The 110,670-nt window shown below is 38.9% G+C and overlaps 1 protein-coding gene across 4 annotated transcripts; it reads right to left on the minus strand.

The window, feature by feature from the left end:
* Positions 1 to 12,039: 12,039 nt before the first annotated feature.
* Positions 12,040 to 64,824, minus strand: RNASEH2B (ribonuclease H2 subunit B). 4 transcript variants are annotated; one of them, XM_069467262.1, is made up of 11 exons: positions 64,447 to 64,824; positions 50,303 to 50,374; positions 48,226 to 48,333; positions 47,044 to 47,120; positions 44,150 to 44,264; positions 35,280 to 35,344; positions 33,553 to 33,658; positions 31,107 to 31,188; positions 29,600 to 29,642; positions 25,343 to 25,423; positions 23,200 to 23,587 (listed from the first exon to the last, which is right to left on the minus strand). In XM_069467262.1, the coding sequence occupies exons 1-11, from the start codon at positions 64,508 to 64,510 to the stop codon at positions 23,474 to 23,476; spliced, it is 927 nt and encodes a 308-aa protein (XP_069323363.1). In that variant the 5' UTR covers positions 64,511 to 64,824; the 3' UTR covers positions 23,200 to 23,473. The 4 variants fall into 4 exon arrangements, with proteins under 4 accessions (XP_069323366.1, XP_069323363.1, XP_069323365.1 ...); XM_069467265.1 differs by lacking the exons at positions 23,200 to 23,587; positions 25,343 to 25,423 and adding an exon at positions 12,040 to 12,650; XM_069467264.1 differs by lacking the exon at positions 48,226 to 48,333.
* Positions 64,825 to 110,670: the final 45,846 nt, after the last annotated feature.

A 110,670-nucleotide genomic window follows, 5' to 3' on the forward strand; every position in this document is an offset into this window, starting at 1 on the left:
CCTGGTAGTGTATAAATAGATTAATTTAGGGAGATTTGGTATCTTTCTAATATTTACTCCTTTTATCCAAGAACATGGTATATCTTTGTATTTGTTTAAGGCTGCTTTGTGTCCTTTTAGGATTAAAGTTTCTTCATACAGATATGGAGCATTTCTTAGATTTATTCCTGGTTATTTTAGTTTTTTTTTTTCTGTTGTTGTTCTTGTAAGTGTAAAAGGGTCTTTTCTTCTGTCACATCTTCTAACCAGTAGTTGTTTAAAAGTATGAAAGCTTTTGATATTTATATATTGATTTTATATTAAACCACCTTACTACTGAATTCTTATTTTCATAATATTTTTCAGATGATCCTCTTGGATTATCCAAATATACATACATATAATCTGCAAATAATGATAATTTTACTTCTTTTCAATTGTTATATCTCTGTTTTCTCTCTCTGATCTAACTGTTGAGAACATTCTTACCTTATTCCTGATTTTAATGGGAATGCTACTGATATTTCTCCACTAAACATAATGTTGACTTTCAATTTGGTATATGTCAATGAAGTACACACCTATTTTCCTATTTCATTCATTCTTTTTAGATTAATAATGGAAGTTGAGCTTTCCTGAGTATCTTTTAAGCATCTAAGGAGATGGCTACCTCACTTCTTTCTTTGATCATTAATATGGTGAATTAATATAAACAGACTTCCTAATACTGAACCATCTTTGTATTATGAATAAACCCCACTTTGTCACATTGTTTTATTCTTTCAATGAATTGTTTGAGTCTATCTGGTAATATTTTACTTAGTATTTTTGCATCAGTATTTATACATAAGTTTTTTTAATTGTACAATTACCAGGTTTTTGTGTCAATATTATGCTCACTTTTTTGTGTCCTATTTAATAAACCTTTCCTATACTCATGTTCATTTCTTTTTGTTTGATTTTCTCATTTTTATCCTCCAAGCTCTTGTGCTTTTATTGTTGTCTGTCTTTCCTTTGAATGCATCTCCATTTCTTTGATGGTTTATTTTTTCTCCCTGTACCTTGCCAGCTCAAATGACATACCTCCTTGTCTTTCTAGAATACCTATGGATTCCTATGTCTCTGCTTTGTGCCCAAGCTTCATAGAGGTACTTGCTTCATTAAATAGTTTATGTTTGTAGTAAAATACTTTTTACTATTTTCTTCTGCTCTTTGGTAAAAATTTATCTGCCATTTTCTTTTCCCGACCTCTTTCTTGTTTTATGTCTTGGATCTTTGAAATGACTCGGGTTGGTTCTTGTTGATTTCTCATCTTCAAGGCATGTGAGTTTTTCTTTCATCAAATATTTGCAGGGCCATATCCCAGCCTAGTAGGAATTTTCTTTATAAACCAGGTTTTTGGGGTTTTTTTAATATGAGTTTTAGATCTATTTCTCCCCATTCAATAAAGACAGGCAGCTATGGAGTTTTTCAAAAACCTCTGTCTTTCTTCTTTCCTAGATATTCCCTGCCAATGTGGTGTGTATGAGTGATTTTTTTTTTTTTAACCCCATCACCTCTTCATTTCTAAACTAACCTGGGTCCTGGAGAGTTCTTGCTGCCTGGTCTGTACACTGTTCCCTCGGTTGCAAACATGCAACTTAGATTGTTTACCTCAGCTCCTCCCATTTACGAACACATTTTTGCTGATTGGGTCTGATTTCCACAGCAACATACTCTCCTTTCCTCTTTCTCCTGGACGCTCCCCTGGGCAGTCCCTGCATCTATTTGTTGCTTGTGGTTTTAACTACCTCCTAGTTTTGCCGAAAATGGAATTTTTGTTTCCATTTCTTGTTTTCCTTTTGCTTTAGATGATTTCAAAGGAGAAACAGGTTGGGGGTGTGTTGGAGAGGAGGGCACAGACTTCTCGCCTCCATCTTGAACCAGAAACATGGATATTAATATTTCGAGGGTTCAGTGTGAATAAAGTTGAAGGCAACTAATTTTGAAAATCTTTTAAAGAAAAACAATATGGGATTCACTTTACAGAGCATACAGATAATCTGAAGCCTCCAGGCAGATTTTAAGCATTCAGGGTATTTTCTTAGCTTATCACTTGGGCAAGTCATCTAATCTCTCTGGACCTCATTTTTCTAAGGAAGGGGCTTGACAAGAAGATCCCTAAAGCTTAAGACAGAGTAGATGAAACCCAAGATTTAATTCCAAGAAATGAAGCACTGGTGGTGAAATTTAGGCTCAGGGATACTTGGATGGGGGAGAAGTTTGGGGCTTTGGAATAGAAACAGGAGAACTAACTCATATTGAGAAATTATTAGGTGCCTGGCTCTGTGCTAGGAACTTTACAAATGTTAATATTTTGGGAAGATAGGCATTATTATCAACTCCATTTTAAAGTCATAGAGAATGAGGTTCTAAGATGTTAAAGGAATTATTCAAGATGGCAGAGCTACAGATGAAAGCCTGGCCTTTCTGGCTTTGGAGACCAGTGTTCTCCACCAGAGAAATATGCAGAGGTGTACGGACCTGCCCTGCCTGAAGTCGATGGGCTGTGCTAATGTTCCAGCCACCACTGCCCTCCACCCCCCTGCCTTTCACCTCATCTCCATGGCAAATGTTTAAAATCTAGGGCTTTTAATACTTATCATACTGATTGAGTCTCTAATCATGAAGCCAACAAAAATAACCAGATCCACTCTGCTGTTAGTCCATGGTGAGCAAATTCAGGCTGTGTTAAGGGTAAGTACATTCAGCCTGTACTTTGGAAATTACACTCCAAACGAGAGAGTACTCATTTACTAAAGCCTTAATAAAATAATTTCAGGCAAATCATCATTTTAAAAGTAGACCAAGTAGACATCTTTGAAAATCCAAGTAATTTTTACCCAGATCATTTCTTAAAAACAAGAAAAACAAAAACTCATTGGTGCTTTTGTTCACATTTAAAAACAACATACTGCATGTTGACCGTCTGTCATAGTTCACTTATGAAATCAGTGTAAATAACCTTTGCATTAAAAAAAATAAAAAATGTATTTCCTAAAAATATATTTGCTTAGAAATTCTTTTTACCTCTTGAACTTCCTTGGCCTTATAAACTTGTCAGTGGAGCAAAGTGGGGGCCAGTTTCCTGCAGCCATGAACTCCCCACCCTTTCCACAAGTCTTTATTCTTCAGAAATGTAAAGGCTTGTGTTGAAAAGCATTAACCGGGAAAATAAATGAGCAGCAAAATGATCAGTTTCCATTTAGTGATTAGTTGCCTCTGGTCAGCTTGTTAACAATGGAAAGCTGCCTTGATTGGCTTCGAAAGCTGAAGCCTTTCTTCGCACCTGGGTAAACGAAGTCTCCTGACTTTGCTCTTGCCCTGCCTGGGCCTGTCCAATCCCAGGGCCCCCAGACAGCTGCTGCCCCTCTAGACTGGGTCTCTACCCTCTAGGCTGTGTCCCGGCTGGCCTGTTAGCCAGTCCTTGAGGTTCTAGCCACAACTTATCTTAGAATTTCCACTGCCACCTTTAGACTGCAGCAGCAGGCACAGAAATAGTAAAACTATATCCCAAAGAGATTCTTTGAACCCAAAGAGCTGAGACTGCCTTTCTGCATGCTCACTGCATCTGATTTTGAAAAAGGGGGTGGGGGAGGGACACACAGTAGGAACAGGGGCTGTTAATTCCCTTCTCTCCCTGGGGCCTTGCCTCAGGCCATACTTACTTGAATCCTGTTCATTCCAGCTTAGGCCCACCTTCTCCATGGAGCCTCTAGTGTCTATACCTGGTAACCCTGTAACTCCCTTTTTATGGCCTTTGTATTCTGTTTGAGAACATACATTTCCATCCACTTCACAGCCAAACTCCTCTGCCTGACTTAAAGACCTGAATGGCCTTACTTCACCCAATTTATTAGCCATCCTCCCAGACACGTAATCCATTCCCCGAGCAACCTCCCTGGGTGCTATGAAGGAAAGATGATCACAGCTCTGCCAATTAACAGCTCACATATCTCATGGTCTGCTCTCTTGCCTACAGAAAGGTTAAAACACAGCAAAGGGATGGATTTACATTTACTGGAAGAGGGAGCTTCCCAATGCAGTAAATAACATGCATCCACATCACTGATAATGAACTATTACAAAATATGCAAAATAAAACTAATTATTAATAGCATCGGGAGCCCATGTGGGCAGAACTGAAAAGAGAGCACAGAGTGGGTCCCAGCCCCAGTGTACTCGAGGAGCACCCCTCCCCTCACAGGAAGGCCATGCTCTCAGCCCAGGGCGGGATCCTGGACACAGAAGTTCCCAGCCTACAGCACCATCCTGGGGGAGCTCAGCTAGTTTGAGGTCCTCCCTGCTGGCAGACACCAGAGGGAGACCACAGAGCAGGGGGGGGGGGGGGGAGAAGAGCGAAACCTACTCCTGACAGCCAGATTGTGAATCTCAGATGGTCCCCTTTCCACGAGCAGCAGACTTTCTGGCTGGGTGTGGCCACTTCAGCACCTCCCTGGCAGCTTTCCCCAGAATCTGGGAGCAGACCTTTGACCCCTGCCAAAGCAGCTACCTTACCAGCATTTGTGGAGCATGAGGGCAACTCATCCAACCCAGCCCCACCCAGCCTCATTCCCCTACCTGCTTCTGCTGTGGTGGAGAATAAGGAGGCACCTGGAAGTTCCAGAGCCCCACCCACTACCTGGGGCATTCAAGTGCTTCTCCTGAGGGGCTAGAGCTGGTCACAGGTCCCCCAAACAACATTTCAGCTTGTTCCTTCTGGCAAGTGCCACCTGCTGATAGGGAGGTCAATTTGCACAGTCCTTCACAGTATTTACTGACTCAATCATACAGGCTGTGGTTGATTCTTACTCATAAGTACCACCTACTGTCTCAGATATTAAACTGGGTATTCCAATACAATTCACACTGTTAAGAAGACCACAGGGCTAGGGAAAGAGAAAGGATTTCAAAGACCTCCATCCTCCCTCATCAAAGAGAGACAGGGAATCTGCCCACACACATAGCTCACCACTGTTACAGCATACAAACAACTAGCAACAGAGAACACCACACTAAGGATATCTATAACCAAGGCATCCATCCAGAACCTAGATTGCCATCAAAGTACCCACAGGCAAAGCCAAAGGTTCTTATCCAACATACACTACAGACACTCCTTTTCAAGTAGGGGTGAGGGGAAGCCCCATCTGAACAAAAGAAAATCCAAAAATAAGAAGTGGCAGCTGCCCAGATAAGAAGGAATCAACAAAAGAACTCTGGAAGTATGAAAAATAAGAGTGAAAGGACACCCCCCTAAGGGAACACAAACTCTCTAGCAATGGATACCAATCAGTGAAAATACTGAAATGACAGGTAAAGAATTGCAAATATGGACTGTAAGGAAATTCAGTAAAATCCAAGAGAAAATGGAAAACCACTTAAAGAAACCAGAAAAACAATTCAGGAAATGAATGAAAAATTCACTAAAGGATCAACTTATTTTAAAAAACCAAAAAGAACTTCTAGAAATGAAAAATTCATTTAAGGAAATACAAAACACAGTGGAAATATTTAAGAATAGACTAGACCAGGCAGAAGCTTGAAGACAACTCTTTGGAATTGAATCAGTCAGTCAAAAATAAAGAAGAAAGAATTAAGAGCAATTAACAAAGCCTACAAGAAATATGGGATTGTGTAAAATGGCCAAATATAAGAATCATAGACATCTCTAAGGTGAAGGGAAAAATGCAAAAGGGCTGGAAAACCTGTTTGGGAGAATAATTGAGGAAAACTTCCTTGGTCTTGCTAGAGATTTAGACATCCAGGTACAAGAAGCTCAACAAACACCTGGGAAATTCATTGCAAAGAGGCAATCACCAAGACACATAGTCATCAGACTGACTAAAATCAACACAAAGGAGGAACTCTTTTGAGCTGTGAGGCAAAAACATCAAGGTGTCACTGTGTGAGGAGTCGGCCAACAACGGAAACACAGGCTGGGGAGGGAAGAGACAGGGCAGCCAGTGGAACAGCATCCAGGCCCATCACTTACCTGCTGCCACTTCAGATACAGAAAATTCATCCTCATGAGAAAAAAATTCTGATGGACTTTGACCGTGCTAAATTTCCTGAATCATTTTTTATTCTGCTTTTTTTTTTTTTTTTTTCCCAGAAGAATGTACATTCTCTATTTGGGTCATTAGGATGTAGTTGATAAATGATAATATTTCTTAGTTCTTTTGAGAATTTCCACAGAATAGACTTAGCCCTAGCCCTCTGAGGTCATTTTCATTTTAATTTTAAAAAGTATGTAGTAAGCCACTTATTAAATGTCAAATATTGTGCAAAGTTCTGGGAATACAATGGTGTGTTGAGGGTCCCAAAGACACTCCCCTGTTGAATATTTGCTATAAGGACTCACAAGAGTAGGCACAGAATTGCATTCACAGCTAAGAGTTATTATGGTGGTGTGGTGAGGACACATGGCTGAATCAGAAGACATGGGCAGAGTATAAAGAAATCCTTATGCTTCCTTATGCTCTTCCTTGCCGTGAAGGGTCACGCAGAGTGCACCCCAGCAACAGAAACGCAGCACCACGCCTGCAATGTTTCTGCCCAGGGAAGCCCATTAAGAGACTTTATGCCTAAGCTGCTCTTGAGGGCTGGTCACATAGGCACCCTCTGCTTGTCACATAACAAAATTCCAGACCTCCCCCCCCACCCCCGGAAGGAAAGTGGGTATTCAGCATAAACCACGCTGCTTATCCCAACTGTGTAGGCATGGCAGCCGCTCTGATCCTATCAGTGTTTCATATCAGTGCAGGGAACTGTTTACTACCGGAGTTCCCAGACCCCAGCCAAAGGCCAGCCTTGCAAGCAGGCCTTTCTAAGGATAGCAGACTCAGGTCTGCATGTTAACCCTTTTCTACACAAATGGTTAGCTAAAATGGTCTCTGTCTCCATGGAGCTCTGTGTAAATGGAGAGATAAACATGAATCTAATTATTAGACCTATAGACCTACAAATATAAAACGTTCCCATAATAGCTCCACGAAGGACAGGTCAAGGGCACCATGACAGCAGTAATGGAAGATCCGGCCTGGCCTGGAGGTCAGGGGAGCCTTCCTGAGGCCTCCCTGTGGTAGCTCAGGGAAGACTAGCTCTGATGGAAGATCAGGACTTAGGTAAGCTGTGAGGGCTGGTGGAACATTCCAGGAGAGGAGACAACATATCTAAAAGCCATGTAGCCAGAGGAAGCATGGTGTGACTGAGGGTCTGAGAAAGCAGTGTGGCTGCGGAGGGAGGGCTGGAGCTCCGGCACTCGAGGCCCTGCAGGTCACAGTGAGGACCTGGGGCTTCGCTGAAAGAGCAATGGGACAGCACTGAAAGGTGCAGAGTGGGGCTGGGGTGTCTGTGAGGCGGTGGGCAGAGGAGGGGATGATAGATAATGAGCTTTGAGTTTGAAAGGCATGAAGAGTGGACAGGAGGGTTCTAGAGCGAATGCCAGCCCTCCACATAGGGAGGGCACAGCTGTGCTTGGGAGATGACGGTGGTTTGGACGAACATGATGGTATGGGGATGGAGCAAATGGCTTTGTGACATTTCTACAGGATAAATAAACTTAAAGACTCCACATGGAGTGGCAGGGTTGAAATAAAGAGATGGCCAAGGATGAGTCTGAGTTCTGTTGCTTGTATGAGTCGGTAAAGCCAGGCAAAACTGATGTCTGTCATGTTTATTTTCAAGGTCCTTCACTTTCCCTTCTCTACTTACTTCCCTTTCTTTCCTTCCTTTATTTTTCCTTTCTTCCTTCCTTCCTTTCCTTTCCCTCCCCTCCCCCTCTTTTCTTCCCCAGCTTCCTTTCCCCCTCCCTCCCTTCCTTCTCCCCTTCCTTCCTTCTTTCCTCCTCCCCTCCATCTCTCTCTTTCCCTTTCCTCCCTCCCTCTCTTCTTCTTCTTCTTCAGTCAAGGAGATCATGAGTTGTGACAGTCCTGAAGACACTCAAGCGTGATGTCAAAACACAGCTAGACATTCAGGTGTGGAGCTCAGACGAGAAGTCCGGGTGGAGGCATAAATTTGTGGAGTAGTAGAGCCTTGAGACTTTGAAATAACGGAAAGGTGGTGTTCAGCCTGACTAACCTAGAAAACATAGCTAACACCTTCATATATGACGTTTCATAGAATACAACTGGGTTTTTTGAAGGCTGGTGATTTCAAAGTTCTTAATAGCCGTATAATGATGGATCGAATGCTGTGAGCATGCGCATGGTGAGCAAACAAAACTAAAACAACAACAAAACCCAGAACAACCCATAAACAAACATCCAAAGATTCCTAAGTGGATAGAATTCTGGAAGAGGTTTCATGTGGAGGTTTTTCTGCCTTTACTTTTAGTTAACGCTGGGGTGATACGTGCAGTGGGAGGGCGCCAGTTCCGCTAGACTGGCAGTCTGGTTAGACTGGCCTGTAGTCTGTGCTGTTCTGTTCTGTTATTAACTATTTACATTAAATATTTTGGGTATCACTCCTGCTATATAATGTGTCTAAGGAAAATGCAAGGCAGAGTTCCAAAGGTGTTTTATAGAACATCCGTTCACTGAGATGTCATATGGGAAAAAAGGTTACAGCGGTAAAATATATATGGGAACGCTGAAAACTAAATGCATTTCTAGGAGTTTTACAATGTACATTAAGACATGTGCTCCAAAATTGATCAGGAAAGAACTCTGTCAAATTTGGTATAATCCACTCATTTTGCCATAAAGCCCTTTTTTCCACTACATAATACCTATCAATATCTAACCTCTTTTGACAACAATGATGCAAAGAGAAATGTGTCTCAAGTTCCTAAAAATGCCTCAATAATTCCCTTTTATGATCCCCTTTATTAATTTATCAAATCATGTAAAATATAGGGGAGAAATGAAATATTAATTTAGGATTAATTAATCACATAATTATATAATTAATTAGGTAAACATTAATTTCATATATTTCTAGAATTGGTCTAAATAATCTTATAACCATTAAAAATACAGTAAGAATCCATCTTAGCTCATACCTATAAAGTTCTTTTGGAAAACCAACTGCTAGTGCTCAGGAATTGAGTCTCTAAAGTTCTTGCTGTGAAGTTGGGCAATTTGGTTACTCTCGGCTGTGGGGAAAAACCAGCAAAGGCTGTATGTCAGCTAACGTGAAACATTATTTTCTGTTTTGCTTAGTCAGCCACATGCCTTTCTCTTTCTCTTCAGCTTTGTAGACAGAAACAGTAATTCTCAGTCCTGGTTGTGATAAATCCCAGGGCATTTGCAATTATTTCTAGGGCTCTTAGGAAATCTTCGAAGCAAAATTAATTAATTTCAACGTCTGTGTACATGCCACAAACACACAATTTAAAGCAGATCGTATATTTTGGACTGGGTCAGGGAGATTAAGGAATCAAATAATAGGGATCTGAAGCCCTTAACGTTTTGGGGATAGAAGAGAAATTATTTGATTATTGGTATTTGCTCTGATCCACTTGAACTAAGCATAGAATGATATGATTCTTCCTCCAAGAAACTTACTAAACGAGACATACAATTTTTTAAAAAATTATAATCTTGAGAGAGAACTATTTTAAGGAGCTAATGGTATACATTAACTGACTATTTTTAATTTTATTGTTTTTGTATTAAATTAATAGTAATACATGATTATCATAGAAAATTTCTAAAAGAGGGAGATGAACAAGAAAAAGAGAGAGGGAGAGATGGAAGGAAGGGGAGATGGAAGAGAAAGAGAGGGGAAAAGAGGGAGGTATCTCTTAAATTTTTAAATAATTTCCCTCAGCGCTCCATTTTAGGCTTTTTCAAATTACTATTTAAACAGTCCCACGACGAATATTCTTGCAGCTAAATCTTTGCACACATGCATGATTATTTCCTAAGACTATATTTCTAACAGTGGGTACTGCCGAGGCAAAGGGAATGCAACATATTCAGGATTTTGATATTTACTTCCAAGTCGGACTCTAGAATTTGCATGTCTTTATCTTCTTACCAGCAGGGCCCAGTTCCACCTCCTCGCCAGCTCTGAGCAGGACTGTTTTCTAGAAGTCCTTAACAGCTGGATGGGGAAGGAGACGTCATCTCGTCTGTATCAGTGACTCTGGCACTGGGTGGGGGACGCAGGCAATGCGCCCAGCGCTGGAGGTCTGTCTCTGTTCAAGACGTGGCCATAGGCTTTCTGCCCTCAAGAGAGCTGACAGTCCAGCTGGGAACCAGCCTGACACTTGGTGGCAGTGGGTGTCAAGAGGAAAGGCTTTTTATTTGAATACTGGCATTTTCTATTTGTTGAACTGTTTTTATTTTAATTTTCCCGTGAGGTTCTTCTGAAGGAAGACTCAACAGGATTGGATCCTAGATAAAACGATGAAGTGGATTGCATGAACAGAGACTATAGGGTTGCTGGCTAGAAAAGATAGAAACTGGTTGTTGGAAATTGGATAAAAGAAAGGGACCTGGTTCAAGGCCAGGGATGCGGTCGCCTAGGGGACCCTGGGTAGCGCTGGTCCTGTGAGAGGTGGGAATTGCTTTTGCTGTCTTTTTGTGGGAATGTGTCACAAATTACTTACGTAAAGAAAAAAAATCAAATGAATTTTTGTGATTTTCGGCCTGTTGAATTTGAAGTGTGAGTAGTTCTTCTAAGTCCAGAGGCCAATGGAACATGAACTTGGGGCACAGGGAACATGTGTGTGTGTGTACAGTGGGCAGGGGGAGAGGGGAGGGAGAGGGACAAGGACATGTCTGATATGAGGGGAGTGGAAGAAATAGAACCGTGCCAACAAGCCTTTCACAAACTGGGAGGGCCTCCCACTTCTGGCACATGGTGGTCCCCACAGAGCTCTCTCAGCCCCAAGTCTCTCTCGAGGAGGGAGAGAGAGGGTCATGTTCCACCTGTGTCCTGGCAGCCACCACACGAGCAGGTGCTCCTGCCCTGAGAGGCTCAATGACTTGCTCAGGGACACAGAACCTACTCAGCAGTGACACTCTAGCGCCGGCAATTGCTGCAGCCAAACTATATGCTGACCTCCAAGAATGGTGCTTGGGATTGTGCAAGGAGAGGACGGGACAAGCCAGATATTTTCGAACTCCACATCTTCGTGTTGAACTAGGAGTCAGGCTCTAGATTCTTATCACAAAGGCACGGATTTCAAACAGGTCATTTCTGTAGTGCGCCCCCTCCTGGAAGCCTGACTTCCTATAATTGGGTTTTTGTTTTTTGGTTTTTTTTTTTTGAGACATTCTCAGTCACCCTTGGGCTAGAGTGCTGTGGGGTCAGCATAGCTCACTGCAACCTCAAACTCCTGGGCTCAAGCGATCCTCTTGTCTCAGCCTCTCAAGTAGCTGGGACTACAGGCACGTGCCACCAAGCCCAGATAATTTTTTGTTTCTATTTTTAGTTGCCCAGGTAATTTTTTCTATTTTTAGTAGAGACGGGTCTCGCTCTTGCTCAGGCTGGTCTTGAACTCCTGATCTCAAACAATCTGCCTGCCTCTGCCTCCCAGAGTGCTAGGATTATAGGCGTGAGCCACCACGCCCGGCCTAAGAGTTGGGTTTTTGGAGAGGAAGATTCACTCACCTATCAACTACAGAAGTGCAGGAATGTTAAGAATCCCTGGAGGTTAACAACAATTTCTACATATGAAAGGAGACGTGGAAAAAATGATAGACTACTCCCCGGAACTATTCTACTTACCTGGAGTCAGAGATCCGGAAACAAAATTATTTCCTGAAGAAGAAATTTGTGGTCCCGTTTGAATGCAGGAAGATCAACTGAGCAGCACTCACCTCGTTCCTTTTGCATGTCTAGTGGATGAGCCAGCTCAAACCCTGGGACATTACTGCACAAAACCTCCCACTGCCTGCTAAAATGTATTTACTATGCACCAGAATTCACTACTAAATTACTTTTTGGCATCTACCTCCAACTTTTCCTCATATCCTATGCCCTCACTGTAAATAATAACAATAATAGACACACTTGACAAATCTATTTAAAATGAAGCAATGTTTATAACTCCAGGAGATCATAAAATGCACATGTTTGGGTATTACTATGAATTAGAAGCTGCCAAACTGATATGGAGTAAAGAAAGGTCAGGTTTTTGTAAGCATTTAAAGTAAGGGTTGAAACTTGGTTCGCCAAAGCTTTCAGGGTGGAATCAAGTGCTTAAGTCACCAAGAGTCATACCTAAAACATGCGGGCCTGACCCAAGTATGGTCAGGCTTAATGAACCACCCGAATGGCACAGTGAGCCTTGTCCTCTGCACGGTTGGAATCTGAAGCACTGTACCGGGAAGATGCCCACGTTTCTGGGGGCAGAGGCCGGGGCAGAGGGAGACGCGGCTGGAGCCCCTCTGACTGTGGGCAGAGGCACTCTCTGGGGTGCTTTCCGGATCCGGGACAGAACCGCCTTGCCGAGGGCTCCAGGGAGACGTGCTGCTGCCCACAGAAGGTGGTATCAATCAAAGCAATAGAGCGTTCATGGTTAGTGCTTTAAAATAAACCTTTTGGCGCTTGGTGCTTTTCTGGAAAGCGCAGAAGAAAAACTCTGAGCTGTTTGGGCATCTGAAGTTGCAGGGGAAGCAGCCAGGTCTTGCAAGAAGCCACTGTCACTTGTCCCTTTTCCGTCTTTGTGCTGCCATCTAGGGAGGAAAGGAAAACATGTGTTGTGTCCTGGTGGGGAGAAACAGTCACCTGAAATCCCAAGCACCACCTGCAGCTTCTAGAACAGAAAAGCAAAGCCGGTGCTTTCATCCTGAGTTGGCAGCTGTGCACTTCCCCTTCTAAGAGACGACCTCAGATGATGAAGGGAAGGGCTTCATGGTAGGTTCATATCGGGCTCCTGGAGAGTGGGCCAAGAAGCACATCTTTCTTTCAATGTTTAAAGGGAGTGAAATACAATATAATGTGAGGGTTGCCCAGACTTATGGAATAGATGCTGTCATTTTAGGAAAAAAATGAAAATACAAGAAATGTACAAAAATAACGTTCTGAGATGAACAATTCTTAAACCATTTTCTCCCCTTTCTCCCTTCTTGTTTTCTTCTTTTTTGGGGGATTTTTTTTAAAGGCAGCTCCTTTGATGAAAAGTAGGAAGCCTTATGTAGACACCAATGTATAAAAAAGGCAGATAAGCATGGCCTTGCTTGTAGAAGTAGTGGCACCTAATATTCCTGTGAAAAATGAAACTGAACAAGTTTAATTACTGTAAGTTGTTTTTTTATTGACTACAAAGTTAAAAATAATTTATTCTGGAGCTATAAGTTACAAAAAAAATGTGGCTGGAGATCAGATTTCTATGCCATAATGTGGAAAAGAAGGAGGTGAGGTCTCCCCTGCCCACCCCGCTCCCCAGAACTCTGCCCTCTCTCCCTTCTCAGCTTTTCCAGCAGCCCCTGGGGCACTGACATGCCACCGGGCTGCCCACCCCGGATGGAAACTTCTGGAGGGCAGGTATTTTTGTCTGCCACGTTGCCAGCTTCATTTCTAGTGCCTAGAACATCGTTAGCACATAACAGGTGCTCAGTACATGTTCTTAAAGGAATAAATGATCTAAGTTTATTCCTTGGCTTTTTCTTTTTTTGCAAGAACTAACAACATGACAAATTTTACACATATTCTGATTAAAACGCACGTGTAAGGTAACAATTCTCTTAATGTCTGTGAAGCTTTGACTCCTCCATAAATCTCATTTGGTGCTTTCCCCCCTCTCAAATAGGCTTGATTGGTGTGAGACCATCAAAGTCACATTTATTAACAAAAGTACGGTAAATGCTAAAAAGCTGACAGCTGAATTAAAGATTTGACATGCAAATGCACAAGCTAAGTAGAAGCTTTACTTAAATTCTAGTTTGCCACGGCTGAGGATAAATTGACCTGCAGAGTTTGTTACGAATAAAGCAAGAACAAAGTAGAATACATCTGAGTTTTTCCTATCTGAAAATAAAATTTGCAATTAAAACAGATTACTTCAGGATAAAGGGCCATCAGTGACATGGACAATGGTATGAACAAGAACCTGGGGTGAGCAAAAAGGAGAGACCTGGGCTCGAGGAGGGAGGGAGGGCATCGGGCTCTGCCACCCACAGTCTGTGCAACCTCACTAGACCGTCTGTGCGACAGGGAGACCATCCCCTTCTGGTCTACCTCGGAGGGCTGTTGGTAATTTAAATACTGGTAGGCAACTGCTGTGAAAACTGTAAAGTACTATTAAACATAGGTAGGAAACCTTTTGGTCAGTCTGATGGCCCTGAGGAGTGTGTAGGTAATCCCGAGGGGTGTGTAAATCTCAGCGCATACAAAAGTGTGGAATTCTCATCATTTCTTCCCATTATTCGGATTAGGTCAAGGCCTGTGGACATCTTCCAGGATCACTTGGGAAACACCCTTCCGCTTGCCTCCCTAGACCTGGAGCTCTTTGGGAAGAGGTTTGACTGTATCGTGCAGCTGACTCCCCAAATCACCAAACTTTGAATTTGTCCTGGAGAAAGGGATGTTTGGGAGAAAATACATGACACAAGGCAGCTAGTAACGTTAGATCACCTTTAAGAACAGAGAAAGTCAATTCCTCAGCTATGTCTAGAAGCTGTCTTTCAAATCTGGTGAAGAGGTGATGTTCTGGGATGTAACAGAGTCGAGGTCAGGGCCTCTGGGGAAAGGGAATTTGGTGTAGTACAGAGTCTGGGAGTCAGAGGTCCTGAGTTCAAGTTCTGGCTCAGTATCAGCTGTGTGACCTGGGGCAATGAGCTGAGCTTCCCTTTTTCAACTGTAAAATGGGAGAAAAAATACCCCCTGTGCCCTGTGGTTTATGGAAGGTTTAACACATAAATTCATGTGAGAGATGCTTAAAAAATTGCAAAGCACTTTGCCAGTCTTTGTTATTACTTTCCAATAATTGCACTCTTTGTATTTCTTTCCATTGCAAAGTGAGGTCGTCTTCGGAAAATGAAGAAAAAAAATACACACACATAAACACACACACCACAGATACCACAATGGCCAGTACGAGCATTTTGGCGTATTTTCTTCCAGCGAAACACATGAGGTAATCCATCTGAAGAGTTTAGAGCAGGGCCTGGTGGGTGGCAAACACTCCACGTGTGCCGAGTCCAAAAGCACTTTCCTCCCAGCTGTAAAGGAGACAAAGCTCCTCAAGCACCCGCGACTGCAGGAAAAGACATAAAAAACTGGAGGATCTAGTCCCACTTCACACGGAGAGTGGCTGTGGGCCAGCAGTGCCCGTGATTCGTCCACAGCTCACGGGGTGAAGGCAGGACTGGGAGGACAACCAGGAACAATCCTGCCACTTTCTATTAATTGGTCTGTTTAGTACTAAAACATGGTTGAGCGTCTGAAGTCCCTTTTCCACTGCATTTACATTTTAAAGATTAGGATAATGTCTACTGTGGTTGTCACATGTTTGAATACAATATAAACAACGCTGTATATTTAGTTAGTGAATGGGTACACTTTAGATTTTGATCTACAGCTTGCCCTTGTGTCTTGGTAAGGCTCCAAATAAGAGAAATAGGATCCTGCAGGATGAACTGCTGTACACCATGAAATAGACCCGACCCGGCAAAAGACAATTCTGCCTGACATCCACCTCAAACCATATGGAGGAGAATCTCCTTGGGAGTGTGGAACCAGAGAAATACCTTGAAAAATGACAGGGCCTGAGGGCTAACAGGGAGAGGAAAATTTGAACTGAAGATAAATTAGACATACAAAAGGAAAGAATGTTGGTAATCTGGGATCAGTTTCAGAAATACGTATGGTTTGATAAAAGAAATGGAGGCTCTTCTGGGTGTACCCAAGTGGTTTTGTAGTTTACAGAAATGTTTTGAAGCTTTCCCAAAATCAGCACATCAATCAAAAAGAAAAATGATGTCAGTAAGAGAAGCAAAGGGCCAAAGGATTTGAGTAGGCTACAGGATCCTAATGTTTAGTATAACAAAGTCTAAATAGGTTCTAGTTTGAAATTTTAAAGAATTTGAAAGAATAGGCTATGTATATGTAAGTGTGCATCTGTACATATATGTGGGTATTTGTTTATGTCTGTGTGTACTTATGTGTATACATGTGTTTACGTGGGTCTATGGACAGTGTATATAAGCTCATCTTGATTTGTTCCTAATATCATTCCCCAAAACAGCACTCGACATGTGTAACACCTTTTATTTTTAATTTTTTAATTATTATTCAACTCTTAGTTAATATTGTACATTGCAAGTGAAATTAGGATTTCACTTTGGCATCAAATGTAAAGTCAAATATGCAAGAACACAAAACTGCTAATTTCCTAAATTCCCACTTAATTTGTGGCTAAGTCATAATGTGAGCACCTATTAAACTTCCTGGGAAGATGAGGAGTTTATAAAGACCACATATATTCTCAAACTTCAATAATCGATCCAGCAATCCCACTACTGGGTATTTACCCAAAGGAAAAAAGTCATTTTTTCAAAAAAGCACTTGCACTAGAATGTTTATTGTAGCACAATTCACAATCACAAAGATGTGGAATCAACCTAAGTGCCCATCAATTCATGAGTGGATTAATAAAATGTGGTATATGTACACCATGGGGTACTATTCAGCCATAAAAAAATGAATTAATACCTTTTGCAACAATCTGGATGGAACTGGAGACCATCCTCCTAAGTGAAGTATCATAAGAATGGAAAAACAAACACCACATGTACTCACTATTAAATTGGAACTAACCAATCAGCACTCATGTGCACAGATGGAAGTAAAACTCAACAGAAATCATGCAGGTGGGAGGTGAGGTGGATCACACCTATGGGTACAATGTACACTATCTGGGTGATGGGCAGACTTATAACTTTGACTCAAGCAGGACAAAAGCAATCCATGTAATCAAAACATTTGTACCCCCATAATATTCTGAAAAATTTTTAAAAAGGACATAAAAATTATAATTTAGGTTGGAGGCTTGATATGAATAATCTCGAAATGCTATGTAAAAGTAAAATTATCAACATGAGCATAGACACACAGATGTAAATAATGAATTCTAGCTTTGGATCTTGCAACACATGTAGATAAAATGCCTGCAGCAAGTGCAGTTCAATCAACGGACAGAAGAAAATTGATAGCCCTTTATCCAAAGAGATTAAAGACTATTTCCATTTCATTTGCCAGCAGCATCATTAACACACAAGTTTAAGGCCCATACAAGTTTATGAACGAGTTTATGAGTATGGCCTTCAACTTCAAATACTAGTGTATCACAGAAAACCCATTTTCAGAAAGAATCTTGAAGTTCAAGGTTTAGCCATAGGCTGTTGAGAACTCCAATACTGTATTGCAGAATGCTTGTCCAGGGTGTCCAATATAGATGAATTGGTTGGTTGGTTGGTTAATTCCCTTGTGCAACAAATATTTGTTGAAGGCCTACTGTGTACTGCCCCAAGTGAAATGCTATGTATACATCTACAGTTATGTGTTGCTTAATGATGGACATATTACAAGAAATGTGTCCTTAGGCAATTTCGTAGCTATGTAAACATCATAGAATATACTTACACAAACCTGGATGAGATAGCCTACTACAAACCTAGGCTAGATAGTGTAGCTTTTTGCTCCTAGGCTTCAAATGTATACCATATGTTACTGTAGTGAATACTGCAGGCAACTTTAACACTATGGTATTTGTGTATCTAAACCTATCATAAACCTAGAAAATGCATTGTGCTAGGACATTGCAATGGCTAGACGTCACTAGGCAACAGGAAATTTTCAGCTGTGTTGTAATCTTATGGGACCACATCACATATGCGGTCTGCCATTCACCAAAATGTCCTTGTGCGGGGCATGAGTGTAACTGTGAACCAGTCAGGCAAGGTCCTATGCAGAGAGTAAGGCAGAAAAATGGGATGGAGAGTGACTGCTTAGGAGCTGGGTGGAGGTAGTTGAGGAAGGTCAGGGATTGGGCCTCTGGAAACAGTGATTCGTGAGATAAGGGATAATGACAAGATGGAATCAGTCACATAAAGATCCGGAGGAAGGGGTCTAGAGACAAACCAGTCATACAAAGGCAGAAGTGTGGGAACAACTTGACACGTTCAAGAACTAAAAAGAAGGCCAGAAAACAGCTTAGACAATTTGAAAGACCAAGGTGGATAAAGATCTTGACTTTGTCCCTTGGAAAAAACAGTCAAGTCTCAACTAGTGAAGATACTGGTTAGATTATTCAACTTGTCTGGCTATCATGTACTCAGCATTTACCAATTGCATAATGTGCCCAGGACTGTGCAAGACACAAACTTGAAGAGTAAAAGTTTCTGTTGTTAAGGAGCTGATCTTCAGTAGGGACGATAATGCAAGTGTTTAAGTAGCCTTTCCTCTCATCCAAGACTTGAAAATATAAGAGAAATTGTCTAAAAATAAAGAACAGAAACTCAGCAACAGGACCTGGAGGACAGTACCCAGTGGTCTAGCATACAAGTAATTGGAATCCCAAAAGCTGGGGGGGGGGGCGGCGGGGAGAAGAAAGGGGAAAGAACAGAAAAGTATTTAAAGAAATATTGGCCAGAAATTTTCCAAATTTGATGAAAATTATAAACTGAAAGCTTCAAGAAGCTTAAAAGACTCCCAAACAGGATAAACAAAAAGAAAACAAAATCAACACATCACAATCAACTTGCTAAAAACTAATAATAAAGAAAAAAATCTTAAAAGAAGACAGGGAGAAGGGACACATTATATAAAGTAGAAGAAATATAAGAATAATCATAGATGTCTCATCAGAAATTATGGAAGTCTGAAGACAATGGTTCTTTCAAAGGATCAAAGAAATTGATAAACCTGTAGCTGGACTAACCAGGAAAACAAAAAAGAAGACATAGATGACCAGTATCAAGTATGAAAGAGGGAACATCACTACAGATCCAAAGATATTAAAAGGATAATAAAAAACATGATCAACAACTTATGCCAATAAATTTGACAACCTAGATGAAACAGACACATTTCTTGAAAGATATAAATTACCAAAATTGGCTCAAGAAAAGGAGGAAATTAGAATAGCTATTATAGAAATCTAATTAGTAATTAACAATTTTCCCAGAAAGAAAATTCTAGGCCCCAGTGGCTTCACTGGTGAATTCTGTTCAACATATAAGGAAGAAACAATGCCAATCTCACACGAAGTCTTTCAGAAAATAGGTGATAAAAGAATATTTTCCAACTCATTAACAAGGACAGTTTTACTCTGACATCAAAATCATTATACGAAAACTACAGATGAATATCCCTCATGAATAGATATGAAAATCCTTAACAAAATATTAGGAATTAAAACCTCATACCGTATATGAAAAGAATAATGCATTGTGACCAAGTAGGGATTATCACAAGAATGCAAAGTTAGTCTGACATTCAAAAATCAATCATTATAATTCAGATATTAAAAGATAACCCTCTATTAAAGGAAAATTACATGATCATCTCAACACACGCAAAAAAACTATTTGACAAAATTCAATATCCATTTATGATAAAAACTCTCAGTGAACTAGGAATAGAAGAAAACTTCCTCAACCTGATAATCTACAAAAAAATCACACACATAGATATTGATACACATATAGATAGATTCAGAAACACTGAAATGTATATAGTGTGTATATGTGTGTGATACATCATACACACACATAAACACACATTTCCTAGCTTTGGCCGCTAAGCAGTGACATACCAATAACAATGAGCACATCCATTAACTAGATCTTGGTTTCTAAATACCATTCTCCACTGAAAGGAACCAGGGTTCTTTGGAAAAAAAGGCTGATTCAGGGCTTGAGCAGGGAAAGTACAAGAAGAGCCTGAAACACCCTGTCCCAGAAGTAAGGATGTATTAAAGAATAATGGAAACATACCCAAAAGATACAGAAGTCAGGTCCCAGAAGGGTCTCTAACTGGCTCTTCTGGGACAAAAGGAGCATCAAAATTAATAATCATAATGATAATATAACCCATCAGATAAATAAAAATCTATAAATCTATACTGATATAAATTCATAAATGAGCAAGTAAGTAGAGAAGGGAAAACTCTTTCTTACAGAAGAATGCCAACTGATAAATATAGAAGAAATAATAGAAAAATCATGAGCAGATCCTAAAACTAGTGGGTAAACATTTGATATGCAACAGGACACTTACAAAGTCCCAGAGTATATACCCACAAATTGCTTATTAATTACAAAGATAATCAATGATAATTTTCAGTGGATAAACTTGTGGACACCGCCTTCATCAAGTGATCAAAGTTAACATCACTGATACTGGGACAAACCGTGACTCTTGATACAGGGCACTGAGAAAGACACAGTTACTTCCGTGAGTGCCCAAAGTGTATAGCTTGAATTAAATCAAGAGTAAACAGTAGACAAATCCACAGTGACACACATTCTACCAAATAACTCTCTTGTACTGTTCAGAATGTTAAGTAAGACAAAGAACAGATGAGAAATGCTTCCAGATTAAAGAAAACCATAACAACAAAAAGGCTCCAGTGCTAGACAGTCTTACCTTTGATAGTCTTTAAAATTTTCCAGAAATAGACTATTACTAATGCAAAATTAATCCCTCTAGAACACTAGAAAAGATGGAAAGCTAGAATAATTCTAACACTAGAACCTAACAGAAACATTCATTTTGAATATGGCGGCAAAAATTCTAAATATAAGCCTAGAAAGCCTAATTGAAAACTAGATTCCATAAAGCCTAAGCCAGATGGGGAGCATCCACCATGCTACCTACCCTTTATCGACTTCCAGGGAGGGTTTATTACAGGCACTCAAGTACAGCTTAATGGTGGTAAAAACACTATAGTCACCTCGATCAATGCCAAAAATATATTTGATAACCAACACCAAGTACTAATTTACATGTTAAGGAAACTAAGTATACAAAAGAAAATATCAAAGATGGGTATTCTTTATTACATTAACAACAGCTAGTATCTGAATTAATAATAAAGCCCATCAATAAAATCACAAATTAGACAATGACTATTATTATTATTTAACACTATTCTGGATATTCTAGCCTTATGTAATATGATATAAAAGATATAAAAGAGACTCACTGGGTATTGAGTCAAAAAAAATAAAAGAAATTTAAAAAAGGATATAAAAGATGTATAATTATTAGAATTGCACACAATTTTTAGAAGTAAATCACATACTTTATGTATTTAAAAACCAAGATAAATAAAATGGAAAATTTTTAGATTAAGAGTTTAGTAAATTGGTTATTTAAAAGACAATCACATAAAAATTTAAAACTTGATCACAAAATGACCAGTTAGTAGACCTAACTGAAAAAAAAAAAAAAAATTTCACTAATAGCAACAAAAATATCCAGACATACTCTTACAAAGGATCTAGAACCTATTGAAGATGAAGAATAAGAACACTGAAGTCTGTAAAGATGCTTGTTTTTCTCAAAATGATTTATAAGTCTAACAGAATCTCAATAAAAATCCCTTTGGAACTTATTCTTCGAACCTGACAAAATAATTCTACAGATGGAAAAACAAACTGGTGAGAAAATAACCAAATCATAGCTATATCTCCCAGTATATTTAAACATAAATTCTCTAGATGATTTAACTAAATATAAATAGAAAATTTATTAAAAAGTTAGAAGAAAATAAAAGCGACTGGTTAAATTTCCTGTAAAGAGAAACATCTAAGTATAACATCTGTGTAAAGGAAAAGTTAAGTATGTATGTCTACATAAAAACTAAAAACAACTGCATGTCAAAAAATTATAAACAAAATTAAAGGCAAAGTATAAACCAAGAAAAGAAATTACAGTAAACATGTTGGAAAACGTTAATGTCCTCAAGTTACAGAATACTTTTATTCAATAAGAAAAATAGTGGCACCCCAGTAATTTAACAAAGTATATAAATACATAAGTCTTTATAAGATGACAATTGATCAGTGAATGTAAAAAAATGTTCAGCATCTTTACTAATCAGGGAAGTATGAATTGAAACCACAATAAGATGCCTTTTTTCTACTTATTTGCAAAGATACCATTCAATGTTAACAAGGTGGCATTGAATAAGAACTCACGCCTACTATTTGTTAGACTGCTAGATTCTGTAACCTTTCTGTGAAATATATTCCCACAAACACACATTTGAAAATCTCATTTTTGAACCAGTAAGCCCATACCTAAAAATTCATTCTAAGTAAATGATACAAGATGTGGACAAATATTTACTTTTAATTCAATTCTTCAAACAGTGAACATTTGTAAATAATCTAAATGTCCTATATTAGTCCATTTTGTATTACTATAAAGGAAATACCGGAGGCTGGATAATTTATAAAGAAAAAGAGATTATTTGGCTCATGGTTCTGCAGACTGTACAAGCAGCGGGGCACCAGCATCTGCTTGTGGTGAGGGCTTCAGGGAGCTTCCAATCAAGGTGGAAGGTGAAGGGGGAGCAGGTGTGTCACACGGTGAGAGAGGGAACAAGGGAAGAAGGAGGAGGTGCCAGGCTCAACTCTAGCGTGAGTGAACTATTATAATAAAGTGAGAGCTCACTCATTCTCACATGCAGGACACCAAGCCATTCATGAGGGATCTGCCCCCATGACCCAGACACCTCCCACCAGGCCCCACCCCCAACACTGGGGATCAGATTTCAACATGAGATTTGGAGGGGTCAAATATCCAAACTATTTCATGTCCAGACAGATTCATAAAATATCAAATATCCAAATAATCGAAAATTACACTGCTGTCATTGAAAAATCATATTTATGAAGAATACTTAGTAGCCAGAGAAAATGCTCACAAAATGATGTTTTAAAAAAAGGTTATAAGATTACTATCATTATTTCTCTTTAAAAATGTTATTTTAAGAAAATGTACCATATTATCTCTGGGTAATAAAGAAATGGAAGATTACAATTTTTGTGTCATTCTTTTCTCTTATTTTCTACAAAGAATGTGGATTCATAAAAACAGAAAAACATCATTAATCAAAAGACTTACCAAAAACTAAAGACTTTTAAAAAATAATAATTTACTGGACAGTTTTGTTATCCAGTTTCCCTCAGTATATTGAAAACCATATTGCTATAGTTAGTGTTTGTAAAGTTGTATAAAATAACAGGCATACACGCCAATATTGTCACAGGTCAGTTTATTGAGGAAATCATGATGCTATATGTTAATTCTATTTACTTGAATACTATTCATGATGTCAAACGAGACTTCAAAGGCCATAGCCATGAAATTACAAAATTACTTTCCCATATTTTGTTTAAGAACACAAAAACCAAACACAAAGAAATGCTCAAGAGAATCTAAAAACTGCCCTCTTTTTTTTTTTCTTCCCTAAAATGTGGTCAGGAAGGATGAAAAAGAAATATGTACAAAGCAAGTATTTTTGTTGGATGTCATGTTCAAAGTTTCAAATCTTTCCAACTTTTTTAGTTTTTGCACCAAAAAAGGTATCAATACTTTTCATTCCTCGCTTGTCAACTTTAGCCAAAGCCTTCTGAGCTGCAGTCATTTTGCTATTTTTCTGTTAATGAAAATAAGAGAGAAAAATTGTTACAGACATGGCATTTATACATCATACATGCAAATCAAACAAGACTGCATGTCTCAAGGTCCATTAAGGGAGGCAATATGCTTCATAAGGGAGTGAAAAAAGTTCTGATTTCTATTCAGAATTCAGACCTAAGAGACAGAGTATGTTAAAAGAGGCAGAAGACAAAACTGCCGCCTTCTAAGGAGTGGAAAGCCACAACCAGTGGTTTACTTTCGGGGTGTAATTCTGGAGGCTGCATTAAGTGCAATAACACAGACAATGGAGCTGACACAGGCCGCAATTGTCACAGGGAGGAATTACAGCCTTGTATTGCCACATGATGAATAATTCACACCAATTTACCATCTGATTTTATTCATTCGCTCTATGGGAAACCAAGGACAACCCTATCATGTTCAAAAGGTGACCTGTATTGCAAAGCCTCCCAGACCAGCAGAAAAACTGCCTCATTTTTCTCCAACAAAGAAATCTTTTCCAAAAAGCTAACTCCAAATAACTCTGCCCTGTACATCTCTGCCTCTTTCTGGTCACTGTTCTTTTTTCTCCATGTCCTATAAAAGGCACTAGAAGAAGATAAACAGCAGCTGATTTTATTTTGATGCACTGCAAAATATTCAGAAGAAGCATACATGATGGGAATTCAGCAAAGAAAAAAATCACCTGTTTCACTGGGAACTAAGGCAAAGTCATTGCCAAAGCTTCTTGCAGGGGCATGGTATGTGATTCCTGCAATCTTGCTTCTCACATTCTGTCCCTTATAATTTAGTAGGCTTGTTTTTGACTGCATGGTGGAAAGTGACAGTCTCTTTCATACAAGTTATCCCATGCATTTAAGACATCCTAGTCTAACCCTCCTCTCTCACTGGTGTTACACCCAAGTGGATATAATGGGAAGTACCATTTCCATAGAAGGGTGGAACAGAAAGATTTCTCTTAGAGAAACTCAAAAATGTCCCTGTTTACATACAGCACATAACTAGGTATTTAGGCAGATCTTAAATTGGATTATTCCCTCACTTATGGCCAAATAAATTGCATATAAAGAATGAAACTTATAAAAAAAATTAAAGTCTAAGTACTATTAAAATCTAAGCAGAAATTAATTTGGGATGGGCAAGGCCTTTTTAAGCATAAGAACAATGGAAAAATCATATCAGAACAATCTAACACTGTTTAAAAAATCAAATGAAAAAGCTCAAAACATTTGTACCCTATGTATCATGAAAAGTGTTAATAGCCTTAATTTAGAACGAACTCTTTCAAACAAACACATGCCAATTTAAAGCTACATATATATTTATAATGCATGCATGAGATAAAACTCATAAGAAATGTTACCAAAATAACATTTGACCGGGAAAATGCTGAATGGTGGAGTTATTAATAATTTTTATCATCATCAGAATTTCTGGGAAGCTCTGGGCAATAGGGTAGGAGGGTTTCCTCCCTCCTACCCTATCAGTCCATGAATACACAGCAAAGTTTAGGCACACTCTTGATAAGTAATATATTGCTTTTCTTTGATTTGAAAAAAGTCTCAATTGCTCAACATTTTCATTGTCATGCACAATTGTGAATTAATTATTACGTCACAGAAATGCAAGTTAATAATTCTTCGTGGTCAAAGTTGTGATCACAATCAAGCCTGCAACTGACCCTGCACGTACTCATGCAGCATCACCCACCGGGTATATGTCATACGCCACCACACCTGCACACACATACCTTTGCAGTCTTCAAATCTTTAGTGTTAAACTTAGTGTAATCTTCTTTTGCTTCTACAGGTTCACCTGATAACTTTATTTTCTGCAATGTTAGAGCAGTGAAGTGTTGTCAAATGTCATCTTGACACTAATGTCAATCCATTAAGAGTCCCAACATATGTAATTCGGACCCACACAAAGGCCAAATGGAACAGCAGACACAGCAAAGGGCTAACTTTGTACAAGCTCCTTCGCATTTTGCCAATTATTTAGGGAATTAAGTCACACAGCACTTCCGAGAAGCAGCCTTGGTGACGGTGGGACATGACTCAGCCCCTTAGCCAGTCTGGCAATACTAAACACACACTTTGTGCCAGGTACAGTGGGTGTCTAGGTGACTGCTGACTACGGTGAAGGTAAGGCACAGAAGTCAAAGATGAAAATTCCCTCTAAGGGGGACAGGTGTCCAACCAGAACCCCTATTTCATTCATCTCCTGGGCTGGTTTAATGTCTACTTATGAATAAAGGGATAAGATTATTCCATTATTACCATCTCTGTATAGCTTTATGTCCTTCCCTCCTTTCAATTCAACTATCTCATTTTATCTACACAAGAACCACCTTGCACAGCAAGCAGCCAACAAGAGAGGCTAAATGGATAGCTGAAGGTCACCTAGTAGAGGACTTGGGCCAACATCTCAGTTTTTATAGTGTTCTTTCCATTAGGCTCAATACAACTAAGTCAAACATTTACTTAATATTTTCATCTTTCATGTGAACATTTTGCACCAATGAATGTGAGAATCTCATCAAGGGCTAGACTGTGGCCTTAATGTTCACAACATAGAAGAAATCGTGCCATCCTTATTACGAAATAGGCTTAACAGCAGGACAGACAAGTCTTGCTGCTTAACATGAAGAACTGACTGCATGGTGATCACAACTTGGATTTTCACAGATCTTCAAGCTCTTTGTGAAGACACCAGGGACAAGACCCAACATGGATCTACCCTAGGTAATACAGACTTGTCCCCAGCTTCATTTTTCATGCCCTTGCTTTTGCTAAACAAAGAACGGGTAGAGGTGGTGCTAAAAGATGCCATGGCCCATATAACCCAAGGGGATAAAACAACATGTCTTGAAATTATTCCCTGTAAAAACCAGAGGGGCATCCTGGGAACATACCACATAATGTGGGAAAACCTTCTCATGGTCACACAGCGGCCACTAGTGAATGGATCATGAAAAAGAAAAAGACTATTCTATCACATATGAACCACCTACCAGCACAAAGTGAATGCATACATGCGACTTTCTTAAGAATACACATTTCTATTTAAATTAAGACAGCAAAGGGTGTTTAGGTGATGCATATTTTTTACTAGAAAGGTATTTTCAGCCAGGAGAGTAGAACTCACAGCTAATAATGCTGAAGGCTATCATATTTTCAAAACACAAAAAGCTTGAAGATAAGAGGATATTCGTGTTCTTTCTCTGTGGCAAAATGGTCTTAATATAGATGTCATTATAAACACTTGGACACAATTCACTTTTTTTTTTTTTAAGAGATGGGGTCCTGCTATGTTGCCCAGGCTAGAATGCAGTGGCTATTCACAGACGCAATCATAACTCACTGCAGCCTCAAACTCCTGGGCTCAAGCGATCCTCCTGTTTTAGCCTCCCGAGTAGCTGAGACTATAGGTGCATACCACCATGTCTGGCAAAATACACTTTTCACTGATAACTCAAATAAAAAATGTTCATGGCACAAGCTTAAGATGAAAGGTACTTCTGTATGAAAACAAAACGTTTAATAGGTGGGCTGACTTGTTCAGGTGTTTTAATAGCTCACAACCAAATAACATACCAGTTATAAGTGCTTATAAAAAAAGAAAATGATTGGGGTAGCCTCTGCACGTAACTGATTTTTATGTTATTTCCAGCACACTGTTGAATACGTTGGAAAAAAGAAGACTGTAACATTTGCTGAAATTTTTGTTATTTAAAAGACCAAATCACTATAGATTTATGGGACTGTTTCAGCAGAAATAGAGAAATGGCTCAGAAAGACAGTACTCAGGGTTATGACTGGATGGATGTAGTTCTGGAAAGAGAAGAACAAACGGCAGAGTACCGCAGGGATTAATGTCAGGCCGGGTCTTATCGTTCTTACAAATGATGTGCAAGAAGGAACTTGGGACCATCTCCAAACCCACGGGTTGCATTCAGCTCTGCTTGCTGACAGTGACAAATTCAAAAGACTTAAGGGTTGGAAGCTGAGCTTCTACAAAGGCAGACATATGATCATAAGGGAAAATAATACAAAACATATTAAGGACGACAGGCTCCATGCTATCGATTACAACACAGATACAATGATACCTAATGGCTACTGGAATGTATCTCTTGAAAACAATCAACTACATTACTGTAAAAATCAATCAAATCCTGGATACAAACAGGAAAGCTAGCAGAAGTCACATCCTCTGCCTGTTTACAAAATGGTACACCGTCCGGTACAGTCTGTGATGTGTACACCAGAACCCCAGGAAGACACAGAGAGGAGGAGAAGACCTCAGAAAGCAACTGAAATTATCCAGGAGACAAGGCTGAGGTTTAGGAGAAACAAGATGCCAAGATCAAAATCAGGGCTTGGCAAACGATAGCCCAGAGGCCAAATCCAGCTGGCCGCCTGTTTTTATAAATGAAGTTTTACTGGAACACAGCCATGCTAATTCGTTTATGTATTGTCTGCGGCTGTTTTCACACTGCAAGAGCAGAGTTGAGTAGTTGTGACAGAGACCATCTGCTTCACGGAGCCTAAAATATTTACTATCTGGCCTTAGAAGAAAAGGTTTGCTGACCCCTGATCTAAACCATAAATGACGAAATCACAAATGACTTACATTTTGGAAATTAAAATAAGAAAACAGAAAACAGGAACATAGAATAAACTTATGAAATGCATTACTCCAGAAGGTATCAGAGGCCTTTACAAATAGGTTTAGACCAATTCATGAATGATCTCTAAGTTACTAAGGAATATAGATATTAAATATTTGAGAGAAAGATATATGCTTAATTTTTGGAGGGAGAGAAATAAGAAACAAACACTTTCAGAGCACCTACCCTCTTACTTACACCAAGACGATTATGTTTCTCTAGGTCCCCTAGAGCTACTGTCAGAGACTAACTGCTGGACTGAAATAAGCATGCGGCTGGCCTGGAACGGTCTATCTTAGATCTTACAGCAACTGACCTCTGCCAAGTGCTGTCCTCCCAAACAGTAAAAGATGCACCTCCTTTGATAACCTGCTGAACACAGCCCCAAAGGAACACTGATGCCCTTTTGATTTCCAGTCCTTTTCTAAAAATCAAAGTAATGAATGTTTTTGGAAGTACTACCACCTCCAAACAGGGCATGATACAAAAAAAAAAAAATCGGAGCATGCTGGCCACCTTGAAGGCCAAGGAATGAATGCAGGGGAAAAGGAAAGTTGTTTAACATCCGCTACGTGTCCCTTTTACATTCTCAAGGCATCCGTTACTTTGCGAGCTGCAGAATGACCTCACTGACAAGCTGGTGCATGTGTTTATTTCCCTGTCTTGGAGCAGTGCTGACTCGCCTGAGATCTGGCCCGGACTGAGAGACACTACAATTTGCAATCAGGTGTGGTTTATGACTGGCTTCTCTATTCTCCTCATCTGGGAGATAAACACAAGCTGCAGAAGAGCTGTGGGTGGCAGTTTGAGAATGTCTGGAAGAGGAAAAGTTTTTCCATTAGCAGATAAAGATTACACACAATTTCGATGCTCATTTCAAATTCAGGAAAAAAAAAATGTGGTCATCCTTGCTCAAAGGATTCTTTGTGTTGCAAAAACCATGCTCTGTGCACCTTTGTGCCAGTGACAATTAGATTTGGCAAAATGGGTTTTAGCTATATAGAGAGTATTCGTGGTGATTAATAAAGTTAATTAAATGATTCAGCTAACTCAGGAAGATTTAATTTTAATTATATTTGTATATTTTTACAAGAGTATCTTGCTAAAACCAATTCTTCTTGGGTTTTTGTAACACTTTATTTATCATTCAGGAAAATCTACAGAAATGAAAAAACACTGACGGAGAGCCCGGTACGATCTTTATTCCAGATAGCATCACTCCATGAAAGATGGATTTAGTATGCTTTAAAATATACTAGAACAAACCAAACTCATGTGGTAAAAGTGTAATATTTTTCCAAGTCCCCTAAAGATATCTTAGTCACAGCTTCTTACCTTTGATGGAGGACTTGGCAATGAAGTTGGAGGCTCTGGAAGCCTAAGGAAGTTAAAAATAAGAATCATAGTCACGGTTTTTCATAGGCAAACAAACAGAAAGACTGGGCCAACTTAAGATTTAGTAAATCCAACTTTTCAACTTACAGCTTTATCTCCATATATCTTGCTGCTCAATCACCTCAGTGTAAAGAAGGAAAGTTCTCTAACTTAATGAGGCTTCATTTTTCTACTTAATTCCTTGTATTAGCATTGTCTGAACTAAAAAAAAGATTAGAACCCATTTGTTGAAATAAACGTGCTCTTCTTTAGCCTCTATAAATTTGTGTGGGGTGTTGGAGTATTTTTTCTTTATAAATGATGATGCTAACATATATTTAAAAGTGGAAATTATTTTAACTATTGACAAAAAGCCATATAAACTTTACCTTTTCTTCCATTAAAAAGAAACTTAACTGGCATATCTTTCTACCAAAATCTCTAACCAAAACTAAATATTTCAGTGGGAAGAAAAGAATCTAAGCAAACAATGGAGTACAAAGACATAGGTCTCTAACAAGACTAGCAGCCAGGAAATCCAGGGAAATATTAAGCAGAAGGATCTGATTACCCATCTGAAGCAGGATTTTAACATCCTTTACTGTAGAAAGTAAACCAGTTTCCACTAATTGTTCTGTAGCACCTATGGAATTAGCTAAAAAACAGCAACTATATCTATTACAAAGTCATTTTATCTTTAAGAGGATAAAAAGAATTTATAAGGATCAGGAGAAGATACTAAATCATCACACATATAAAATCTTAACAACAAAAATTTAAGCAATAATTTTGCTAAAATGTAGAAAATAAACACATTTTTTCAACCTAAACTCTTAATATAAAATCTTTATAAAGGAAGGAACATAAATTAAGTCACTTAAAACCCTTTTTCTGCCCCTCAAAGACACAGATTGTGTTTCATATTACCTTGCGTTCCAAGAACTGGGCATAATAAAGATACTTTGGTGAACAGCTAATGATGATGGTGAAAATGGTCCAAAACATTTAAATGTAATTTTCAAAAATATTCCACATGCCATCTACTCTTTCCATCCCTCCTTTCTTTCTCTTAAAATGATCACAAAGAAGCAAATTAGTTGAGTCTAATTGGGAATACAATTTTAACACAGTTTATCCTCTAAAATCAGAACAAGCTATAATTCCAATCCTAACGTTCACTAGTTCCTGTAGTCAGAATCTACCAAATCAATTCATTCCCACCATCCATTACAAATCACATCCGCACCAGAGAGTACATGACATAACACCAGAATAATCTCTTATCAGGGTCAGTGACACAAGCCATAAAGAAACCCCACTGCTCACATCCGCACCAGAGAGTACATGACATAACACCAGAATAATCTCTTATCAGGGTCAGTGACACAAGCCATAAAGAAACCCCACTGCTGGGGAAACCAAGAAGCACAAAGGTACTTAACTATGACTGAAGATGACCAATACTTACTTTAAGTATTTAGATAAGTCATCACTTAATTCCTTAGGGATGTAATCAGATATCAGACCATGGGCATAACGAATATAATCCTCTGAAAGAATTAGAAAGAAGAGTAAAAGTAAAAAAAAAAATTAATAATAATTACAGTGGTTTTGCAGTCAAATTGACCTGAGTTCAAATTCTGGCTCTATCTGGCTTCGGGGAACTTAAGCTCTAGCTTTAGGTTTCTCATTTGTAAACTGGGGACACTAGTATCTGTCAGACTAGTGAGGTGATATGATGGATAAGATGTGCAATAGGATAGTATCCGAAATATGACAATGCAGGTATAACACAGGAGATACCCACTAAATGACAGTAAAAACAAAAACTCAGGGTCACTTTGTTAGTTGAAGCACTTTAAATACTGACAAAGTTAAAAAATCATCTGTAACAATATAAAACATTCGTGTCTTTTTTTAAGGCTAATCTTTTCTAACTCTGCTTCAAAACAGAATAAATCTAATTATTGAACAATAACAAGTGCTCTTATTTAAGAGAAACAAAATACCACATACAGAAATACCAAAACAAAATACCTAGTCTCTCCTACTAGGTATTTGCTGTATAAGAACCCTGAATATTACTCCCAAACTAATAAAACACCTTAAAAAAAAGAAAAACAATGAACGCAGCAGAATGCATAATCAATAATTCTAAAGCATATAGATGCTCAACACAAAATGCAGCTCTGGCATCAATCAAAAATACAGTTATGTAAGACAATCAAATCTGTTTCAAAACTCTGTTCCTGAACTCAGTATTTTATGTATTATAGAATATAAAGGGATAATCAAACTTAATCATAAGATGGAATAACCACATGGGGACATAAACCACCAAAAGCAGACCCCAGGTTTGCTACTGATATATTCATTCACTTCCTTTTTTCCTTTCTTTTCTGCTTTCAAGCTAAGGTAATGATTTGCCTCGGTATTGCTGAGAAAATGACTACTGTCTGGTGACCACCTGATCTCAATAAGTCTTCAGTAAGAGATTTTCACCGTCAATGCAGAACTGAAAGTTACCATTTGACTCTTTTTAAAAAGTGCTCATGGTTCTGGGACAGTAATTATCCAATGAGTCATGACTAGACAAAGAAAACTATTTTAAGAAAGCCAACATATAGTTCATTTGCTTCTTCTAGTACCATACCAAGCTAAAGACCTAAAAAAGGAAATTGTGCAATGTGTAAAGCTTACTTTATGGCTGGGACACTAAATGGCAATATAGTACTGGTAAAAACACTCAACTCAGAACAGAAGACCTTGCTCACTAACTTGGATAAGTCATCTACCTCTCTGAGACCACAGTTTCCCATTTTTAAAATGAGAGGATCTGTCTAACCTCCAACATCTTTTTTCCTACTTAAAAAAAAAAAAAAAAAAATCTATGGTCTTATCCATCCATCCACTGGATCCTTCCTCTTCTTTTGTTAAAGCCAATTAAAAACACTGACATCTGGCAAACTCACGATGGCAAGGGTGCTGTCTGCCACACCCAGAATGGCAGTAGCCAACTATCTATATGTGCAAGGTGTTATAAGGTAGATTTCTATAACTCGAAGATTGCCTGAATTACCATTAATCACAAACAGGCTGCTATTCCTAGTTTTTATTTGTTTAATGACTAAAGCCAGATGTTTCAGAGTTGTACACCCAGAATGAGGGAATACTGAATTGGAGGTTAAGGTCAGAATAATTTCTGTCCCACCATTTGAGAATGTTAACTGCGTTATGTAGCTGTTTTAATTCAACTGTACATATAAAAATAAGAGGACACTACATTGGAGAAAAAAAAAAAGAATGTGCCCTTTTTTAGGTTATAAAAGAATAAAATTTAAAAATTGCCAGGTAAATCACTTTTCATCTGAAATAAAAATACTGAGCGTATTAGGAAATATACTTCTTGAGAGTAAGATGCAAACAGATGCAGCCCACTGGAGCGGTACAACAAAAAGGTTAAGAGTGTGGGCTTGAGAGACAAGCTCTATCAGTGGCTCAGCCTCGTCATTTACTAGCTGAGTGACATTGGACAGAGCCTCAAGACTCTCATTACAAGATTTCCTGGGAGAGTAGGATGAGAGCACGTTTGTCTACTGGCAACTTAGCAAAAGGCCTGGTGCACAACACACCTCAATAAATGATAGCCAGGGTTGTTAGGGTTGTTATTACATTAGTGTAAAAGAAATATATGCAGAATGAATAATTCAAGTATCATTGAATTACAGAAGTAATCCATGGTAGAAATATTCCTTGCTTCTGAAATAAGATACACACTTGCCACAAGATCTATGAGGCATTGGCAGGAATATGAGGCTTCCGTGACATTAAGATTTTTACTTCATAAAATAGGCATTTACACATAAGCAACTTACTCCAGACAAAAATCATTTCTGACGAAACGATTTACTTACCTTCCTTGTCACTGGAAACTTGATCACCAGAGAAAAATGCAGTTGACTGTACCCGGGCGCTGACATTTACATTATTGGTTTTTAATGCTGCCATAGTTTGTTTAACCTATAAAGTAACCAAGAGGGGAGAAAAGCAGGGTATTTTCAACTTAACTTGAGAAATCCATGACTTTCCAGATGGCCCTCAAACCCTAAAGATCTGGGAAGAAGTATTTGAGAACCTAGAAATATCTTCACCAGATACCAGAAGATGAGAGATGGCTGCCCATCTGGAAAAAGGCCAAGTGGCAGCAATATTTCCAGATGATCTCAACACATGACTTTCTAAGGCCTGCACAATATGAGAGGCAACATACTGTGGTAATTGAGAGCTCTGACTCTGGAGTCAGGCTGCTAGGGTTTGCTCTGGAACCATGGGCTGGTTACTTAACATCCCTGTTCCCCAACTGTGAAATAGGGATAAAAACAGTACCCACTTCCTAGGATGGCTGTGAGGATCAAATGAGTTAATATACATAAGGCCCTCAGAACAGAATCTGGCACAAAGTTTATATATAATAATTTTCTAAACAGTAAACAATATAAATTTCCCACTTCCTAGAAAATGTAGGTATAAACTTCACTTAGCTATTTGTGTCGTTATCATTTGCTAAGAGCAAAAATGAAACACCAAGATTCTGCTCAGCATTTATGTTCATTCCTCACCTCCACAGAATACTATTACTATATGGCAAATGAAAAGTGAAGTATGGAACTTTTAAAATCTTTTCATTATTTTACACCTCAGGAGCCTGATTAATCTTACAGGGTTCATTTCCAGCATCCAATGTGGAATGGTACTGCCAATGTGCCTGGTACTGTGATATGACAAACATGGTTTTTACATAAAAGATAGACAAGAATGTCAGGAAACAGTACTACAACTACTGGTATCCACTGATCTTGCAAAAACTTTGTCATTAATTGATCTGGTTTAGTGAGATTTTTTAATCAATGTGAAAGTACACTTTAGCCTTAGACCAGTAGCTTTCACAGTTTTTTTTTTAACCACAACCCACATTAAGAAATATACAGAAACCCAGTGCTCAAACACATACATAAATATACATTTCAGAGAGCCATACATAATACTTGCCCTTACTCTGTGCTATCTTTCAATACATTTTATCCTATATTATCCCATTCTATTCTAAGAAAAATACTAAACTGATTTAAAAAGCACTGCCCCAGACCTTACATTAGGTCATGGTTCTTAGAATCACTTTGCCTGGAAGATGACCCTTCTTCAGTGTTAAGGGCACACTTCCTCTAAGCCTGAACACCTTCTGCCCTCAGCCCCTTGCCTGGCTGTGTGTGAGCAACATCACCCTTGGACACACCTGCAGGACTGGCGGCAGCCAGTGAGCACCAGGCCAGGTATCATCAGGCTTGGAAAACTCAAATCTACACCAACAGATAGCAAGAAATTCTTTCATTCAGTAGTAGGACCAGAGAGAAATGAGAATGCAGGTCACAAGAAAACATCGAGCTAACTCCAGAGCCACACAAGTTAGTGAGGATAAAAAGTCAAAGACTCCTTCTCATGTTGGATATCTCTATACGCTTTTCCTCTTTTGGCTAGATATACAGGATTGTCTTTGGATCAGGCTTACTGTCTTATCTAAAGATTTTTAAAAAGGAGCACTGAATTTTTTCTTTTGCCACAAGGTACTAAAGAAACACTGTACCTTTTTTTCCAGCCACTTTAATGTCTTCTCTTTGCTGTACTTGTAATATTTCTTGTTGTCTATTTCTGGATTAAAAGAAAAAAAGGACTCAGCACAATGAGTTAAACAAAAAGAAAAACCTCATAAGGTTATATCATATATAAGTTAACATTATTTCATAATTGTTTATATTCTTGAGAAAATTTATAAACCTGAAAGCATACTTTAGATATTAAAAAAAAATTCCCAAAACAGAGTCAGCCAACCCTAAATGAGTGGGAATTCTAAAAACCCTCAAATTATACAAATAACTCTGTAGAACGGAAATTTTTAAAACTCAGCAAACTAGCATGCTAAGCAATCTTCATTTTTCTGAACAATTTTAAGCTTATCTCAATGTTTTCAGTGAAAGACTTCTTTTCTAATATAAAAATGTAAATCCCAAGAAAGAAAACTAAAACAAAAGGCAGGTGCCTAATGAAATTCACTGCATACATTCAGGAAAAAAGTCTTAACTACAAATATCACCCTGGTGGGATTAGTGGGGCATAAAAAAGAAGACATATCTATCTTTTAATGTATTACCAATATAATCATAGCAATTTCAGAATCTAGATTTACAGTTGGCTCAACCTGGCCCTTTATAGGGATAAAAGTTTCCCTTCTTATAACCTATACTTCCTCTCGTCACAATCCACATAGCCTTAGGTCCCATGCCATTGCACCATGACTTCCTCTGCAGCACTTTTCACTCGTGGGTCTCTTCTTTCCGTACGGTTAGCAGGGGCAGCACTTCCACTCTGCCCCCTCCATGCAGGAGCTCTCTTTATGACCACTAGAAACCCTTGGGCCAGATGCGAGCTCACCACACGACAGTGACACAGAATGAGGCTTTGTCCTTCTCCTCTCCATATCACGGTGGGAAATGGAACCTACTTATTCATGGGTAATTTTCTGCAGCCTGTTAAATGGATTGTTACAGGAGAAGGCCTGGGAGGTCCCTGGCCCTAGTTCCTGTGCCTTTTCTCTCTGTTTCAGCCTTCTATGGTTGTCAGCATTGTGGGCAAGATGAGACAGGATGGACCTTTGCACCTGTCTCCTCAGCACGTGTCCCTCCAGTAACCGAAAGGCGGGGACGGTTGCGAATGGCATTCTACCAGAAGTGTGAGAATTCCAAGGTGCAATGTCTGCTACCCTGGAGCCAAGACTGGGCAAACAAAAGCTAACGAGAATGCTCTCAGTCTCCTTGGACATGATATCCCAGCCTCTGTACAAATCAGGGGAATTTTAAGAGCACAGAGCACTCACTCAATAAATGTACACTGTTAAACGGTTGTTAGAAGTTCTGTTCATTGCCTGAGGTAAGAAAATCTCCAAAAAAAGCTCAAGGCTCAAGTTTCTCCTACGAAATCCAACCTTGACTCTGCTGTTCACTTCTCTCTTGCCTCTACCCCATATTTTCTCAAAGGACATCTACAATCGGCCAGGTTTCCTTCCTGTCTCCCACTTCCCGAGCCCCATGGGCAGGTCTCTCCTCTCCTCCGGAAAATGCTCTCTCAGAAAGGGTGGAGAACACAGACTCAGCCACGATGCCTGGGCTCACACACACCCCAGCACACGCTGTCCCCTTGGGGAGCCACTTCACTCTTGAAACTCGTTTCCCATGTGTAAAGTAAGGTTTTCTCATTGGGCTATTTTAGCATGAAGTGAGATAATCCATTCAGACCCTATAGCACAACACCTGCTCCTTGCAAATACTTAATAGGAGCTAAGAAAAAACGATGAAAATGATGATCTCTTAATAATAACGCTGGAAACTAATGCTTATTCAGGCCTGTGTTAAGTTCATTACATACATTTCCTTCTTAAGCAGTCAGAATAAATCTCAGAACCAGGCGAAAGCCATTACTTGTTCCCATCTTAGAAGACTGGGTTTGAGTGACATTAAGTGAACTGCCCAAAGTCACTGAGGATGGAGCAGGAGCAACCAGGATTTCCACCCCAGCTGACTTCAGAGCTGTGGATCTGATGTTCACCTTGCCAACGTCAATCAGGTCTACACCCTTCTCATACTGCTCACCACTCTGTTGTTTGTGGGAAAACTCTCTCCTCCCCGGCATCTGTAAAAGCTGCTTCCCTTCAGTTTTGCTATGTCTCTGATGACTCTTCTCTGATTCCTTTCCCGGCTCTGCTTCACCCTCTTCCAAGGCCAACTGCACCTTTCTCCTGGAGTGACCTCGCTCGTCCTGTCTTGACAACACTAAACAAACCAACCAGGGAGCCCAGAGCCCTGAGCTGAGGCTCCGCGTGTCTAAAACCAAACTGTTCATCCTCCTCCCACACCACTCCTGCTAACCCAGGCTCGAGCCTTGGAGCCAGTGCTCGCTCCTGCTTGCCTCCCACTTTCCGGCACTCGGTCCCACGGGAGATGGGAAGTGTAGAGAGGAAAAAAAACAACATTATTCTGGGGAAATGGGGTATGTGAAAAAAATACTGTGTCAGAAATTCGGAGGCTTAGCTTCTAGTGCTGTATCGACAATTACTTCGTTTTTTTAAAAATCAACTTTCTTTAGGTATAATGTTCATATAATTAACACACCCATTTTAAGTGTACAACTTGAGGAGTTTGGAGAAATGTATGTAGTAATGGAACCATCACCCTCAAAAGTTCCCCTGAACCCTTATGTTCCCTTGAACCCCAATTCTCTCTCCCCTGCCTACAGCTCAGGTAGCCACTGATCTATCATTACAGATCAGTTCTTGCTTTATTCTAGACCTTTGTAGAATTGAAATGATACAGTCTGTATTTTTTTGTGTCCATCTTCTCTTGCTCAACATAATTTCTGTGAGAGCCGTCCACTTTGTTGTAGTTGGCAGTAGTTCCTTCCTTTCTGTTCAGAAGTAGTATCCTGGGGTATGGATATACCACATTTGTTTACTCATTCACCCACTGAAGGGTATTTAGGTTGTTTCCAGTTTTGGCCCATTTTGAAAAATTCACTATAAAAAAAAAAAAAAGGCTGCTCTGAACATTCTTGCCCAAGTCTTTGCATGGACCTGTATTTTCCTAAGTCTTGGGTAAATACCTAGGAGTAGAATTCCTGACTGACTTGTAAGAATCAAGAATTGTGGTTATACCATTTTACGCTTCTGCCAGCCAGGCAGGTAAGTTCCAATTGTCCCACAACTCACAATTTCCTTTTTTCCCTTAATGCTGCCTTTCAAAAACAGAAGATATTAATTTTGATGAAATTTATAATTTTTTTATGGTTAGCGGGTTTTATGTTCTTAGAAATCTTTGCCTATTCCCTAAGGCAACAAAGATTTTGTCCTATGCTTTCTTATAGAGGTTCAATAGTTTTGATTTTTTAATTTAAGTTAGTGATCCACTTTGCGTTAATTTTTCTGAGTGTAAGGTGAGGGTCAATGTTCACTATTTCTCAGATGGCTAATTCTTCCCTCAGCATTTTTGAAAAGACCATCCATTTTCTCATTGAATTATCTTGCCATCTTTGAAAAAAATCAATTGACCGTGTAAGTGTGGGTCGATTTCTGGACTCTGTATTCCATTTATCTATATATGTAACCTTATACCAATACCTTGATTATAAGTCTTTAAATCAGTGTGTATAAGTTCTCCAAATTTGTTTTTTGATTTCAAAATTGTTTTGGTTGTTATAGGTAATTTACATAGTCATCTAAATTTTAGAATCAGTTTATCAATTTCTACCAAAAAAAAAAAAAAAAAAAAAAGCCTGTTAAGCATTACATTGAATCTGCAGAACAATCTGGGGAGAAGAGACACACCTTAACAATATTGTGTCTTCTAATCCACAAATATGGTATGTTTCTCCATTTATTTAATTTCTCCTCAGCACTGCTTTGTAACGTTAAGTATACTGGTCTTACACATATTATGTTACGTTTATCCCTTGAACTTCATGATTTTTGATGATAGTATAAATGGTATATTTTTATTCCATTACCCAATTGTCCACTGCTAGTATATAAACATACAACTGATGTCTGCATATTGACCTTTTATCCTGAAACTTTGCTTATTAGTTCTAGTAACGTTTTTTGTAGATTCCTTTGGATTTTCTGCATACATGACAATATTGTCTAGAATAAAGACAGTTGTACTACAACTTTCCAGTCTGTAGCCTTTTATCTCTTTTTCTTGTCTGATAGAACCTGCTAGGACTTCCACTACAGTGGTGAATAGAAGTGATAAGAGCAGACATCCTTGTCTTACATCCAATCTTAGGGAAAAATTGTGTTCATTCTTTGCAATGAAGATGACATCTGCTGTAAGTTTGCCAAAGATGCTCTTTACCAGATTGAGGAAGTTCCCTTCTATTTCTACTTTGCTGAGAATTTGTATCATTACTGAATTTTGTGAAATGCCTTTTCTCTATCTATTGAGATGATCATGTAATTTTTCTTTTGTAATGTGTAAATATGGTGAATTATACTAATTGATTTTCTAATGTTTAACCAACTTTGCATTCCCATAACAAATCCCACTTGGGTTTTATATGTTTGATTTTCTCATATTTTGTTAAGTGTTTTTTAGTCTATGAGCATAAGGGATATTGGTCTAATGTTCTATTTGTAATGATTTTGATTTTGGTATTGGGGCAATTCTGGTTTCATAAAATTAGTCGGGAAACATTCATTCCTTCCTCATCTATTTTCTGAAAGAATTTGAGCAAGTGTTATTTCTTTGAGTATTATTCCTTTCTTAAAGTATAGTAGAATTCACCAGTCAAGGAAGTTTTGCAATTATAAATTTATCTATAAATTAAACACTTCCTGGACAGAATGATCACTATATCCCAGAATGCTATAGAAGGGCCCAGTATACAAACTGCTTCTTAATTCTGAAATTTACAAATTCCAAAAAACAAGGTTTAAAATATTCATGAAGGCCATAGACTACCCACAATTATGAAAAATACCATAGCACGTTCATTCACGTCCTGAATTTAGTATTTGTAAGAGTTAGTAAGGTAGATAATACGTGCATATGCTGGAAAGGTTTTTTTCCTTATGTGCCTGGTGCCTATAAAACTGGTTTCAAACATCTGGAAAGACTGGGTTTACAAAATAAAGATGGAATAAAAGTGAGTCCACAATGAACTAACACGTTCAGAAATTGGGTAATCAGTTCACAAACTTGAATTTCCCTGATGTATTGTTGAACAAACTGCCTAGAGCACATTTTCACTTCTAGTTTCTCAATGTTTTCCATAACTGAGAAGCTTATATGGTCTCTTTTTTTCCCTGCCTCCTGGGGAAAGAAACTTGGCAACTGTACTTGGGGTATTTTAATCAGGTAAGTTTTCCTGGCTCTTCCTGTTAATCACCTCAGACAGCGCAGTGCAGCTTTCGCTTGCAATATGAAACAGAGTGTTACAGTCAAGATGAAGTTCATGACCCTTTGTTCGTCCTTTCCCATGCCATCTCTCCACTGAATGTGAGCTTCTTTGGCAAGAAACGTGCTCTGAGCCCCAGAGCTAACAAACAGAGACACATCATTTCCTTTGCTAATAAAGCAGGCAGGGCTAAGGTCGCCGCCATCATCATTCAGGGTGCAAACAACCGTGGCTGGGTTTATTCACCAGGGAGAAGGCAGGAGGGGAAGGTTCTCACAGACCTAGCAGGCTTAACTAGATCTTTAATGCCACAGAAGTTCAAGACCACATCTGGAGTTTACTATCAAAATAACTGGCTGGGGACCTGGAGTATTTCAGTTTTTACTCTGCGCAAGTGCCTGTGGAGAGGATGGAAGTTAAAAAATATCAGCTTTCTTCTTTACCTTTGCTCCCCGTCAGGGATATTAACTGACCACTCTCTAGTAGTCTTCCTGGCTTCTTACTTAAAAATCTAGATATAAGTACAGAGAATGGAACCAAACACTAATTTACAAATGGACTATAATCCAAATTCAAACCAGTAGCCAGTACGCACGACAGGCCCTGAAAGATGACCTGCAGGCCACACAGTGCCTGGAAACTGGAGGGAGCCCACTGCAGGGAGGAGAACTGCCTTTGTCTTAAGCTACAGAAGTTCTCTTTCTCCTTTCCTGTCTCCTTCTTTTTGCCACACAAAGGGAAATTATTAAGAGGGGATATACAAGGTTAAAAAAAAAATACAACAAGTTTCCATTTTTACATGAGACACCACTTAAAAACTCTAGCAGAATATACTGCAAGTGCCACACAGCTGTAAGAAGGAAGGAAAAGCTGCTGTCAGACAGACACGGGATAAATCCTGGTCCTACCACTTCAAGTTCTGTCAAGTTACTTAAACTCTTTGAGCCTCAGTTTCCACATACGTGAAAAAGCAGGTTATAATAACAATGAAAGGGAATTGCTGCGAGGATTAAATAATATAAGTAAAACAATAAGCATGGAAGCTCTGCTGTATTGGAAGTGCATGTCCTACACGAGTCTTGTTTGACAGGCTCTCATAACTAGTTGTAAGTTTCCAACTGCTAAGCATTTCCCTGTGGATCTTCATGGAAAAAGATGTCCATCTTAGTACATTATCCTTGTACACAACCCTTACATGAAGAACAATATTTCACATTTTTATGTTTTGGGTCAAGGGGCAAAGCCTGTAATGTGGAATTATTTATGTGGTTTTTTTTTTTATGAAGAGGCCGTTTGAAAGATGAAGCATCTGAGATCTTATTATTTCTGTTTTTCCCTCATTTACAAAATGTTTTGGTTGTGTTTTTAAACCTTCCATTATTTTAAGATTTACAAGCTGTAGTTCATTAAGAGAAGAATTTGATATAAAGAAACTGCCAAGCCTCTAGAGATTACATGCATCTTTTACTGTGTGAAATTTAATCTGAATTACTTTATGTTTTGCCTTACTATTGTCTAAAAATAAAGAAGGAAAATTTTGAGGCCTAGGGTTTTAGAAATCTGGCAAACATAAAGGCTGATAATATAGATGCTTTGAAAATGGAACTGCAGAACTTCCAAAAATTAGGCAATGTTGAGAAGTAAAGGAGATTGGGACACAAGTTCAGATAATGATGCAATAAATGGGTAGGGGTTGGGTTTGCAACGGGGAAGAGATGGGAAAGAGCAGCTCTTGCTCCCAGCTGCAGACAGTAAGCAAACAAATGCTGAGGCACTGACACTGTTTCTGAATCTGGGTTTCTGGGTTTTGCTTTAAAATGATTGTTCTTATACAGCTAATGGTAGAATTCTAGACAATGAGTTAATTGCATTTTCAACTTGTATTGACAAAAATTAAAATGACTTGTAATTATTCTGTATTATTTTAGTTTTGAAAAATGTTTGTGGCCTACTTTATTTGTCACCCACGAAAGGATTGCTGTCTCACGCCAAACTCAGCATCAGGGAAAGTCTTTAATGGGACTGGTTTGATAAAACCTTGGCACCACACATCCCTCAGATCCACACTGGAGCTCCAAGTGTGGCCAACTATGAATTTGTACACCCCTCAAACATGAAAGGCAATCAGTGAGGTTCTCTCCTTTTCCCACCAGAAACTTACACTTCTTGGAAACACCACTTTCTTGGTCCCAGAAGAACTGTCACAGTTGGCTAAACCATCTGTGACCCAAATAGGCACAGCTTATCAGCCTGTTGTTCTGGTTCCCACACTTTGTTTCCATATTAATCCTGAAACTGCCTGGATGATTTTTGGAGACATGATGCTAAGTTTGTCTAGTGGTTCTAACCTGTCAAAACACATTCACACACACTGCCTCACTTCCTCCTCTCAAAAATCAAATGCCTGCTATCTAAAACTCACCTCTTCATCACCCAAGCCTGCTGTTCCAGCCCATGTTCCCTGTCTCCAGGATGTCACCACTATACATCCTGTGAATCAGGCAGGAACTCAGATATCATCCTTGACTCCTCCTTCTCTTTGACCACCAGCCATCTATCAGATGTGGCTACTTCCTTCTGGTTCCATCTCCTGCACTCAGGCTACCATGATCTCCTGTCTAGATCACAGCAACAGCCTCCATGGACCTGGCCTTAGCTCCTCCAATATATTCTCCACACTAGAGCACTTAAAACTCCACGCACACTCCATTACCATTAGGTAAAGACCAAACTGTCTAGACCCTTGCCAGCATTCCTTAGCAACCTAAAGCCTTCCCTGGCATCTTATACACTGAACTCCTCGGAACTTCCTAAACATGACAAACTTTTCCACACATCCAAGCCTCTGTTATGCTGCTACTCTGATTTATCCTTCAGGACTCCACTGAAAGGTCCTTTCCCCCAGCACAACACCACAATATCCACCCGCTGCACTCCCCACCCGACACTGCCAGATTAGGAACCTGCGCTGTGTGTCCCCAGAAAACCCAGAGTTCACTTCCACTGTCGTGACTGCCTAGCTTGTCATATGTCCTCTTCAGACTCAGAGCAAAGTGAAGGAAAGCACAATGTCTTATTTGTAAGTATCCAGAACTTAGCACTAGTGTGCAACATACACTTCGTGGTAGGTGCTCAATAAATGCTTCTGGAATCAATTAAGAAACAGATTTTATGTAATTTTACGAATGAGAAATCTGAGGCAGAAGGCAGTTGAGTGACTTGCCTAAAGTCACAGAACTAGTTCAAAGAAGAACTGAGACTAAGGCCACGGCTTGTGATCTCTGCCCTGTGGGAGACAGGCACCAGATTCCAGCAGTTGCAGTTCCAAAGACTGAACAATCCAGTGCAGGCGAGGAACAGTACTGACCGGAAGGGAATCAGAGTGACAGCTTCCCCTAGGGCCAGCGCAGCATAGGCAGTGCATTCAACAGGCCTGTAAGCAGCTACGTTCTCAGACAAAGGCCCACCCTTTCTACCAGCCATAAGTCTGACCTCGAAGGCCCGTAGGTTTACCTTTTTCGTCTGTCACGTGGTGAAGTAACTTCTCAAGTTCAGGAAGTTTCAGTAACAAGATGCAATTTGGAAAGATGTCATCTACCACGACTTGGTCTAAGGGTTGAAACTTTCCCTAGAGGAGAAAGAACACGTTAGTTATTCAGAAGGCAAACATTCCAGTTGACCAACTCACACAGAAAAAGAAGAAAAAAGGGTCCATTACCATGGCTGGGCCTTTAAACCTTAGCTCAGAGCCACTTGTTCCATCTAAGGAACCCTACCCAGGGGTAGGCTCTAGGACTGACCCTCAGCTCCCTCCAGGACAGCTCTGAGAGCACTGGGGTTCCCCGGCACACCACCTCCCTCAGGCACACAGTCACCAGATGAAACAGGGGACAAAGACCTAGAAAAGCACTGGAAGTCATAGAAACTTGCAAAGATGATAGAGGTTGCCTAGGGCTGCTGCAACGCGTTCAGTCTGCGGAAGAACCAGCTGAGGTCACAGAGCAGGAGTCCTGACCCGCACACAGGAGCTCAGACCGGGCCCAGACACACGTCTGCCTCCCGTCCTCACTCCAGGGCTGAAGAAAGAAGCAGCCGCCACACAAACAGAAACACCAAAAGTGAACCTACTCGCGCAGAGCTGCCTGAGAGTGCTTCCCAGTGTAGACCAGAACATGAGAACAGACAGCTAGAGGGCTCAGTCCCAAGAAGCTGCAGACAGGCCGAATCAGGTCAGCGGCCCAAGTATAGAAGGCCTGGTTACCAGCGGGCCAGAAGTGCAGACTGTAAGAATTCAGAACATTGTTTATTCTTCACAATTAGGTTTACTTTTTCTTGGCTTTACTAGCAGCAGGGAGAGGTGAAGTTTGTCTAAATTAAGATATTAATTAATTAAGATATGCCCCCAATTTGGGTGCAGGGCCTCGCCCCTGCCCTACTTCTAGCTCACTCTTACTTCTCTATCAGTGACAACTCCTTCTGAAAGGACAAAAAACTTCACCTGGCCAGTTTTCTTTCTGCAAATGCAGCTTCCTTGGGTTTTAAGGGTGAAATCTTCTCATTGGTTTGGTAGCACGTGTAACAGCTTGTCAGACTTTCTGTTAGGTTAACAAGTGCCAAGAGATGCCTGAATTTAAATGTTCCCTTTTTCCTTCAAATAGTAAGAATAATGCACAGATCTCCCAAGTCGTACTGTCTTTAGATTGCCATGTACTTGCAGTTTAAAAAAAAGCCAGTTTCCTTCAAGAATATCCTTTAATGAGTAATGAAAGCAATTAATTGTACCTAAATCTTGATCCCTGAGTGCAAGTTGCGTAAACGTTCTGTGATAAAAGTGGGGTACGGCTAAAGCGCTTCTGCTGTATCCTGCAGCCGAGACACACTCGTGTGGTGGTCTGAGATGCGAGCGGAACTAGCCGCCTTTTTATGGATATCATTTTTACCTGAAAAACCCACTATGAAGGATGGTTATTCAGACTCAGGAATTGGGTAGAATGTGAATGAAGTGAGCCTGTCATTTCAAGGAAAAGACTGACAGGATTTGTAGCCAATGACAAAATTTGAGCTTTCAAGAAAAAACTGGAATTGTAGAAAATTTGTATACACCACTACGACAGCTTCCCAGTACTTTCTTATGAGATCAGCAGAGCTTTCTTATGAGATCAGTGATGATAGTAACAAAAGGGTGTGTATATGTGTGCATGTGCGTATAAAATGAGATGTGCCAACAATTGGAAGATCTGCATAATTCAGTGAACCAGTGTTTCCAAATGACCAAAGCCTGCTGTTACAAAATCATACGTGGGTAAAAAGACCCATTTTTCGTACCAGATAGACCAATGGATTTTAATGTAACACTGACAAAGTTTCAGATTCCATATTACAATTAACCTTTAAGAACTACCTCTTGTTGCTTTTGAAGTAGTATCAATGAAGAATATCCACAACTATCTGAAGAGGCTATGATACTATTCTTCTCTTTTCTGACTACATCTATGTCTGAGGTCACATATTTTTCATATACTTCTACCAAAACAATATATGGAGATAGACTGAATGTAGAATCAGATGTGAGAATCCAGTTGTGTTCTAACCAAACAGTAAAGAGAACTGCAAAAATGTAAAATGATGCCACATGCCTCATTAAATTTTGTTGTTTGTATCATTAAAAATGTGTTATTTATGTTAACATGTAATGGCCTTACTATTTTTAATTTTTAAATAAATAAAATTATTTTTAAATATCTCAGTTTTAATTTCTAACAGTAAATATTGATAGACAGGACCCACAGAAGCATAAGCTCTTTGGAACCCTTAATAATTTTAAGTGTAAATATATCCTGAAAACAAAATGTTTCAGAACTTCTGGCTGAAACTATTACAATTAGTAAACGTTGTCTTTATTTCTATGACAAAGGTAAATTTTACCCATCTGGGATTCCTTAAGTCTCACTAGCACTTCCCCATTAAGGAGCTTCTACTAGACACGCCCCGGTTTACCAATTCCACAGCCTGTCAGAAAGAAAGAGAAATCTTTCCTCTCCTAAGGCCTGTGGTTGACATTTTAACATTTGCTTTGGATTTCAAATCTAATGAGTACTTCATGATAAAAGTTTTCAGCATTGGGCTTTGTCACCCAGTAAGCACACAGCACAGTGACTTAGGCAATTCAGAGGTTGCCTAAGGCAAGCTAGAGCCAGACTGGATCAAAACTAAGATACTATTTCTCAGGCTGTGTGGCAGTGCTCTGACCCATACTAGCAAATGCAACCACACGTTTTCACAATCGCCATGTTAAATCTGACATGCAGAGAATCTACCTTTGGACCGTTAAAAGGAGAGAGAAGAAAAACAGCAAAACCAGCCCATTCTGCTTCCTCACTGTACATGCCCCAAACTGGGCAACCCACCTCCTTGTCGGCTTTCACGAGGTAGTGGAGAAGCAGAAACAGAGGGTCCATGGGTGTGGCAAAGTGGAGAAAGCCTCCTGCAGATTAACAGGACAAACAGAATTAAACGTCTTGGAAAGACAACTTGGTTATTTCATATCAATCTCAATGTGAAAACCATTTGTTGAAACATATATGTGAAATCCCAAACTCAGAAGCTCTTCTTACACAGGCCTAAGATTCTACGTGACTCTCTCAAAAGGTAGAATGTGTTCCATGAAATTTTACTCCCAAGAGCTTCAACTTCTTGTGTGAAGAGGAGAGCCAAGGCACTGAAATTGATCTTTAACTTTCCATTTCTTCTTTAGAAATCATTGTTAACAAAGCTTCCCCACCCCTGAAAAAAGCAAGGGTCAAGGGAAAGCACAGACAGATTGGGGACGCGGTAAACATTAGGGAACTTGGATAGTCAGTCTATCTATAAAGCTGCAGAGAAACATAGCTTCCTGTGCTTCTGAGGAAGAAGCCAGCATCTCTCTCTGCACACAGTTCCTTCTCAGTCTGTGGGCAGAGGGATGCAGATTGCCCCAACATCCACCGACTGCCCCCCACCCCAACGAGCCCCAGAACATGAGGCACAACATGGGGCTCTGGAGATCCTTTTCCCCTCTCAGTCAGCACTGCCCCCAAATTAAAAGAACATCAAAAGAAACAGAACTTTGGTGGTAGTGGAGAGTGCGTGTGTGTGTGTGTGTGTACAATAATTTACATGGCAGAGCTTTTTTAAAACTTTGTTTTATTCTAGTCTGTTTTTTAGAAGCTGTATCAGTATCCAGTTTCAAGGAAATAAGATGTCAAAAACTTGAAGACTCTCAAAAGAAAGAGTGTCCAGGTTAACATAATGTGCACTCCTTGGTACAAAGGTGATCTAACTTCTGACTAAGGATGTGTCAGTGTTTTAGGAGACAAATCAGAGTTGTCAGTTTAAAATTTCCTACCATCTAAGACACATAGGGAATGACCTAAACTTAGTGCTCAAACCATCTTTCCTTTCTCCTGGATCAAAGCTGCTCTGATGCCAAGGAAGGCTAAACCACCGACCATACCCCAAACCAGGTGGACAGTCCTACGGCCCCGTATGTGAAGGATGGAAAAGCTGGAGTATATGTCTAGTTAATGGAAATACAGACACTAGTCACCTACTTGATTCAACTGATTGATTTATAAACCAAGAATGGTGTTTTTCCTTGAAAACTTTTATTTCAAACAGCTGCTGTAGACGCACATCGAACAAGTAAATGGCTCCTTCCCCTGTTAAGACAAATCTGGTTTTTATTTATTAAGTTTTCACACACACAAACACACACGCACGCGCGTGCACACACAAATCAAAAGACTATCCAATAGTTCTGAGGAATGTTCCTAGTATGAACACAAACATATATAGATATATTCTATTACAAACTGACTCCAAGGAAAGCTTATAGCTATTATACACAGATGCTTGTTTTCCAGCTCTATAATCCTCACTGAGCTTAAACCAAAAAATTAAAAAGTGCAAGTTGTTTATCTTAACCACTACAAAGCCTCTCATCAAATCCTCCATCATATCAGGAGGGAAAACCCACTCCTAAACTACCAAAATTAATGGTTCAGCCGGATGATGTGAGCTGGCACGTGGGTCCCTGTCTCCAGGGCAGTGTGCGGCTCCCCACACATAGCGACTAAGATAGGCACCAAGCCCACGGACCCCGCAGGCCAACCCTAAGTGAGAAGGCAAGGACATGCTTCAAGCCGTAGGGAGTGAGTAATGCCCCACTCAACGGAATGAATGCTTCTCTTTCTTTCTCCAGGAAAAAAAAAAAACAAAACCAAGGGTAGGTGGGTAGTAGGGAGTGAAAACTGTGCACGTTTGCATGTTTTAGCCTTTTGACTCATGAATTTTTTTTTTTCTAAGCATAGCAGTCTCTGGCATCAAGGACCATCTCCACCACATGCTGGGCATGGAGAAGTTACATAAACCTTCCTGTGCCTCTGTTTCCACATCTGTAAAATGGGGCAATATGGAACCTATCTCATAGGGTTTTTATAAGTATTAAAGAAAACCTGTAAATTTCTTAAAACAGTACTTGGTACACAGTAAGTACTCAGCAAATGTCAGCCTTTATTTTTCCACTGCCAATGTAGCAAATAAAAATATGTTTATGGGCAGTTAGAGAAGACAAATTTTAGAAGAAGACTGTTTTTCCTTTGTACCTGTATTTTTATTAAATGCTTTAGAACCTTTACTGCTACCTAAAACTCTTGAAGAAATATTTCTCACCTCAACTTAGGCTTATGTATGACTAAGAATTCCAAATACTACTGATCAATTACATTCAATTTCATTTTGAGGAAGAGAACACTGGAGGAAGACAATTTTTTCCCCTCTCTTGTTGCTTTTACTTATATGTCTCTCCAACTACAAGGCACTGCCCACTAGCTCTCACTTACTTTTACTATTCAGTATTATAGTCACCAGAAGAAAGCTCTAATTTGTAAGTATCAGGTGTCTCCTCAAACCTTATAAATTAATGAAAACACTATTTTACACACAGATAAATAACATCATCAATATCACTACATATTTAGAGTATATAATATTTTTACCTAAAAGTTAGAAGACAGAACTGAAAATGCACTGAATTTAAAGTTAAAATTGTTTTCCAATAAAATATGAATCTCTTCAATATATAATGCTTTTAAATAAAAAAAAATCATCCACTGAAAGGGAAAAATGTACTACTTTTTGATCAGAACAAAATAAGGAGAGTACAGCTAAAAATGAAACTAATCAAAATCTTGGCATGTCAAGTAAAAGCCTTCTGGGTTTTTTTTCTTCACTCCAGTTGTTTATTTTACTTTATAACATATAATGAATATAAATGGAGGCTAATGTTGGATAACTAAGAAAAGTTGGCTTAATAAAGTCAAAGAAAATTAATCTGTTTTCAGAAAGAGAACTCAAACATGGTACTTTTTTTGGTTTGCCAGCATTTCTGATGACTGAACAATTCTGTGGATTAAAATTATAAGAAGAAATAAAAAAATTGTTTAGGTCAAATGAATTATATGGGAAGACTAGTAATGACAGCAGCTTGCTTTTGTCACCTAATGATGCCATCTTAACTTTAGAAGCTATTAAGAAAGAATGAAGATACAAAGGAAAATAAACATATACACTTGTCAGAATCAGCCACAATATTTAAAAACATTCAAGTTATCACCAGAGAAAACTTACCTGAACATGGGTTAGCCAACTTTACAAACATAAGCCCACATTTCATCTTCTTTGAAGCATCTTTTAAATATTCTGAAAAGAAATAGTGGATTTGTAAAATTAAAACATACTTTGTTGCTCACCTTACTCACTTTACCCCATTTTCCTTTCTTCTACTCATGTGATTTCTCTTTCTAAAATTTTTAATTCAATTTATCACTTGCAAGCTATGTGATCTTGAGCAAGTTACCCATTTCTCTGTAAGTTGCAGTAGAACTTCAGGTAGTTTTAATCTATTTCTGTGAGAAATGAGGGGAAGCAGGGGTTTGGAGTCAGATGGCCTGGGTTATAACCTCGGCTCAACCACTTGATGGTTTTGTTACTTTGGGCAAGGGTCCTAATTTCCTGTCTCAGATATCATTTATAAAATGATAATAACAGTATACTTGCTTTTCAAAGGGTTAAATTAGCTAATCTACTGAAAGCATTTAACATAATCCGGCAAACAGAAATGTAAAATAAATAATAGCTATTATTACTAGTATTATCATTTTTAATTGTTACTACTATGAAGTAGAACATTTGTAATATACATATTTACTGGACACTTATACTTTTTACACCTAACTGTGATTACTTAATCGTGTCCTTTCACCCATTTTTCTAATGCGATAGTCATCTTTTTTTAAAACTACTTTATGAAGAGTCTTTTTTGCAAATCTTTTTTTTTTATTTCAGCATATTATGCGGGTACAAAAGTTTAGGTTATGTATATTGCCCTTACTCCCCACCCCCGAGTCAGAGATTCAAGCGTGTCCATCCCCTAGACAGTGCACATTGCACTCACTATGTATGTATACACCCATCCTCTTCCCCTGCAACATCTGCCTGACACCCGATTAATGTTATTCCTAAATGTGCTCTTGGGTGATGATCAGTGAAACCAATTTGATGGTGAGTACATGTGGTGCTTATTTTTCCATTCCTGGGATACTTCACTTAGTAGAATGGGTTCCAGCTCTATCCAGGAAAATACAAGAGGTGCTATATCACCATTGTTTCTTATAGCTGAGTAGTACTCCATGGTACTGTTCCACTCATCTGTGTCCCTGTTCTTGTGCCAATACCAAGCTGTTTTAATAACCACAGCCTTGTAGTATAGTTTGAAGTCTGGTAAATTAATACCTCTCATTTTGTTCTTATTGCCTAAAATTGCTTTTGCTAAACAGGGTCTTCTCTGGTTCCATACAAAGCATAAAATTATTTTTTCTATATCTGTGAAAAATGATATTGGTAATTTAATAGGGATTGCACTGAATGTGTAGATTACTTTGGGTAGTATAGACATTTTAACAATGTTGATTCTTCCGATCCATGAGCACGGTATGGTTTTCCATCTGTTTACATGCTCTGCAATTTCCTTCCTCAGTGTTTCATAGTTCTCCCTATAGAGGTCTTTTATAAATTCCAAAAAACTAAAACAAGTTGTGGTTTCCTGCTGTTTCTCCCCTTTTCTTTCTTTCTTTCTTTCTTTCTTTTTTTTTTAGCATTCATTCTTTGCAGATATGCTTTAGTTCTTTAACTATGTTTATATAATGGTTGATGAAAATCTTTGTAGACCAAGTCCAACATCTCAGCCCCCTCAGGAATAGTTTCTATTGACTACCTTCCCCATTGTGTATGGGTCATACTTTCCTGTTTGGGTGTGTATGTGTCATACTTTCAAACAAAACTGGACATTTTAGATAATATAATAAAAAAACTTCCCAGGATTTGTTTTTTTTTTTTTTTAAGTTATTATAGTTGTTGCTGTTTGTTTAGTGACCTTAATTCTGTAAAGTCTGTATTCTTTGCAGTGTATAGCCACTGATGCCTCTGTTCAGTTAGCTTACTAGTTAGCTAATGCTTCCAACCAGTAAGTCTCCCAACCTTTGCTGAAGGGGTGTGTGTGTGTGTGTGTTGGGGCATGCCTTCGACACTCAGGTACTTTAAACTTCTGCCTTAGCTTTCACTTACTGCTTTCCCAGGGCCTCAAGGTTGATCCGAGGTGAGAGACTGAGGCCCTCTCGGGTCTTTCCTGGGCATGCACATAGCCCTGCATATGTGCATAGCCTTCTAATCCCCTAGGAATATGTCAGAGTTTTTCAAAGCCACTTATGGACATCTTTTTTCCCATATCTTCCCTTTAAGTTTTTGACCAGGTTTTATTTGCCCAACTGGAATTGCTCCTCAGAAGCTGCAATGCTAAACAACTGCCACTGAATTGTTTTTGACAAACACGCTGGGGGTAGGGCTTTCCCCACAGAGCAAGTGCTGAGCCCCTAATCAGATCAAAGAACAACAATGCCCTGCAAATGAGACTTTTCCAAAAAGCTCTGTGAGATGGGTCAAATAGGGACAATGCTCTGGATATGAGACTTTCTGAGGATTTTCCAATCAGGCCTGCCCTGTCCAACGGTTGCAAGGTTGCTGGTTTTTACAAGTACCATGTTTGCAAGGCTGCTGGTTTTCAAGGCTACTGCAGAGCCAAGTGGAGGGAAATGGGAGTAGTTCAAGTTACAATGCCACAAACCCTGCTGTTCCTAATGAGATTCAGCAGATTTTCTTGAATAAACACTCCTCAGACACTTGGAAGTCTTTGGCTAATTTCAGAGGTTCTGAAAAAGTTGATTTTGACCATCTTTGCCAGTGTTTTCATTGCTTTTATGGAGGGGTGGCTTTACCCTCACTGAACTTTGAAGGCTCAATATGAAAAAAAGACCTCCCATTACTATAATATTTCTGACAAATTTCTTAGTCTATATCTGGTATTAGGCACACAAAACTACTTATGACTATAAATCAAAGGTCTATCAAAGTTAAAGAGTCTTCATTTAAATTTAGAAAACCCTGGGTCATCCTATGGGCTAGCTCCTCGCCCATCAGGCTTGGAAGCTCCATCTTTTTCTGCCTTATACACTCTTTCATCTGCATCTACTATAGCTAAAGAATAGCTAAATTAATTAGGAAAGAAAAAAATCTGCTTTTAGAGTAATGGGAAAGAATCATAAGAGGGGGAAGTGTGAAGAAGGGTCCTCATTTATAAACCTATTTTTAACTGATGCCTATTTCTTCAACAATGTCAGCATAAAAAAAACACCAGACCTGGAGCCAGAGAGGTCCATATTCCAATCCCAGCTTCTCTCCTTACTCAGCAAGGTGATGCTGGGCAAGATACTAAACCTCTCTGTGCCTGAGTTGTTTCATCTATAAAATGGGCATAATAATAATTATTTTACAGGTTTTTGCTAGATTGAAACGAAATGTATGTGAAAGTGCCTAGAATATGTTATAAACACTCAATTAAGAATAAGTTTCCCTTACTTAAACTACATGGAAAAGTCAAGAATACATAGGGAATATTAAGATCAAAATACAAGAGTCACAAATTCCAAGCAGAGAGTTACCTAAGGGCTTAACAATTAGCCTTCCAAGAAATGTGTAAATTAGAACCAGTATATCTTATTTAAAAAGCCAGAACACAATGCATTTTATGTGTAAAAATCAAGATAATATATAGTAAAGTTCCCAGCAGAGTTTCTGGCACATGAGATCTACTCAATAAATGTGAAATAAATGCGTTATTCAATTTTAGAAAAAAATCAGTAAGAAATGGTAAAAGCAAGTTTTGAGACCAAACTTCCCTTATCTAGAAGATTTACTCATGTGAGACATCTTCCACAACTATGCTGAAAAACAAGACTTTACACTCTATTTTTAAAAGAGTAGCTATACATTTTCTCTTTCTGACTCTTTAACACAAGAGATAACATACGCCATGCTGGCTAAAAGAGTATTTTTGCAAAAAGAGAAAAAATCAGACAAATCAGAAGCATTCTTGTAGGTCATTTCAGGTTCAATAAATGTTAGCCTTACCAATTATCTCAAGCCCTGCTACTCAAGGTTCCTTATGCCTAACTGATTCCACCATGATTGTCTTATGGTCTCAACACGTTCTTGAAAAGATCCAATTGTTATGTATGTCCCACTGGTCATTAACTCTGGCAGCAAATCTTCCACATATTTACCATCCCAGATACCTCAATTAAGAAAGGAAACTCTGATTGCAACTTTCCTGACATTTGAACCTTAACGAAAACATACCAGTGACAAAGAGATAAAACTGTGTCCAAAGAATGTAAAATAAAAAAATAACAGCTAAGGCATTGTGTAAGTCCTTTACATTGGTTATATAACATCATCCTCCTAACACTTCTATAAGGTAGGTACTATATTAATTTCCACTTTTTTGGATGGAAAACTTGCACCAAAGGTCACAGTGCTAGACAACTGCAGGGCCAGGATTTAAACTCAGGCAAGTATTACACAAGAGCCAATGTTTCAAACTATTATACTAAAAGAAACTGTTAATCTTAAGTCCCACACTTCTTAACTCAAAAAACACAAACTGCCACTCGGAAGCACAATAATTATCTTGATATGACTGTTCTCCTATGATACAAACATCTGAAAGTCATCTGTCCCCCTCCCTCCTGCCCTGTCCTTCTCATCCTCAAGAACCAATCAGCTGCTCTCACCACAAACCATTCAGCAGAAGGATGGGGAGGAAACAGGGAGAGCTGGGAAAAGACAAAAAGAGAAAAGGGCAGGATCAAAAAATACATAAAAGAAGGAAGAGAGAAATTTGTCGTGGGCTATGAAAAACATTTAGTGATAAAAACAGATAAAGTCAAGTTTGACCAATGGTAAGAAACAAAAACTGATCTGCCTATTAAGGATTATAATATTCTATATATAGCTGCATATACCCTCCCCCCAGTTATCCGTGACATTTTAATGGTTAAAAATTAGGCTACACAGCATGTATCAATGCATAGACCTAACTATTCCATAATTTTAAAAGTTAGTCATGAAATATTGTGCAAGCCAAAACAGTATGTTATTTTTCATCCATAGACTGTATAGTATAGGTTGTACAGTTGATATGAAGTTATTTATCAACCAGTTTTTTTTTTAAACTTGGCAGTTCTTTCTCATCCATGTCTTAGTTAAGACAAGTTTCTTTATATTATTCAAGTTCAAAGACATGAGACGTGAGAAAGAATGAGCCACCTTTCTGCCAAGTGTTCTTATGACTTGGAAGCAATGGACATTTGTTCATGATCCTGTCTGATTTTTGGCACATAGGAGATAAGCTCTGAGAAACACATCCACTGTTACATAGAGGAGAAAGACATCAAAGCACCATTCACTTTATTTTCAGATACCATATCAAGGCTATTCAGGTTTCTTAAGAAGATCCAATAAGAAAAAACAAAAAACACAAAATTATCATTCTCATGCAATACTATGTCCTAGATAGGTTCCAGTTCATTTCTTTAGACTTCAGCCACAAGAATATATTCAGACCCTCTGGTTCCCTCTTGCCTAACTGCCAGATACTTCCTTGGAAACAGTTTTTTGCTAGAATACAAATACAATGCAGGCAAGACAAATCAGCATAATTTTCAAGTTATTTGCAGCTTCCAGGAACATTAATTTCAGTAATAACTATTTGCCTGCCCTTCCCAAGATGTTAGCATTGCTGTCAAAGAGATCTGGGTCTTTTTCCTGGCTTTGAAACTCTGTTTCTTCAAAGACTACAGGAAGCAAACCAAGAAGGCAAGAGAGAGCATATACTAGGAAAATTATTTCCAACTAATGGTTCCTCTAAGTCTATTTTCTTTTGAAGCTTTAGAGAAAAAACAAAAAATAAAAACTGGCCTTCACCAAGACCATGGAAGAAAAAAATCTTCATTCTTTCAGGGCTATCCCTATCAACAGCCATGTTTCTAGGAATGGCCTGTGTACTAAAGAAGCTGGTGAAAAAAATTAGGTTCACGGCCACAAAGACCAGCAACATATAGAGATGGAGCACAAACTATCTGAGAAGCAGGAAAATTCCGGAGAGTTGGAACCTGACTGGTTGGGGTATATGATAGCAACCAGGGCTGGTTCTAGGAGAGGAGGTACGCCGAGTCCCTGGTCATCAAACTGAGAACAGAGGGAGCCCCAGGCCTCCTGGTCCTCTTGCTTCTCTTACGGTGATGAGATACCATCATTCAGTCAGCAGAATGGCCTTCGTTGCAAAGCAGGCGTCCTATAGAAGGACTCCAGAGAGCCGACAGACTTTGCCACAGAATTCCTATTTCCTGGCGACAGATTATTTGACGTCTTGGTTTCCTGATGTGTAAGATGATAATAACAAATCTTGCTTTAACTGCTTCCCAAGGTCACTGAGAGGGTCAAATACAACAGCATAAAAATGAGCAACAGTAAGTATACTGCAAAGTTATAAGAACTAGAAGATACAGGGGCTAGGAGATGGGCTTCCTAAAAATTATATAAACCTTGAGTACATGAAGGTGAGTATAAGTTACAGCCAGAACCCAATTTTCCATACAAATAAACCTCTGTCATACCTATATACAAGCCAGTGAAAAAGACCACCAGTACTCAGAAACTCCTAATGTTGGACTTAAGCAGGCCAGGTCACATGTGGCTACGGCTTTTGGCCAGAGCTCAGGGTCCTCAAGCACTCTCTCTGTCCCCCTCCTCTCCCGCCTTGTGCTTACAGTAAAGCCTGCCCTCCCTGGCCACAGCTGATAGGCAGTGGAGGGTGGGGCTGCATGTGACCACACTGGGGCCAGTTAGAAGGCTTCTTTGAAAGGTTTCCAACTGGAACTAAGATGAGAGGTGAGGTCCTTCCCAGCAGCCGTCAGGAAATCTGAGCCTTGGGTAGAACACGCAGCCTGTTTTCCACTAAGTGGAGGAAGTTGGTTTGCAAAGAGGAAGTTAACACTCAGAGGCAGAGACCCTAGACCTCCTGCTGCTGCAGCACCCTAGTCCCAGATGTCTTTACGCCCCCACCACCCCTGTGAACCTGCCCAGGAACTCCCAAAGAAGTTTAAGTCAAGTTTTGTAACACACAACCCAGATGCACTGATCACCCACGTTAAAAAACATTAATTTCCATACTAAGGCAGACTCATGGACCATTCAAATCGGCATCCTGTTTATGGCAAGCACACCAAAGCATGTTTGCAGAAGTCCTCAAAAATTCAACCCGTTTTGAATGGCTTTCAAAACATCCTAGTTTGTGGCTCCTTCCTCAAGACCTAGAGACATTTGCTTTCTCTTATATGAAGATTTTTCTGTTCATCCCAAGCAGAGACGATCATCATTCCTTTGTGTCACACCTTTCCCTGGCACGTGCTACTATTAAACAGGTTTAAAAAATTGAGAAATTGCCATGTTCTCTGTTAGAAAACTATGTTTTTAAAATACCAATGATTTATACATAGGCTATAAAAAAAAAAATCCTAATTTGCCGTTGTGTCTATTATAGCTCTGTAAATTTATCTTCACTTCTCTTGCACCTATTTATATTTTCAATCTTTATCCACTTTTAAAGATAACCCATTCCAAATATGCACTGTCTCCCATGTGAAGCAGTACTTATTTGATATATATGTTATAATACAAATAAACTCATACCTCTTCAATGCTCAAAGTGTAAAATATAAATTCTCTTTGTCAACTTGGTTCATATCACTGTGTAAGTTTCTGTCTTTATCAAAATTAAGAGAAAAAAATTCCCAGCCCCCAGCTCTTTCATAAATCAATTTAACTGTCTTTCTCAAATTCTGTGTAGAAGTAAACAGTACCATACAGAATTCTTCAGTAACCCCAATCTCCCTGAGTGGTTTAGCGTTACCTTAAACAAGTAGTAAGAGGAAATGGTGAAACAGGCAAAAATAGAAAGGAAAAAAAATTAAAAGCACTGGAATTTATTTTGTGATATATACAACACAAAAGGACTGGAAAGGAGTAGTCCCAAAATTGCTATTTTGGGGAGGCAGGATGATGGACAAATAATTTTATTCTTTACTATTTTAATGTATACTAAAATTTCTACACTAGGTGAGTGCTATTACCCTAACAAAAAAAAAAAGTTATTTTAAAAAACACACTGGGAGAAAAACGTGTAAATGAAGAGTTAAAACTGAGATTAAAAGGGCAACACCACCACCAAAAAGTTTAAAAACAATGAGGTAAAGGTAGGTAGCAGATCACACCGGAGAACCTTACCAGATGTTGTTGGGATTTAGACCCTGGAAGAGTCGGTGGTGACCGGCGAGCCCCCAGCAGGCCTCCAGCCTCGCTGTTTGGGGGCAGATAATCAAACAGGCACCAGAACGTGCAGATCTGGTTCCATCACATTCCCCTTTTCACCAGTCATCCCTAGAAAAGAAAGTCGCAAAGGAAGCTCTGAAGTCCTAAGTGGCATGCTCCGCTTTCCAGAGGGCGTGCTCTGCAGCTGAAGGCTGAGGTGCCCACGCTGAGAAGCTAACGGCTACTCAGGGAGAACACACCTGGACTCCCCCCAGCTACTGGCGTGCATTAAAGTGTTCAACCCATATTTATACAGAAATGATACTGAAATGAGTAATCATGACGAAATGTGCGGGTGGCCGAAGAGTGACCACTGACCTGGGTACTAACAGGAGAGGCCCAGTGGGAATGCTTACTGGTGGTGGTGACCTTTGAGTTGCGTTTAAAGAATAAGTAGGTATTTGCCAGTCAGATAAAGAGTGGGGAAGAGCAGGCAGGGTTCTAGGCAGACAGACACAAAGTCATGGGCATCCAAAGACAGAGAAGTTGGGCTGCAACAAATGGCTTAGCTTTGTGGAAAATAAAGTTGAATGAAGACTTGAAGAAAGGGTAGATTTTGGGCAGAAGAGGAAGGGGAGGAAAAAAGACAGAGTAAGCAAAGACACTGTAGGAAGAAATGGAATGTGAGACTTTTATTCTTTCAGTAAATATTTATTGAATATCTACTCTGCCCTGGGCCCAGGGCCAAAAGTTTGAGGTATAAGAAAGGGTACAAGGAACTTGAACCACAGATAACAACCCCACAAGACTGGTACTGTTCTCCTCACTGTAGAGATGATGAAATTGAGGCTTTATAACGATGAAGCAATTTTCCCACGGACACAGAGCTAGCATATAGAATAAATCTCGCTTTTAAGTGTGTGTTATGATAGCCAGGCTTTAGAGAGCATTGACTGAGCTGTTTGTTTTTTAACACCATAGTTAAAAGATCAGAGGATGTGGGAGAACCCATGCAGTCCTTATTCAGCTATTCAAATAAAAAATTATGAACGCTGCTTACTTTCTTTTCATGAATTTTTTTTTTTCTGCCTTGGAGGATAAATACGTGGGAGTCATGAGTTCTTACTTATAAACGTCCCAGGTCTTCTGGAACAATTACTAGTAGGACAAGATCAGGCTCCGGAAACAGCCTGATTACACCAACTGGCAAGTGATTAAGTCCATCCACTTCGGGACGTGCTCAGATAGCAAGGGGAGCAGAGCCAGCGGCCATCTGAGAGAGGTCAGTCGGGTCCCACCAAAACACGTTCCGTAAAGACAAAGCCAGACTCAGGATTCGTGGGGAAAATGTTAAACAGGCTCCATGCTGGAAAACTCTGAGACTCCTAGACTGCTGACTGCCTGCAGGAGACTTCAGTAAATGACATATCTTCCAAAAAGCTGAGCCTAATTATTCAGATGTTGTCTAAAATGAAAACTTGAATTGGCCAGGTTCCCTAGCATTTGTCGAGTGAAGTGCAGCTTCCTCCCATCTGAATAAGCTCTTCAGAGAGTAAAGAAAATGTCAGCCCACAGGTATATTTCTAAACACAAACATACATGCATACATACAGTTTTGACAAAGAGGAAAAAAACCAACTTAAATTTTTCATCTGAGATCAACCATGTGCCCTAAGGTAAGTAAAGGAGGAAAAAAGTTTTGGTGGTTTTTATTTTTTCAGGGTCATCTATAGTAGTTCTTCCTTTGTCATATACTTTAAACTTTTACTCCTGGCCCCCCAAACAAGAGGCATTCCTTTTGGGCTTATAAAAAACTATGAGACTATAATCAGAAAATACAACATTAATATAAATTTTCCCCATATTAAATAAGAAAATTAGTTTTTCCTTTTAAATTTGATTTCTTTTTTTAATTCTTTAATTCGAACTTAGTTCTAAAGCATGAATTCATACAATCTTTACACATCTATTTTTACATTCCATTTGAGGAGTCAGCTCTGATATAATTATTTGTGATTATCGTGATGCCTCACATAAAACACTGTTATTGCATTTGAAATATCTAAGGTGGGCAGGCCTGGGATTCTTATCTCCCAAAAAGCAATCCATCCTCTACCTCTAAGCAACTGGCCATTACTTATGTTCTCTGTGGGGAAATAAATAATAAATAACAATCTTTCCTAAAATACTTTTTAACATGTATTTTCATGAACTAAAGGGGAATCATTTTATTGTAAAACTTATCCATAACTGAAAATTTGAAGTCCAGATTGCTCTCAGGACTTTTTAATCAGGGGACTAATTAAGGAACATTTTAATCAGCCTAAGTGGACCCAAGTGAGTTTTGTTGTCTTTTTTTTTTTTAAAGGTCCTGAAATCATTTCTGTTCTTTTTTTTCCTTCACGCATTAGGATTTCCCAATGTTTTAACATTTCCTCAGAGATGAACCCTGTTAATGGTTCAGCCCCAACAGCAATAAACGCAGTCTTCTACCCTACACTCAGGGCATCAGCAGACCTCGCACACCTGCATCCATCTTGACTTAGCAGAATTGACAAATGTACAAAACTTGGAACAGAGAAAAATACTAAAAATATAACTTGAATGTTTACTTTTAGGGCAGCAAAGAAGGATGGAAACTTTTACCATCTTCCAAAAACTAGAGATGTTAATGGCCTCCTGTGGTAACTAAAACTGCAAACAGGCTAGTATTTCCAGGCCATTTTTGAGAAACATTTAAGACTGTCCCAAACTAAAAGAAGTGCTTACCTTGCTGAAAGGGGAAGCAGTTCTGTCCCCACTTGCCTATGAAAGTCAAGGTCCTGAGTCTCAATACCTCACAAGTATCCCTTCCAAGCTCCAGCTCTGGTTTATCTGGGATGTTTGGTTTCTCCAAACAAATTGAAAACTGAAAGCAGAGAGACCTAAATCGAACTTTTAAATATATATTTCAAGACATAACACAGTGCTGTGGTAGGCAACTCGATAAATAATATAAATTAAATGTTAGAAAAAAGTATCATTACAAGGTTAGGTGGTTTTACACTTACGGGTAAATCCCTTTTAAGTTCTGTTGGCCTGTTGGTTAATATGCTCACTTTTCAGTATACAGAGTAAGTTCTTCAGATTCCAGAAGTTGTCTAAAATTGAGTACAGACTGCCTCCACCAAATACTTTTTAAAAAGTTTAATAATCTTTGCTTTACTTATTAAGGGTCCAACCTCACTGTTGGTCCCTTAATGTGGTGCTATGGTGCTCGCTCAGCCAAGGGTATATATCTCCTACTCTTGAATGCATAACTAAGTGGGCTGATTTCCATGTGCGGGGAAAAAACAAAAACATCTGTGAAGATGGGCCTTATACCCTGCACTGACATGCACTCCCCTGACCATATAAATTCTGGCCCTCCACATAGAGCACTGAACCTAGGGCTGGCCATTCCTGGATCCCAATCTAGTTCCCAAGAGCTGGTCCTCACTGTAGTGGTTCAGGGGGCCAAAGAGGAGTCCCCAGATCAGCAGCATTAGCATCACCTGGGAACTCATTAGAAATGCACATTCTCAGACCCCAGCCCAGGACCTTCAGAATTGGAATCTGGTGGGGGAGCTCCCCAGGTGACTGATGCCCTCAAGTTTGGGAACCACTACTGCACTGCATTAGCTAGCAAACCGTGTTTGTACCCTCAGAGCCTGCAGGTGGCACTAAAGGCCAGGTGGAAACAAAGTGGCTCAAGTTTTAACACATTAACTGCCATGTGAGTTGCATTTAACTCACACTAGTTTTGAGCCCGGGGCTCCGTGAGGCATATGTAACACATATCTCTTTACTTTGAGAGCCACTTGAACTATTTTTCAAGTTGCACATAACTCACGCACAGAAAACAATAAAAAATAATAAACTTTTCATTAAATGAGAAAGGATGGTTTTGTTTTTGAAGTTTTTATTCTATTTTCGTGATAAAACACCGTGTGACCCCAAGGAAAAATTTTTTTTTTCTAGTGTGGCAGTCAATGTGTTAACTGTTACAGAACTTGTTCGCCTGACCACACAGTTCTTTCTATCAGTTCCTTAACCTTTGCTCTGCCTCCCCCAATGTGTTAAACAGGAATTGGACTGAAATTCTACCGAGCAGTAGATATATTAAACCTACAATTTTCAGGGATGCAATCAATATTTAATTCTTTTGAAGGCTTTGTGTTTAATACAATGAGGATACAAACACACTTTAAGAATGAGGATGTCACTCTGATTAAACAGAACACCAAAATAAATAAAACTCAAATTATCATCAGCTAAGTGTATATTTGAATAACAATAATGCACTTGATTCTGAAAGAATGACTAGAGTTCGTACTCCAAAAATATAATTGTATTAAGTGACAAAAGTGAGAAGAAAGGAGGATTTTTCTAATGAAAAGCATGTATACAGGTAACCCTTTCCTAGATTCTGCCAAAACCCTGAATTTGGCATTAGCTGTTTTACCATCCAAACATCTTCAGAGAGGCTGTGCAGCAACGGAAACTGCCACACAACCACTGTGCAAAACCACTTAGCAGCGTCCACTAAAGCTAAACATACAAGTGAGCACCTAGGACCAGGCATTCCACTCTTGGATATATACCCTCGAGAAATGTGTGCCCATGTCTACAAAAGCCTCATAAAAGGTTGTCCTTAGAAGTATAATTCATAATATTTGCAAACTGGAAACAATCCAAATGTCCATCCACAGTAGAATAGATAAATATCATGGATATTCACACAATGAAATAGAAGCAGTAATGAAAAAACCAACCAACCAACAAACCAAACCACTACTACACATGACATGGGTGACTACTACACAGACTTCATGGACGAATCTTTCATGGAGTGAAAGAAGCCAGACACAAAGGGGTACACTCTTATTCAAACAGGAAAATTAATCTCTGGTGACAAAGGTCAGAATAAAGGTTACTGAGGATATCTAGGAGCAGGCATGAGGAGATGCTGCTTGACTTGGGGGATGGTTACCGGTGTGTGCATATGAAAAGTTCAGTAAATTACCTGTTGGTAAAGGGGAGGAATCAAACATACAGGCAAAAAACTGTTGACAGGCTGTCATGAAACAATTTTCGGTATCCACGATAAAAATCTAGATTCCTGGGGAACTATATCAGTAGCAGAGTATATTTAATGCAAAAATACTCAGCATTTGCTGAGCTCCATCTCAAAATTAAATACCGTGAACAGGGGATTTTCCATCTTTACAATGTATACCGTCAAATGTATCATCCATAAAATGGCCAAGGTGGCTTGCACTCCCTGGCCCATTCCTTTTATTCTGCCACTTGAGGGGTCCCTCTTTTTGTGGCACCGGCCATTGTTGACCCAAGACCCCGCCTGCCCTGAATGGCCCGTCACCATCCACAGGGGGGCTGAAAGGCCTGGCTCCCTCCTGTGGTCATTATCCCCCCCCCCCCCCCAATCGCTTTGAATCACCATTGGCCTAACCGCGGTCACCACCCAGCTTTCCTCCTGCCTCGCCATCCCTGGCCTGTGCAGGCAGGGGCCGTGTGAGGACAGGGCACCGTCTCTGAGGCCACTCCGGGCCTACTGGATCCCTGGTTTCGACCCAGAGGTTTGCAGAAGCAGAGCAAGCTGCCGAATGAGGGACGCCAAGTTACCCCCAAAGACAGAAGCCCCCGGATCTCGCAGCGCACCCAAGACCCCGAACCCGCGTGGCTCTCCGCAGGCAGGGTCGGCTGCCGCCCGCCCACCCGGTCCACAGGGGATCAGGGCGGGGGAAACACGCTTGGTTCTGTTCTGCGCTTCCGGGTTTGAAAACCGCGGCCGGCCATGACGTGTGCCCTAGATGCGGAGCACAGTGTCCTGGAGAGAATCCAGTCTCGCGCCCGGGGCGGGCAGTGGGAGCCGCCGGGGTGCAGGCGCCCGGGGCCGCTCTGCGCGCTCTCGGGCCGGCCGCGCGGGGCAGGGCGCCGGCTTGGCGCGCCGCGGGGGCGCGCGTGTTTACCTGGAAGCAGGAACACGAGCTGCCGGGCGCGAACCCCGTCCCCGCCGTCCATGCCCGCGGCCATAGCGCCCGCCTCTGCGGGGCACGCGCGGCGCCGCAGGCCGGGCAGCCGCAGGCCTCAGCCTCCGAGCCGCGCGAAAATGGCGGGAGAAGGGTGTATTCCGGGTGGCGCGGCGCGCTAAGGGACCGGCCGAGCCCGGGAGGCAGCGCGCGGGACGAGTTTCGTTTCCTTTCTGGGACCAGCCTGCTGCTCGTGTTACGTTTTTAAATTTAGCGCCAGGCCGAGGCGCCCGGAGTACCGGCTCACAGCCCGCCGGCAGGAGGGAAGGGGCCGCGGCCTCTCCCCTGGCTGCTCGGCCGGTGGTAGGTGCTCACCGCGCGCCGCAGGGCGCCAAGTGACGCGGCGCGCGGGGCGGGGTCGCCGCGGCCGGGGCGCTCGGTCGCAGCACCCGGTGACCCTCCCTCGAGGTGGTGGCGAGGCCGTGGGACTCCCCATGGGAGAGCGAGCGAGGCCTGGGTCTGCGGGGTGTGGGTCCGGAGGACGGGGGATGCCTGCCACACTCCAAGGACTGGGGGACTCGCCTGCAGCAAGTCACATCCGAATCCTAACGTAACTCTTAGGCGTGGTGATTAATTCTTTTGGAAAGTATCGTGATCATCAGTTGCTTTCTGCGTTGCAATTAATGTCAGAATATGTGTGCGTTGTGAGTCATAACGCCTGTCAGCGGTCCTCAAACTGGCTTTAGTCCTCATCACTAAAAGGAGATATACAATGTGGGGTTCACAGTGTGAATTTGTTATTTTGGAGAACTTTTGGTAATGAATTAAAAATTGAGACATTTAAAAAGTGATGTTTAAAAAGGGTCTTGAAATTTTGGGATTTAAACTTATTTAAAACTAACATTTTAATTGAAAAAGTAATGCTTGGTGTATGTTTTCTAAAAAGAAGAAGAAAATAAATATTCCTATTATACTTTAAAGAAAAGTATGTCTGTCTCCTATCCCAGGTCCCCAGTCCACCTCCCCTGGGGCAATTATTGTTAACTTTTCTTGTCTATTCTTCCAGGATTTTTCCTTGCGAATACAAGTTCATGTGTCTTATTTTTTGCACAAATGGAAGAGTAATATACATAACTCTTATGCACTTTTCTTGTTTAATCTTTTTTTAAATTTCAGAATATTACAGGGGTACAAACGTTTTGGTTACGTGAATTGCTTCTGTACAGTTTGAGTCAAAGTTATAACTATGTCCATCACCCATATAGTTTGCATTGTACCCGTGAGGTGTGAATTTACCCATCCTCTACTCCCCCCTCCCACTTGCTTGATTTCCATTCAATTTTACTACCATAGGTGCACATGAGTGTTGATCTATAAGTTTCAGTTTAGTAGTGAGTACATATATATGGTTTTTGTTCTTCCATTCTTGTGACACTTCATTTAAAAGGATGGTCTCCAGTTCCATCCAGGTTGTTACAAAAGGCGTTAGTTCCCCATTTTTCTTGAATATAGTTAAATTCAATATAGCACAAAATCCATCTCAGGCTTCTGAAAAGACTTAACTTCAAACCTGTTTCCCATGGATTGAGACGCACACACTGAAGTTGACTGCGGGACACACCCGGTGGAGAGCAGGCCTTTCTGGCTGAGAGGCACCCATGCCAATGTTGGGGCAGGCAGCAGCAGATTGGTCTGCTCTGATCACCCCATTCCCAAGACTACTGTGGGAAATGCTATGGTGTATAGGCCAAATACCCCATGCACACATAGTCCCTCCTTATCCTCTGGGGATATGTTGCAAGACTCCCAGTAGATGTCTGAAACCTCGGATATACCTAACCTTATATATACTATGTTTTTCCCTATACGTACATACCTATGATAAAGTTTAACTTATAAATTAGACACAGTAAGAGATTAACAACAATAACTTTTTTTTTTCTTTTTTTTTTTTTTTTTTGTTGAGACAGAGTCTCACTTTGTTGCCCAGGCTAGAGTGAGTGCCGTGGCGTCAGCTTAGCTCACAGCAACCTCAGACTCCTGGGCTTAAGCGATCCTACTGCCTCAGCCTCCCAAGTAGCTGGGACTACAGGCATGCGCCACTATGCCCGGCTAATTTTTTCTATATAGATTTTTAGTTGTCCATATAATGTCTTTCTATTTTTAGTAGAGACGGGGTCTCGCTCAGGCTGGTCTCGAACTCCTGACCTTGAGCAATCCACCCGCCTCGGCCTCCCAGAGTGCTAGGATTACAGGCGTGAGCCACCGCGCCCGGCCAAACAATAACTAACAATAAAATAGAACAATTATAACAATATGCCAGCATCACTACTCTTGCCCTTTGTGCCATTATGAAGTAAAATAAGGGTGACTTGAAGGCAAACACTGCTGGCTACTAGGTACTTGAGGGTGGGTAGAATAGACAGGGTAGATCTGCCAGACAAAGAAATGATTTATGTCCTGCGTGGGATGGGGCAGGACTGCAGGAGATTTCATCATACTCCTCAGGACAGTGCACAATCTAAAATTCATGAATTGTTTATTTCTGGAATTTTACATTTAATATTTTTGGACCGTGGTTGACCGTGGGTGACTGAAACCTCAGAAAGTGAAACCTTGGGTAAAGGAGGGACTATTGTACGTGAGAAATGTTACCCACAGTTCCTTTGCTCTGCCATACATAGCTGTTTTTATTTTTCTCTGATCCTTTTTAGTCTTTGGCTGTGTGAATATGTATTTTTTTGTAGTTGTTTTCATCTGCTTTTCTCACTTAACATTGTCATAAACATATCTGCCATTGTGTCCATAGCTTTCATTGTTAATGGAGGGGTGTTATTTCACACTGCTAATGTACCAGAGTTTCTTAACCATTCCCTAGTGTGCAATATTTAGGCTATTTCAAACTGTTATTATACATAATGCTACACTGTATACTCTATATGGACAATGTATGCAGCAATTTGAAGCAATGAACTAGATGTACCTACAGCAACATACATGCTTTGTATAGAAAGAAAGAAATTGGAGTAGGAATTGATTTTTAGCAAAATACCATGTAGGTAACACACATAAAACAACACTGTATCTTTTACAAGGATACATACATATTTAAGGCCATGTATCAAGCACATAAAAAGAAAAGGATGTCCTTAAATGGAGAGCACTGAGAAAAGGGATGGATAAGGAATGAGAAGCAGGAGAAATTAGAGAGGGGCCAGGCTACATGGCAACCGACACTACGTCCTGCGTCCTGCTAATGACAGTATGATTAACTCTCTGCCGCTTCTCTAAACAATTTCCTTTATCCTTTTTTTTTTTTTAAATTGTATAAATACCTTCTTAAAAGAGGAACCAGTAATGGTGTGGAGACGGACTCTAGACCACTATTGTCTTCAAGGTAAAGTCCAAGGTACTAAACTTTGAACACACAACCCTTGAGATCTGGTCCTCAACCCTCTAGCTGCAGTTCCTACCACCTCCCTCTGCCCCCGCCCCATTCACACTATGGACACAGGGAACGGCCTGAGGTTCTGCCTTCTGTGCCATTCTCAATGCTGAGACTGCCCTGCTCACCGCAAGTCTCATTCCTCTCCCTTCTCCCTCACCCTCCACCACCGCCAGGACAACTCGTACTCACCCATCAGGTCTCACTTAGGAATCCCTTCTCCCTAACTCCTCTTCCTGCCTCCTAACACCCTCCCCCAAAATAAGTGAGGTGCCTCCAGTCTTCCTATGTATCTCAGCAGGTAGTGGAGCCAGTCAACTTCTTGAGGGAAAGACAGCATCTAGTGATTTACCATTATATCCTCGGAAAATGAACAACACTCTCACTGAGTACGAATTATACTGAGCATTGCACCAGGAAATTAAGTTGGAGGGTCTCTTTCAGCCCTCCAACAGCCCATTGTCATCACTCACATTTTACAGAAGAAGAACATAGAGTTTAGAGAGATCAATTGCTGTGATGGAACAGCTAGCAAGTGGCTGAGTAGGAATTCCAAGCCAGGCTGTAGAACTGCAGAGACTGGGCTCTTTGCTTTCCTTCCCTCCCTTCCTAGGGTCCGGATGCCTAGGACAGAGTAGCATGGGAACATAGCATGTGCTCTGCAAATATTTTTTGAATAAAATATGTGGATAGAGAGATAGTCAGGGTAACAGTCAGTGGCTTGTGGTATTCCCTAATTTTATAGATAAGAACAAATTGATTACATCTAGTATATCATAAAATATTCCATGAATTAGTGTTTATACCAGCCTGTACTGGTAACACTAGCATGTGAAGAGACAAGCAGGTCGTTCTTCAAAGAATAAGGGAAAAGCAATCTTAACACCTCTGAGTAGAGAATCATACAGACTCTTCTAAATGCCAAAAACAATAGATATTCATTTTTTAGCCCCCCCCCCCAAAAAAAACTTTAAAAAGGAACTGGGCAGGGCAGGGGGAATAATTCAGTGTCAAATAACCTTTAGCAATGCTTAGTGCTGATCGAAGGGGAGAGATATTGTACTAAGGGTAGTGGAAGAATTTTTTTGCTCTTACAGATTATTAGAAGCCTGTAAGAATGCTTCTTTCAAAACAAAAGAAAACTGAAAAATCCATGTTTATAATCATTTCTATCAGGCGAAGAGGTTGTTATCGTTTACCAAATGTTCCTGTTAACAAATACTCATCTAGTGACAATAGAAAAAGCAACATAGTCCTCAACCATGAGATGAGAAGGGTCAGCTCTCTGGAAAGGGTCAGCTGTTTAGAAAGGGGATCAATGAGTAGCACTGAATAGTCCTTTCTGGGGAGAATATTCTCTTTCTGTTCTTATCAAACTCAACTTAAAATTGAATTGTACTTGGCAGGGTAACACATAGGCACACATAAATGTGTGAAATCTGCCAGTTATAGGACAAGAATGACCGAAACTATTGAGAAAGAGAAAAGAGCATCCCCTGACATCCTGAAGCTGGCCCGTGCTTCTCCCATTAACATAAACCGTCTTGCAGAATACCAATCTCGGACAAGGCAACTCTGAGAACGTGATAAATAAGGCAATGCAAGGGCACTTCATAATTTTGTCCAAGCACAGACAAAAACAAAGTCACTGTATCACCTACAAAATACCAAACACTTCATCTCTCAGCCAAAATGGGTGACTGCTATGTCTTTATCAATGACAGCTTTATTCTCTCTCTTGTCTCCACTCTGGGTAAATAAGAGTTGTTGAGATCCTCAATCCCAAAATTGTCCTGCTTTCTAATAGCATCCAATCTAGAGTGAATCCCTGCTTCCTGAGACCCTCCCTCAAATCATCCAACCAAAGCCCAAATCCTGTAAGTTCCTTCCTCTTACTGAGACACCCCTGATTCTTGAGATGTGTGTTCACTCTCACTGCAACAAGTAACAAACCAAACTAGTTCAACTACAGGTGACTTCCTGGCTTCCTTGGCTGAAGGGTATTGACACTGTGTTTACACATTTCCATATGTGTGTGTATATAGTTATAAACATTACATGTATATTTATATAAAATCAAGGTAGCTAGAAAATTCAGGCAATTCAAGCTCCAAAGTACACTTTCGTGCCTGAACTATATGTAAAAATAAATTACCATAATCAAGTGAATCAGATAATCAGATAATTACACATTTTGCTGCTTGGCAGCCTAAGCAATCATCATACACTTCATGTAATTTTAATAATGTGATGTCCTAGTTATTCTCCTTAATTGGCTTTTATATATGCTATTAATATTTTCTACAGTGCAGTGCTTTTGAGATTTTTTTTTCCAATCTATGTATTTCCCAACAAATTAATAAATTGAGAAATCAAAATGTTGGCTATTTTTAATTTAAATATTTATTTTCAAAATTAGTATATAAAATTGTATAAAGAATATGATTATAGCTAAAAAGAATAATAAAAATAAAAATTGGTGACTAAACTCTAACCATAATTGCCCTGGAATAATTTCTTTCTACATCAGCATATTTTCTAAAATTGTTCAGTTAATATTTTTAATTTGATAATGGAAATACTATTAATTTGTAGTTTTGTTTTACTGTGTGCTTCCTTCTGTTTGCCTAAATAATAATACTCTGATTCTCTTTTGGTAAATTCTGATGACATTTACCTAAGAGGCTTGAGAATACATGTACATTTATAACATCAAACTAGTCCATATCTGCTGCTTTCTAATATAAGTAAAATATTCTTCAAATGGTAATAAGAGCTTGTATTAACTCATTCTAACAAACCATCTGAAAAACAGGAACTGCAATTGCTAAACATGGTTTATGGATTGCCAAAGATGAACAAATTTTTCTGGTGACATGAGTTTTACCCAATGTTTTGCTCAAAAGCAAAAGTAAATAGCATTGATTATTTAAAGAGGAAATGTTGCAACTTCTACAGAGTAATAGTCAATTTCATGTTGACTTTTGCAATTATGTTGATCATTCAAGCACAACGTTCTTGAAAACTTAGTCTTCATTAGTTCATTAAATAGCTCTAATCTTGGAGGTATTAATTCAATTAATAAAAGGATTATCCTTTAAAAGTGTTTATAATTTCTCTAAGTTTTTAGCATAAACAGCAAGCACACTTTTTATGTCTTTATTAAAACCTCTAGGCAGAGTAAATGAGTCTCCTATATTTCTGTTTGTTTGTAGACAGGGTCTTGGTCTGTTGCCTAGGCTGGAGTGCAGTGGCACAATCATAGCTCACTGTAACCTTGAACTCCTGGGCTCAAGTGATCCTCCCATTTCAGAGGCCCGAGTAGCTGGGACTACAGGAGTGGGCCACCATGCCTGGCTAATTTTTTTTTTTGTAGAGTTGGAGTCTCACTGTGTTGTCCAGGATAGTATCAAACTTATGGCCTCAGGTGATCCTCTGGCCTTGGCCTTCCAAAGTGCTGGGATTAGAGGTGTGAGCTACCATGCCCAGCCCATATTTCTTACTAAGATCATACCAGAGGTGAAGAATTTATAACAAAATCAAGCATCCTGTGTTCTGGAGTTGGGAAGAAACCAAAGAGATTAAAAAAAGGATATAAACAATAAATCAAAAGGGATTGCCTCATACTTAAAGGCTACTACATTTGTTTCACAGCTTTGGCAATAATTGATTAAATTGTGCCTAAATTAAATACTTACAAGTCTGTAATGAAACAGACTCTTTATCACCTTCTTTGTGGATGGGAACTGTACAGATACATTTCCATTTATTTAAAATGTAGATTAAGATTTTAAAGAGTAAGAAGTATGAGCAAACAATGGTGCAATCTTTCTGGCTTCAGAATTAAACACTGAATTAGAAATGAGCTTTCCAATTGAATTTATGTTCAAATTGCTCAGACTGTAAGTATAGATTGGGATGAAGAAGGTATAAATTTGAGGATAAAAGAACGAAATAATACTGCTTTCAGCTTTTCACATAATTCTAACAGTATTTAAAATAAATAACATAGGTTAAGACAATGATTAACATCTTTAGACACCACTTGCTGAGCTTTTGTGAGTTGTTTGTTTGCTTGCTTGCTATTTATATGATGTTAATCTAAAGTTGCCTCCTGTTATTTCTAACATCAGATGTGTCTTCTGCAAGCCAACACACAAATGACATTGCTATGGTAACCATGTACAACTCAAAAGGGATTTTCTACCATTTTTTCCAGAAATGATTTAGTTAATAATAATCTAACTCTTCAAAAACAGAAATTATTATACTTCATATATGCTCTTTGTAACAATGTCTGGACCAAGCTGTCTGTTTTGAAGTAAATACACAAAGGCACTGTTGACTTCATTATGTGCAAGTAACAACCTCTCTTTCTGACTATAATATGTTGGAAATTTTTAGGCAGGAAATACATGAGATATCCCAAGTACATAAACCTCCTGCCTCAGCAGCAGAGCCGACTCCACAGTTTAGTTTATTTGCTAACCTGGGTGACTCCAGGGGAAAAAATCAGGGGTCATTGCATTGATCCTGTTACTTTTCTTCCTTAGTTTTATGTTGTAAACCAACCAACCCCAAGATTTATTTTTTGACCTTTTTACTATTTCATTTTCCCTGTTGGATAAATAAGTTCAGCAGAAGCATGTGTTTTGATGGTTTTGCCTACATTAGCTGTATTGAGACTATAAATTGTTAACAGAGGCTTATTTTTTTAAACTTTCAGTTTCACTCCTCTGGGATGGATTCCTAGAAGTTAGCAGAAGCTCTCGCTCTAATATCTTGTAAAGCTAAATGAACATGGGCTCTATAAGGAGGAAATGTAGACTAGAATAGCACTTCAAAGAAGAGTTAGACGTTTTTGATAAAAGACAGGAAATAACCTAAGAATGCAAATGAACCTCCTGTAAATTTGTATTTGCTGCTTGGCCAGTGCCCCCCACTCCCCACTCTCTCACATGACTGGGTCAATCTGAATTAATTCAACAGTATTTATTGACACCTACTCTGTGTGAGACACTGTTCTGGTTGCTGGGGTTAGATCAGTAAACAAAACATGAAAAATATCTGCCTTCCTGGAGTTTACATCGAGTGAAGGGAGACAGACAAGCAATACATACAATAAATCCTAGGGTATGACAGAAGGTGGCTAGTGCTATAGAGGAAAGAAATATAGCAGAAAAAGGGGGTTCATGAGCATGAGGATGGTTGTGATTTTAAACAAAGTGGTTAGGGTGGGCCTCATAAACAAGGTAACATTTGGCGGGGTGTAAAAAAATAAAATAAAAAGAAGAAGGTCACATCTGTGCGAAGACTTGGAGGACGAAGGGAGTTAGGCAATGTGAATACCTGAGGGAAGGGTGTTCCAGGCAGAGGGAACAGCCAGTGCAAAGGCTCTGCAGCTGCAGTTTATATGGCGTGTTCAAAGACACAAAGGAGGCTATGGAATGAGCAAGAGGAAAAGGCAGTAGGAGGTAAGGTTGGAGAAATGAGGACCTTCTTTGCATGCCATTGGCAGGGATAAAATGCGATTTCCCCAAAGGCTGGCCAAGAAGTGGTAAGAAAGCTGAAAAGTGTATAAGAAAACAACTTTCATCATCATGCTGCCAAAGGGAAAAGTTAGAACAACTTCAGTTACAACGAAAAACCTGACAGAAGCACAGTGCTTCCGTAAGTATTTTCCCTGTAATCCACAGTCAGAAATATATTTTATAGCATGACTTAGCAGCCATACAAAGACACACACATAATTAAAACAAAGGTTTCACACATCAATACCTATACACATTGTGTTCAATGTACACTAATGGTTTTGGTGCCATTCTAATCTATTAGGTTTCTTTTCTTTATTCAACACTAATAAAATTAATTGAATTGATTTTACAGTGGTTTATGATCCGCAGTTGAAAAAGCATTGCTATAGGCAATGTGATCGCTTTGGCTACACCCTAACACATGGATAACATAATCACATCATTGTCAACTCTGAGCACGCTTTGGCTAAAATCCACATCAGGGCTAGTAATTTTAAACAGGGAACCACCATTAGCTCATTAATCAAAATCCAATGTATATATAAGATATTCTGCTTTCATGACAGCTGTCATTAAATAAAAATATTGTGTGGGCTGGGTCACCACTAGGAAATGTAAAGCATGTGAAATTTGGGTACATCATTTCTGACAGGCAGCCAATATTTATGGTAGTTGGCTAAAGAGATTTTACTTCAAATAAACATATGTTTAATGTTTCTCTAAAAGTATAGACATGACCCTAATTAGTAAATTTGCTAATAGATTTTTTTTTGGTTCCTTATTTCCAGACCAATCTTTAGATATATTTGTTTTTAGAAAACAGTGCAAATTTTAGAACTGTCTCTCAAAATATTTTGAGAGTTTCTTCAAAGGTTTGAGAGCAGCATGATGTTATGAGTATATAAAGTGCTGGTACTTTTCCTAACTGTTAACTTGCCCTTTCAAAACTCAAAGTTCATTTTCAACCAGATTACAATTTTAGATATCTTTTTCTTTCTGCTGCAAAAAGTTCTTAGATTTACCATTGGATGAATTCAAGTTTTATAATACAGTCGTGCACCAAATAATGATGTTTTAGTCAACAATGGGCTGAGTATATAACAGTGATTCCATAAGATTCTAATACAGTATTGTTACTGTACTTTTCCTGTGTTTAGATATGTTTAGATTCATAAATACTTGCCATTGCATTACAATTGCCCACAGTATTCAGTACAGTTATATGCTGTATAGGTGTGTAGCCTAGGAGCAATTGGCTATACCACCACACAGCCTAAGTGTGTAGTAGGCTCTACCATCTAGGTTTGTGTAAGTGCACTCTATGATGTCCACATAATGACAAAATCTAATGATGCATTTCTCGGAATGTATCCCTGTCATTAAGCGACACATGATTGTACATCCATTTCGCCAACTTAGAGAAATCTTAAAAACATCCTCTTACATGTAAGTAAATTCCAGATATATATATATATATACTGTGGTATTATTTACATAAAAACATGAACACTTTAAAATGATGCATATTATATACAATATACATATATATATTCCATAACATATACAAGTATATAATACATATATATAATTTTAAAACTTGCTGGGAAGAATATGCACCTAGCTTCTGAACAGCCATTGCCCTTCGGAGAGAGGGCAGTCTATCTCTATAACATTTTAATTTTTAAATAACATATTTAAAGCAAATGTGACAAAATTTCGCTGTACTTTTAAATGTTTGAAGATGTAAAGAGCTTGCCTCTTTATAATCAGTACTGGAGATGGAGATGGCCATTTATTTTAAAACTGAGACCAGATATAAAACACAACACCATGTCCTTAACTTGTAAGGGAAAGAAGCTGATAAATACCTTTGTTTAAAACAGTGATGTGGTGTGGACACGGTTTTCAGCAAAGAAAGTCCTAGTTCCTGTTTTCACTTAGGGTTGTGATAAAAATAGCAGACTTGAGTTGCAGCCAAAGATTTAGATTAGATATTAGAAATAACTTCATATCTCTGCAAGACACTCAAGATAGCATGGGGATTTTGAGAACAGGAACTTTGCTGTAACAGCTTGGGTCCTATCCTCTGTAGAACTAGAAGGATTATCAGTGTCATAAATGTTCTTTTAAAGTTTGAGATTCTGTCTGCCACTAAGTAGGGAGATCTTAACTGAGCTACTCGGAATCTACAGCAAGGCAGAAAGAACGCCGTGGAAAAGAACAAGAAAGCGTGGTCCTCAGCCTTCAAGAGCCTGTTCCAACGTGAGAAACGACAGTGCAGGCCTAGCGGCAACACAGGCTCTGGGGAGGGGAGGGACGCAGGGGAGGGAACCGTTTCACTTACACTCCAGTTATTTCTAACCACCAATCAATAAGCACTTGTAGAGGAGCTTTCGAATTCCATACTGAGCAAGATGCTCTGTAGAATGAATATAAGAAAGAAAAACATCATTGCTTATTCTTAAAAAGTTTCCAATCAAATCTGAAGAGATCCACACATAGGAAATAATGAGAAAAACATAACACAGCAATCGGCAGCACAGCAGCACAGTCGTGATAGTGCTACTGAAGATAAGGAAACTCAGTAAAGGGCTGGGCCCCTCGGAAAGAATGAGGCACGCGTGACGAGCCCTGTGGGATGGACTGAACTTGAGCAGTCACAGAAGAGTTGAGAGGGCATTTCAGATGGAGGCTGACTGCGGCTAAAGGCTGAGGGAGGAATATTCATGAATATCACAGCATGTTATTACATGGAGGCTTCTGGCTATAGTGCAGATGTTTCAGAGAGCGCGGGAGGTGAGGAAGGGACACGGGTGAACGAATGGTGGTGTGTGGTCACAGAATGCTTTGAAACTTAGCCAGAGAATTCGAGACTTGAGGATGGAGAGGGAAAGAAGCAAGTGTGTGTTCTTAACTAGGTCAGGGACCTATTGAAAAATCATGTTTCAAAGATTTCTTTGGCAGCAATTTGCATAATTAAGTATTCCATATGGATTCAGTATAAAATAAAAGGTCAGCATGCTTTTTCTGCTTCTTTTTTTTAATCACAATATTGGGATTTTTTTTTTTAGTTAATTGATTACTTGATGATTTTAGAACACACGTGAGAAAAGAAGCCTAAGTATAATTGGATAACCTCATTGTCAGTCAGCCTACTTATGTGAAACCTTAGCTCGGAGCTTTGCACCCTTTCCCGGTGGTTTTGCTCTTCTTTATATTTTTACTCCATCTAAGCACCATAAGCTATTTATTTCCCAGAAAACACCAACAACAGTAACAATAGCTAATATGGTGAATATAAAAAACTCAGACTTCTTAACTATAAAATCTTAACAGTTTTATTTCAAATCCCTAATATAGTGCTTACATAATGCTCATGTGACATCAGAAAAGGGTGTCAGAGTTGCGCTTGCAGCCTCAGTGTACCAGGGCCGCAGGCCAAGCACGGAACTGAGAGCAGAGCCCCAGGCTGTCCTGTCTCTAGCTCCAGCCCACTGCTTTCCATCGTCCAGTCGTTTCCCCACCCTAGGTTTCACTAAAGAGAGGAGCATTAACCTGGATAAACTAAAAGAAAATATTTCCAGCTCAAATTTTATATAAAACTACATTTACTCATGTAGCAGGGGTTCCAGCTTGAGCCCAGCCTGACACTGTAGGGAGTAACAGGGCCTGTGTGGCAGCGGGTAGGAAAAGTCTCGTTGTGCGATGATAGAATTCTCGTGAGAAAATAACCCACTAAGAGAGTTGACCTCACACACTTTGGTCAATCACAGTTCTCTAGAACTGGAGAAAGAAAACAATATTGAGTATATTGTCTACTATTTAGAGCCTCTTCTGGCCCAGCCCCTGTGGACTAGTGGTTGAATTCTAGGAAAAATTCAGACACTGGAGTGCAAATTATTCATAAAATCTCTTAAATTAGTTGAGTAGCAATAAGTGTATGAGTGGATTCCAAAGGGAGAGCAGCATTAGTTTCATCCTACGTCTGTTCTCCTTGTGCTGCAATACGGCTGCCAGTGGCAATGGGGAATACATTAGAGCATGAAGTTTAAATCCTTTTTATTCTGCCTATATCATCTCAGATTATTGCCTGTCCCTGGCCTAATCTCGGTGCACGGGGGACGGCCATCAGCTTGAACCAATCAGGTTTTAATCCAGGTGATCCCGATGGGGTCGATTTCCTCTGAAATGTGTGGAAAAGAGGTAGTTTCCTGAAAACTACTTTGGTTCTTTAAGGTATTAATAAATATTTTGCAGACCAGTGGACACGTTCCACTGCTTTGAAAAGTGCCTGAGCTTGTGAGAAAAGGGATAATCTTCTAGTTAATGAAAATAACTTACCTCGAGGGCACCAGAGCACTGGGTGGTTGAAAGCACAGGGTCTACAGGAGTCCTGTAAGAGTTAAAAGGACATGTATTCCTCAAACAAACATGCCCTCCAAAGTGGAGCTTGATAATTCTGTTGGCTTCTATTCCTTAGTGCGAATTGGGTTTCTCCCTCACTGCCGTTGACCTGGGCTGTAACCACATGTTCCACGCAGCTGGAAGGAAGCGGCCTAAGAAAATCCATCAAACACACGTGAGGCTCGGAGACTACAGCAAATGCACAGTTGATGAACCTGCTGGCCAGAATTTGGGATGAGAGAAAATTCAAGAAATACATTCGGACAGACCTCTAGAGATTTGGCTAAGAACAGCAGACGTTTTTTTTCAAAGGCTTTTTCCTTGATTCATGGTATAATTATACTTTAAATCATGAATCTAATCTATTGCTTTTTGATAGATGGGTTTGAACTGCTGAAATTCTAGTTCAACTTTTACCTCAGCTGATGGCATCATTTTAATGTTAATGCCAGTTGATATATGTCTCCTTTCTTCAGCTGCAAGACTTCATTGAGCTGATTAGAGGAGCTGTACCATCTGTAAAATCCCTACCTCTCTCAATGCACCTACTTTGCATGTAAACAGGCAGCTTGGCTGTGGCCTAACTGAATTTCTATGCCCATAAGTGTGGTTTCCTGAAAAAGAAAATGAAACCCTCTCTCCATGTCATTATGGGTCTAACATGCATGCTAACTGGTTTTTTTTTTTTTTTTTTTTTTTTTTTTTTTAACTGTGCCTCTGACTCACATCGAACAGCCCCATTTCTACTCCAAGGGAAAAAAAAAAAGTTAAATTTATGTTACATGCCTGTAAGGCATTTTAAAGTTAATCGGGCCCTTTGGGTCTAATTTAATTTGTGTAAGATTGCTGTTGATGATTAGAATAGCTATTTAAGATTTTTGTTAACAGTCTGTTACGTGGACTTAATGGAAGCCCTCCAAAAGCAGTCTGTTCACTTTCCCCTGTCAAATTCAGGTTACAGAGCCTTCACAGATGTTGTGAGTAGACATCAATATGAAAAGGGGATAGAACCCAAATTAAAATCAGAAGTGTACTCAAACTGCCAGTGTTGAGCTTTGGTTAAAAACATCTGTCACATAAAAGCAAACATTCAGAGCCATTGCGCCTTGTAACGATTGTCTTTATTTTTCATATCTTTGGCATTTTCATCATTTTACGTTACTGCTCTCTTTGGAATTTTTCTTACAGATGACTGCTTTTTTAACATCACCGATTTCTCTACACAAACGCCATTTGTAAGGCTTTGGTACCAACACTATAAAGTGAGCGAATCCTAAGCAGAGCTGGAATTCTAATGGTCTCATCGAAGCTGACAGGTCAGCTGACCGCTGCAGAGCACTTTAATGAAGTGAATGCATTGAACACATACAGGCCAATATTAGATCAAACTTGCTCCTCGATTCCTCCTACAAGGCTGTTTTTCACTGTTTCAAAATTTACAGCCACCATCCTTATTTTATAGACATCAATGACCACGAGGAGCCCTTTAGGCGCCAGGTCTCCCTGTGGTATAATCAGAGAGATTTCGGGATGCTCTTGAATCATCCTTTTGTTATTTGTGATAAATCATACACTTAGTTCAGATTTAAGATTTTATTTCTCATTACTTTGTTTCATAGCTTTCAATTGTATTCCTTTATTCTGCTTTCATTTTCAGTTTTCCAGGTCTGTGTTTCAAAACCACGGCCCTTCTCCTTCCTTTTTTCTCTTTTTGCTTTTCTCTTCTTATTACCTTCTGTCTTCCTTGATTTCCTTTCTCCTCTTTCACTGTGTTTCTTGTACAGAGTGAACAATTTCTCTGAAAGCATGGTAAGTGTCCTGTGGGCTTCAGCTAAGACTCTAACACCAAAGGCAAGATCAAGGAAGGAAGTGGGCACCACCTCCTGGCGCCATGTTCCACCGCCCAGGGAGCACCACCTGCTGCTCACGTGGCTGCAGGGTGGGGGCTGTGCGTGGCAGCACAGACGCTAAAAGAGTGTAGGCAAATATTTTGAAGATAACTGTTTTAAAGTTTATTTATTCATATAAGTGGAACATAAGCCTATTCCTTAAATTAGAAAAGAAATCTCTGATTTTATGCTCTTTGATGGAATGAGTATTTGATGTTAAGAAATGAAATTTAAAAAAACTAATAGAAAAGGTTGTAAGTCATCCCACCCCAATCCACTCTCCTTCTGGTCACTGCAGGGGTCCCCACGATCTCTTGCTTCCTTACGCTGCCATTTGTACCACGTATGAGATTGTTATCAGCGTCCACATCCTCTTTGTTCAAAACAAAATCTTTTTGCTGAGAAAATGTTCAATATCATGAATGCTGAGTGAGGCTCAAATACAAAGGCCCTACAACCACGTTTCCCCCCATTACTAATTATATAGTTTTAAAGTTTTGTCAAACCTTTGCATTTACCCTTAAATATATTCTTAAAGAATTTTTAAACTGAGCTTTTGTTTCTATACCCCAACAATAATGATAAAAACACCCTCACCTCCCCCATTTCCATGTCTACCACTTTTTGATATTATTTATAGAAAATATGAGATCACTGAAATTTTTTGATATTCTTTATAAAAATATGAGATCACTGAAAGATCTGGCAGCTTTTCCCCCATTTACTTAGACTGTGAAGATCTAATTTGGTTGTTGGCACCCTTCATAAAGCTAGATCTACCCTCTCACGTGGACCTTTTCCAGCTATGACTCTTGTTTTAAGAGCTATATTCACTTCTCTGTGGCAGACCTATGTTATCTCTGCCTTAGTGCATGGGGGGCTGATAAACATCAACAGATGAATCTCAGGGGGGAAAAACATTTGTAGCATTTGCCGATTTCTGAGGTGTAAATACTCCCAGCACTGCCAGTTTCAAGCTACCAACTTGACATGGCTGAACCCAAAGTTAGAAAGTAACGTGCACGATTGGCTCTTGGGGGCAGATACCAGCCAGCTCAGGGATTATTAAACTGCTCAACACGAATTTACATACTGTGAGCCCACTGCCTTTGATACATACTGTGGGAGGAGAGGGTATATAAAATAGTGTTCTGGCTTAAGGGGCTTATAGGCTAGCCAGGGAGAGAGTCCCCAGGCAGAGAAAGCAGTGCGCAATAGTGATGCACAAACTCCACCGAAGGGACTCAGAACAAAGCCCTCAAGAAGGACATCTTAGCAGAGGAAGTGTGCTTAGAGGATGCTGAGGGTTTCACAACATGGGGGCAAGGGGAGAAGGCATTCCAGGCAAGGGAAGGCTTGACAGTTAGAATAGGCATGGCATATTCTTGGAAAAGACAAAACAGATTCTCAGTCACAGAGACTGCCTGTTGACTCACATGGGAGGTCTTTTGTGCTATTATAGAATATTTGTTTCCCTCTTGCCGGGTAGTTTTACATATAGTGCTCCTTTCGATCCTTCCTATAACCGTGGGAGACAGAATATTAATAGAACAGGTATTATTTTAAATATTACTATTTTTAACCTCTCTGTATAAATAAGGAAATGTAGAGTCAGGGAAGTCAAGAGCCTTCATAGACTCCTTTAAGCCGAGGCCCAGAATGCTCTATCCCGCATCTCATTGCCTGCCAGTCTGGGTGTCTGGCCCTGAGGTCCCTCCCTGGGCAGGACTCCCAGACAGTGGCTTCTCAAACTTCGGGACCCTCATGTGCATAAGCAAGTTCCATTTTTCTTTATAAAGAAACTGAAGAACTGCCTCAATGACTTTATGAAAAAGAACAAAAATCTATTTCTCCCCTAATGTCTATCCTGAAAAGGGCATGGTACAGTGGAAAAGTCACTGAACTGGGTGTCGGAAGAGCTAGATTGAGGTTTGAGATCCAACACAGAGCTGTGTGATACTGGGCAGATGGTTAACATGTCTGGGTTTCTGTATGTCATCCAGGAACCGATGAGTTTTCCTACATGGCCTCAAAAGTTCCTTTTACCTCTAAAGGGCTGTGCTTCTAGACACATTTAAATGATCATCTAGAACTACATTGCTGCATGGATCTCCAGAGACGCTGGTGTGGCCACCAGATCTTCAGGACAAGGCACTTGTTCCCCCGTGGGGAGGTGCTGGCTTACAATAGCTTACAGCTGAAGCCCTCACTGAGTATTCCCCGTGGGCAAAGGCTTTGCCCAAAGTCAAACCCCTTCCCTGTGAGCATCAGCTGACTGTTGGCTGGAGCGGGGCGGCCAGTAGAAAGACCTGGCCTTCTTGCCTCAACACAAAGTGACTCTAAAGTGAGATCCCAGCTTCAGAGCTTCCCACGGAATTAACTGAGGGTTCTGTTGTAACTGCATTAAGGTTCAACTTCTTCCTCTGCCAGCCTTGCTTCCCTCATTCCTTACAAGTACTGATCCTGACACTACTCACCAATAAACCGTCTATATGCTATCTCATGGCGGCAGCGTCTGTTTCTCAGAGAACCTTAGCAGTGGCTTATACAACTTGCTTCTGACATAAATCATATTGTAAAGAGTTATCCATATCAATGTGTATCCAGAGCACTTATTCTAACTGCTACATAGTCTTCTATGGTAAACCACACTTCATTTATTCACACATCAAGTTAAGATGTTAGTCCTTTTTATGCACTTACAGAAGTGGTGCAAAGAATTCCTGTGTGTATGTCCATTTCACACATGCTGGAGAGATTCTAGGTCTGCAACTAGAAGTGGAAAACCTAGGTTATAGGTTTTGTGTGCCATCGACTTTATTAAGTAGTACTAAATTGTTTTCCAAAGTGATTATAACAATTTGCTCTCTAACCAATGATTTTTAAGAGCTCTCCTTCTCCCACATCCTCAACAACATTCTGTGTGGTCAGATTAAAATGTTTTCTTTGTCAGGGAAATGAGTGTAAAGTGGCATCTCAATGCAGATTTAGTTTTAATTTCTCTGACTATTAGTGAGATTAACCACTTTTTTTTACATGGCTATTGGTTATTCAAGCTGCTTCTATAAATTTCCTATTCACATTCTTTGCCCATTTTTTTATTTCATCATATTATGGGGGTACAAATGTTTAGGTTATGTATATTGCCCTCCCCCCCCAATCAGAGCTTGAAGCACGTCCATCCCCCAGACGGTGAGCATCGCACTCATTATGTATGTATACACTCATCCCCTCCTCCCTGCTCCCATCTGCCCAATGCCCAATAAATGTTATTCCTATATGTGCACTTAGCTGTTGATCAGTGAAACCAATTTGATAGTAAGTACATGTGGTGCTTACTTTTCCATTCTTGGGATACTTCACTTAGTAGAATGGGCTCCAGCTCTATCCAGGAAAATACAAGAGGTGCTATATCACCATTGTTTCTTATAGCTGAGTAGTACTCCATGGTATACATATACCACAGTTTATTAATCCACTCATATATTGATGTCTTTGCCCATTTTTTAAACTGGACTTTTACTTTTTCTCCATTGATTTGTTGGAATTCTTTATATACTAGTTAATAATTGTCTGCTACGTGCTATACAAATATCCTAGTTTGTACCTTGCTTTTCCACTTTATTATTTCACTTACTGTGAAATAATTTTTAAAATTTTCAGATATTCAAATTTATTACTTTTGTGGTTTGTGTGTTTGAATCTTATGTAGTAATACTTTCTTACTCCAGTGTCATAAAGATATTATTTTTTATTTTCTTCCAAACTTTTCTAATGTTGCTGTTTTACATTTAAGTCTTTTATCTACCTGAATAGGCAATTTTCCCAAGACTGCTAATTTGTAATGCAGCTTCTGTCATATGCCAAATGTCTATATATATACACAATGTTAAGTTTCTAGACTTCTTTGGTATTCTGAAGTTTCACTATATGTTTAGTGATGGTCTTATTATTTTCATTTAAGAGTGAAGGCAAAATAAGCTTTCAGAGAACTAAAGCCTGAGAAGCTGACTAGATCCTAACTGAAAGCATTACAGAAGGATGTACTTAGGGAAGAAGAAAATTGAAACCAGATGAAAGAAATGGGATGCAAGAAATAATGGTGAGTAAGGAATTTGGCAAAGATTCAAGTAAAACAGAATAAGCATTGACTATATAAAATAATAATCATAATAAATATTTGTTACTATAAGGGTTATTTATTTAACAGCCAATCTCTTAACTATGTCATAATAGACAGTAAAGGGAAAGGCAGAGAAAATAACAAAAAGAACAAGTAGAAGGTAAGTAAGTAGAGTAAGAAGAATTTTGAAAACTTTGAGTGGGTGGATATAAAATTTTGGTAATTTTATCTTTTTCCAGTATGTTACTTTATGAAAAAATAACAAATTTATGCTCTTTAAAAAAACTGAGAAGTTGCAGATATTCTCAGTTTGGAATAATGTAAGTATCTTACAAATGTTAGTTTAAGCTTTAGAAAGTGAATAAAATTAATAGCCCAAGGTGAAAGTACCCCAAGTGTCCATCAATGGATGAATGAATAAATATAGTATATCCTACAATGGAATAGTATTCAGCCTTAAAAAGGAAATTATGGCACATGCTGTAGCATGGAAGAATCTTGAGGACATTATGTTAAGTGAAATAAGCCAGTCCCTAAATTCAAATATTGTAGGATTCCACCTATGTGAAGTAACTAGAGTAGTCAAATTCATAGATACAGAAAGTAGAAAGGTGGTTGCCAGGGGCAGTACGGAGGGGGAAAAGGGAAGTTGTTATTTAATGAGTACAGAATTTCAGTTATGCAAGATAAAAAAGTTCTGGAAATGTATGATGGTGATTGTTGCACAACAATGTGAAAGTACTTAATACATCTAAACTGTACAGTTAAAAATAGTTAAGGTGGATCAAGCATGTTGACTCATATCTGTAATCCCAGTACTTTGGGAGGCCGAGGCAGGAAGATCGCTTGAGGCCAGGAGTTTGAGACCAGCCTAAGCAACACAGTGAAGCCTTTTCTCTACAAAAAATTACAAAAAAAAAAAAATTAGCCAGCTGTGTTGGTGCACCTGTAGTCCTAGCTACTCGGGAGGCTAAGGTGCTAGGGAGGATCGCTTGAGCCTAGGAGTTGGAGGTTGCAGTGAGCTATGGTGATGCCACTGCACTCTAGCCGGGGCAACAGAGTGAGACCCTGTCTAAAAAAAAAAAATGTTAAATTTTATGCTCTGTGTATTTTAACTTTAAAAATAATAATTTTAAAAAGTGAGAAAAATTATTCTTGGATCGTTTTGTAATGTGTTAGTGGGTAAAAGCACCTCTGAACCTCTGAGAGGGGATTTGATTACTTTGTCAAGGCTCTGAGACACCAAGTCCCAAAGCTCCACATCCAACTGGTCCCTACTCCCTGGAGTCAGTTTTCCTAATTACTCCAGAATCGTGCCCCCTCTCTGTTAGCACCCCAAGTCTAAGGTCAGGCCCTCTTCATTTCTTACCCCTCCCTTTTACCATCTGTGTTCCATACTACAAAGTTGAGTGATCGTCCAAAAGCATGAATCTGTTAAAGGGGGGTGGAGGGGAGGAGGGAGAGAGAAGAAAAGAGGAAGAGATGGTGCTTTACAATGTGCAGTGAGGCAGAATAGCCAAGGAGAAAATGCAGCCTGAGAAACGGTCAATGCATTGGTGTCTTTCAGGATAAAAAAGTTACTAAAGTTGTGGAGGCAGAAGCCAGATGACAGGGAGAAAAAATAAAATAAAATAAAATGAGGTTGTCTGTTTTCCTGGAATTATCTCCCCGTTTGTCTGTCTGGCAAACACTGAGTCTGTAAAGACTAATTCAGTGACATCTTCTTCACAAAGTCTTCTTTATTATCTTCGTGCAAAGTTAAGAGCTTCCCTTTCCTTACACCAGAGTGCCTTGTTCACACTTTTGCTATGGAATTTATTACATTCCTCTAATTATTTGTTTTCATCACTTTCTGTCCCTAGGCTCTGAGCCTTTGGGGAGAGACATTATTTTCTATTTATTTTTGTATTTCCAGTTCCCAGCGTGATGTGAAAAACGAATGAGTGGTGTTGAAAGTATCTATAGCTTTAAAGCGAAATTATCCTAATCAATTCTTTCCTACCCAGAGGAAACGTACTACATCAGAGTCTATTCAGAATGTTTCTCCCTAACTACCCTTAGACACAGGATCATTGTGCATTGATATGATGCCCACTCATAAATTCCATCATGTAGGTCTAGAAATACTTCCATAATAGAGTCATATGTAGTACGAAACACACAGGCAGCCACCAGTTCTGCCTGTAGCCAGACCAATACCTTTTGTGCACAACCTATAATTTCTTTTGGAGAGCCTAATTACGATGCTAATGCACCCAACTCATTTTTTTTTTTTTTAAGGGTGGATAAACTATGGCCCACAGGCCAAATCCAGCCTGCTGCCTGTTGTTGAAAATAAAGTTTTATTGGAACTTTATTTATCTATTGTCTATGGCTACTCTCACACTATAAGAACAGAGTTGAGCAGTTCAACTGCATAGTCTGTAAAGCTTAAACTACAATCTGGACCTTTAGAGAAAGTTTGCTGACTTCTGTTTAAGTTGATAAGCTATAACTACACAGACAAATGTGATTGCATGTCTTATGGTATGTGAGGTGGATAGAACAATCCTTTGATTTAGGCTGTTATAATAATATTAAACCCAAATTATATCTACCATGAAATGTGTTTTTTTCCACTTTTCATAGTCTCACTTGGTTAAGCAAAAGAAATGAATGCTATAATGTAGTTCAGGATGTTACTGTTCTTAGCTCTCTACCCACTGTTTTCTTCTGTCATCCACATGGTATTCTTAAAATTGAAGCTGAATACTCATTGGACCTTACATTAGTAACTTCTGTTAAATTATACTGGATTGCTTATTAAGTGAGCTTTATTATCCACATTAAATCTGTCACAGATGAAAAAATTACACACAGAGAAGAGTGCGATCTCCTCATTAGCCTGCAGCCCCAGGGCACACCTAAATATGCATCAGGGCCCCGGAATACTTAGTTTTCCATGTGATCTCTGATTTTGCTGAAAGAAGCTTAGAAACTGATGTAGTCAGGCAGCTCCCTGCTGGCTACGCATCTGTCTAGAACTCAGAAGCATTGTTTATTTCAGCAGAGGTAGGAAATACATTTTCCTTAGTAATTTGTCTCCTGAAATGGCTGTTCCAAACGTTAGACTGTGGTGAACTTGAGCATTGTTTGAACACTCACAGCTTAATCATGAACCTTTAGTGTTTCCAGAAGTCCACTAGAATGTAAGCTCCATGGGACTCTTATCTTGTATTTTCAGGTCCTGATACAGTCCTTGGCACATACTAGGTATGTAATAAATGTGTGTTGCATAAACTTATTATGTGAATTCCATCACAAATGTGGGGAATCTTAAGGGGGAAGACCAAAGAAAGTCTAAACTCCTTCGCATTAGTATGGATGTTGAACTTAGAGGCTTTGAAGCATTACTCAGCCGTTTTTAAAGAGTGTGTGTTTGTGTGTGTGTGTATGTGTGGTGTGTGCGTGTACTTAAGGTAGCTTAGTGACAGGTCCACAACCTCTACCTGAGGACAATGCACAAAACCTAAGGAGGGGACAAGACTTCACTTCTGTATAAGATGGGGAAAGTTGCAAGAGTCTGTCACTCTTACTCTAACCAGAAGAACAGGACCAAAACACTACAAAAAAACACTACACTGGAAGCATAATTCTGATAAAGGACTTGTATCCATAATACACAAATAATTTTCAAAACTCAGTAATAAGAAAAGAAACAACTCAATTAAAAATTGAGTGAAATATTTGAACAGACACTTTATCAAAGGACATACACAGATATAAACATATGAACAGATGCTCAACATCACTAGTCATCAGGAAAATGCAAATTAAAGCCACATCTTTTAGAATGGCTAAAATTAGAAAGACTGACCATATCAGGTGTTGGAGAAAATGGGGAGGAAGTATCTCATGTACTGCTGGTGGGAATGTAAAATTTCCAACCACTTTGGACAATTGGTAGATCAATTCTTAAAAAGGTAAATATACCCTTACCACAAATGACCCAACCATTCCACTCTGTCTTGGTTAATTTTATGTGTCAACTTGACTAGGTCATAAGTTGCCCAGATAGTTGATAAACCATTGTTTTGAGTGTGTCTATGAAGGTGTTTTTGGATGAGATTAACATTTGAATCTGTAGGCTGAGTAAAGCAGACTGCCCTCCCCAAGGTAGGTGGGCCTCATCACATTCACTGGAGGTCTGAATAGAATAAAAGGCTGAGTAAGAAAGAATTCTCTTTCTCTGTCTGCCTCCAAGCTGGGACATTGGTCCTCACAGACTGGATCTTACACCATTGGTTCCCTGGGTCTCCAGCTTGCCAACTTCAGGTCTTAGACTTCTCAGCCTCCACAGTCACATGGGCCAACTCCTTACAGGTACTATATGGAATTGGCATATATTTAATATATATGCAGGTTGAACACCCCCAAACCAAAAATCTGAAATCCAAAATGTTCCAATGAGCATTTCCTTTGAGCATGACCTTTAAGTATCCTGTCAGTGCCCCAAAAGTTATTAGATTTTGGAGTATTTTGGATTTTCAGATTAGAGATGCTCAACCTGGGGGGGTGTGTGTGTGTGTGTGTGTGTGTGTCTCCTATAGCTTCTGTTTCTCTGGAGAACCTAGACTATTACACACTCCTAGATGTTTACTCAAGAAAAATGAAAACTTGTGTCTACATAAACACTTATCCACAAATGGTAGCAGATTAGCAGATTTATTCATAATAGTAAAAAGCTAGAAATAACCCAAATGTTTCAACCAGTAAATGGATAAACAGAATGTGGTATATTGATACAATTAAATACTATTCAGCAATAAAAATAAAGTAACTATTTATCTATGCAACCACATGGATGAATCTCAAAACCATAATGATGAGTAAAAGAAACTAGATATAGAAGACTATATACTATATAATTCCATTTATGTAAAGTTCTAGAAAAAATAAATTAATCTGTAGTAACAAAAAACTGGTTAGTGGAGGGAGTGTTGGCCTGCTGAGAGGCATAAATAAACTTTTGGGGGTGATGGGAATGTTCTGTGTGGATTACGATGGAGGTTAATGAGGGTGTGTATTCGTCAAACTCATTACATGGTATACTTTAAATGAATGCAGATATAGGTTACACCTCAATGAAGTCATTTCTAAAAAAATGGATATATACCTTTTTACACGATTGGTTACTTCTGTACAGAGAAGTAGACTGAGAACTTTACCATTTTAGTCTATATAGTCCCAGATTTTTAAAATGTGCTATAAAGTATATTAATGCATTTCTTATAAAAATTAAAATATAAAAAAAAAATCAGTTTCATAACAAGGATTGCGAAAGTCGACAAAGATTCTTACTTGACCAAACTTTAGTCAGGCTCCTTAACCTTTTCCTAGGCCCACGTGTGCACTTCCTTGTAAAATCCAGTTTTAGCAAAGAGCCCTGCTGAGCCAGTTTAGCAAGAACCCCCATCCTTGCTATCTGATCACTTTCAATATCTGATCAGGTTCCTCATCCTCCTTCTACCCCCCAGGTGATGTCTGGTCCCCCTGGCCTGTCTTCAGCAACAATCTTGGAAGGTCGGTTTCACCAGAATCCCCCTTTCCCCTGATGTTTCCTCCTGGTAATTTTCCATCCAGTGACCCCCACCCTGCTGCTTGGCTATAAATTCCCACTCGCCCGTGCTGTATTTGGAATTGAGCCCAATCTCTCTCCCACCGCAAGACCCTGTCACTGTGGTTCCTATCACAATGCTCCTGAATAAAGTCTGCCTAACTGTGCAAGTATCATTGAATACTTTTTTCTTTAACAAAGTACAGAAACCTTTAAGGAAAATTATAGATTATCCATAATCTCATCACTCAGAAACAGCCTTCTTACCATTTTGGTTTAACTTCAACTAGTATCACGTGTGTATGTGCTTGGGCTCATGATCTTACAGATGCACATAAAATTGAGATCATTCTGTATGAAATTTTTGTATCCTGATTTTTATTGAAGATTATACAATGAGTATTTCCAAATGTCTTTACTTATTGCTTGAAAACATGGTTTTTATGGGAGCATATGGGATATAGTATGGAAATACTATAATTTACTTAACCAATTTCTTATGGCTGGATATATGGAGTACTTCCCATTTAAAAAATTAAAAATAATGCCCCAATATACTATATACATGTTAATCTTTTTATCATCCCTATTTAGTATCTCAAAATAGATTTCTAGGGGTGAAATTTCTGGATTGAAAGCAATACAGATGCTCCTCATTTTGCATGGTTCTGATGTGACTGAGTTTCTCTTAGATATGGTACCCTGCAAGGAAAGGGCTGCCTGCATTTAAAGGCTACTGATGCATATGGCCATGTTGCTCTTCCAAAAACTGTGCCAGTTTGCATTTCCACTAGCGGCCTACGCTATAACCCAGCCAACCCTGGATAATGTCACTTTCAAAAATCTTTGATAATTTGAGAGGCAAAAACATAGTATCTAATTCTTAATTTATTTTTCTTTTATTATAGAATATCTTAACTTCTGTCATATGTTTATTGGTTATTTGTATTTCTCCCTTTGTGAACTGTAAACTGCTTTAGATTTTGAAGCAAAATGCTCTGCAAAGGCAAAATGGAATTTTAAAATAAGCTTTATGTTTCTATAACAATCCCCCTACTCTCTGTCAAACTTGTGAATTTTAGGATCACTACAATGTGATATTTAAAATATGTCTTGGATAATATTGGGAAGTATAGAAGCAGTGAATAAATGGTTCATAGTAGACAAATGCTGCCAGAAGAGAAATAAGTGAAAAAGAAACACAAATCTCATCATCTTCTTTCCATTGAACTCAAAGCTTTCAAACCCATAAAGTTTGGGTGGACTCAGAATTCTAAATCAAACCATTCCTTAGACACACAATTTCCATTTCGTCTGAAAATAAGCTACAGTTTGTTTCATACTACAGTTGTTGGAAGTATAAATGTTTCAGGTTCTTAGTGTATTTATAACACATAACTTTCCACTGTCAATGTAATGAAGACCTGTTTGAAATGATGAAGTTTATCATTAGGAAAGGGAACATGACTGGTTCCAAGCACATCTGTTAAGATAACGAGACAGAAAATATCAAACCAAAATGGTCTTCCAGTTTGAGGGCTTAGCAATGGTTGGGCACATAGTAGGCACTCCACAAGTAACTGCATCAACTATAGTAAATCATGTCTAAAGAGCTACTACTCCTACTTTCTTTTAATGAGATGATTTACAGACACTATAACACACAGGACTTAAGTATTCAGTCTAATGAGTTTTGACAATTATTTACCCCTTTAAATACCTATCTCCATGGTTCTGAATAAACTCTTCCTTACCATGCTTTACAAGTATCACTGAATAATTTTTAACCACCACAACCAAAAAATAGAATAATTCCATCACCCAGAAAGTTCCTTTCCAATTACTTACTCACTCCCCAAACCCAGAAGCAACCATTTTGTGATTTCTATCACCATATGGTTAGTTTTTAGTTGTTACCATTCATTGACTTTATATAAATTGAATGAGGAGTATGCATTTTTTGGTGCAAAGATTATTTTGATCAAAATAATATTTTTACAATTCTTCCTTGTTGCTGTGAGTATATTCCTTTTAACTCCTAAGTTGTATTTCATTGCATGGATATTCTACAATTTGCTTTTCCATTCTCCTATTGATGGATATGAGGTTATTTCTGTTTTGAGGCCATTATAAGAACAAGGCTGCTATGAACATTGTGGCACAAGTCTTTTGTGGACCTAACTTTTCATTTTTCTTAGATAAATTCCTACAAGTGGAATTGCTGAGTTATGGGGGGAATGTATATTGAACTTTATGAGAAATTGCCAAACATTTCTCCAAACTGTTTGTACCATCTTATACATTTTTTTTAATTTCAGAATATTACGGGGTACAAACACTGTGGTTACCTAAATTGCCTTTGCACCACCGGAGTCAAAGCTACAAGCATGCCCATCCCGCAGACAGTGAGCACGCCAATCAATAGGTGTGAATTTATCCATCCCCTTCTTCCCACCACCTGCTTGACACCTGATGAATGGTACTACTGTATGTGCACCTAAGTGTTGATCAATTAGTACCAATTTAATGGTGAGTGCATGTGGTGTTTGTTTTTCCCATCTTATACTCTCATCAGCAATACATGAAAGTTCTGGTTTTTCCTCATCCATGCTAACACTTATTGTCAGTCTTCTTTTATTTTAGCCATTCTAGTGGGCATTTAGTGATGTCTCACTGTGTGTGTGTGTGTGTGTGTGTGTGTGTTCTTCAGTGGAGACATAATGTTTAATGAGTTTTGACAATTTTGTAAAATCAGTTAATCACCATGGAAAACAATATACAGAGCATTTATATTAACTCAGAAATTTCCCTTGTGCTTCTTTTGGTTAGTTCTATCCTTTGAGAAGCAACTCGTTTCTGACTTCTATCATCATAAGAGTTTTGCCAGTTCTAGTAATTCAGATAAATGGAATCATACAATGTGTTAGTCACCTATTTCTGCATAATCAGTTGCCCCAAACTCAGTGGCTTAAAACAACAGCCAGTTATTATCTTACAGTTTCTGTAGGTCAGAAATCCAGCAGAGCATGGCTGAATTCTGTGCTCAGGCTCTCACAAGGCCAAAGTCAAGGTGCTGGCTGAGCTGAGGGTTTCATCTGGGGTCAGGGTCCTCTTCTAAGCACTGGTTGTAGACAGAATCTACTTTCTTCTCACACTATCTCCTCGGACTCCCCCTCTTCCAGCTACTCAGAGTTCTTCTCCAACTTTGCATCCCACTAACTCCCCCTTCAGCCTCTGCTTTGAAGGGTTTCCTGTGATTAATTGGCTCTACCAGGATAATCCTGAATTATCTCTGTATGTTAAGGTAACCTTAATTACATCTATAAAGTCCCTTTGCTGTGTAATTAACATATTCATGAGCATAATAACATGACAAAAGGTCATAGGAACCCAAATTTTGAAACCTACAGATAAGTATTCTTTTTTTGTTCATTTGTTGCAATCAGATTAATAACTGTAAGACTGAAACATATTTTTGGAGTTATCAGTTTAAAAAAATTTTTGGAGAAGTATTTCATTCTGTGAGTATATTCTAGTTTGTTTATTCATTCTCCCAGTGGACTGACATGTATGTTTTTCCAGTTTTTGGCTATTGTGAATAAGAATACTGTGCATATTCTTTTACAAGTCTTTGTTAACATGTGCTTGCATTTCTCTTGATAAGTACCTAGGAATGTAATTGCTGAGTCATCGGGGACATGTATGTTTAATTTTATAAGAAACTGCCAAACATGTCTCCAAATTGCTTGCACCATTTTTTACACTCCCACCAGCAGCGTCTAAGAGTTTTGACTGCTCCATATTCTCCCCACATTTGTTATTGTCAGTCTTTTTTTAAATCATACTAGTGGGTGTGGAATTATATCACATTGTGGTTTTAATTTGCATTTTCCAGATGACTAAAAAGTTCAGCTACTTTTCTTGTAGCTGTTGGCTGTTAGATATGTCTTCTTTTGTGAACTGTCCAAATTTTTTTGCCCATTTTAAAAATTGGAATTTTTTTCCCTATCTTTCCAGAAGCTGTATGGTTACAGACTGTTTACATTTAAGGCTATGATACAGCTCAAATTAATTTTTCTCTACAGAATGACATAGTGGTTGATGTTTATTTTTTAATATAGATGTCTAGTTTTTTAGCACTGTTATTATTATTATTTTTGCATAAGGGAATTTCTGGTATTTCTGATATTTGGCTAGGCAAATTCCAAAAGAGCTGGAACACTTCTAGCACCATTTATTAAAAAGACTCTTTTCCCCTTTGAATTGGCTTGGTATGTTTGTCAAAAATCATCTGAATATGAATGTGTAGTGTATGTTCTCTAACTTCGGTCTTTTTTTTCAGAATTGTTATTGTCATTCTAAATCTTTTCTAGTTATTCCAGCACCATTTGTTGAAAAGATTTTCTGTTCCCATTTAATTGCCTTGGTAACTTTATCAAAGGTCAATTGACCATGTATGTGTGGAACCATTTCTGGACTCTATTCCGTTTCATTGATGGATTTGCCTAGCTTATTCCAGTCTTGCTAACCACAGTTTATAAAAAGTCTTGAAATCAACTTTGTTCTTCTACAGAGCTGTTTTGGATACTATCAGCCCTTTGCATTTCCATATGAATTTTATTGTCAACTTGTCAATGCATATGAAAAACTCTGCTGACATTCTGAATGACATTATAGTGAATGCATATATCCATTTAAAAAGAATTCACATCTTAACTGTATTTGATGCTCTTGATCGACGAACACAGTTTCTCTCTCTATTTATTTAGATCTTCTTTAATTTTCTCCAGCAATATTTTGTCATTTTCAGTGTACACTATTGCACATCTTTTGTCAAATCTATCCTTAATTATTTCTTACTTTTTGGTGTATTGCAAATAACATGTCTCTTAGAATTTCCATTTCTAACTATTTCTTGCTAATATACAGAAATACAATTGATTTTGTGTATTGACCTCTCTCTAGCTTGCAGACATGCTATACTTATTTATTAGTCCTAGAGATTATTTTTTTGGTAGATTCTCATGGATTTTCTGCATAGATGATCAAGCCCAAGTGACAGAGCAAGATGCTCTTTCAAAAAAACAAAAACAAAAAAGATAATTTTACTTCTTTCTTTCCAATCTGGATGCCTTTTGTTTATTTTTCTTGACTTATTGCACTGGCTAGAATCTCCTAGAACAATGTTGAATAGAAGTGGTGATAGTAAACATCCTTGTCTTGTCCCCAGTCTTAAGGGAAAAACACTCAATTGTTACTGTACTATAGCATAAGTGTCAGTTTTTCATACAGGCATTTTTTTTCAGACTGAGGAAGTTCGTTTCTATTCCTAGTTTGTTGCATGTTTTTATCAGAAATAGATGGTGAATTTTGTCAAATGCCTCTTCTGTATCTATTGATATGATGATATAGTTTTTCTTTTTTAAACTGTTAAAATGGTATGTTTCATTGAATGATATTTGAATATTAAATCAACTTTGCATTCCTGAGTAAACCTCCATTGGTCATGATGTGGTATACTTTTTATACTAAATTGTTGGATTCAGTTTGCCAAAGTTTTAGAATAATTTTGGGGGCTCTGTTTATGAGGGACATGGGTCTATAGTTTTCTTATAGTGTCTTTGGCAGCTTTTGGTACTGGACAATGCTTCTCTCATAGAACGTATTGGAAAGTATGCTGTCCTGTTTGATTTTCTGGAAGAATTAGCATGGAACTGATATTATATCTTCTTTATCTATTTGGTAGAATATACCAGTGAATCCATCTGGGCATTTTCTTTATGAGAAAGTCTCTAACTATAGATCATATAATACTAATATTATAAATATATATAATTATATGTAATTACAAATTATCAACTATAGATATTCTCTAACAGATATAAATTAATTTCTGTAATAATTTTCTGTAATAGATTATTTCTTCTTCAGTGAACTTTGGCAGCTTGTATTTTTCAAGAGATTTAGCCATTTTTATCTAAATTGTTGAAATTATTGACATGAAATTGCTTATAATAATTTCTTATTAGTCATTTGTAGGTGTGTCTAGGGCTGCCTTTTTGCTGTTTGTTTTTTGTCTCATCCATGCTTTGGTTTCCCTATTTCTTCTTTCTTCTTCTTTTTTATTTTTAAATTAGATATTTTGTAGTATTCCATTTTTTGGCTTTATAGCTATAACTCTTTGCTTTATTTTTATTATTTATCTATGCTTTACAATATTTAACATAGTCCTGTCTACTTAGAGTGCATATTGACTTACGTCATGTAAAATAGCGGAATCTCACAACAGTAGATTTCCATTTACCATTCCTTTAACCTTTGGGCTCTTAGAGTCACAAAGATGACATCTTTATGTCTTAACCCATTTATACATTGCTATTTTTGCTTTAAACAGCTTTACGTCTTTTAAAGAAACTGAAATCTGTATAGTAATTTTTATTTACCCGTGTATTTCCACTCTGATGTTCTTCAATTTTTCTTATATATTTCAAAAAAAAATTTTTTTTTTTGCATTTACCGTGGTGCAGATCTACTTGCAACAGCAGAATTTTCAGTTGACATTTTTTTAGCCTTGAGCACTCCAAAGTCTTCTGGCTTCCATTGGTTAAGTCTGGTCATATTTTTCTTATCTTACTTTATGTAACGTGTTTTTTCTTTCGCTGCTTTCAAGATTTTCTTTCTCTTTGTCTTTTAGCTTTTTGACTCTGATGTATCTAGGAGTGGTTTTTCTTTTCATCTTATTTAGGAATAGTGGAGCTTCTTGGATCTGTGAATTCATGTTTTTTGCCAAACTTGGGAATTTTTCAGACATTATTTCCTCAAATATTTCTTGCTGTCTCTTTATCTTTTTCCTTTTCCCTAAGATTCAAAGTACATATATGTCACATTGCTTGATATTGTCATACATCTCTTTGAAACTCCATTTATTTTTCTTCAGTATTTTTTTTGCTTGTTTTGGCTTGAGTAATTCCTACTTATCTATTTTTTCCCTGCAACTTCCAATCTGTCATTGAGCCCATATAGTAAATTTTAATTTTGGTTTTTTGTACTTTTCAATTCTAGAAATTTTATTTTTTAGAGTTTTCATTTCTATGTGGAGATACCCTATTCTATTATTCATTGATATCATATTTTCCTTTAAAACTTTAAATCTATTTATAATTGCTATTTGTAGTCTTTGCAAAAACTAACATCTGGGCCCACTTGTAGCCAAATTCTAAGGACTGCCTTTATTTCCTTAGTATGGTCACACTTTCATGTTTCTAGGCATGTTTAGTAATTTTTGTTTAGAGACTGGATATTTTATTTAATATATCACAGTGACTCTGGATTCTGTGAGGTTCTTCTGCGATGATTTGTTTTTATTCAATTACACAGTTAACTTGTGTGAATTCAGACTGCAGACTTTTCTTCTACAGATGCAGCTGCTGAAATTGTGCTCTATTCTCAGGGTTTTCCTCTGCTGTTTTCTGGCCTGGCTTCTGCATTATTTGTCAATCAGCCAAGTCTTTGCACGTAGCTGGGCTCATCCCCTCAGTGGTTTCTTTGTTTCTAGGGATGCCCCATAGTTTCCAGCTGCTTTGCTGACTACAGGCTCTGTTCTTCACACTCCAGGCCCACAGCATTCACCTTTCTGCATCTCAAGTCATTGAATGGTTGGGGAATGTAGACAGTTAAAAAGAGAGGAGAAGAGAGGAGAGGAGAGGGGAGGGCAGGGGAGGGGAGGGGGAGAAAAAAAAGAAAAAGGCAGCAAAGTCATAGATCTGGCCTCATGTAACTTTGCCTTTCAAGAGGAGCTTGAAGAGCATGCTTATGTGTTAGAGCCCTAGGGTCTCCTCTGTGTCTTTGGAGTCTGGCTGTTACTCAGGGATTTGGGCAGAGCTTATGTTCAGAACTTATGTTTCACTTTTTCCTTTGTTCTTTCACTGCCAGGATTGCCCCTTTAAATTTCCAGCTGCTTTTCCATCCCTCAACTCTTATCTCTGGCACCTTTAACTAATAAAGATGTGGTTTTCTTCCACAATTTTCTACAGCCATAGCCACAGGGATTAGGCCGTGCCCTTGGGCCAAAAAGGCACAAACCCATTTTATCCCTTCTAATTGCAGTTTTTTGAGCTTCAACTCTCCTGCAGCATCAGTCAGACCCAGTTTTTTGTTTGTTTGTTTTTTGGAGACAAGGTCTGGCTCTGTTGCTGGGTTAGAGTGCCGTGGTATCATCATAGCTCACCGGGACCTTAAACTCCTGGGCTCAAACATCCTCCTGTCTCAGCCTCCTGAGTAGCTGGGACTACAGGTGCACACCACCACACCCAGCTATTTTTTCTATTTTTTATAGAGACAGGGTCTTGCTCTTGCTCAGGCTAGTCTCGAACTCCTAACCTTCAGTGATCCTCTCACCTTTGCCTCCCAGAGTGCTAGGATTATAGGCGTGAGCCATCATACCCAGCCCAGACCCAGTTTTAAGACAGATCCACTGTCTTAAAATATTTTTATTTTATTTTATCCAGTTTTTATAAATTTTATTTGAAGAGAGGGTTCAGGTGACCAGTTGACTTCTCTGCCATTATCAGAAATGGCAATTGGTATGTACCTTTTTGTATAATTTAGAAAATATAACTAGAATTATTATATACAAGTTCTGTGACTTTTAAAAAAATGCAGTATGCCTTTGGCTATTTTCCCATGTCAGTGTAGTAAGTCCTCACTTAACGTCCTTAATGGGTCCTTGGAAATTGCATCGTTGAGCAAAATGGTTTAAGGAAACTAATTTCATCATGGGTGAATTTATATCAACAAGAATTAAGTTCCTATGAAATATTTCTGGTCACAAAAACATCACCAAACTTCTAAATAAAGACCAAAACCCTTCTGATATTAAACACTGAAATAAATGTGAGTTGTACATACATTTAAGAAAGATTAATAAAAGCAGGTCAGATCTTTATTTACCCCATTCAGGGTCTCAGGTGGCTGGAACCTCCCCTGGTGCAGACTCAGTGCAGACAGTGGCCCAGGTGGCAACTGATTTTTGTTTTCATCAACATCATAACAAAATGACTTTGAATGAAACAACATTATTTGAGGACCTGCTGTACGTGTATCATTCTTTTTAATGGTTTTGGTGTATTTCTTAGCATGATACACTGTAATTTATTTGTCCATACCCCTAATTATGTAGCTAAGGCTAAAGAAAATAAGCTTTACAAGACAAATTACCAAATGACCTGTAGTAAATTAATAATTTGGCATTTACATAATATACCAACACAATTACCTGCAGCATTCGTATATTCGCCTATGCCTGTGTTTGTATATGCAAAATAGCCTTGCTATCCAAAGGACGGGCTCCTTTGTACCAAAAGCAGCTGCCTCTGCATGGTTCCTCTTGCCCTTCTATTTCCTAGGGCTGCAGTGAGGGCTGGGGGACATGGTTCACAGTAAGTCTCTGTACATATTTGCCATTTTCCTTATTACACTCCAGAGGTGAGGGTGGCTTAGAGGACAGTGAATTTTCTCTCTTCTTCCCTGCTCTTTGCCACATACACCTATGTCTTTCCTTAGCCACATCTATCATTCTTACCTGACTGGTACCTCTTTAAGCTATGTAAAGCCCAACATTCTATCTTAAGCAAAATACTTAACCATACCACATCTTCAAAACCACAAAGACCTACTAAAATTTTAAGCTGGAACTAAGATTTTGTAACTAAAAGCAACCTCATATCCCTAAGGGTCCAACCTGCAAGAGCAACAGCCCCAGGGTTGAAATGTGTGGCACACCCCCGCGGTGCTTTCAGAGTTACTGGGCATGTTAAAAGGCCCCACAGCTGATGTTTTTATCGGCACCAGAAGTGCATAGTAGGTGCTCCTACAATATTTGTAAATCGTCACCTACTGCTTCAAAATTATTCCAATCACAAACTTTCTCACAAAGGAATTGTGTCAAAGTTAATTCTGCAATAGGAGTTTTCATACACCAAAGAAAGTTTATTTGTATTCAACTTATCTTCTTTTGAATGTCATCCATGGTACATAATTTGATTCAAAAAATTGCTTCTCCCTATTCTACTTTTTTTTATTGTGAAAAAAACATATAAGATGAAATTTACCATCTTAATCATTTTTAAGTGTATGGTTCCGTGGTTTTAAGTATATTAACATTGTTGGGAAACAGATTTGCAGAAGTTTTCCATCTTGCAAAACTAAAACTCTATGCCCATTAAACAATTCACCCTTTCCCCCTGCCTCCAGCCCCTGAGGACAACACTTCTATTTTCTGTCTCTATGAATTTGACTACTTTAGATACCTCATGTAAGTGGACTCATACAATAATGGTCTTTTTGTTACTGGCTTATTTCACTTAGCGTAATGTCCTCAAGGTTGATCCATATTGTAGCATGTGACAAGATTTCTCTCCTTTTTAAGGCTGAAAAATATTCATTGTATGGATAGAACACATATTATTTATCCATGCATTCCTTAATGTATACTTCTGTTGCTTCCACCTCCTGACTTTAGAGAATCGTGCTGCTATGAATATGGGTGTGCAAATATATCTTCAACATACTGATTTCAAATCCTTTGTGTATATACCCAGAAGTGGGATTGCCGGGTCACATGGCAATTCTATTTTTAATTTTTTGAGGAACCTCCACATTGTTTTCCATAGCAGCTGCGCCATTTTACAATCCCACCCACAGTACACAAGGGTTCCGATTTCTCCACCTCCTCACCAGAGCTTGATGATTTCTGTTTATTATTCTTTTGATAGTAACCATCCTAACGAGTGTGAGGTGATATCTCTTTGTAGCTTTGATTTTCATTTCTCTGGTTAGCATAATAATATTGAGCATACTTTCATATGCTTGCTGACTATTTGTATACCATCTTTGGAGAGACATCTACTGAAGTTATTTGCCTACTTTTTAATTGGTTCATTTGATTTTGTAGGATTTTTTTTTTTTGCGTATTCTGTATATTAACTCTTTATCAGCTATACAGTTTGCAAATATTTTCTCTTATTCTGTAGGTTGCCTTTTCACTCTGTTGATTGCTTCCTTTGACGTACAAGAATTTTTAAGTTTGATTTATTCCCATTTGTCTATTTGATGCTATATATAACATTTGGATATTATATCTCTTAAATCTCTGCAATAGATTTTTTCATATTTATCAAAACCTATTTGCAAATTTGTTTATTACACAGGGTGAAAAAACCCACCACTGCAGTCTTAAAGTGGTACATATTTACTCCCTCTACTTCCAACATGTTTTCAAGGATGCTAATAACAGAATATGCAGGTTTTTTACTCAGAAAGACATTACAACAAGATTGAAAACAAAGAAAATATATATTAAAAATGTAAGAATGTAAAGGGATGGAGAGATTGGGGAAATGATTATCCCAGAAATCCTAGCAAGAGAAAAGCTTCTGACTGGAGCAGAAAACATTATTGTGGGTTTCTGACGGCTAAAGCAGAGAGGGAACATGATGTGTGACATGACTCCATAGTAGTGCATCGGGAAAGGCAAACATTTCAACACTCGTAAGTGCCAACTGAAATTTGCAGTGGGTGAACCTCTGTATAATGGCTGTTGAGGTACAGAGTAGATGATGTTCTTATTAGCAATTTTTGCAAAACACCACGGAAATATTCTAAATGCAGTGTGCTTAACGTTACACCAGAAGCCAGGGGAAAACTGGGCCAAACACAAGAGATCCCACGAGGACGGACCAGCCAGAGAACTGAGAGAGAAACCATAGACACAGGTAGCAGAAGCCAGGAGAAGAGAGCTTTTCAAGAACGGGATGGTTACGACACTGACAAGTGGCCACTGAATTTACAAGGAGGTTGACTGGATCTTGGGAAGGGCCCCATGCTGGAGTGGAGGACAGCTGGAGGGCGGGTCGCCCAGGGGGAGAATGGAATCGGAAGTGAGGAGGTAAACACACGGGGAATAGGCAGGTCTTTCTAGAAGTGTGCTTCTCAGTGGAGGATGGAAGGAAGGAAGCTGGATTGAGGGAAGACGGAATTTTTAAGCTGTGAAAAATAACAAGCATATTTGATGAAAAGAAGCCAGTATAAAGAGTGCAGTTGGAAACTTATGAGGAGAAAAAACTTAAAAAGGAATTCAGTGATGGCTTTGTACACTAAGTGCTTTTTTAAAAATTTATCCATACAATATTAATATTATCCCTGGTTTACAGATGAGGAATTTGAATATCAGAGAGTTTAAGAAAATTGCTCAATTTACACAGCTGGTAATAGGTATTGTGGGACTGAATCCACATCTGTCTGACCCCAGACTCTGTTTGTGTTTTGTAAAAATGGTTTTTATAAATTACACAGGAAATTCAGGGACATGTTTTTCTTGTAAAATGCCTAAACAATATAGAGGTCCACGATTAGTCATTTGTCAGGGGTGGAGAACATGTGGCCTTCTAGGTACTTAAGTACAGCCTTTTGACTGAATCTGAATTTTACAGAACAAATCCTTTATTTATACGTTTTTGTTCATCTCTTATATTTTTATTCTATTTTTAAAACGAATGTATTTAAAATACCAAAGAATAAAATAAGCTTCAATTAAATAATCCTCCTAGATTGACCAGCACAATTAGAACATTAGTAAATTATAAGGACTAAATCGACGGCTGCTGCACTCATGATTTAGTTCTAACTTCCCCCGCCTGAATGGCACCACTATCTCATGAGGCTGATTGGTGAGAGTTTATGGGTGTCGAGCACACCAGTCTGTTATCAGCTTTTGAGAACAGTGCACTGTGTTTCTGTTTAAAGTGGAATCTGTGAATAGCTGCACAGCTCAACAGTATTTTTTAATTCTGTCTGCTTAACGACCCATCATGTCAAAGAAGACCAAGAGAAGGCTTGAAGGAAGAAAACAGATTTTTTAATGAGGACTGGGAATTGCAATATTATCTTGTTTCTGCTAAAGATAAGATGATTTGCTTGCTTTGTAATACTGCAATATTAACATTAGAGAAATTCAATGCTCATTGGCATTATAACACTCATAAGGATCACAAATATTTTAAATTAGAGGGAGAGGCACAAAAGTTTATATTGTAGAAATTAAAAGGTGAAAAGCAAAGGCAAAGACAATCTTTCAAGCAGCAATAAGACCTGGAAATAACGCCACTGAAGCAACTTACAAAGAAGCTTATATACTTGGAAAAAAGGAAAGCCATTCAGTGATGTAGAAATTGTGAAAGAACGCATTGTCGAAGTTGTATGATGCTTACACCCCGATAACGTTTCACAGTACAAACAGCTGCCTCTCTCAAGAACCATAACTGATCGGCAGCATGCATTAGCCTTCAACTTAACAGAACAACTTCATGAAATACTTTAAAAGGAATATACATATATATTATTCAATCGCTTTGGATACTACTGACTTGGCATAGGTTTTATACTTCTTTTGGGTCATAACAGAAGATTTTCTTTGCTATGAAGAGTTATTTGCTTTGGGCACTCTTGCAAAAAGAATGCAGGGAATAGATATCTTCAACAACTTTCAAGATAAATGTAGTAAAGTTGGACTGGATTTGGTAAATTTAGTGAGTGTATGTACAGACAGTGCACCTTCCATGACAGGAAAACATGAAGGGTTTATTGCACGGATAAAAAAAGTATTAACAGGGCCAGGCGAGGTGGCTCACGCCTGTAATCCTAGCACTCTGGGAGGCTGAGGCCGGAGGATCACTCGAGGTCAGGAGTTCGAGACCAGCCTGAGCAAGAGCGAGACCCCTTCTCTACTAAAAATAGAAAGAAATGATCTGGACAGCTAAAAATATATATATAAAAAAAACCTAGCTGGGCATGATGGTGCAGCTATCTTGTAACCAATAAGACAAAAGGCACGTGCTGAGGAGGGTAGAGCAGGAAGCTAGAAGGAACTTCTTCAGTCCTTGATGATCTACCCCAGCTTCCCTCCCCCCTCACCAGTTTCTGTTACACACAGTAAATAAATCCTTATTTATTTAAGCCTCGGCTAATTGGGTTTTCTCCAGCAACTAAACACACACACACACAATACACAATGCTTTATTTTTCTTTACTGCACTTATTATGGGACGTTATGAGCTATATTTATTGGTTTATTTGTCATCAAACTCACATTAGAAAGTAAGCTTTGTGAAGGAGGAATTTGGTCTGTTTTATCTATTTCTGTGTCCCAGCCTCTAGAGTAGTGCCTGTCCAGGCAAAGTACTCAATCAGTATTAATATTTGTCAGGTGAGTGAATTGTTTTGTAACTTGCTTTTTTTCCATGTTAGTAGCTGTAGTTGTACCTATTCTTTCTAATAGCAGTCTTTGCAACAGGGACATAATGGTGTCTTTTATCAAATAAAGTTTTAATATTTTCATAATAAAATTGATCTAGTTTTTCCTTTATGACATCTGGATCCTCACCAGCATCTATTGTTTGTCTTTTTGAAAAAAACCATTTTAACTGAAGTGAGAAGATAACTCATTGTGGTTTAGATTTGCATTTCTCTGATGATCAGTGATGTTAAGCATTTTTTCATATACCTATTGATCATTTGTATATTTTCTTTCGAGAAAATTCATTTCAGATCTTTTGCCCATTTTTGTAATTAGATTTTTTTTGTTTGTTTTCCCTTTTTTGTTTGCGTTCCCTGTATATTCTGGTTATTAATCCCTTGTCAGTTGAATAGTTTGAAAATATTTTCTCCCATTATGTGGGTTGTCTCTCACTTTGCTGATTGTTTCCTTTGCTGTGTAGGAGCTTTTTAGCTATTGTTGCTTTGGTTGCCTGTGCATTTAAGGACTTACTCAAGAAATCTTTGCCCAGACCAATGTCCTAAGGCATTTCCCCAAAGTTTTCTTCTAGTAGTTTCATAGTTTCAGGTCTTACATTTAAGTCTTTTATCCATTTTGATTTGATTTTTGTATATAGTAAGAAATAGGGATCTAGTTTCATTCTTCTGCATATGTATATCCAGTTTTTTGGGGACTATCATTGAAGACACTGTTCTTTCCCCAGTGCATGTTCTTGGAGCCTTTGTTGAAAACGAGTTGATTGTAAATGCATGGATTTATGTCTGGGTTCTCTATTCCAATCCATTGGTCTATGTGTCTGATTTTATCCCAGTACCATGCTGATTGGTTAGTACAGCTTTGCACTATAATTTGAAATTAGGTAATATGATACCTCCAGCTTTGTTCTTTTTGCTCAGGATGGCTTTGGCTATTCTGGGTTCCAACAGTATTTTCTTTCAGTACTTTTATAGTTCTAATATAAGACATTTAGGTCTTTCGTCCATTTGTTATTTATATATGTACATGAAGTGCAGAACAGATCTAACTTTATTTTTATCCAAATGGATAGCCAATTGTCATATCACTAATTATTATTTCTTCACTGACTTGATATAAATAAATTATATATATTTTTTACTCTATTGATTTATTTGTCTATTTTTGTACCATTACTATACTTTAAAAATTGCTATAGTTTATAGTACATTTTGATATATAATAAAGCTTCTCCTAATTGTTCTTATTTCAGAATTTTCTTAGTTATTTTTGATGCTTTCTCTCCTGATGAACTTGAGAATGAGCTTGCCTAGGTTCATAAAAATCCCATTGGAGTTTTGTTTGGAATTACATTGAGTTTCTAGATTAATTTAGAGAAAATTGATGGAATGTTTGATCAGAAAGGGAGTATTTTCTACCATATATTTAGGTCTTCTTTTGTAATTTTTAGTGATTTTTTTATATATAGTTTCTCATCATAAGTCTTGAAAATATCTTGCTAGTTTATTTCTAATTATTTTGTAGGTTTGTTGTTATATGAGTTAATTGAACCATTTTCCCTCTGACATTTCTAATTGGTTTTCATGGTATATAGGAAAGCTAATCATTTTTGTATGTTGACTATATATGTCTGAAGTAAATTCTCATTTGTTCTAATTGTTTTTAAGTTGATTCTCTTGGACTTTCCAGGCAGATGTTTTTATCATCCATAAGAGCCCAATCTGTTAGCTTCTATACTATATTGCTTCTCCTATGAGAAGCAATTTGAGAATTCAAAACATTAGCATGGAAATTTAAGGGAGCTAAAGAAAAGTTTTAGTTTGAAGGATAGTATTAATATAAACTGTGTTAAATAAACAAGGGATTTCAAAGTAGATTTTTAATCCATCATATATATTATATAATTTACCCTGGCATTGTAATAACAGTTACTCAAAATTCTTTAAAAAATAAGCCACTGTTAAACAGCATTGTGTATTAAAATTAACATTCTACTACAAACTATGAGATTTTGTTTTTAGTTAAAATGAGTACGACATTAAGAATTTCTTAATGCTTCTTTAACAAATTATCTACCATTATCTAGGAATTATCCATCAAAGGCTGTGATGTAAGCTTCTGAGAAAGCTTAGATATTTGAACAGAGGCATTAAAGATCATGTTGAATGTGGTTTCAATTTTCAAATGGAAAGTACAGATTAAATAAAATTTACATATGATTTTTTGAACAAAAGCTTGAAATTTGATTACGTTTAAAGACCATTTGTGTTTTATGGTCAGATCAGCATCTCTAAGACTCCACTTGCTAATTAACAAACAGTGAACAGTAGAGAAACAGATGATGAGAATTAAAAAAGAGATATTCCTTATGCTAAAATATGCAATATCATATTTTTATATAAACATGTTTTAAAATATTTTATATTTTTTCTCTGAGAAAAAAAATGAGTCACTTCCGTCATGCTCTACCGATCTTTATTTTTAAAACATCTCTTACCTTATTTCAACTCCTCTGACCATTCTCAATAATATTTTGAAACAAAAGTGATTAAAATGACCAAACAAATAAAATATGCAGATCTGTTGGCTTCTCTTGTTTTCCTAGCCCAGAGAGCCAATGTGGGAAGGCACTAGTCCAGTTTTCAAAACTGGTTTATTTCTCCCTTGCGGCACTCAGGGTTTCAGAGATGGAGAGTCTACTGAATCTCCCAGTAGGAAGTTTTGCCTTCATCAACATACCCATACTGATTTTGTAGCAAAAGCTAAACAGAAGAACCATGTGGGCCCCCAAACCTCCTCCTCACCACATTTTTCATTACAATTACCATAGGAAAGGGAGCTCTGGAAAAAAATATTAATAGAAGGGAGAGAGCGGAGTAAATGAAAGAGTGAATAAAACCCCAATGTCTTTTCAGCCATTGAACAGAAAAGAAATTGGGAATAAGAGTAGAAAATTCCTTAGAAGAAAAAAAAATGTGTGTAGGGGAATGAGGATGAATATAGGGAAAGGGACTGGGAAGATTTTTCTTTAAATTTAAGTATATCAACCTAAGTCAAGCAGTTTTTTCAATCACATTAAAAGGATACTTACTGGAACTTGAAAATACAGGATGATCATGGGAAGTGATAAGGGTGGCCACATTTTTTTCATTTGCAAAATCATTACAACACTTCCTGCATTTCTGCCTTCCCCCATTTTTATCGCTAATACTCTTCCCTCACCCCCTCACATTTCAATACTATATAAGCCATATCTACACAGACAATCAAAATAGTTGAAGAAACCAAGCAGCTTTTAAATGTTTCCCTCCAAGGGAAAGGATATTCTTCAGGGGTTAGATTTTATAATCAGAAATGGAGGGAAATCCAGCAAGGTTGTCCTGTTGAGATTATGTGCGGGCAGCGTGAAAATCCACTGTGCTGTCACTCTTAAAAACTAACCATCTACCAAAGCTACAACAATTAGAAAAAATTATATCGACTCTTTTAAAATCCAATTTTGATTTCTTTATCTGCCAGTATCAGGAATTCCTCTTGAAAATAAACTGATTATTAAGATGAAACCAAATAACTGATTATTAAGACAGAACCAAGTAAAATGATTTATATGTCCAGAAAGAATTGCATTTTGCATTGAGGAGTCAAACTGCAAGGGCCAAACGCACATCAGATCACCCCTGGACCAGCAGGTGGGATTCAACATGTTCAACTTCTCCCTCCCCTCACTTTCCCCCCCTTCCCTATTTTTCTTGACTAGCTGGCTTCACTAAGCTGCACTTAGCTTCACACCCTCATAGGATGTGGGAAGGCAGCACATATATGATGTCCTGAAAACACACTGTCCTATGTAAACAATTGTTTTTGGCAATTCAGAGATTTGGGGGCAGTATTACATCTTTTTCCCCCCGAAAATCAAATGTTTAGGCCAAAGTTAGAACGGCCTGTACGTTTATTTTTACGACTTGGCATATTCAAACATTACAATTGTATGTTTAAAAAAGGGAATTTGAGCTTTTTTGCTCTTTCTTTCTTGGGTCTACACCTTTCCCTAGTTCCATTGTTTTCCCTTTCACAGTACGTTTTCGTATCTTGGTATATCTCTTCAGCATCTGTTTCTCCTCAGTCATAATTTTCTTTCAAGAATAATAACTCTTTGGTGTCTTTGGACATATTTTGCTTTGCCCCCACCTGTGAACTTCACCAGGGTGCGCTGAAGGTTAACATCTCCATTTCTGGAATTCTCTTGGATCCCTTTTAGAGAAAAGTGCCAAAGAATATAAGCAGGGCTCCAAGGTATCTGGGCTCTGCCCAAGTCCTTTGAGGAAGGCTTCCCATAGCTGTACCTTCTGCCAGTTCCCTTCTGTTCTCACTGTGCGGGGCTTCTCCACGATTCCGCACAGGAACTGGCGTCTTTTGCTCACGCGGGAAAGGAAACTTTGGATTAAAAGAAGTGCCCGAATACTTGTTTCTCTAACAACACTCTACCTTGTCTGTTAACAGGTGGAAAAATGCTTTTCACTTCAGTGAGCTTTCTACCCCCTTCCCTCTTCCAGCCCACATCACACGGGCCTGAGCGTTTCCAGTGCTCATTTTTAAATGCTCCTATCAACTGTCAGAACAACCGGAGTTGCTCAACGAGCGTTTCCCACAATTGTCGAAATAGAAGGGTTAGGTGAATGGCAAAAGCATTGCTGGAAGTAGTTGGTGGGCGGCACTTTTTAGCAGTGCTTTGTCTAAGGGGTACTGGGTCACAGGGTCACTCCTTTAACATGCTGTCCTTTCTGTAACATATGTCATGATGTTTACTTCAATTCTGACTTTTTCTGTTGCAAGAGGCAATCAACCCAACTTAAAGTGCCTCAAACAGAAAGAGATTTTATTGGCTTGTAGAACTAGAAAGCACAGAGGTGGGGCTGTCTTGTGCTGCTAAATGGTAGGCTCAGATCGTGCTTTAAGGCCACTGCTTTCTCTGTATACACCTGTTGGCTTTTCTCTCACGAGTGTTTTCTCTCCATGGGTGTTGGCTCATTCATAGGCAGGCTCTCCCCTCAAACTCAAACGATGGCTGCAGGAGCTCCAAAACTTATTTCTTCTCAGCTTCATTCGCACAGGGGTCATTGCAGTCAGCCATTTGGTAGAAGGGTTAGCCTCATGCAACTGGATTTCCTGTGTATCTGGAAAGAGGAGCAGCTGTGGAAATTGGATATGCTCTTTACCTAGCAGCCCCTGCAAAAGCCTCCTTATGTTCTGCTGGCATTGCTGTTACTTGGTAACAAAACCTTGATTTGTATCAAGTATTCTCCATCCTCCCTGCAACCAAATGCTTCAAGGGAGGCTAGACCCAGCCTAGCTTGGAGTGAATTCTGGTTCACCCAAGACTCTCATGACTGTGATTGATTAGGCAAGAATAAGTCACAATTCTGGCCAAAGATATGTGAGAGAAAGTCAGATGAAGGCTCTCGGGAAATGTCTCTTTGCTCTTGAGAAGGAATGCACAGGAAGAGATAGCCTCTTCTTCCAGATGTTGTCTAGATGTGATGCCGGCAGCTACTGAAGCTATCTAGTGGCCACAGAACTAGTCCAAAGACCACGGACAAAGCTAATGTACTGGGGACCACATAGCAGAAAGGTGGAAGGAACCAAGGCTTTGATGACATCACTGAGCTGCTGCATTAACCAACCCTGGAGCCACCCTGCCTTTGGACTTTTTGTGATATGACACAATTAATTACTGTTATTGATTAAATTCCTTTATACTGAGTTTTCTTGTTAAAAAGGAATTTGATCTTTTTTGCTATTTCATCTCTTGGATTTTTTTTTTTTTTTTTTTTTTGGCCTGTATGCTTTGGTTCCATTGTTTTTTACAGTGCATTCAGCCAAAAGTATCCTAAATGATACCGTCACACTGGCTCCAGCTGAGTCATGTGCCCATTCCTAACCATTCACTGTGGGAATGTGATGTGGGAATGGGCTCAGCCTAGATGATCCAGTCCCCTTCTGCAGAGGGACGGGCTCATCCCATGTGCTCTCAGGGACTGAGTGTGGAGGAAGAGGACTATCCGCTGAGAAATGAGAGTATGGTCTCCATAAAATAGTGAAATAGATGCTGTGAAACAAAAACATTGGATGTCCAGTGGTTTGTCCTTTTGAATGTGTCCTTTATTATACAAATGGCCTCAAATTGTGCGTATAGTGACTAAGGAGCAGGCAATTTGTCACTTGTTCTGGTAGCCCAGCATACGTAACTTTGGAGGTGTTTTAGACCAAAGGTGGATCTGCCACGCTATTGACTCATCTCAATAGCCTGTGAAAATGATTTGGAACATAAGCTATTTCAAGATCATAGCAAAGGACAGTGTGACCCATGGCCAAGACAAAGCATTGAGTTGCTGGATGATCCAGTGCTCCCTAAGGACACTAGAAAAAGGAGGCTGCTATTTCAGCAGCATATACCATCCCCCGGGCCCTAGGTTTTCTGGCCCCTTCTCTCATACCTCCTGAAGTTCAGCTGGTCTCACAGCTCGAGTCAGCGTGGTCTGTGGAACAGTGGAGCCTCAGGTCAGGCTGTGTCTAGTGATTTTAATTCTGCCGTTGGCTGGAATTCCATCTGTCAAGAAAGTTTTGCAGTCAGCCATTTGATAGTGGAAGGGTTAGCCCATGAAACTGGATTTCCTGTGTATCTGGAAAGAGGAGCAGCCCTGGAGATCTGAAATGCTCTGTGAAAATTACGGGTTAGTTTTTGCTATTGCTGGTTAGTTTCTGCTGAACCTAATGCACTTCAACATTTGAGGATTAAAAAACAAGAGGAAAATTTCTCTATTTTTTATTTTGAACGTAAGTAACTTCATGGCAAGAGAATCTAATCAACATTAAACTATTTACTTCCCTCCAAAGTAATTTCCCCTCTGTCAATGCACAGACATGCATT

This window comes from Eulemur rufifrons, chromosome 4 (assembly GCF_041146395.1).
Source record: "Eulemur rufifrons isolate Redbay chromosome 4, OSU_ERuf_1, whole genome shotgun sequence".
NCBI classification, from domain to species: Eukaryota; Metazoa; Chordata; class Mammalia; order Primates; family Lemuridae; genus Eulemur; species Eulemur rufifrons.

Excerpts from the sequence above, each read along its gene's own strand:
- RNASEH2B (XM_069467262.1), bottom strand. The coding sequence starts at position 64,510 with ATGGCCGCGGGCATGGACGGCGGGGACGGGGTTCGCGCCCGGCAGCTC. Across the intron at positions 31,189-33,552 it reads AGTTTCCAGTGACAAGGAAG|AGGATTATATTCGTTATGCC; the intron begins GTAAGTAAATCG and ends TAATTCTTTCAG. Across the intron at positions 25,424-29,599 it reads TGCCAAGTCCTCCATCAAAG|AAAATAAAGTTATCAGGTGA; the intron begins GTAAGAAGCTGT and ends CTAACATTGCAG.